General features: G+C 43.7%; 4 protein-coding genes and 1 non-coding gene across 10 annotated transcripts; all 5 read right to left on the reverse strand.

The window, feature by feature from the left end:
• Window positions 1-6,241: 6,241 nt before the first annotated feature.
• Window positions 6,242-42,870, reverse strand: Chuk (component of inhibitor of nuclear factor kappa B kinase complex). 3 transcript variants are annotated; one of them, XM_036170061.1, is made up of 21 exons: window positions 42,683-42,870; window positions 39,222-39,316; window positions 37,284-37,398; window positions 35,713-35,782; window positions 33,950-34,038; window positions 32,763-32,852; window positions 32,505-32,629; window positions 32,218-32,325; window positions 31,453-31,588; window positions 25,963-26,157; window positions 24,231-24,333; window positions 23,431-23,554; window positions 22,622-22,773; window positions 20,078-20,139; window positions 17,708-17,817; window positions 16,030-16,079; window positions 11,893-11,989; window positions 11,284-11,431; window positions 9,760-9,893; window positions 7,775-7,874; window positions 6,242-6,636 (listed from the first exon to the last, which is right to left on the reverse strand). In XM_036170061.1, exons 1-21 carry the CDS (start codon window positions 42,785-42,787, stop codon window positions 6,607-6,609), a joined length of 2,238 nt encoding a protein of 745 aa, XP_036025954.1. In that variant the 5' UTR covers window positions 42,788-42,870; the 3' UTR covers window positions 6,242-6,606. The 3 variants fall into 3 exon arrangements, 2 of the variants coding, with proteins under 2 accessions (XP_036025954.1, XP_036025965.1); XR_004943295.1 differs by lacking the exon at window positions 6,242-6,636 and adding an exon at window positions 8,954-9,184 and having other exon boundaries at window positions 7,816-7,874; XM_036170072.1 differs by lacking the exon at window positions 6,242-6,636 and having other exon boundaries at window positions 7,806-7,874; window positions 9,777-9,893.
• Window positions 42,871-45,992: 3,122 nt separating this feature from the next.
• Cwf19l1 (CWF19 like cell cycle control factor 1) lies at window positions 45,993-69,166 on the reverse strand. Of its 3 annotated transcripts, XM_036170121.1 has the most exons (14): window positions 69,074-69,166; window positions 66,278-66,362; window positions 65,367-65,445; window positions 64,266-64,367; window positions 61,918-62,132; window positions 59,521-59,639; window positions 58,180-58,264; window positions 56,367-56,507; window positions 55,235-55,346; window positions 54,026-54,105; window positions 50,455-50,664; window positions 49,447-49,566; window positions 48,640-48,737; window positions 45,993-46,439 (listed from the first exon to the last, which is right to left on the reverse strand). In XM_036170121.1, the coding sequence occupies exons 1-14, from the start codon at window positions 69,094-69,096 to the stop codon at window positions 46,295-46,297; spliced, it is 1,614 nt and encodes a 537-aa protein (XP_036026014.1). In that variant the 5' UTR covers window positions 69,097-69,166; the 3' UTR covers window positions 45,993-46,294. The 3 variants fall into 3 exon arrangements, with proteins under 3 accessions (XP_036026014.1, XP_036026022.1, XP_036026031.1); XM_036170129.1 differs by lacking the exons at window positions 64,266-64,367; window positions 65,367-65,445; window positions 66,278-66,362; window positions 69,074-69,166 and adding an exon at window positions 63,498-64,233; XM_036170138.1 differs by lacking the exons at window positions 64,266-64,367; window positions 65,367-65,445; window positions 66,278-66,362; window positions 69,074-69,166 and having other exon boundaries at window positions 61,946-62,007.
• Window positions 49,893-50,037, reverse strand: LOC118576940. The gene has a single exon (XR_004944130.1). It is a non-coding gene; the product is annotated as a small nucleolar RNA SNORA12 (small nucleolar RNA).
• Window positions 69,167-71,505: 2,339 nt separating the features above from the next.
• On the reverse strand, window positions 71,506-79,522 carry Bloc1s2 (biogenesis of lysosomal organelles complex 1 subunit 2). Of its 2 annotated transcripts, none has more exons than XM_036191779.1 (5): window positions 79,306-79,439; window positions 79,021-79,137; window positions 75,880-75,999; window positions 74,818-74,922; window positions 71,506-72,350 (listed from the first exon to the last, which is right to left on the reverse strand). In XM_036191779.1, the coding sequence occupies exons 2-5, from the start codon at window positions 79,061-79,063 to the stop codon at window positions 72,319-72,321; spliced, it is 300 nt and encodes a 99-aa protein (XP_036047672.1). In that variant the 5' UTR covers window positions 79,064-79,137; window positions 79,306-79,439; the 3' UTR covers window positions 71,506-72,318. The 2 variants fall into 2 exon arrangements, with proteins under 2 accessions (XP_036047672.1, XP_036047662.1); XM_036191769.1 differs by lacking the exon at window positions 79,306-79,439 and adding an exon at window positions 79,446-79,522 and having other exon boundaries at window positions 71,887-72,350.
• Window positions 79,523-81,530: 2,008 nt separating this feature from the next.
• On the reverse strand, window positions 81,531-110,197 carry Pkd2l1 (polycystin 2 like 1, transient receptor potential cation channel). The gene is made up of 15 exons (XM_036201153.1): window positions 109,939-110,197; window positions 109,348-109,461; window positions 91,916-92,043; window positions 91,292-91,545; window positions 89,590-89,814; window positions 89,195-89,423; window positions 87,384-87,554; window positions 87,050-87,231; window positions 86,640-86,760; window positions 85,331-85,429; window positions 84,994-85,115; window positions 83,542-83,668; window positions 82,581-82,699; window positions 82,211-82,334; window positions 81,531-81,614 (listed from the first exon to the last, which is right to left on the reverse strand). Exons 1-15 carry the CDS (start codon window positions 110,159-110,161, stop codon window positions 81,585-81,587), a joined length of 2,268 nt encoding a protein of 755 aa, XP_036057046.1. The 5' UTR covers window positions 110,162-110,197; the 3' UTR covers window positions 81,531-81,584.
• Between the last annotated feature and the right edge of the window lie 33,175 nt (window positions 110,198-143,372).

A 143,372-nucleotide genomic window follows, 5' to 3' on the forward strand; every position in this document is an offset into this window, starting at 1 on the left:
ATCGAGGAACGGCAAGGGAGGAAGCTATTCGAGCTGTGTTAATCATTCAAGCTTGGGTTGAATGTTTGGTGCCGGAACGCTACACCAGAGTGCTTTCTGAAGGCCACCCAGAAACAGGACAGCGTGATCTTTGTTGAGTGTCGGGGGTCGGGATTGTCTTGTCGGGAGGCCAAAATGAACACTTGAAGCGCTTGATTTTCCAGGAGGCCAGCATGGTGGAAAGGAGTTCTATGGTAGGCTAGGCTAGAACCAGATTTAGGAAGTCTGGGATGCGTTCTTCTGCTGATCGAAGAACAGGATGGCAAGGAGACTATTTTTGTTTGTATGTATTTTATTTTTATTTTTACTTTATTTAGCCTGCAAGCATGTCACCACGTGTGTGCCTGGTGCCCTCAGCAGTCAGAAGAGGGCATCAGATCCCCAAGAACTGCAGTTACAGACTGCTGTGAACTGCCACATGGGTGCTGGGAATCAAATCAGTGCCCTCTGGAAGAGCAACCCGTGCTCTTAACCTGAGCCATCTCTCCAGCTCCCTGAGACTTTTTTCTCACTGCAAATTTTAAAATTCCATACCACATGGACCTGGTGAGATGGCTCAGTGGGTAAAGGAGTTTGTGGACATGCCTGATGACTTCATTTCATCCTTAGATCCTACATAGAAGTGAAAAGTGGAACCGGCTCCATGAAGTTGGCCTCTGCTCTCCACACATAAAGCCCTATGCTCCACATCACACAAACAGACACAATAATAACAATCACATATAGTTTAGGGGAAAACCCACACCATGTGCATGTTCTACAAAACAACAAAAAAGAAAAAGGAAATGGTAGTTTAGAGCTGTATAAACACGTGAGAAATAAAGACATCCCGTTTCACTAAAGGCAGAAATGAGACAACTGAAAAAAAAGTTGACAAGGTTGAAAGGAATTCTGAACTCTGGCACAGGAAAATACCAGAAAGCAGTCTGGCTGATAGTGAAGACAGACAGGAAGCTGGGAAACAATGGCTAAAGAGCAGCAGGTCCAAGGCACTCCAGTCAAGCCCATCAGAGTGGACCTATGGCAAATGCTTGTACCAATGATCTCCTTTTGTTTATTTATCTAGGTTTTTCCAGACAGGGTTTCTCTGTGTAGCTCTGGCTGTACTGGGACTTGCTCTGTAGACCAGGCTGACCTTGAAATCACAAAGATCCGCCTACCTCAGCCTCCCTAGTGCTAGGATAAAAGGCATGTGCCATCACTGCCTGGCCAACCAATGATTTTGATACTTAAAAAATGCATTATTTCTGAGAAAAAAAAATGAATAATTACATGTTTAGAGCCCTAGGTAAATACCTTTATTGAATTGCCTGAATGAACTTTCAAGTTAGCTAGGTGAGGTGACACTCCTATAATCCTAGCTCTTGGGAGACAGAGGAAGGAATATTACTAAAGTTTGAAGCTAGCCTGGTCTGCACTGGGGAGTTCCAGGCCCACCAGGTCTGTGCAGTGAGATCCTGTTTTAAAACAACAGAAATAAAACCAAAACACGTTCTGACCTTTCCATGTAGGTTAATATCTTCTGAGCAAGAAGTACCCAATACATGTTTATTATCAAGAGCAGACTCTAGAGCTACTGAATCCAGAGTTTGCCCGACATTCAGTGGACAGGGTTAGAGTTACCATCTTGTAGGAAACATTGATACCTGATAGTTTAAAAGACAGAAGATAGCCATGTACATACACATACCTGTAACAGAGACTGTGGAAACTGGGGCAAGAACAAGTTTGGACTAGGCTAATAGTGAGACCTTGTCTAAACACAAAAACTGCAAGATAAAAGTCAGCTCCAAGCTTTCAGACTTGGATGACTAGGGAAATGACAGACAGCATTAATAAAACGGGGATGGAAGGACTATGTCTTCTGTTTAAATGATGACATCTTAATGTTTTGAGACACAGAGTAATACCAGCACCTCTTAGGGAAAACACTGCAGTAAGGAAGTTACTCAATACTTTCCAGTAAGTCTATTTAATCCCAGGAGAAAGTACAAGGAAGGCTGGGGAAATAGCTCAATTGGCAGGAGTTTGATTCCTCAGAACCATGTACAGTGACAGGCATGATGGTTAGCTGGCTTTCTTGGACCACAAGCCCCCAAATCATGACACAGACTTATTATTAATCATGAAAGCTCAACCTTAGCTTAGGTTTGTTTCTAACTAGCTCTTTTTAACTTCAACTTTTTTCATTCATTTTACATACCAACCACAGATCCCTCTCTCATTCCTTCTCCCATCCCCCACCTCGATCCACCCTTCATCTCCTCTTCCAACAGGGTAAGTTCTCCCACGGGTTGAGGCAGGACCAAGTCCCTCCCCACTTCATCAGGGTGAGCAAGGTGTCCGACCACAGGTAATGGGATCCAGAAATCTGGCTCATGCACCAGGATAGATCCTGATTACAGTGCCAGGGGCCCCTCAAACAGACCCAGCTACACAACTGTCTCCTGTACGCAGGGGGTCTAGTCTGGTCCCATGAAGGTTCCACAGCTGTCTGTCTAAAGTTCCTAGTTCCTCTGAGCTTGGTTCGGTTGTCTTTGTGATTTCCCATCATGATTTTGACCACCCACCCACCCACACACACACACACAGTTTCTTGCCCAGGGACTAACTTTGCCACAAGAAAAGTAAACTCCATGTGGAGGTTCTTCAATGCCCATCATCCTTTTAAGTAGATTGGTGCTGCCAGGAGTAGATGTGTCTGTCATGAAAAGCCTTAGGTTATTAAAACTTCTTAAATGCTATGTTCTGTGGGTCTCTGAAGTGTTTGAAGACCATCTGTCTATCTAAAATATATCCATTTGACCTTGAAAACATGGCAACAAATCTGATTGTTAGATGACTAACTAGTAACCTGTACTTCTTAATTATCCTAGTTTGTAATAACTTTCAAGGACTAGAAACTTACATTAGTTATTAAATGGGCGGCATAGGTACAATACCTTAAAAGTAGAAACATACATGAAGCAAAAATAATCTTAAATTTGTATCAGTATACAAAAATCCATACCAATGTATTTAATAGTTGCTTTTTAGTTTAGATTCAATAATCTACCCTTTTATCCTATCATTCTCATCTCTTTCTTTTCAGAAAGAGGTCCTTGATTCTAATCTCCCTTACTTAGTTTCCTCCCTTACTATGATCAATAACAATTTGAAGCCAACCCCCCTAAATGATGACAAACATCCATAACAACTAAAAGCTACCCACCTCACCTCTTGGGAATGTGGGTGTCATATTCTTAAAATTATTCCTGCTGTCTGGGGGCCATGGCATCTCTTGGGGATCCTGAGTTAATGGTCAAGTCCTGGGTGGGCTAGCTGTATTTTATTATTATTATGATGATGATGATGATGATTAGCTGAGGATCGAACCCAGGGCTTTGCGCTTGCTAGGCAAGCACTCTACCACTGAGCTAAATCCCCAACCCTGGTATTATTTTTTTGTTTAGTCTTTGTGTGATGAAAAAGTATAGAGCTTATCTGAAGTCTTGACTGGACAGTCTGTGTGGCTGTACCAATATCAGCTAGCAGCTTCAAACTTGTTCTAGATGCAGAATTTTGAGGAAATTGCAAGAGGCATTCTGAGAGGCTAGATCATCTAGGCTAATTGTCTTTATTGGTGTCTGGTCCTTTTTCTGAAAACACACAAACTTGTAAAGGTAATATGTGGTGGTATTGTGTTCCCCAAAATATTATGCACCCTAATAAATTTATCTGGGGTCAGAGAACAGACAGCCACTAGATACAGAGCCAAAAATGGTGGCTAGAAAATGGGTCAGAGCAAGCCATAGCAGATAGGCAGTGGTAGCACACGCCTTTAATCCTATCCAGAGACAGAAATATCTCTAGATCTCTGAGTTCAAGGCCACATTAGAAACAGCCAGGCATGGTGACACATGCCTTTAATCCCAGGGAGTGATGGCAGAAAGTTTCTTACACATCTTTCTAAGATATATAAGGCGTGAAGACCAAAAACTAGCAGCATTTTGGCTGGTTAAGCTTTTAGGCTTTGGAGCAACAGTTCAGCTGAGATTCATTCTGGATGAGGACTCAGAAGCTTGCAGTCTGAAGAAACAAGACCAGCTGAGGAACTGGTGAGGTGAGGAAACTGTGGCTTGTTCTGCTTCTCTGATCTTCCAGCATTCACCTCAATAACTGGCCTCGGGTTTGATTTTATTAATAAGAACCTTTAAGATTCCTACTACAGTAATATATATATATATATATATATATATATATATATATATATATATATATATATATTTGCATTAACACAAGTATGGAATTTGTTTTGAGCAGGTAAAGGCATCTGTCAACTTTATGTTTTGACTGCATAAGCCAGTAAACTGTCATGAAGACTCTGTGGCCAACAAGATTTATTATGTCTCATCCAGTCTCAGAGCTGTTCTCATGTTGAGGGATCAGCATATGTCTCACTTGTCCTGTAGTCTTTCTTGTTTTTTTTCCTGTATGTCTGTAGCCAAGATTTTCAGGAGGTCTCTCCCAGTTAATCTGATCTTTATTATTTTAAATTTTATTTATTTATTTATTTAATGTGTATGAGTGCTCTATCTGCATGTACATCTTTATTTCAGAAGAGGGCATCAGATCCCACTATTAATGGTTGTGCGCCTCCATGTTCCATGTGGTTACTGGGAATTGAACTCAGGACCTCTGGAAGAGCAGTCAGTGCTCTTAACCACTGAACCATCTCATCAGCCCTGATCTTTATTAATTTTGAAGAGAACTATAACTTTTTGTTTCTTCTGGAAATAAAGGCATAACCTCATCCCCAATGCAACATATTTTTTGACTTCCATTTTGAAGTTAAGACATTTTAAAAACACATAGGTTTAATTTAAGAGTTTCCATAATCCAATGTCTCTCAGCAGCTATTGTTTTTTTGTACATTATCATTTTCAAAGTCAACAAAACACCATACAGAATCCAGACAGCCTGTATATTTTTTCATCCTTACATGTTTTTTTTTATATTACTTTACGCTTTCTTGAAAGATTTCACTTTATTGTTTTTAAATTATTTTTTTCTATGACTATCTATACCCCCCCCCCTTTTTTTTTTTTTTTTTTTAACTGAACCTGTTTAGAGGTTTTACCAGTCTGGACTGCTTTACTGAAGGCCTGTAGCCTTCTCTAATCACGTGAGCCAAGCCTATCTTATTACATACCCCTTTACATTTTCTCAATATGTATTAGTCTGTGGTACTACAATCTGCTTTTTAGTAATGAGTAGCGATTCAAAAAACAATTTAAAAATCATTTAATATGCAAAGTGAAAAACTAGGGATATAAAAGCATTTCACATTTTTTAAAAACAAAATAACACCTTCTAAATTATTTAACATAAGGCAAAAATCCACAATCTTTTATCTGAAATTCCTAAATCCAGATGTTTCAGAATTATGAAATTTTCAGATTTTAGAAAGATAATTCAGTGCATATACCAGACTACATTAACCCTCAAAAGAGTTTGTGGCAGCACCCCCCAATAATCAAACACATTAATATTTATGCAGCAAAATAAATGAATATTCACACTAAATGGGATAAACAGATTCAGTGTCAAGTCAGCATAGATCCAGAAACAAATGAATTTTGTTAGCAAGCTTAGGAAAACCTTGTTTTCAAAACTTCTTGGATTTTGAGACTATAATTACAGATAAAGGAATGCAGACCTTTTGAAACTTGTATGACAAGACACAAAAGATTGTTTAAACAAGCGACCCATTTTTACAAATGCAAAAACATACAATGTTCAAATACAGTATAAATTAACAGGCATCTCCTCTTTGATATTATTAAATGTACACCTTAAATACATATACATATAGCACACAACACGAATCACTATGGTCAGTTGATATCCAAGGCACACACGCACAATCCCTCATGTAAGAAAAGGACACTATTCCATGTGTGGTTAAAGAGAGGATTCATCTAACTCCTATGACGTCAGGTAGAGCACTTGCTGAGAGCAACACAAGGAGGCAGGTTAGTCTTGAGGAAGCACGGTTTTACTTGTGAGCAGTCTCTTCCACAGAAGAGTGAGAAGACAAGCTTTACTTAAAATGAACACTGGATTTGGCAGATGTGGTGGCACACGCCTTTAATCTCAGCACTCAGGAGGCAGAGGCAGGCAGCTCTCTGAGTTCAAGGACAGCCTGGTCTACAAAGCAAGTTCCAGAACAGCCAAGAGCTGTTACACAGAGACACCCTGTCTCAGAAAAAGGGTATTTTTCATCAGTTAAACAAATAGTATTTTGTCAATTTTAAAGGTAAGTGAGTTACTAATGATCTCCTTAGATAGCTGCAGTGTTAAAAATAATTAGCTACACTAAATTGTAATAAAATTCTATCTGTTCAGAGGTCACAATCATTATAAAAAAATTAAGATTCTGTGCTTGTAAAGTCATTCGTAGTTTCTGAACACAGCCATTTCTTCCACTGACTGGTATGTGAAGAATGGTTTCAGGGAACAAAGATGAATTTCGAATATTTGCAGGAACAACTTTCACCGGCTTGAGGACAGTGGACAAATGGCAAGTCATTCTGTTAACCAACTCCAATCAAGACTCTAAGAGCAGGCAGGAAGAGACAATTAGAAGCTGTTTGAATGTAAAGTTCACTTTTTAAAGTTGTTTTAATATTTGGACATTTTAGAATAAAAATTTGAAAAGTTAAAAACTACAGAAGTTACAGTTTGATTAGCTCACCTTATTTTCTGGTAATATCAAAAACATTTCAAAGTTCTCATAAAAATTTGAGTAAAATATTTAATCATAAGTGGAAAGAGGTGGCATCAAGTCCAAATGCAGCAGTGAATTTACTAAGATTTTAGAGTAGTTTCTCCCAGTTTTAACAAAGCAACAATTCATAGCAACTACATCTTGATACAACCACTTTTATTAAGTATTAGCATAACTGATCTTTTTTTTTGAGCTGAGGATCGAACCCAGGGCCTCAAGCGCTCTACCACTGAGCTAAATCCCCAACCCCCATAACTGATCTTATATGCATCAAACACAATAATTATAGAGTAAAAAGGTACATTCATTCCATTTCACTAGTCACATTGTGAAGAAAACTTAATCTGACCAAACTGCTACTGTGGATGTTCACTGATGATTCAATGCTACTACGTATCAGATGGTTAGTTTTGTGGATTTGGCACAACTAGAATTACCTGGGAAGAGACTCCCAATGACAGTCAGGATCAGGGTGGCATGTGGGCATGTATATGGGTGATTATCTTGATTCCATTAACTGATGTGCAAACACCTAGCCTAAAAGTGGGTAGCACCATGTCAAGGGCTGGGCCCTGTACTGTATAAAAATGAAAAATGTGAGCTGACTACTCTCAGGAATGTAGACGTTCTCTCTGCTCTTGACTGTAGACAGTATATCTAGCTATTTCTAGTTCCTGCCTTGACTTCTCTACAGTAGTGGTATGTAACCTGAATTTTAAGTTGAATAAACCCCTTTCCTCTAAGTGGCTTTTTGTAAGGCTAATTTATCACAGCAACAGGGATGAAACCAGGATAAACGTCCCTGAATAACAAAAGATGGAAATCTGAGGTCCAAAATATTTCTCAAATGTTCTTTCCTCTGAGTTCTATTCCCTATATATATCCCAAATGCCAGACACAGCCAACATGGAAAATTAAACCTTTTGTATCCAACATAGCTAAGACACATATTCATACAAAACTTACCATCATACTCCTGCTCTGTTCTTCATTTGCTTCACGAATAATAGTACTTAAATGGCCAAGACAGTTCAGATTTTCTTCTATCATTTGTGCTAAGGTCTCTCTGATGGACGAAAGAACAAAACCATTCAGCAAAAAAGCAGCTGAGTGTTACTTCCGTGTGGTCCTCTAGGTCAGGATGACCACTTTCTGCACCTCAGCACCCCAACAAAGCTGACTGTGGCAATCTTCAGTTTCTTCACCCCTCCCCCAAGAGACAACACCCTGCTTCATCCAACGGCTTCTGCCTACTCTAGGAAGTCCCCTGTAACTAATCGGATTTCCTTTTGAAACGGGGCACTGGTAACTCCTCACCTCTCCCCGAAGGAATGACAGGTTAAGGGGAAAGATCCCCTTGGTCTAGACAAACGACATAGCATTTTGTTGTTTTGTTTTATTTCTGGATTGTTTCCTTTTCCTTTTACGGACAGTAAAACACCAGCATACTCACTTCACACACAGACAAGGGGAGAGATTCCTGAGATCCAGGAAAGAGAAAACTGATTGGAAACCACAGACAGTAGCAATGAAAAAAAGCCAGCTGACTGCTGAGAAGGACAGAGGGAACCTGTGAACCACAAAATCTTCTGGATGCTTGGAATTGAAGGAGGCCCTGATTCCAGCTTCTCCCCTCATGCTTTCCTCTCTCAGGTCCTGTCATCATCCTTCACCAGCCCACAGCCCCTCTCCTACCACACCACAGGTCATGGTTAACAGCCACGGTTAGCTTAGAACTACATATTCATTCAGTTATTACCCAACAGATAGAAAATGCCATGGTAACTATTTCCTAGTCCTTGGTAATTAAGTACCACAGGCACATTATAATTAAGATCAGCTTTCCTTTATCAGAAAATATATTTGTAAAACACATCACACTGCTGCAAACAGCTACATGCTCATATTGGAAGTTACCAACAGAGCTGAAATTTTGAATTAGCATCCCTGCCCAGCCTAAATGCCTTTAATGAAAACAAAGGGTTAGGATGTACTAAATTTTACTTCCTTCAGTTCTAATAGAGTATTTCCTGAAGTCTACAAGTCACAACCTCTGCTATACTTGTATATGTACTCATATTGGGCCACATGTATAGTGACCCCAAGACATACACTGCAACTTGCTTTCTTTAAACAATAAAATACCTGATATCAGCTTGCCTTCCTGCCATGTGCTTTTTCTTTCATAAAAGCAGAGTACAGAATGTGCAACTGCATGAGCTCCTGAGCAGTGATGTAACATGGGTGCACTTCTGCAAAACTAATTATGGGCAGACTTCCGGGAAATGCTTGGTGCTGTGGAGGTCTCCGTGAGTTGTGAGAAAAGCGACAATACACAAGCTAGCAAAGAGCCACTTGAACACGGCACACCTTATGCTGAGAAAATAACAGAGATGGACAGTCATTCAGCTTTTAGCAAAAGAGTAAGAACTAAAGACAAAATGCAGGGCTGCAAATCTGAGTTCTTACTTGCAAAATGATTTAAAGCACTAAAAATATCAGATTTAAGAAATACTAAGTTAAAAAATAACCTCACTACTTTATTAAAAGAACTCAAGAAACAAAAAAATAAAAATGGCAAAAAGTGTAATTTCTCAGAGATAAATGGTTAAGGAAGGGGTATGGGTTAGGTAAAGGAAATTGATAAGCCAGGAACAGAAATGGCTCAGAACTTGAATTGAACTAACAGTTATTAGCAACACTTACTGAAATTTATTTCCCAAGCATTTTACATACACTGTCCAAATGAATTTTCACATCAGTCCTATAAGACATCCTTATTTTAAAGTGAAAATACATGAACATTAAGAAAATAATAAATTACTCAGCATTATTAAATAAAACTGAGCCCTGGTCTGAAGGCACTAATAACCACCAAGCTCCCATGCTCTACTGTCTCTTTCCTACCCCACTCTGAAATACAACTATCTGTTGTTACAAAGTGAACCCACCCATCTTGAGGAGTTACCACACGTGTCAGAGGATGTTCACGGTCTGCTAACACAGGGGGCATCCATGCTGATGCTGGAGGGGTTACTGTGCCTTCTAGACTGGATCCCACAAGAGAGCGGGCGGAACTCTGTGTCTGAAGGGAAAGAAAACAGCACACACATACAATAAATTGCAAATAAGCAACCTTGATTCATACCATTTTTCAAAAAGCACACTGTTAAGATGCATAATTCAACTGTTATTTATATGCACAACTGACTACTTGTGAATAAAACTATTCTCTCCACTACTAACTATACCATCACTGGCCCTTTTCTTCACTGACTAAAACTGAGTGTATCTACCACTGCATGAATGAATCTAATTCCTCTAATCCAGCTTGGGTTTGGAACAGCTGAACAAGGGTCAACTTATCAAGTCAGATGCATTTACTCCAAGTGGGGTTGGGCAACCACAGCAATCCAGCGCAGGGAGAACTATAAAACAGAGGGACTGAGCTGGATATGGTGGCTCTCACTTATAATCCCAGCACCTGAGAGGCAGGAAAATTACAGTAAGCTTCCAGCCTACACTAGAGTGAGCTCTTGTCTCAAAAGAAATAAAACCACACACATACCACCAGCACCACCAGGATTGGAAAAGCCCATGAAAATACAAAAGTCCTTGTTGAGGATCAATCTTTGTACACTATAAATATGTATTTCTCTCACTGGTTAATAAGAGATGACTAGCCAGCAGCTGGACAGGTAGAGGTCAGGTGGGACTTGCAGACAAAAAGAGAGCACAAAGAAGACAGGAGCAGTCTCAGCAGTCTCAGAGAGAAGAAAGAGGAACATGCTGTGTTGAAAATGGTAGTGCTGCCGGGCAGTGGTGGTGCACGCCTGTAATCCCAGCACTCGGGAGGCAGAGGAAGTGGATCTCTGTGAGTTCGAGGCCAGCCTGGTCTACAGAGCTAGTCCAGGACAGGCTCCAAAGCTACAGAGAAACCCTGTCTTGAAAAAAAGGTAGTGCCACATGGCAGAGTGTAGATAAGAAATATGGGTTAATTTAGGGTCTGGAGAGATGGCTCAGAGGTTAAGAGCATGGGCTGTTCTTCCAGAGGTCCTGAGTTCAGATCCCATCAACCACATGGTGGCTCACAACCATCTATAGTGAGATCTGATGCCTTCTTCTGGTATGCAGGCATACATGCAGACAGAGCACTGTATACCTAATAAATAAATCTTAAAAAAAAAAAAAAGAAAGAAATATGGGTTAATTTAAAATGTAAGAGTTAGTTAGTAACAAGCCTGAGCTATTAGCTGGTCAATTATAATTAACAGTAAGTCTCTGTATGGTTATTTGAGAACTGGCCAGTGGGACAGAAAAGTCCACCTTCAAGTACTACCTCTATAATCACTCAAGACACCAAACAAGGAATATGTGCACTCAATGTAAAATATAAATATTCAAAGGACACCGCTCAAAGTAATAAAAACCCCTTTGGCGAAAGTGCTGAATATTATTCACTAATAATTACTTACACAGGCAATTTTAAGAAGATGCCATATTTCTTTCTGCCTCTTTCCCTGCATAAACATGACAGTATTGTCAGCTTCTTTGATGTTACTGAGGGCCACTTCCACCTCGGGGAGTAGATCAATAATCTTCTGTTTACAGCCCAGCAACTTGCTGAAGAGAGTAAGTCAGTGTCAAATAATTGTCATGTCCCTCAACACTGTATAACATACCCCGCAAACCCAGAGGAAAAGAACCACAACCAGCATCATGTTATGACTGATCTCGAAAGCAATGAATATAGGGCTGGAGAGACAGCTCAATGGTTAAGGGTACTGGCTGCTCTTCTAGGGGACCTGGGTTCAATTCCCAGCACTCAATGGCAGTTCACAACCATCTCTAACTCCAGTTCCAGAAGATCTGATGCCCTCTTCTGGCCTCACACACATAAGGCAAACATGCAAGCAAAACACCCATGCATATGAATAAAGTAAAAAGTAATGCATATACTCAGGGCTTATAAATGGCTGTTTTCCAAGATACTGACAGATCTATTATTTACCAAAGAAGAATATTATACTTTAAAAGGAACACAAATACATCGGCATTTAGGAGGAAATAAAGCAATTTTCTACCTCAGGTGACCAAACAGTTCCTTGAGAACACGGTCCTGACTCTGCACAGTGTGCACAATGACCCTCACCATCTCTGTGCTGTCACTGTAGGTGTGATCTAGAAAAGACTTTAGTTAGTACAGTTATAACCTCTCTTTGGCAGAACACATCCACTTCCAAACAAAAAATTCCTTAAAAACTCTTAAAAAGCTGCAAGTAGTCTAAAAAGTCTCCATTTCTTATGGAATGCTGTCCTTGAGGTGTGTGACTGCTGTTGTCTTGAGATCTCAGAAGCTGTGAGATCTACATAAGATGAATGGTTCCGTCATGGTGCAGGAAGGGGCTCCTGAGACCTTTCCATGATTTATCCTTCAATTCCCCCAAAGATTTATAAGCAGCTAATAGCTGTTGGGGTGCGGGGGGGGGGCAGTTAGGAGGCCTTATCCCCCCGGAAGGATCTTAAAAGGTTATCAGTTGCAGAAAGATAGAGAAAAGATGGGAGAGAGATTTTTCTTGAGAAGTGTATCCACTGAAGCTCCTGTAAGTAATCCTAATGAAACTCAGATTCACCAAACGAGACTATGGTCGAATTATTACTTTGTCTGTCACTGGTGTCTTATCTAGTGTGATTAGACTGTTCACATCTCCCCATAAAAATCTTATACAGCTCCATTTAAATTAAAACTTAGATTTAAAATTTTAAGGTTATCTATAAAGAAAGTCTAAGAGGTTGGAGGTATAGTTCAATGATAACTATACACAAAAAGCAAAGTTATGGGGCTGAACATAGTTGTCAAGAGCCCTTGTTGTTTTCTAGAGGACCAGATTCACATCCATGTTAGGTGGCTCACAAATGTCTGTAACTCCATTTCCAGGAGAATGTGATACCCTCTTCTGGCCTCTGTGGGTACCCCCACACATGTAGCATACACCCACAGATATAAATATTTTCTTTTTTCTTTTTTTAAGATTTATTTATTATGTATACAGTGTTCTGTCTGCACAGATCTCTGCAGGCCAGAAGGGGTCACCAGATCTCATTACAGATGTTTGTGAGCCACCTAACATGGTTGTTGGTAATTGAACTCAGGACCTTTGGAAGAGCAAACAGTGCTCTTAACCTCTGAGCCATCTCTCCAGCCCTCCATAAATATTTTCTAAAAGGTAAATTTATGCATGGTTGTGCATGGTTAATCTTTAGAGACTTATGTTGCCTGTGTTTGAGATGAATAGCCTGGTTGATCTTTAACCTGTACTAACCCCAATTAAGACACAGATGCAACCTTTGGTCAAGAGACTAGCTTTCTTACATGATTAGCACTGCTTTTAGAACAGTGGGACAATCAGGCTTTCACTGCCTGTTTACAGCTCACAAAAACTTCATCTGAGAAAAAGTTGACTTAAACCAAACCTGATGTACTAATAAAAGGGATCAGTGGACACCCAGAAATTCACCCTAAAGCCAACTATCACCTGGTAGATGTCCTCAAATGGGACGGTTGTTGGTTACACTGAGTTCTATACTTTATAAATGACACATCTCAGTTTTTAAAACTGCTATCATTAGCTGTTGTATTTCAAAATGCGACAACTTAAGTTTAAAAGAGCAAAAAACTGATGGTGTATCACCCTGGTATTTTCTTCGGCAATAACCTTGAAATCAAAAATACCACTATTGCTAATACTTGCTATTAACTGCACAAACTTTCTCATTTAGTGTTTTTTTGTGTTACACACAAAAAGAAAACTACAGGAGTTGCAAAAGAGATTTGAGAGGCTGTGGGATTGGAGCTTAGAGGTAGAGCTAGTGCCTGACAAGCATATACAAGGTATATATATTGGATCCCCAGTACTGCAAGAGAAAAAAAAAAAATCGGTACTTCTAAAAATCATTCCAGAAGCCATTTCCACAGCTCAGCTTCATTTCCAGAGTCTCTCTCTCTGTCTCTATCTCTCTCTCTTCCCCCACACCTTTACCCAAGCAGATACAGGGCTCCAAAAACTACTTTTCTCCAAACAGTGGTCCTTCATAAATTCTACCAACCAAACCCAAGAGGTTTTCCATAGAACTAACTCTTTTACTAATAAAGACCTCAGAACTTCAGCCTTTGCCAGAAAAGGACAAAGAAAATCAGTTTCCAGCTGGGTGGTGGTGGTGCATGCCTTTAATCCCAGCATTTGGGAGGGAGAGGCAGGTGGATCTCTGTGAGTTCGAGGCCAGCTTTGGTTTTGTAGACCAAAGGAAAGGCACAAAGCTACACAGAGAAACCCTGTCTCGAAAAACCAAAAAGAAAGAAAACCAGTTTCCACTGTCTTCAGATTCTACCTCCTGCAGGAAAACACTTCTAAACAACCTGACCACCGATAAAGTGAAGTGTCTATCTGACATGTATTTCGTGAGTATTTGTACCAATAAAACAAGCAAATTCTACTGTAATAAAAACTGGAGAGATGGCTCAGCAGTTAAGAAGAGCTCATGGACACCTATAACCCCAGGTCCAGTTTTCCAATGCCCTCTTCTGGCCTCTGTGGGAACTGCACACACATGGTGTACTGACAAACAGGTACAACATTCACACATAAATTAAAAATAAACTCTCAAAAAAAATAAATAAAAACAGTGCTTGAGAGCATGCTGTTTTTTAAAGACTGTAAATATTATATAAAGTGTCATATGTTGTTATATGTTTATAAATCTTCAACTATAAAACTTGAATACTATGTAAGTTATATAAAACTTTTAAAAATACAATACATACATTTGGGAGCATAGATATCCCTTTTTATTACTTATGTAATCCTTCAAAATAAATGTTTTTAAGTAAAATGAAAGTGTTTTGCATGTATATACTACCTCATTGTTTTCAAAGCATTTCATAAACACTCTCTCAAACATACTGCCAAAGCTTACTGAGTTAGAAGGCTAGGTTTTGACTCATTTTGTACAAAAGGGAAATAGAAACAGAGAGAAGTGTTGGAGATTATTTGGTCAGTAAAATACCCAATTTAGAATTCAAAGTTTTCAACCAACACTCCTTCCAGCAGACAATGCTCTGTATTTGGCAGATGTTCAGTACAAATTGTTGCCCCAAGGACCCAGGAGTGACCTGCGCTGGTGAAGGCATGGTTTTTCCAAGACAAACTGCTTCTGAAGAGACTATGGACTTCTCTTATTCCACCCCGAACCCATTGTGTTGAATTCTTTCCAACCTCCCTAACTTAAGCAGTATTTCCCCCATCCTTTTTACACTTTTGGCTGTTTCTTCCTTTTGTTAGGGAGGGTATGTCTGTATGGAGGCCCAAGGTCACCTTCAAGTATCTTCCCCATGGCTTCTCCACCTTTCTTGCTGAGCTAGGGTAGCTCACTGAACCTGAAGCTTGCCGTTTCAGCTAGACTGGCCACTGAGGCCCAGGAGGACGCCATCTGTCTCTACTTGCCCAGTACTGCTGGGATTGCAGGGGTGTGCTGCTATTTGTGGCTTTTATGTGAGTGCTGGGAATCTAAACTCAGCTTCTCATGGTGGTGTAGCAAGCACGTTACCACTGAGCCATCGCCCCAGTTCCTTCCTTTTCTTTTTTATTTGAGTTTCTTTTTTCTCCTCTACTTTCTTTTTTGTTTTTTAAAGATTTATTTATTTATTATGTATACAGTGTTCTGCCTGCATGTGTACCTTCACACCAGATCTCATTATAGATTAGTGTGAGCCACCATGTGGTTGCTGGGAATTGAACTCAAGACCACTGAGCCATCTCTCCAGCCCCTCCTCTACTTTCTTTTCACTTCACTTTAAAAACTTTTCTACTTCAATATTCTTATTACATTCCCTTTCTATTCTCTTAAGTTCTTATAAATTTAAAACTATTATGACATAAATGTTGCAATGACAATACCAAAACAAGATCTTACTCTGAAGTTTAAAAAAATAAAATAAAATAAAGCTGCACAGCACGCTTTTAATTCCAGCACCCAAGAGGTAGGGCCAGGGGAATCTCTGTGAGTTCAAGGCCAACCTGATCTACAGAGTGAGTTCCAGGACAGGCTCCACAGCTACATAGAGAAACCCTGTCTTGAAACACCAATAAATAAATAAATAAATAAATAAGTAAAATGATGTATATATAAAACCACCTTTAAATACTGTGAGCAAAGTGTCTTACCTGTAGGTCTATGCTTTAACTGCTTATAGAGATCAATGGCACGCTGTTCCCTACAAAAGAGAAATAGAAAAACTTCTCTGTATGTGGAAGTAACTAATAATATACAACTTAAGTAATATTGGTTATTGAGACAAGATCCAATTTTTAAGCAAGTACGGATCATCAATAAGTATTGTACAGAACATTTCATTGTATAATAAGAATACAAGTCCTTAAGTCAGGCCTGGTGGTGGCACAAGCCTTTAATCCTAGCAGTTGGGAGGCAGAGGCAGGAGGATCTCTTGTGAGTTCGAGGCCAGTCTGGTCTACTGAGCAGAGTTCCAGGACAGCTAAGGCTACACAAAGAAACCCTGTCTTGAAAAACAAAGACTACAAATCCTTAAAACATGGAGCTTAAGAAAAAAGGATTCAATACAGGCAGGTCCAGTCCCCTCCTTCCAGGCTGAGCAAAGTGTCCCTGTGTAAGCCCAAGGTTCCAAACAGCCAGCTCATGCACTAAGGACAGGTCCAATCCACCAGGTTGAATTGAATCCCCAGGGGTGTCTTGGCCTTGGAGGAGATGGAAATGGAGGGGAGGGGCTGGGGGGAAGGTGGGGGCAGGGGCGGGAGTGGAGAGGACAGGGGAACCCATGGCTGATGTGTAAAATTAAAACAAACATAATAAATAAAAAAAGGAGAAAAAAGAAAAAAGAAATGTGCTTTAGAAGACTTTAAAAAAAAAAAAAGAAAAGAAAAAAAAAAGAAAAAAAAGGAAAAGAAAAGAACTGTGCCTGTGTGTGTGTCTCTGTATGTGGGTATGCTTGCCTATTCCATGGGAGGTGGTCAGAAGACAGCCCGGATCGTAAGGCCTTGCTGTCTACCTGAGACAGGTCTCTGTGTGTGGCGCTGCCTGTGCTAAGCCAGCCGGCCTGCAAGCTTCCGCCTCTGTCTCCCTCTTGCTGTGGAAGTACTGGGATAGCAGACATGCTCCTGCACCTGCCTTACAACCAGGTCCTGGGGATTCAAACCTCAGGGCCTCAAGCTTGAGCAGCAAGTGCTTTGCCATCACCTTAGTTTCCAAGACATACAGTTTATGTACTGTGTACTGCTCTGTCCTCCCACCACAAATGGAACATCCAGACCAGAAACATTAAAATGGGAAAAAAAATTATGGCTTGGGAATAGAGAAAAAAACCTGAAGTTTCTAATCTAGACACTTAGAAAATTAACCTCAATAGGAGTTAAGAGATTATATCTTGGACCAAAAAGGTAGTGAATGGAAAATCATTTGTAATTTAAATATACTTTTTAAAAATACATGACTTTGTTTTTTAATAGTAAAGAACAATTCAGACAGTTATTTCCCAAACTCACTATTACTAAGAAATAGTTTCCTTTTAAAATATTGTAAGGGCTGGAGAGATGGCTCAGTGTGGGTGAAGGCACTTGCTGCCAAGCCTGACAATCTGAGTTCAATTCCTGGGCTCACCATGATGGAAGAACCATCTCACAATTTTGTCCTTTCGATGTGTGCATCTCCCCATGAAATAATGTTATTAAAAAAATCATAGGAATATTTTAGGAGTAAGAAAAACCATGAGCCAGACCATGAGCAGAGGCTTAATCCTGCCAGATATAAGTAGAAAGAACAACACAAAAAATTATAAAATCAAGACCAACAGCACAGATACATTCTTACAAAGATTCCATCAAGTCTCCCTGGCGTCTTCCATAGGGGCTCTTCTGAAGCTCCATGATTTCAGTGTGCAAAGACATAATTTGATCCTCAAGGTAGCCAATGACACCAACCTAAAAATAGGATACAAACAAAGAAAATGCAGTCTTATCACCATATAAAACAAGGTTCAGTGATGTCACCCCTCACCGCAGGCCCGAAAGAGCTGGCCATGATGGCATGAGCCTAGAACTGGCTTTGCCCCTTGTCTGAGGGGGTGGTCACAATGGCCTGGACTGACCAGCTCAGCTACCACCCAGACCCACATCCTGGGCCTTGGGTTGGCCCACCTTAACAGCTGCCCCATCTATGACCTTCTGGAGTGTGCAAAGGGACTGGTCCTATGCACCATGACTCGGGGCAACAACAGGATATCCAAGAGGAGTTTCATGAGGGTCCAGTGATGATGGTGTGCCAGAGGCCTTGAACCAGACCAATGACTCACTGTAATGAACATTTTGCTGGTGGGTCTGTTTGGACAAAAGGCGTATACTGCATGACACATTGCAGCTCCCAATGTCACTAGGATGAATGAAGAGGTGTTGGAAAGATGGAGGAGCAAGGTGGGATTTTGTTTATTTTGTTTTTAATTAATTTGAGGGGCCTACTGCAGGGATGAGGGGCAGATATGGAGGGACTGGGAAGTGAGCAGGATTAGGGTACATGATGTGAAATTTCCAAAGAATCAATAAAGAATTATGTTTAAAATTTAAAAAAAAAAGGCTTAGTTCTTAAAGGTAGACAATGATCTGTTATGCCAGTAGAACTGAATATTTTACTACGACAAAGTAATTTTGTTAAAGCCAATCGTTTATTTAATGAGACAGTGGTATTATGTAGCCTAGGCTATTCTTGAACCTGTAAATTCTCCTGTCTTACTTTCCTGAGTGCTGGGATTATAGTGTAAAGCACCACATTAGGCAAGACAATATTTAGTAATTCTTTGAGAATTTCATAGGTGCATACAATGTATTTTGATCATATTTATTCTCCATTCTCCTCCTAATTCCTCCCAGATCTAGCCCTCCCAACTTCATGTCCTTTTTCTTTTTTTAAATAACCCACAGGGTCCAATCTGGGGTGCTCATATACTAATGAATATGAGGCCATACACTAGGGCATGGTCAAATTACTAAAGGCCACCTCTTTAAAGAAGACTGACTCCCCCTCTCCTAGCAACCATAACTGTTAATAGCTTCTCAACTATGGTGAGGGCTTTTCTATGCTTCTGAGAGTCTTTCATATAAAAACACCTTATGCCAGGTACAATGGTGCATACCTTTAATCCAAGCACTCAGGATGCAAAGGCCAAGTAAGTGCATCTCTGTGAGTCAAGCCAGCTTGGTCTACATAGTGAATTTCAGACCAGCTGGGGCTACACAGTGAGACCCTATCTCAAATAATAATGATAATAATAATGATCATAATAATAGTAATAATAAATAAAAACATAGTTATTCCTGTGTTTCCCTTCTGACCACAGTCCACTAGTACTAGTATTTGCTTTGGCCTCTGGAGAAGCAAAATAGTCTAAGTGCCATTCACATGACAAACGGCCACTAAACCACTGCCACTTCTTACATATCAGCCCCACGATACCAACTGCCCTACCCACATACTCAGTGTAAGTATGAACTGGCACCAAGGAAAGCAACAGTCCAGGATCATGGACTGTTGGGTAAGCAAAGAATCTGCTACCTAGGGAACAATCTATAATTATGGAACAACATCAGGTATAAATAGAACTGACCCATTTAAACTAGATGTGAAGCCATCTTATCTAAATGAGTCAGAAAAATAATAGTAATACATTCCATTTATTATTGATTTCCATTTAACATTCATAAGCCTATTAGAAAAGACCACTGCCTTGCTGTGGGAGGACTTTTTGTATGCTGTGAATATGTGTTGCTCTCATTGACTGATAAACAAAGCTGTTTGGCCAATGGCAAGGCAGAATAAGGTTAGGTGGTACATTCAAACTGAAGATGGAGATGAAGAAGGTGGAGCCATGGGCAGACACTGTGAGCAGCCGCCAGGAGAAGCAAGATGTGAGAGAACGGGTAATGCCACGAAGCCATGTGGCAAAACATAGAGTAATAGGAATGGGTTGCCCCTACACGGCCCCTAATATATATAATATGGAAACTGGAGTTCAGTGAAGCTAAAAAGTTTGCTGAAAGCCTTTGGTTTTAAACTCCTACCTTCCTCTATATAAAGCACATACTAAATATTTGTCTAAATTTCAGGAATGATAAATATTCTTTCTATGCCAAACCAAAAATAATTTCTAATGGAGACATTAAGTACACACAGTGAGATCAATGACTTTACCTCAGCATAGTGAATGGCCTTTTCTTCCATTTCTTTCCATGCTTTCAGCATTTTTTCTGATGCTAAAAAAAAGAAAAAAGAAAAAGAAAAATCAAGTCTAAGTCGGTTTCCTCTGAAACAGCTGTGTCTTATAAACATTAGCCTGGCTATTTCCTTGCTGTATCAGTATCAAAGGTACAATGGGTTGAAGTGTCTCTCTCAAATGGATATGTATACTCCTAAGCCCCAACGCCTTAGAAGGTGAGCTTACTGGAAACAGGGTCATTTGTAGAGCTAATCACCTGTGTACACACTCACACTGATCTAAGCTAGGCCCTTACCACAGTGTGACTCTTCCCAGCGTCCTTAGAGAGGACAGACTTGGGAAGAGGGGTACACAGAAACACAAAAGGAGAATGCATGGCAACTAAAGCTATAAAGCAAAAAGAACACCATGCATGGCTGCCAATCCCAGAAAGCTAGGGAGGAATTTTTGCAGGTCTCAGAGGAATCATGGCTTTGCCAGCACCTTGATTTTGGATTTTAGCCTTGAAAAATCTGAGTTTTTACATTTATGCTGTTTTAAGCCACAGAGTTCTAGGAGAGTAGTATATAGTTTTTTCATCTAAAAAAAAAAAATTATCTTTAAGTAATACATAAACATGTTTGAGAAAAGTTAAATGTGGAATATAGCTCAGTGGCAGACTTGCCTAGCATACATCAAGGCTCCAAGTTTGGCTGCATGTGATTGTGCACACATTTAATTCCAGCACTTCAGAGGCATAAGCAGACAGATCTCTGAAAGTCTGAGGCCAGCCTGGTCTACATAGGGATTATGTTCCAGGCCAGCTAGGGCTACAAAATGAGACCTTGTATCAAAAACAAAAAACAAACCAACAATATTAAGGTCAAGGTTCAGTCCTCAGTACAGTAAAAATAAACAAATAAAAACTATAAAAGCATATAAAAAGAAAAGACTCTTCCCTCTACTCCAAGTGTTCTCATTAATGTAACTGTTAGAAGAAATATTCTCTGTTCTCTCATAAGACAGTCTATATATGCTTTTCCCCACAATTTAGCATCTCTATGGGATTTAAATGAGAATGGCCCCCAAAGGCTCATATATCTGAATGTTTGGTTCCCAGGTGGGACTGTTTAGGAAGGATTAGCAGGTGTGGGTGTGGCCTTTTGGGAAGAATTGTCAGTGGGAGTGGCCTTTGAGGTTTCAAAAGTCCATGTCAGGTCCAGTCTTGTCTTCTCTCAGCCTCCTGCCTATGGAGCTACTGCTCTGGGGCCATGTCTGCCTGCCAACCTGCCAGTCACCATGCTTCCCACCATGATGGTCATGGATTCACCCTATGAAACTGTAAACAAGCCCCCAATTAAATATTTTTTATAAGTTGCCTTGCTCATGGTGTCTCTTTACAGCAACAGAACAGTGGCAGTCACTGTCCAACATCCCACTGACATTGTATTATCAGCACATCTAGATCTATTTCATCGTGTTAACAACTGGATAGCATGCCTCTGACAAGTCAAAGATGCGTCAATGAAATAATTAGGGTTTGTCAGTCATCAGAATGCCTATAGTATGCCAACACAGAAACAGCACTAGAGAGCAAACATATTCACTAGCTGGATACTCTGATCACTTATTCTGAGATATCCATACCTTTTTCAAGTACATATATAAACAGTATCTACTTCCTTAAAAAGATACATTTCATGGAGTAAATAATTCAGTTTATTTGAATTAATCCTGAGCACATCTAACGGCAGATAAGGTTGGAGTCAGGAGACTGTACAGTAAGAAAACAATAGCTAGAACTCCACAGCAGATGGATTAGGAAAAAACCATAATCTTGGAATTATCTGAGGTTTTTTTTTTACAAAAAGACAAATAGTTTAAGCCTCCCCTGGCTATTATTTTATTTGAGCTGCTATGCTGCAAGAACAAAATCAGAACACAAAAACCATTACACTCTAGGTGCAAATAAACAATAGAAATTCATCTCACAGCTTTGAGATCTGAGAAATCCAAGATAAAGCTGGTTCCTAGACGGCTGCCTTCTGTGTCCCCGTATGGCAGAAAGGGTGGGAGACTCTCACTCAGGCTCTAGGTTCCACCATGACATAATCATTTCCCAAGTCTCCCCATTATCTTAAGGATCAGGAATTCAACATACAAGCGGGGATGGGGGGGGGGGGGGGGGGGGTGGGGGGAAGCACACACTTCAGTACACAGTATTGGCTAAGACGTCATCTCAGTACAGACTCTGTATGCATTTTTAAAATAAGGCTTGAAATTCAGAGTCTTAAGTCCCTTCTGTAATATTTAGCTTTTCTAGGGTTAAGTAATTTTGTTATAATTTTGAAATAAGCTGCTCAACTAAGGGATTAAAAGAGCTAACCAACCCTCACTACAAAAATGGTTGACAACTTAAGTGATCTTGTGTGTTGTTCTGGTGTGAATTTTAATTACTGGCTATGTGTCAACAAGATAAAGAGCAGATGGTTTCGAGAGACTAGACATTTCTTACAAATACATTATAGCCAGACACTTACATATCCCATAAGTCATCTGCTCACTATATCTCTCCAAGTCAAGCTGAATGCTTTTGTGAAAAAACTCCAATTTAGCTTTGAGTTGCTGTGAGGCTGAGATCAAAGTATTCTTCATTTTTGTCAAGTTAGCATTGTATCTAAGAAGACTTAACCTAAGCCATAGCAAAACAAAACAAAATCATCAACATTCAGAAACATTGAATAACAATTTGCAAACATACAGTATCCAAACTCCAAAACCTAAGTTTCTATTATCAAGTTATAAAAACCAGCTGACCTACTTCCTGCCTGTGATGTCTTTGATAAACAATCTTCTACTAAGGCACTGAGGAACCACTATTTTCAAGTCATTACTAAATGACTTTAGATCATTAGTAAGAAATCTGTAAGTCTGGTCAGAACACTGCATTTCAATGGAATCAGGGTGATGGCCCAGTGGGCAAAGTGCTTCCTTGCATGCTGAGGACCTCAGTTTAGTACATGGCAGTGTATGCTTGTCACATCACAGTGGCGTGAGGACAGGCAGATCCTAGGAGCTCATGGGCCATTCAGTCTAGCTGAAACAGTAAGCTCCAGGTTTAGTAAGAGATCTTGCCTCAAAAATTAGGTGGGAAAACAATAAGGGAAAGATAGCCAACATCAACCTCTGGTTTCCACATGTGCATCCATTCACATGCACATCAACACATTTTTAAAAAATGCTCAATATTTTAGCCTTGTACCCAATCCTGCTCAATGAAAACTGGCAAGAATACTTCTTGAGTACATGATGCACATAGCACTATGCTTAAACACACAGAGCCACTCACATCGCTGCTCTTTGCCCCTGAAAGAGCCTGCTGTAGTCTTCCTTTAGCCCAGACACATAGTGCACTGCTTCAGCCCACACTTTACGCAGCTGTACGATTGGAAGCTGTATCTTGCTGTCTTGAACTATAAGCAAAATGGTAATAAGGGAGGTAAGCTACTTTCAAAGATATTATGGCTCATTCTTTGTTACTTCCTTTCCAAACACTATTCCCATAGATGCTAAAAAGACTTTATTGCCTGGCTCTAGATATAAGGGTTGTGTGTATGAATGATATAACCACTTCTCTCAAAGAGCTCGAGATTATTCCTGTATGTTTTTCTTTTAAATTTGCTTCTCTCCAGCCAAGAAGCCTTCTTTCCTCTTTGCTAACCCAAATTCTTTTTTTCTTTCAAGCTTTGGATCAAATTCCATCTCCTCCATAGTCCACCAGTCTTTTCCATTCCTAAAAAGTATCATCTCCTGAACATCAGCTCAGCTTCATCAAATTTACAGGATAAGCTGTGCGTAAATATCTGAACACATATAATGAAGGACCACTAAAAAGTAGGTTTGACCCATAGTGGACTTTCATTTTCCTATCTGTAGAGCCCTGTCCTCAGGAAGAGAAGCCTTGTGCCAAGTGAAGGGTCTAGTGGCAATTTAAAATCTACCTTTATACCTTTCATACTACACTAAATCCATCACCACCACATATAGAAACCTCAACTAGGAGATACTGAACCAAACACTAAAAGATCATATTTACTAATCATGTAATTTCAAGATTAAAGTTCAGCCAACTAGCTGGACTTTACTTACCAATATAATTTACACAATCAGATAAACTTCTGGATGCAAATGGTCCTTCATATACAGTTTTACTTTTATCAAACAAATAAACCATGTAACTATCACAGCCTCTCTGAAAAAAAATAAAAAAAAAAAACAATTAAAATGAAAAGATTCTTGAAAACTCTAGATTTTACAAATCCTAACATGCCAGATTTCCTTCTTTAAAATGCAATGAACAAAGTCAATGTGCATTCACATATAATTTATAGACATAAGGCCTAAGGGTTAGTAAAAAGCTATATGGGGCCAAAGTGAAAAGTGACCACCAGACCCAAAAGGACAATATAGCAGGTGTGGAAAGAGGGTAATGGGGTTTGTGTGACAGGAAGCAGGAGGACTGTTTGGGGATAGGAAGACCAAGAAAAGAAGGGCAAGATGGATGAGAGAGGAATAAGAAATACTATGGTGAATACATATGCATAAAAATGCCATAACGGGCTGGAGAGATGGCTCAGAGGTTAAGAGCACTGGCTGTTCTTCCAGAGGTCCTGAGCTCAATTCCCAGCAACCACATGGTAGCTCACAACCATCTATAATGAGATCTGGTGCCCTCTTCTGATGTGTGTATACATAATAGATAATTTTTTTAAAAATGCCATAACAAAACCCATCATTTTGTCTGCTAACTTAAAAAGTTAGGAAAAACAGAAGACAATAAAATTTTTCTAGTTTTAGCAACTAAAAGCCCAAAGAACAAATACAAAAGGAAAAGATTAGGTACCAGAGTAATCAAAACACAGGGTAGGGTGAGGGGCCAGACATAGGAAGACTCTTTCTCAAAAAAACAGTTGGGTCTCATGATTCCACCAGCTTAGCCTAACCAATAAGTTCTAGGTCAATGAGAGAACCTTTCTCAAACCAAGGAAGATGATTATTAATAAGAAATGGTGACTGAGGTTGACCTTTGGTCTCCATAGACACACATATGTACATGTACACCCTCATAAACACATGCACCTACACAAACACATAGCTATACACATACATGCATGCAAATCTACAGAGATCAAAAGTAGATTAATGGGATGGGTAGAATGGAAATGTAAGAGTTAACAGACATGAGGAATAGAAATATTTTATACTGATTAAAATTTATTTTTGTAAAGTCTATGAATTAATTTGAATGAGTAAATTATATGGCACACAATATATACATCTATAAGAAGAAAGAAAATGAAAGGTTATAAGAATTTTTTTTTTTTTTTGAGACAGCGTCTCTCTGCATAGCCCTGGCTGGCCTTGAACTCACTATGTAGACCAGGCTAGTCTTGGAACTCACAAATGCTGGGAATCAAAGGTATGTACCATTATACCCAACTGTGTATGTATGCATCTAAATTTTTAGCCACAGTTTCTACAGCTTAGCAGAGTTAACTCCAGTCTACATAATAGTTATATATTTTAATATAAGTAAAGGAAAAGAGTTTGCAAGTTCTAACACAGAAATGGTAATAGTCAAGGGGATGAAATGCTTATCTTAGTTTAATCATTGCATGGTGTATTGATTTAGTATACAGTGCTCCATAAATAAGTACAAATATTAGTCAACTGAAAACAAGACAAAAACCTGTGCAGGAAGCTCAGGCCTGTGGTACCAGTTCCCTTAGGCAAGACAACTGTGAATTAGAGGCCATTATGGGCTATACAGCAAGACCCCGATCCACAGCCCTCCCTTATCCCTACAAAAAAAATCTCTTACAACTCCATCTAGAACACACTGAGAGGCTGGTTTCCGAGGATCCAGAGAAATTCCTGTCTCTGACAGAAGTTCTTGAGAACCAGTACTTATTCCTGTTTCACGCTCAATACGAGACTGTAGTGAATGAAAACTTTCATCACATGGTAACAGAAAAGAAATGATTTTTGCAGAAGTCATATTTAGGATGTGCACTATCTGTATAAATAAGAAAAAAAAATGTGTTTATTTACCATTTATTACATAAACAATTCTGTGAAAGATACTAAAGGGAGAATCTAAGCAACAGGCATTACTTCTGTACTAAATAAAGCTCACTCCTCCAAAGTAATAAAATCTTCTTTAATTACAAAAATGACATTTTACAAGACAAAGACTTAAATTTGTTTTTCTTAAATACATAAGGTTTGATTTCTGGGTTTTCTGTTTGTTTTTTGAGAAAGGGTCTCTCCACTGTCCTGGAACCCACTATGTAGAGCATGCACCTGCCTCTGCCTTCCAGTGCTGGGATTAAAGGTGTGCGCCACCATGCCCAGCCAGATATTAGTTTTATCTAATAAAATTCCAAAGTTCTAAGGATGCACAAAATCAAGAAATAGAAATGTTAGTTTAAAAAAGTTACTTAATATTATTATAGATTTTATGAAGTTTCTCATAAATGCCAACCACAGAGTAAAGAGCTTTCACACAGCACCACAATACTTCAATCTTCTAATCCCCCTTTTAACCGAAGAAGAAATGAGGCTCCTAAGAAGGTGAAAAATTTGTTATGGATCCACAGCTGATAAATGGTAGAGTGTGGATCTGAACTCTTAACTATCATGTGTTGCCTCAAAACAATCATCTGACAGAAATTATGGGCTTCTCTTTCAACAGGAAAAAGCATTATTATTCTCCCAAAGCAACCAAACCCTAAAACTGTAGTCTGCCTAGGGGTCCAAAGACAGAAAGAACAGTCTCATACTCACTTACAGATTCAGTCAAAGAAATGGATGAGAAATTTTGGCATAATTAATGGTAACAGAAAAAAAAAAAAAAAGCCCCCCCCCTCTCTCTCTCTGTGTGTGTGTGTGTGTGTGTGTGTGTGTGTGTGTGTGTGTGTGTGTGTGTGTACAAGGCTGAAGAGAGTGCCTAAGAATGTGAGCATGGGCGAGTGCACTCAGGGGCTAGAAGAGAGCTTCAGATCCCATGCATCTGGAGTTATGGGTAGTTTGTGAGCTGTCCAATGTGGATGCTGGGAACTGAACTTGGGTCCTCTATAACAGCAACACATACTCTCAACAGCTGAGCTAGTTCTTCAGAACTGAAGAATAATGAAATACTTCTGTTTTGTCATTATTTTTATGTTTAAGCTTTTCATAATAGTTGGGAAAATACTTATCTACTTAGACTCTCTGAAGTGTTTTCTTAAAGAAGAATATTTTAACAACTACTTTGTTGCTATGACATAAGACAGCATGCCTTCCTGGAATATTGTATCTCAAGATACCTTAGGAAAATGTCCATTAACACCCAAGTGTTTTATAGTTCATGCTTCTGTGTTTTGTTCATTGTATCCCCTGCCTAGAAATCTCTCCTACTCTTCTCTTTCCCCTATTAACTCCAATTCTACAAAATCCAGTCCTAATTCTAGCCGAGGAAATTAAACTTAAACCCTCCCAAATACTACAAACAGGACTCCAGTTTCCTTATTCTGCACAACCTACTAAGATCGATGCTTTGAGAAATATCAATTTACTCAAAATAAAGAGAAGGTAAATATTTGCTCAAATTCACTGATAGGTAAACAGTGTTGTTGCAAACTGGAAGTTTATGAATCACCAATAACATGAGACGGACTCAGAGCCTTCAGACTAGAGAAGAAGATGAGTACTAAGCACCATGCAGATGCTGCACAGACATCTGAGCAAAGCACTCATACACATAAAATAAGTCTAAAAACAATTATTGTAAAAAGTAGGGGTAATGTTACAATTACTTTAACTTGAGTAGACCAGTTATGTAGAACCAAATATTTTTAGAGACAACACAGAACTAAGAGGCTCACCAAGCCCTGCAATGTGTACACACCAAGGAATGATTTTTCTTTGGCACAATACAAGAAAACCAAATCAAGAAGCCAGTATCAGGCCAGGTGCGGTGATGCATGCCTGTAAATCCTAGCACTCGGGAGGCAAAGCAGGCAGATCTCTGAGTTCAGGTTAGCTGGTCTATAGTTCCAGGACAGCTGGGCTACACAGAGAAATTATTTGGAAAAATAAAAATAAAAAAGAAGCCAGATCTTTTCAGAGTCAGTTAAGAATAGTATCAATATGCCCTCAAAATCTTACTGAATAGGGCATGTCATTAGTCTCTACACATTTATAAGTTCTCAATCTGATTTTAAAGCCTATAACTGAATGTCCAGGTCATGAAGAATTTGGCACCATAAAAGGTTTCTGAACGCACAACTGTTAATTCAAAATCAAATGCATAATCACTCCGAAGCATTCTTGGCAGTAGCCGTCAGTGCGTGACTTCACTGTAGCCTTGCTTCTGAACAGAACGGCATGCAGTTTGCACTGCGCCTGCCCTTCCCGAACATGAAGTCAATGAATGCTTCTTGAAACATCTCAGCTGAGATCTTAGGTAGCTGCATGCAATGGACTGCAGCATCTTCTACTGTACATATAATCTTCTTACACAAAAGCATAATGGTTTAATCACAGAAAACAAAAATTTTTAACATTTTCAACCATTAGCCCCCCAGCAAGTATGTCTCAAATTAATGTGTCTTTAGATTGTATTTACTACAGACTGTTTGATTTTTTAAACTGCTGTTTTAATTTCATTTAAAAAACTATTCCATGGATTTTGATTTGGGATTAGAACAGAATTCTCAATTTCTGCAATGTTCATCAATTACTTCTGAATATTTATGTGAAGAAGCATTCTCAGCAATGACTATGATAAAACCAAAGCATCAATCAACTCTGAAATCATTGATGAAGTTCTCTGCCTAGCCTATCAAGATTCAATTTTTTATGTAAAATAAATAAGTAAATCCATCTCATTAATATGCAAATTTTCTTTAATCTTTACTAAATGATAAAATTATATATATTTATCAAAGAATTATTTTAACATAAAATTCTTTATGAGTACATGTCTGAGTTCACATGTATTGTGTATACCTGTACTCTCTAGCCAGGCAAACATCTCTCAGACAAAGAGTGTTCCAAGTTTAAGAAGCTCTGCTGCACTGTCAATAGGAAAGCATGCTCACGAAGCCGTTTCCAGGCACATGGAAATAACAGAACGATCTATACCTCCCATTCACATCAATAAATATGTACCGAGAACTGACACATGCCCTCTCAGTCCTGAATGCCAGCATATACAACCAATAATAATACAAACACAGCACTGAGGAAGAGAATCTAAGAAGAGAGTTGTAAACAAGAGGTGAGAATCTTAGAGAACAGAAAATACTTCGTGACTACTTGTACGGCCCTGACTGAAGGAGGGGAGGATAAGAGAACAGGTATGAGGCACATCGTGCTGGTTACAAGCCGATCAGTTTAAATGTACCTTGGCAAGGAAAAGGAAATGGGTTAGTTTCTTGGACATACAACTAAAAACACCTTCTCAGAAGACAAGAAGTTCATGTTGCATCGACTGCAGGACGACGAGAAAGCATTGCCAGCGGCCATGGCAGGGGCTCAAGCTGCAGGCAGCAATGGTACTTATGGGTATAACCCAGAGGATAACCAAGTCATGATGGCTGCACGGGAGAGGCAAAGCCCCGGGAGGACTGTCTCCAGAATGCCCCTGCTTCTGCTGTGCTTCCTCCTGCCTGCTGCCGCCATGTGCCTGCTGTAGTTGGCATGGTGCGATTACTACAGGAAAGGATCCCACTGTATCTAGTATAGTGTGACTGTTTCTTGGGAAAACCCCACTCCTCAGTGGGGAATTTGTTTGTTTGTTTGGTTGGTTGGTTTTTGAGACAGGGTTTTTCTGTGTAGCTTTGCACTTTTCCTGGAACTCGCTCTGTAGCCCAGGCTGGCCTCGAACTCACAGAGATCCACCTGCTCTGCCTCCCAAGTGCTGGGATTAAAGGTGTGTGCCACCACCTCCCAGCCCTCACTGGGGAATTTACTTGCAGATCATAATGAAGATGATTTTTACACAAGCAATGATGACTAGTTAGATCTATGATTTAATTGGACTTTCTGAGTTTGCCTAAAAGATACAGGTGGTTAGGACAGTTAGTGAAGATGATTAGGGAAATGGTTTAAGTTATTCTGCCAATTACTCCAATAAGAATACAAAACAGGCAAAAATAGGCTAAAAGTCAACTTCCCCTTTGTTAGATGTGAGATTTGCAGAAGATGGGAAATAAGAACAAAGAAGTTTCATACATTATAGACCCTTGAATTCTGCCTGTGGAAAAACAGGCTGATGACTAAAAAGAACAATTATGTCCCTATACCCAAGGTTAGGCCTGAGTTCCTTGGTCATGTAGCTTACAGAACTAATCACAGGCCCCAGCATGCATCTTGAAAAAACAAAGTTGTAAAAGGAAATTAAATGATCCTACTGTGTGTAAAGAAAGCAGATGGGTACCTAGAAGACCACTTGGTTAAGGTTCTGTAGAGCAGAAACAGGACAGGAATCTGCTACACGGAAACAGCAGACAGCTGCCTGCCAGTACAAAGGAGCCGGCTGAAATAGACTCAGCTACCTTAGAACCCTGTTAATCAGTTATAAAAGAATCATTGCTTTCGTGTGAAGATGGTATGGTAGGAAATTAATACAAATAAAAATGTTTTTAACTACTTGTGGGCTCCTAAGAAAAACATGTAACTTGTGATCATAATTTGATTTCTTCCTGTGTAAAGGTTTTATTTTGTTTTTGGATAATATGTAACTTGTGGTTATCAGGTAATCTTTTCTTAGGGGTAAGAGCAAAATTAGAATAGAAGAAGAAAACACCAGGGAAGATGTGGAAGGAAGACAACACGATAAAAGGACAGAAGAGAAAAAGAACAGAGTGAGAACAGCCAGCAGAGAGAAAAATAAGATGAAGAATTAATCTTTGGCCCTCAGAAAAGAGTCTCCTGTGTGCGTATGCAGTTTTGCTGATACCACACCTCCTTTGCAGTTCCTCTGACCTGCCGAAGGCTGGCCTTTCAGCAGCAAAGAGAGTATGGACATGAGCCACGTGGGAGCCTTCCTCACCAAGCCAAAGCCAGACAATTCAATCTAAATGAGGGAAGTGGTAATGGCACCAATCGATATAGCACGGGGAAATCCCAAAGACACTTGAGAAGGCTACTCAGACCATCCGAAGACACCCGAAAAACCTAGCTAAAGAAATAAAGCATCCACTCTTAGGATATACTGTTCATTTTTAATGGATACCAGGAAAAGATCGCTAAAGTAAATTTACACTCATTTTCAACCTGTTAAGGCCAATGCAGGTATTCTAAAGTGCAACCCATTAAAACTGACCTTTAAGTTGAGAATGTGATCCATTAATACAAAACATCTTGGCTGCTTCAAAGTAAGATCAATAGGTCCGCCTCTCTGCTGTGGGTCCCAGTTCAGCATCAACTGCAGCCAGCTTTCCATGGGCTCTACAATTAAACTGAAAAATGAACAAAAACTGTGTGAAAATACCATTATGTTCCAATTAAACAGGGAACTTCACAGTTTGTCCATTTCCTTGCCCATGACTTATCAGTACCATTTATATCTTACTTTCAATTAATTCATGTAATGACAAGGAACAAGATTTCTTCCATAAAAACGGTCCCAAATCCCCACGTCACTTTGTGACTGGCAAATCCAAAAGATGAGTCCAACTCCAATCTTCAGGAAAGCCATTTACTTCTTCATTCTTTGGGTTTTCTTAGCATCTAAGGCAATCCATTGATTGGCAGTGGTTCTCAGTTCCACAACGTCTGTGTTGCCCAATAGGATAATCACTAATCACGGTGTTATTTGTATTTATGACTCATTTAAAATTGAGTTCCTCAGTAACACTAACCACTCTCCTCTCCAGCCCAGGCAGTGTTGGGAAGCAAAGCCAATAAGCATGCTAAGCAAGCACTGTACCACTGAGCCACATCTCCACCCCTAACTACCTTTCACATGCTCAATAAGTCTCATGTAACAGACAGACAATGCTTTCATCCTCATGCAAAGGTCTACTAAATAATGCTACTTGAAACAGGTAACCACCATTCTCAAAACTGCCTGATCTTCAACACTTACCCACAAAGATTATTTGGTTGAGGTAAATGGCTACTAAACCTAACTTCTCCAGTCATCTCTTCACATGCAAATATACACTTTGGGTCTTTCTTCTTAATCTTCTCATGCCTAGAAACACAAGACACTTAGTTGATAACTTGATATCACAAATACTCTCAAAGTCTCTTGCCATTTAATGTTATTCAATTCTGTGTTAAAAGACAGTTTCACCACTATAGAAAGAGAAAAGGAAACAACTAAATTTTTCTATTACCACTAATTATGCCAAAGTTCTCATCATTTCTTACCAGGTAAACGGCTGCAGATGATGCAAAAAAGGCCTATATCCAGCAATACATTCAAACACCATGGTCCCAAAGCTCCAATAATCCACAGTGGCTGTGTACGGCTTATTTTCAAAGAGCTCTGGGGCCTTAAAATAGAAAGTACTTTAAGTGCCAACACTGAAAGAAAAGAGCTACTATTGTTTTGAACTACTATATTCATTGCCTTAAGAAATAAAAATGAGAATTTAAAATAACCAAATCAAAGAAATTTTGTCTCACCAAATACTGTAACGTTCCCACAAAGGATGTACAGAGACTTCCTTGATCAACATCTTTGGCATAACCCAAATCAATTATTTTATGCATTATCTGTGAATATTAAGACATAATATATATATATTAAATTGTTGAAAAATTTGCAAAAGAGAGGAAGGTTGGGAGTGTAGCTTAGTGACAGATTGTTCCCATTGCATGTATAGGGTCAGGGTTCAATCCTAAACATAGCAAACAGTAAAAAGGTGAGCCATTGAAATGGCTCAGCTGATAAAGGTACCTGTCACCAAGCCGGATGACCTGAATTTGATCCCCAGGACCACACAGAAGAACAAACCATGCCAAGTTGTCCCATGACCTGCACACAGGTCACAGCACAGGCATGCACTCATGCACACAAAATAAAAAAATAAATGTAATTGAAAAAAGAAAGGCAATAATGTTTTTATAAAACTGGAGAGGAGATGGTAAAGAACCTGGGCTCTGGAACAACATAAAAGCGTGAAATTTGATGGTCTGATCACTATTTCACTAATTGTGTTAATCTTTTTGTTGCTGTTACATCTTTGAGGCAGGGTTTCCACTGTAACCCAAGCTGGCATCAAACTTACAGCAACCCTCCTACCACAACCTCCCAAAAGCTGGGATTACAGATGTCAGGTAATATGCCTGGCTAACCATATCATCTTAAGTTAATTCACCTCTGGCACTTTCCTACACAATTAGATCAACATTCCTAGTCCAGCGATGAGCAAGACAGAAGCTTCTAAGGAGCCACTGTTCTGTAGAGAAGACAAAAATTCAACCCTGAAACTAGTTGAGGGGCTGCAGATGAGTTGGTTAAGCAGTCAGGAGCACCACTGGTTCTTGCAGAGGACCCAAATTCAATCCCAAGCACCCACACAGCGTCTGTAACCCTGGTCCCAGAGAGTCTGATGCCTCTTCTTGTACCTCCCCAGCACATGAGGTACACATATACATAACATACAACAACAACAACAACAACAACAACAATAATAATAATAAATAATAAACTTAAAAAGTCCCTACAGTTCAATACAGTGAGGACTGCAATAGAAAACTTATACAGTACTGTGTATATAGAACTAATAAGGACACTAAAATCTCTAAAAACTTAATATATCAGGAAGACTGTAACAACAGGCATGAAACAGTCTTCAGGTTTCACTTACCTTCCCACCAACATCTTGAAGAACTATATTTTCAGGTTTAAGATCTCGATGTATAATTTTGTTTTCATGCAAATATCGGATCCCAGATCCTAAATAAAATTTCAAGTGTATTATGAAGTAACAGAAAATCATCTTGCATTTTGTTTGTTTTACTGTTAGTGTCTGTGAGACAGGGTCTGGTGTAGCCTGTCTGGCATGAATCCCCTATGCAGCTGACGATGACCTCCAATTCCTAACCTCCTGTTCTACCTCCCAAGTGCTGGAATTGCAGATACGCACCAGCACACTCAGCTTTCTTTTAGACAGGGTCTCACTAGTAGGTGTGCTGGTCTTGAACTCACAGAGATCCATCGGCCTCTCTTCCCGAGTGTCAGAATTAAAGGTGAGTGCCACCATGTCCAGCTACATTCAGTTTTTACCTCACATTTTGCACAGCTCTACACTGATGCATAAATTTATATGTCCAGAGGCTTGGAGATGGCTCAGTGGGTAAAAGTGAGTGCTCTGGGAAGTATGAGGCTCTGAGTCCAAATCCCCAACCCCCACATAAAAGGCAAGGAATGCTGTGTGTAACAATAACCCTAGCAGAGTTGAGAGAGGGAGAGGCTATCTCAAGAGCTGGCTGGCCAGCCAGCCTAGTCAAAATGTTAAGCTTTGAGTTGAGTCAGAGACCCTGTCTTAAAACAATCAAGTGCAGAAAAACAGAACATCTGACATGCTGCTCTGGCCTCCACATGCATGTTCCTGTGAGTGTGCACCAACAATCACATCCACGTACTGCACATACAACAACACACCCCCCACACACACATTAATATGATCCATCAAAAGTGCATCACCAACATTAGAGTAGTTCAGGTTTTCTTCACCAAATGTTCAGTAACATCAAATAAACACTGAAAAATTACAACATAGACCCATTTAATTTATTGAAATCAACATTAAAAGCAAATGAAATAATTAATTCGTGAGAAACTACCTGTAAGCCCTATAACCTTTTCCTCCAACCTAAATCCCATTCCTAGACTCTGCTGCCCGTGACCTAGGAAGAGCAGCAACACCAGACACACACACGAACTCATGTCTGGCTGTTGAGGTTTCTCTGAGGTCTAAATCATAGTTACTTTAGGGATTTTTCAGTAGTAATTCTGATTAAAAAGAGAATTTCATCCCAAGATAACCTGAGGCCCTATCCTTCAAAAGATGTAACTCCACTATAAACAAAACTACTATGAGAGTGTTATGGGGAGGTGTGAGAGGGGATAAAATGACTGCTATTCACACCATTTTTGTTGTTGTTGTTCTCATTGGAACATCTATTAGACAAAGATACATAGCTAAAAAAAACAATCAAAAAACAAAACAAAACAAAACCCAAATAGAAACAAATGCCAAAAAATGTATTAGTTTTAACTAACATCATTACAAATGGATTTCTCTCTCTCTCTCTTTTTTTTTTTTTTGGTTTTTCGAAACAGTGTCTCTCTGTGTAGCCCTGGCTGTCCTGGAACTCACTCTGTAGACCAGGCTGGCCTCAAACTCATAGAGATCCACCTGCCTCTGCCTCTTGAGTTACTGGGAGTAAAAATGTGCACCACTACTGCCCAGCTTTTTGTTTTGTAATTTTTTATAAATGTTAAAAATCTACATGCTTTATAGAGTATACAAACAGTTCTCCTTAACTTCTAAGCAGTACACAGAAGTTTTTGTGGACCAAAGGGACATTACTAAATCACAATGACATTTTAATATTAGTTACATACCTATGTCACTCAGTAAAGAAAGTATCTGGCTTTCTTTAAGTCCACAACAATTTTCTGGTTTGTTGAGTAGCTAAAGAAAAACAAAAATAAACAAACAAGTAAGTCTACAATTTTATACTATTGCTGAGTAGCAGCAGCAACACATATTAATCACTTACTCTCAAAGAATATTCAAATGAAAAAGTCACAATAAAGGAATTATAAGGGTTGGGGCATGTGGTACATGTCTATAAGGCCAGCACATGGGAAGATGGGGCAGGAAGACTATGAGTTCAAGGTCAACATGAGCTACACTGAAAGTCTGTTTCAAAAATAGTAACAATGACAAGAGATGTAAGAGGAAAAAAAAGTCTCCAAATCCATACTGAGGATGAGTGATTTCATGAGAGGCTCATAAAATGTAAATACAAGGGCAATTGCACTTGAAATTAAAAAATACTGACAAAGACAGATACATTTAAAATTAAATAGAAAAAAAAAATTTTAAAACAACTCTTTTGTTGTTGTTTTCTTTCTTTCCTTTTCCTCTTTCTTTCTTTCTTTTTTTTTTTGAGACAATGTCTCTCTGTGTAGCCCTGGCTGTCCTGGATCTCACTCTGCAGACCAGGCTGGCCTTGAACTCACAGAGATCCGCCTGCCTCTGCCTCCCAAGTGCTGGATTAAAGGCATAAGCCACCACCGCCCGGCAAAAGACAACTTTTTAATAAACCTCATAAATGTTGTATTTTTATTTAAAAAGGCTAACATAGTCCCACTTTGGAAATGGCAATAAAAAAGCATGTTCCAAGCCAGGCACAGTGGCACATGCCTTTAATCCCAGCAGTCACAGGCAGAGGCAGGCAGATCTCATGGCTAGACTAGTCTACAAAGCAAGTATCAGGCCAGCCAGGGGTACACAGTGAGACCTTGTCTTGAGAACAAACAGTAAACCTAGGGTGTATGTAATGATTAGTTTATTTGCTTTTGTCAATTGGCACAAGTGAGGTCATTTGGAAAGAGGAAACCTCAAAAGAGACAACGCCTCCTTCAGACTGTCCAGTAAGCAAGTCTATTGGACATCTCCTTGATTAACGATTGATGTGACAGGGCCCAGGCCACTGGGCAGATGTCGATCCTGGGTGTATAAGAAAGCAGAATGAACAGGCCATGGAGAGTAAGCCCATAAGCACTGTTCCTTCATGGTTTCCACTTTAGTCCCTGGCTTGGTGTCCCTCAATGATGGACTGTGATCAGGACATGTATAAGCTTTTATTTTCCCAGGGTGCTTTTGGTCATGTCTTTACCACAACAACAGAAAGCACTAAGGCCGGTTAGCAAGTATTTTCTGGAAAGAGCCAAACATTAAGTACTTCAAGCTATGGAAGCCATATACCTCTGTCACACTACTCAATTCTAGAGCTGTACACAAGCAGCCATAAACGTACACAGTGCTATGCTCCAACTAAAGTGTATTTACAGAACAGGTGGCGGGATAGAGTTGTCTATCCTTAGTCTCGATGATCGGGCCCCAGGATCAGACACTGCTAATGCTTGTGATTTACTACTTCGGTATCTCCAAACATCCACACTACCTTCCGGAGATCTCCTCCAGAACAGTACTCCATTGCCAGAAGAGGCACGTCATTAATTAAAAAATTCAATTCCTCTGGAACATCGCAGGCCTTTACGACATTTGCATGGTTCAACCTAACAAGGAGAAAACATTACAATAAGAAAAGCTTTCCTATGAAGAGGGACTGGATTTGAATGATAACTGGGGACTAACTAGTGAGATAAGACTGGTTTTATTCACAAATTTCTAAATTCTGATTTACTGCATTTAATAAGGCTAAGACGCTATTAATTTCTGAATTGTCTAATTAAAATAAGTAAGTTTTACAAGGAAAATATACCTAAAAGTACCATCACTATTACTGTATTTCTGTGTACCAAGCAATATGTTCTTCACATGTATCAACTGTTTTACTCATCACAATAATCTTAATACAAGATTATTTGTTAACAGTGTCACCCAGGAGATAAAAGAAGCACACATTGGCTAGTTAACGTAGGACCATGTGGCAAGTCTGTTCTCAAGGGTGATTTAAACCTGACAGTCTGGCACCAAAGCCCACACTGCCTCTCCCACAACCACAATCTGGACATTTCCTTCCCGTTTTAAATATAAATACAAATACAGTTTTTTTTTCAATAAATATGACTCACATTATTTACTGACTTCAACCCTTCTTAAATTTTTTTTAAAGGTCAGAAGAGGGCACTGGACCCGCTGGAAATAGAGTTACAGATGGTTATAAGCCACTGTGTGGGGACTGGAAACTGAGCATGGATCTTCTACAAGAGCAGTAAGTGCTCTTAACTGCTCATCCCTTTCTCCAGTCCCATAGTTCTTTTTGTTTAATGTAACAATCTAGTATCATCTTTGTGATCATCCTCACAATGTAATAGAGCCCGAAACAGTAGCGTCTCATGTCCCAGGAACTAAGCAGACAAGTGCATGAGGGGGTTTGAGAATTTATCGTACGTCTGCCTGGTAATCCTGCCACATAGCCAAGTGTGAAAGCCAGAATAAAATGAGACTAAATCAGACTAAAGTCAGGAAATGCTTGTTTCAAATGCAGCACCAGCTGTAGGACTGTGTTTCATCTTTCTCGTCTACAAACCAGGGTGACACTCGAATACCCAGCTGTGAGGACCACCACAGGATGGTCTGTAAAGCACACTACTTATGGAAGCACACCGTTAGAGTTCAAACAGACCCACTGTCCCCTCAAAAGTTCTGTTCTGTTCTCCCTAAGCATACACACTACTCTTAGTGACGCACTGCTAACAGAATGCAGTGGGAAAATGAATATGACTTCTAAGGCAACTTCCTAAGTGACATATCAGGTTTTTTCCTTATTCTCCCCGTTCAACCATCGTTCTGGGGAAGCTGGTGGTCATGCCATTAAAGCACGGGCACTTCACTGTGGAGACTCCTTTACTGAGGAACTACTGCCTCTGGCCAATAGCCACGTGAGTGAGTCTGGAAGTTAATACTCAAGCCTTTGCCAAGCCTTCAGATAACTGCAGCCCTAAAGTCAACATTTTGAGCTGTCTCAGGAGAGGCCTTGAACTCAAAGCACAGGTAACTCAGCCATAAACTAGATACTAAATAGTCACAGTTTGAGCTATGAAATTTTGGAGTAACTGTCTATAAAACAATAGACTCACTATTTAATAAAAGTTAAGTAGAAAAAGAAATAAACATGCATATACTAATCATAAAGTTGCTCAATATACAGAAGAAAAACTTAAAGAGCCAGGTTGAGAACGTTATTTAGCTGATTTAAATTATAACTTTCTTAGCCATAATGTGATAAAACTACCTACAGTAGAACACATGCATTCAATAACAAAATCACATTACCAGAAAGATCTTGAGAAGAGTTGACCCCTGGTCTCTTTCCCTACTATTGAAACTTGAGTGGGCTGTAGAACTGAAGAAATAAGTCACAACACCCACTTACTTTTTCATGATCTGGATTTCATGGCACCATCGTTCTCTGTTTTTGGTACTTAACTCTAGGCGACAAGACTTAATTGCTATTTTGATATCAAGTTCCTGTCAAAATAGAAAAACCAATAAAAATATAAATAAATTAGATTCTTGTACAGATTTACTTACAATCAAAGAAATATCAACCCTGGAAAATAACACTCCTTTTAACTTTACTAATTAAACATATGATCCACAGCTCTCTTTAGCCACCATTAGTTACATGAACCATAACATTATTAAATCAATGATTTGAAGCTGTCAAATACACCATAATAAATAAGCAAAAACTGACCGAGGCAGACCCTACAACAGGTCTCTTCAGATTGTATACTTTTAATAATTCAGAACTACCGCTAGACCAAACGTACTGCTAGAAATGTACAACGATTCCATTTCTCCAAGGTCTCCTTCTCCAAGCTTAGTCAAGACAAGAAATAAGGACCCCAAACTCTAGCATAACCAGAAGGAAGAAAGCAATCAGGGCTCCCTAACCTTAAAAAGCAAGAAATAGTTTTCATCTCAAGTCTAATGCAAAACCTCCAAAACTAGGTCCTAACCTCTGCATTTCAAATGACATGGAATACCTATAAACAAACCTAAGACCTCTTGCCTGTGACTAGTCATTTCACCAATTCTGCCCGAAAATAAAACTATCCTATGCACATTTCAGGAAACAGCCAGCCTTTATCATATTCTAATGCAGTTAGAACCAAACAGGCTATACTGCGTTAGAGCTCAAAAGAGCTTCACAGATGTGACATTTCTGATACCAGCCAGAGGTGTGGTAAAAGCTGTATTAGTGGTAAGAGCAGTTTCCAGGGGCTGAAAGGGGAAGTGGGGAGCAAGGCTTAGCTTAGCTAGGAGAGTCTGAATTAGGAACCAGGAGAAAGAAGGCTGAAGGCAAGGCAGTTTCCAGTGCAAGGACTGGGGGCTGATGGAGACAAAGAGCTAGCTTTACCACAGTGCTCACTCCCTTCAACTTTCGTTAAAGATAGGTATCTGAGAGTAGTTACAACCTATATAAATGTTTGCCACCACGGAGACTCCAGCACAGCTAAGACAATCAGCCCCAATTTCTAATAGGAATAAGACAGGAAGTCATCTACTCTAGATAGGTCCCAACCACAAGAGATCCTTCAATGCCTTGGTTTATATTCCACCTACTCTGTGAAACTCAATCTTCTCACAGAGACTATTCTCTGGGGAAGTTTACAGTTGCCTAACAATAACAAAAAGATCTGTTTTTTAAAAATGAAACTAAGTTGGGTGTGGTAATATGAATCTATAGTCCCTGCTATTTGGAACATTGAGGCAGGAAGAAAGTTCGAAAACACTAAGTTAATTTCTTTACTTTTTGGAGCTTTTAAATTGGATTCCTAATTTGAATTATGATTCTCCAAGCAAAGGACTGGTATATGCAGTATTTACCCAATGTATTTGAACATTGTGAAGTTGCTCCTCGGGATGCAGGACTTCCAGAGGATGCTGAAACCTGGAGATGCCCAAGTCCATTACATCAAAATGCACAGTATTTACATATAACTTACATACATCATCTCTGTCTGCATATGTTTGGAGATGCATTCCCTTCGATCCCAAATCCTACCTAATGTGATTATGTTCAGTGTGTGGCAGGCTGAATATACAGTACTGAGAGGGTAGAACCCAGGGCCTTGGGCATGTACTTTACCACTGCGTTACATCTCCATCCCATATACACTTCTTTAAGAAAGGGTCTCTCTGTGGCTCATGATGGCTTTAAACTGCAGGCAATCCTCCTACCTCCGTCTCCCAAGTGTTCCCACCATGCCTGGCTTCTACATTCTTTCTTTAATGTGTTTCATGCAACTAAGTTCTCAAACACCCTTTAAGAAGTTCTATCCTATCCCCTAGGGCAAGTTCTCCCGCTAATCACACTGCCAGTACTTTCGGTGTCTAGGGTCTTACACTGAACTTATGTTTATTTCTGAGACAGTCTTTTCCTACGTAACTCAGGCTGGCCTTGACCACAACATGAAACCCACACAGGCTGGCCTCAAGTTCAAAACCCTCTTGCCCCAGACCCTAGGTGCTGGGATTACATGTGTGAGCCACCATGCCCATCTGTGTTTTGTTTATGTCCATCCCTCCCTGAAATGGGCATTTCCTTCAGGGTGGAAAATATTGTTCTTGTTGCTTTGGACACCATCAGCGCCCAATACAGAAACCAGCTAAACAATTTCACAGCTTTTCTCCTGTCCTGAGAGGATGCATAAAATACTGGAGCATTACTTCTACGAGTGAGTTTACTGGAAGTAGTAAATGCACCCATAAGATGTTACTAAAATGCCTGCACTCGGCTTACTGTCTTTCTAATTATACTGATTCCTCACATACGGTTTTCCAGAACACCATTTTCTCTTACAGTTCCTTTTTATAAGCCCAATTAGTGAGTGATAACTAAAACAAAGCAACCACAGAACAGTGGGAAGCTATTCCAGGATAATTACAGTACTTACTAAAAATCTCTATTACTATCTCACTTAACTCTCAAACAGACGCGGGACCTATATACATTCTTCCACATATTTTACAGACAACAAATCCTATACTTCAATGATTAGCGTTCAAAAATCTGTATGTTACAACATTTTTCAGGAAAGCAAAACCCTCAGTGGTAATGCACTGCTTTGTATGGGTATTAATTTTCTGGAGAAAAGATCCATAGCTTTTATTGTATTATCAAAAGAGCCATGATGAAACATGATTACGTAGGGCTGAGGATGTAACCCAGGGGCAGACCATTTGCCTAGCATGTGCAAGGCCCTGTGTTCCACTCCCACCACCACCAACATTAAAACAAACAAGGTGACTGTTAGTTTTAAAAAGCTTGTAAAAGTACGAGTAACTGCTGTCGCAACGGTTAAATGTTTTTAATTAAATCAAAGCAAACTTCCCGAGCCTGATGTTAGCTGTCTTTTACAGAACAAACCCCATAGTCTATTTCCTTCCCTTTGAAGCACGGACCGTTTTCACCACCTCACTCACCCTCCACACTGTTCCTTGCCAGGAACGCTCCAACTCCAAAGTCGGTCAGTGTTTCCAAAGGTTCAACTCTGGACACCAGGAAGGACCTTCCTTGTTTATTCTAGCGTGCGCGCACACGGAGAGACACTGGGCACTCATATATACATCTCGCCACCGCCACCACACACACACACACACACACACACACACACACACACAACTGCAACAGCTTCATCTCACTCACTGTCCAGGGACCCCGACACACCTGGCACTCGGCCACCAGGCTCACCACCCGCACCGGATCTCACCGGCCCCTGGCACTGCCCAAGGTCTCACCGACCACCTCTCCCACCTTGACTGACAGCCGGGGTTCCAGGGACGCCCAGACCGATCCAGCGCCACTGCTCCCGCCCCCCGCCTCACCCGGTGCTGGTACAGACAGACGTTCCCGAAGCCGCCGGTGCCAAGCCGCTCCCGCATCTCCCAGGGGCCGCCCGCGCCCGGCCGCAGCCCCGGGGGCCGCTCCATGGGGCGGGAGGGCCAGGCGCCTCAGGTTTCGCCGCCGGTCCAAGGCCGGTTCCGGGCCGCCGAGGCTCGCGCGTCCTTCTCCTCGCGAGACCTTCGCGTCACTTCCCGTAGCTTCCACAGGCAAAGTCCCGCCCCGGCCTTCTTCTGATTCAGGCTCTTGGCGCTACACCAGGCTGGAGCTAGCGATGCCAATAACCCAGAAGTGTAAGACTCAGCATAGAATCAAATGGGTCACTGGTAATGAGTGGTATTCGATTCGTTGGTTCTATTTTCATGTATTTCATGGAACTGGAATGTCAGACTTGATGGTAATAGCAAATGAAACTCTGAGAACACATCCCTTCTCCAGGGATTGGTGCTGGAGAATGGGCTGGGCACCAGCGGGTTGCACTGTGCTCTTTTAAGTGCCCTGGGCATCATCCAGGCTCAGAGGACCTTCGTGTGTGGGGTTTTTATTTTATGTTTTGTGTATGTATTTAAATGAGCTCTTTGAGGGTTTCATACGTGTTTTAATTTTAAAATAGATCTCCCCGCAAACCCTAAACTTCCTATTTGTCCCTACTCCGTCCACATTTCATCATCCCTGCCCTCTGCTCCTTCAACCCTACCACCTTCTGGTAAAGGCCACTGTAAACATGAAAGAAAACTGCACTAACCGGCCGGTTGATTCATTGGCCTTCAAAGTGCACTATGGTCTCCTGCACATCTGTTCAGAATCTCTCCTATAATCCCAACCACCCAAGGATGTGATGTTACTCCAGAGTGTAAAACTCTTCTTCCGGACTTGTGAGTTTCCCTTTGGAGTTTGTGGGTCTTCATGCTTCTCAGCCTTGCTGTTTCAGATTTGCTGACGCAGTGGTTCTGGGTTGGAATTGTTTCTGAGATGTGCTACAGGGCTGCAAAGACAAGCTTGGGGGTGGTCTTGGTCCACTAAGGTATACTTCTGAGTGGTACATTACTTATATTTGAGTGGATTGTCTGCTTCATGGAACCTAGGTGTTTTAAGACAGGGTCTTATATAGTCCAGGCTGGTCTAGAACTTGCTATGTTCCTCCATCTGATTCAGGCTTATAGCCCTTCACCAGGCTGAAGCTAGGGATGCTAATAACTCGGAAGTGTAAGCCTCTGCATAGAATCAAATTCTCAGTGTCTATGCAAGTCGATGTTGTGGGTCACTGATAATGGGTGGTATTATTTGATTAGCTGGTTCTATTATTTTCATGGAATCCATGGAATTGGAATAGCAGATTTGATGGTAATAGCAAATGAGCCCTTGAGAACACATCCCTTAGAGCAGAGAAGACTGTCGTGTGTCAGTATGAAACTTCACTTGCTGTGTATGACAGCTACAAGTACTTAAGAGTGTCCAGTTTCCACAGGTGGGGTGTAATTTCATAATTTGCACTCAGAAGTGTGAGAGATACTAAAAACTACAGCCAGGATAACGTTGACTGGGCAATCCAAGTTGGTTCCTACAGTCAGCTCACTTTTTAAATATTCTATTCTTGAAATACAACTCAAGGTTTGTTATTTCATTTTTGTTTTTTTGAGACAGGGTCTATATTGGCCTGTTTGACTTGGAACTCACTATGTAGACCAGACCTCAAACTCACAGAGATCTGCCTGTCAAATGCTAAGATTAAAGGTTTGGCCTTTTATTATTTATAACTGTAGAATAGTTTATCCCAGGCTCCATAATCATCAGGTTTCCAAGACTGTTTTTTGCTTTTATATGCAAACTGGAGGTCAAGAGATTTTTGTGTGAACTAAGTGAAAATGTATCTGGGCCTTAAGTGGCCAATAAATAAGAACAACTATTCTCTTCTGGCTTCTGATAGGCAGCATTCTCCTGTGGTCACACTGCACCTGCTCCATGGACTTACTGGTCACTGGATCACTGTTTCCTTACATCTTATCTTTATCGGGACTAACTGCACTTGCCCTATTTAATTTTGTAATTTCACTATAGTCTATACCCTGATGATCCCTAGAGCCCCATCACCAACCTAGATCTGCATGAGTTTGAGAAGTATCTAAGAGCACTTTGGACAATACATCTGTTAGATAGCTGTCTTAAACATCTGAAATGCATTCAAAGCTCCATCACCAATCCTGATCTGCATGAGTTTTAGAAGTACCTAATGACAATCTGAACATATCCTTGGATAACTCAGGTATCTTAAACATCAAAAACAAGACATTCAAAGAAAAACTCATTTTCTTAAATCTGCCACTTCCTTCCCCAATTAGACCATAAACTCTGTACAATAGGCGCCATGTTGGCACACTCACTGGCTATACTCTTAGAACTTAGAAAAGTTCCTAGCATATCAGTTAAATATCTGAAAGATGGAATGGACTTTTATGTGAACAAGGTGATGGATGCTGTGAGAAAACAATAGCCAAGGCCATGCATTTCCCTTCCCCAGACCCAGCTGCCTGTGTTATTCTGGGATAACTGCTAGGCATAAACTCTGGTCTCTTTTACACACACACACACACACACACACACACACACACACACACACATATACACATACACACATCATTTCAGTGGTGATAAACAACAGAAAGACATTTGTCAACCTTAGAAAAGCATTCCTTTTTATCATTTACACGATTTGGGGAAGGTTATTTTTGCTTTTTATTTTTGATGGGTCTGTGGTAATATTTTATTTGTGCAACCCAATAAAGTTTATCGGAGGATCAGAGGAAAAAGCCAGCCACTATATTAAACATGGAAGTCAGGCAATGGTAGCACACGCCTTTAATCCTATCGCCTGGGGATGTCTGGATCTCTGTGAGTTCAAGGCCACACTGGGAACAGAGCCAGGCAATGGTGGCACATGACTTAAATTCCAACACTAGTTAACCTTGGAGGTCTGTACAGACAGACAGGAAGTGACAGCTGAGCAGGAAGAGGAAGTGATGTAGTAGGACAGAGAGCAAATGAGAGAGCAGAACAGAAAGGCATATAGGCGTTGGGTATACAGGAAGTAGGTCTCTTTTGGAGACTGAGGTGTTGGTGAGGTGAGGTTAGTGTGTGGCTTTTCCTAGTCCTCTGATCTCTCAGATTTTCACCCCTATATCTGGCTCCAGGTTTTTATTTAATAAGACCGTTTAGCAAATTCGTCTGCATGGGTCTCACACCATAGCCCAGACTGGCCTGGAACTCACTATGTAGACCAGAGTGGCCCTGAATTCACAGCAATCTTCCTGCCACAACTCCTCAATTTCTGAGATTACAGGCATGAGCAACTACACCCAAGCTCAAAGGTTTAAAGATTTGTGAAGATATGAACAAACACAGCTGTTCTTAGAAATATGTAGCAGACATTCTTTTAACATAGAGTTGCATCTCAGAATGACTTTTCTGAGGCCTCTTGCTGCAAGCAGGTTCCATGGGAGTATCTGGAAAAGAGGCAGCCCCCATGGGAGACTGCAGTTTCATTTTAACAACAGGCTGTAACAATTTCCTGTGACGTCCATACAGTGCCTTCCCTTTGCCTAGTCGTCCAGGGTGAAGTCAAAAGGTTCAAAGTCTTTCCGGAAGCGGCGAGCCAGGGTCTCCTCCTCTTCCTTACTGACTTGGCACTGCCTCCAGTCAGCCTTGTCAGGAATATTGAGGATGGCTTCACTGGCCAGCACCTCCCTGAAAAGAGCACAAAGAAGAGAATTCGAGGAGCAGCTGAAACACACCCATTCCTTTGTTCCTCTCCAGCCAGGCAGCCCTCCTCCGTCTCATCTAGAGTATGCAGACTTCTTACTACTCATACTGGTCCCTGGCCCTGACTGGCATCTCCGCTGTCCTATTGAAATCATTGCCATATTAAGTGACGTCTCCCACCCCATTTATTTCTCCTTCCCAGGAACAACTCGGAACCATGATATATAAGTACCTAGGGAAAGAATACCACATGCAAGCTAGACGACGGGCCCTGGTGTCAGAAAATCAGAAACGGAATTTCATTCCAAGCTCTGTGACTTGATGTCTGTGACTTGAATACTACTTCATCTCTTATCCTTGATTTAAGGCTCACTTACAAGAGCACCTTCCTTATAGAATTTGGTACAGTACAGAAGCCATACAACCAAAGCTCATTCCCAGCAGCTATTTTATCTTTTCTTACACTATAGTTTCGACATTCTGACTAGACAGTGAGTTTGCTGAGGGCATGGTTCAGTCACATCATACCCATTCTGACTTAAAGTTCCTCTACCTGTCCCTCTGGGCGACTTTCATTTGTATGAGTGCACCAAGAGAAGTTTAATGTGAAGAAACAATTTATACAGATACATATACAGGCAGCTTCTAATCTCTAATGGTTTATATTAATACTTTTGATTTATTAGAAACAATTCTATTTGGCTCATCTCAACCTTGAAGGTACAATAAATAAAAAGGTGAAAATGAATCACAGTGGTCCTCTGAAAGTCAAAGGATCTAAGCTCAAATTTTGATTTGCCTGGAAACCTTGAACATGTTTCTTCATATGTAAAATGAAGATATAACCATTTTCCCTATGAAGTATAAAATGTATCAATTGTATATTACAGTGTTGAAAACATAAACAACTACCATGATCACAAACCATTTTGTGTATTATACATGGCTGTGTGTATTGGCATCATATGCTTATGTCCCAACTGTGCCTATCTACATCTGTTGCTAAGGCAACAAGATATTTGGAGCATTTAACATACTTGTTCTCATTTATCCATTATCTATTGGGAAATAAAAAAGACTCTTATTTGCTGCACCTATCCAATGGGATGAGGCTTTCCAAATCAGTCTAGGAATGGCTAATGGTTCACTTAAAGCCCAGGTCAAAGCAAAGGGAGTGGCTGGAGAACAGCTGCAAATCAGAGATCAGCATTAGATCACCCACTGTGTGCATTTTCGACTTCCCTCCACACAGACTTTCAGAACAATGCAGAATAACAAGGGTGTTCTCATCCTGGTGTTCACCAGACTAAGGTTTGAACCTTCAACTGTGTGACTGTGGCATGCTACATAACTCATCTTAAGGTGCAATATCCAAGAGTAGCCACCAGCCAGATGTGGCTATTTAAATTTAAGCTCTAATTAATTAAATAAAATTAAAAATTCAGTTCTTCAGTTCCACTGTCAATTTTTTTTACTATGTGTATTTATGTGTATGGGTTCATGCATGCTGTAGCACCCGTGTGGTCAGGGAACACATAGTAGGAGTCAGTTACCTCCTACCATGGAGGTCCCAAAGATCAAACTAAGTCACCAGGCTTGGCAGCAAGCCATCTCATCTCACTGGCTACCCAGACCCATTTTCAAGTATCCAACAGCTACATGTAACTTGTGATTATTATATTAGTGCAGCTTTATGGAGCATTTTCATGTTTGTATGAAGTACTGCTGGGCACTGCTCCAGAGCATCATTCTTCACGCTGGCAACTGGGATAACAGGAGATAAACAACAGAACTGGAAGGTTAAGGGAGATAATGCATATGAAGTTCTTGCCAGTGTCTGCCCCAGCACATGCTCAATGGTAGCACTTCATTCCAACAGGAGTGCTCTTATCCTGTCTTTTCCCTCTTGGGTCTATCTCTTAAGTTCAACCTCAGGCCTTTCATGGAGCCTTACATTCAGTAGAAATAAGCCCTTCCTTCTCTGAGTTTCTAAAGTACAATGTTCCTCAGGATTCAATCATGGTACTGTTCAAATTCCACACCACAAACTGTTAACACTGATCTAGTCTAAAACCGTAAGCTTCTTGGGATGGACCATTGGTTTTTCAACGACTGTCCATGCAGCCCATCACTGTGTTCATTATAGGTCTAATGAAATACACTAATAGAGTGAAAACACACAAACCTGCCAAACTGCAAAGGAAAATTCTTTTTAATTCTGTGGAAAAGCTTTTCTCCTGTGTCGAGTTCAACATAAAAATACGCTGCTCCTGGCTGTGCAATCTGAAGTAAACAGAGTTGTATGAGGACAAATAAGATCAAATTTTAAAAGCTCACTCATCTCCTGCAAACTCTTAATTTAGCAAAGAATTTGATCTAGAAAATAAAAAAATAAAAAAATAATAATAAATAAGTGAGGCAGTATAGGAGCCAGAGTTTAAAAGGCCAATATTTTCTCAGTGGTACCCATCCTTCTAAATTCCCATTTTAGGAGGTGTCTAATTTGTGTGTTCAATTCATGTGTGTTTATATATGTGTGTACCTATTCCCATGTGTGCGATGACACATGTGGGTGTATCCATGTGCCTGTGGAGGCCAGATGACACTGGGTGACTTTCCACCTTATATTTTGAAGTGGATCCTTCACTGAGCCTACAGCCTTTCAATTTGGCCAGAGATCATCTTATCTGTACCTCCTCAGCACTTGGATCACAGGCACCTGTTCCAGCACTTGGCCTTTACAAGGCTGCTGGAGATAAACTCAAGTCCTCACCGAGCCACCTTCCCAGCCCCATGAAATGTCTAACCCCTTATTCCTAGGAAAGCACTAAGACTCTGTTATTATAATGATGTCTTCACCTCTAGTCTTATCAACATCCTGCATTGTAGTACCAAACAGCCCACCACTATTTAGTATTTTTGGAATAGCTCGGCAGCACCTCTGATTCTACCTGTCAAAACCCAGATCTTAACTGCTCCCTCCCTGCTTCACCTGCTTGATGTCTGAGTGCTCTGGAATTTCCAACAGCTCTATCTGCTGCTCCTGGGCTTGGGTAATGAAGGCATCTTTAATGTCATCTGTAACACAGCAGCTGAGGGGCACAGGAATGACCTGGGTTGGCGTTGGAGGAATAGAAGAAACTCTTTGAACTGATTCCAAAGAAGTTGCACATGCCTTTAATCCCAGCACTTGGGAGGCAGAGGCAGGCAGATCTCTGTGAGTTCCAGGCCAGCCTGGGCTACCGAATGAGTTCCAGGAAAGGCACAAAGCTACACAGAGGAACCCTGTCTCAAAAAACAAACAAACAAATAAATAAAGTCTCAGAGGAGTAAGAAATCCATCACTGGGGTAGAGAAATACCCCTCAGCATAGACTCTCCTCAGGCCAAACAGCCTCCATTGGCCTGGCTGTAGGTCTTAAACTTATGAGAACTAGTCACTTATGGGAGCCAATCTGTCATCAGGAAACTCTCAAGAGAGACTCTTTGTCTCTAAGACTTTGCTGGCTCCTGCATAATGTATGTGGCAGAATCAGGCCCATTTGAACACTTAACAAATGTGCCAAAAAGATGCTACCACCAGAGAAACAAATCACTCAGCTCCCAATACACCAGCCCCATGCTAGCTGGAAACTCATTTCCTTCCGCTAAGCCTTCATTCATGCTGGACTTCCACACAAAATATCCATGTCTTATCCAGCATGGCCCATGTCTTTATCTGCCTTGGATCCTTTCTTAACTAGCCTCTTTTTCTAAACAGGGCATACACCATCCTGCTAGACACTTACCCCCCAGCATGAACTCCCTGATGATATCTCTGGGATTATCAGCAGACACTCCTAGCCCTCTAAATGACCACTATTTGAATATTATCATGAAAATAAGATTACATGCTCTAAGTACTAAATTAAAATTCAATACTGAGATCATAATTATTTAAATATTTATCACTCTCAAGGTCCCTGTAGTGATTTCCAAGTTCCTGGACAGAAAACACCTACCTGAAGCTGGAGGTGATGGCTCCTATAATTTCTTTCAAATAGAACACAGCGCTTCCCTCGACTCTTAAAGAAGCGTTTCAGAGTAGCCTTGTACTTCTCCACTTCTTCCACCACCTCTGCCGAGAGCTCCACAACTGACTGGTAGTGTCCAATGGGCAGGATGAGGACATGGTCATCAGACAAGCCACCTTTAGCCAGGGCGAGGTAGCACTAAAGAAGAACCAGAGGCAAGACAGCAAGGCTACATAAACGTATGTTCTTCCAGAGAGAAACACCTGTACATACACAGTGAGCCTGATGTACAGGAGAAAACGCTCAAGATGTGCCCCCCACCCACCCACCAGACAGGATGACGGGATCTTCTGACTCAGCATCCCAAGTACTGAGACTATAGCCCTGTACCTCTACACCCAATCCAAGATGTTCTTAACAAAAATTATATTTTAAAAGATTGATTTTAAAGGTTAAACAGGAGCTAAAGAGATGGCTCCGTGGCACTGGCTGCTCTTCCAGATGACCCAGGTTCGACTCCTACTGTCCCACTGTAGCCCACAACCGTCTGTAACGCCAGTTTCAGGGAATCCAGTGTGCTATTTGGCCTCTGCAGGCAACAGACATACACATGATGCAGCAACATATCCACATCCATACACACATTATTTTTAAGGGTTAGAACAACATTCTTAAATATCTTCTAAAGGATGGGACCAATTCCAGCAAATTTCCGTGAAAATGTCAAATGAACTGAAAGAAAAAGGGTTTTAGCTTTAAACCCTAGAGTTCAGAGAGCAGAGCCAGGTCTACACTTTACAACAGTTTCAGTTACTTCCACCTTTCAGTTGCCATCTCTCCAACCTCAGAAAGATGCTACTTCTTATTGGAAAACGACTACTTCCTCCCTCCCTCCCCAGGAACATGCAACCCCATATCTCTATCCCCAATACTCTCTCAGGCTCACAGTGTTGCGCGTGTGTTCCTGCAGCTGCTAAATTACACAAGGTGAAAGGAGGAACGCATACAACCCAACGGTGTGGGAGGAAAAACCTCAAGTCAGACATTCGCAAAGAGGCAGAGCACTCTTATTTTCCAAGGATTGTCAGTTTTTAATAGCAACACACACACATACATTTCAGCACACAAAATAAATCTTTAAAAAAATAAAACTCTCCCTGCCCATCAATGCCTGAGGCCATAAGGAGAGAGCTGCCCCTGTCCACCACCAGCCGCAACACCCAGCAGAGCAGGCCCTGCACCTCCTCTGGGCAGCACAAGAGCCAACCCTGTCGGTAGAAGTATGGGTGAGCCAGCCCTGAGTTCTGAGCGTGGGACAGCTGTCCCCATTATTCATTTGTCATGTGGCCACATGGGAAGGGGAGAGATGCCCTCCCCTAGCCCTACTTCTTCACCCCTACCCATCAATGACTGAAACAAGTGGGACAGCTGTGCCTGCCCCTCATCAGCTGTAGCACTCTGGAATTATTTAAAACCCAAAAATGAAGGACACACCAGTGAGGGATTTCTGCTTAATTTGAAGTGGGAAAGATCTATTTCTAATTGGGATCTTTGAGCCGGGAAGACACAACTTTAATCTAGACCTTTTTTTAAAAAAAAATCTATTTATTATGTATAAGTGCTCTGCCTACATGCCAGAAAAGGGCACCAGATCTCATTATGCCAGTTGTGAGTCACCATGTGGTTGCTGGGAATTGAACTCAGGACCTCTGGAAGAGCAGCCAAAGCTCTTAACCTCTGAGCCATTTCTCCAGCCCCTAATCTAGATCTTTAATCCAGATATTTGGACCTGGGAAAACCCACCTCTAAGCTGGCCACACCTTCTGCTGGAAGTCCACATAAGGACATGGAAGCAGGAAGTTTTTGTTCTCTGCCTGCTTGCTCAACTCAATACTCTAAGAAACATAGATTAATCTGAGAAATATACAGAAGATTCATCCTCTAGAGGGAGACAGGAATGAATGAGTGCTTGTGAAACTGATTCCATAATACTGTAACATCTACAATTACAAAGGCAGGCATGGGCTAACGAGGTATCTCAATAGCAGAGCTCTTGCCCAACACGCACAAGACCGTCTCAATCTCTGACACTATCAAGAAAGGAGAGGAGAGACTTTAGGCAATACCAAATGAGGATGTGGAAAAACCAGAACTCTCATAACGTTGCTGGTGGGAGCATAAAATAATGTCATTTTGGAAATTAGTCTGACAATTTCTTAAAAAGTTAAAACAGAGCTGGAGAGAGCTTAGCAGTTCAGAGCACATACTGCTCTTGCAGACTCATACCAGGTGGCTCACAATTTCCTGTAGTTCCAGCTCCAAGGGATCCAAAGCCTGAATCCTCAGGCACCTGCACTTACATGTACATATACCAACAAACACACACGTACATATACTTAAAAACAAAATATAGGACGGGCAATGGCTCATACCTTTAATCCCAGTACTTGGGAGACAGAGGCAGGTGAATCTCTGAGTTTGAGGCCAGCCTAATCTACAGAGTAAGTTTTCTAGGACAGCCAGGGCTACATAGAGAAACCTTGTCTGGGGGAATGGGGGGTGGGAACAACTAACAACTTTTAAGTTTAAACACAGATTTGCCAAATTAAAACATATGATTTCATGTTTTCCATTCACAAACGTGCAAAAATTACATTATTCCTGAGAATAATAAAATGGTAACAAACTAAACGTCTATCAAGTGATAAATGAACAGACAAAAAAAACAGTATATCTGTATAATTAATACTAATTGGCAATAAAAAGGAATAAAACATTTATATATCAAACACAATATGAATGAACCTTAAGAATATGCTAGTCAAAGAAGCCATACACAAAAAACACGTATTATATGATTTAGGACAGCCTAAATTTAAATGTAGTATCTAAACCCCACAAACCTTAAAAAGACACAAAATATGCAAGCGGTAGCCAAGGCTGAGGATGGAAACTGAGATTACTGTAAATGTGTCTAAGAAATTTTATTGTACTAATGGGAATGTTATAAACCTCTATTTTATTTTTTATTTTCTTTCTTTGAGACAAGAGTCTCTCTGTGTGGCCCTGGCTGTACTGGAACTTGCTATGAACCAGAGCAGACTGGCCTTGAACTTGAGATCTACTTACCTCTGCCTCCTGAGTGCTGGAATTAAAGGTATGCACCATCATACCTGGCATCTAAACCTCTATTATGTGATGGTTGCATAATTTAATAAGCTTACTAAAATATCAATGAATTATACACTTAAAATGGGTAAATTTGCTGGGCAATGTCGGGAGACAGAGGCAGAAGGAACTCTGAGTTTGAGGCCAGTCTACTCTACCCAGTGAGTTCCAGAACAGCCAGGGCTATGTAGAGACCATGGGGAAAAGAAGGTGGGGAGGGGAGGGGGGGGAGGGAGAGGGGAAAGGTGGAGGATGGAGGGAGGGAGGGAGAGAGGGGGAGGGAAAAGAAAAGAGAGTAAATTTGATAAGTAGAGCATATACCATGTGCAATTAGTAAAAACCAAGTAACAGACATGTTCTTCTCTGCTACCTATCTGTGGAAGTAACTCACATGTGTGCCAATGTTGACCACCAAATGCTTTTCCACTTCAGGGCTGGCAAGGCAAAACCAACAAGGTCCTGGAGGCTGAGCTTCATATGAAAGAAAGCCAAGTGTTATTATGCTCCAATCACAACAGGCATAATCACCCTACAGAATTTATCCTGGTGGCTAGTGAGATGGCTTAGCAGGTAAAAGTGCTCCCCACACGAGCCTGACAACTTGAGGTCCATACCAACACCCACAGTGGAGGGAAAGAACTCACTCCAGAGCTGTCCTCTCACTTCCACATGCACATCACAGAAGCCGTGCATGCACACTCACACACGCCAACAATAACACTAACTTTAAATAGAGAACTCATTGTTATTCGTCATTGTCCGGTCTATACATACCGCAAAGACTGCAAAGCACTGCCCCAGTGGGCTGGACTTGTGTTTCTCCCTACGTCTGCCCAGTGCCTGGCACCATTTTCAATGAAACTAACCCACTATTTGAAGCCTTCTGAATTGATAATCAATCCACAAATAGATCATCACACATTGGGAAAACAAAAAAAAGCAATAGGCAACTGGCAATAGGCTACAGTAAGAGAACAATGACCTGGGTGGGGGTTTGTCAGGTACCCCAATTCTAGTCCCAGCCATGACATCAGCTAGTCACATAACCACAGGTTTACCTTCCTAAGGTCAGAGTCACCTCTTTAAAATAACAGAGGGAAGAAAGAGGACCTCATGAAAGCTAGCCTGAAAGTCCTTCCTCTCTGTTTATGGACAGTTCTATTATTTCACAAACTCACCTCAGTTTTAGACACTCTTACCATGATTTATAGAGACAAAAGGAGTTTCTTCTATATTCTTTTTTTAAAATAATTTATTTAACTTTATTTTATGTGCACTGGTGTGAGGGTGTCAGATCCCCTGGAACTGGAATTACAGACAGTTGTGAGCCACTATGTGGGTGCTGGGAATTGGACCTGGGTCCTCTGGAAGCACAGTCGGTGCTCTTAACCACTGAATCATCTCTCCAGCCCTCTATATTCTTATAGGAAGAGTCTCAAACAGCCTCAAAGTCAGGCCATTTTTATACTATTCTATTTTCACTTTGCTTCTAGTAGCCCCATAGACTTTTCTTTGCCAGAAGACGCTTTTAGCAACGCCACATTCCAAAAGCACCACCACCCCAAAAGTTCCTGCTCCCAAAGGAAACCAAGGTACTTACGAGGTCTTCGAGGCTGCTTGGCCTGAGGAGGCTTGTTATCTCTGCCTGTGGATGACCGCTTCCTTCCCTGCTTTTCATTCAAATCAAAGAAGAACTGACAGGCAGGTTCTTCCTGGAATGGCCAGTGGGGAGGAGTATGCTGTTCAGCTAGCCTTTACACAGTAACCAACCACCAAACAAAAGGGAACTTTGCCACTCACGTCTGTTTCCTCTCAGCCCTTCCCTGCCTATTCTAGGGAAGAGAAGTATCTTCCCAACTCTGAGGCCTGGACTCCCACCCAGTCCATATCTCAGCACACCTATCCAACCACTACCACATTTATCTCTTCTAAAAAAAAAAAAAAAAAACGTATAGAGCAATTCTTCCCCAAAGCAGAGCAGTATGAACCCAATTCCATTTTCTCCTTTCTCTCCCAATAATGACACGAAGTAGCCCTAAAATTTCAGAGATGAAACAAGTCTGAGCCAACTTCAACTCATGAGACGAGAGGGTCAAAGAGCCATTAGGAGCAAAGGTAGAATGAGGAGGCAGACCGTGGTTCTGAGCGGACAGAAGTCCAAGAAAGCAGACCTTGTGCCCTACCATGAAAACGTGACTGCCCTTGCTTTAGTCAGTGAAAAGCTAATTTCTAAAGGTCTGCTACTAAGAAACTTCTTCAAAGTAAATTTCTCTATTAGAAATCATAAATCTCCGGTTGGGGATTTAACTCAGTGGTAGAGCGCTTGCCTAGCAAGCGCAAGGCCCTGGGTTTGTTTGATCCTCAGCTCCACATACAAAAAAAAAAAAAAAAGAAAAAAGAAAGAAAAAGAAAAAGAAAAAAGAAATCATAAATCTCTGCTACCAATGCACCCTTGCCTGAAAAAAACTGAGCATAATCAACTTCAGACAAGGAAAAAAATAAGAATCAACTTAGGCAAAAACTCAACATTGAACTGCTAACCTCAAAATACAATTAAAAACTTGAGCTTAATTACAAATATTAGGATCTTCTAAATATTATCATGATTTGCCAAGAGGAAAAACATTCTGAGTCTAAAACTGAACTTGTTTGATGTATGAAACTATAGCCAGGAAAAGCAGACCTACAGAGGACAACCTGGCCCTGAATCCTGGGCCACAATCAGAATTCACCTGAGGAGCAGGTATTTGTTTTCCTGAGGCTCCTTCCTTTCCAGATTCTCGGTAAGGATTCTCAGTGACATCTGGAGGCTGTTTCACCAGGTCTGCTGCAGCCATCAGCTTCATGGGAACAATACTGAATGCATAAAGATACTCCAGGAAAAAAAACAAAACAAAAACACACAGCATAACGTTAGAGAAAATGCTGTTACTGCCACTGTGATCAACCCAGGTTAGGACACAACAATTTCACAGAAAGTCTCCGACATAAGTGAAATCCCAAGCCTGCTTGTGGCTCTGAGAAGACAGTAGTGGAGCAAATGCCAATCTAGTGGCTTCTGCAATGGCTAGCGGGGGCTCCCACAGTAGTGAGCAACCAATCAGAGGCCCAGACCTTAGACAGACAAGGTCCTTCACTTGGACAACCCTCACCACAAGGCTCAGGGGGACTTGTTTTGTAAGCTTTGAAGACACTCTGTTCCTGTCACTGCATCTTTTGTTTATGTGAACTTTGTCAACAGAATCATCTTTTAAAGAACACTCCAACTGGACAAGGTAAGCTTTCTCTCTGACACTACACAATTCTCACATATGCTGATTCATTGCCTTGGGGATGAATAGCACACAAGAAAATAATTCATATATATTTTATAACTCTTGGGCTAATAGCATAAGACAGGAAACTTTAGGCATAAATATATGCTTTACCTCAACACAATATGGAAATGAGACTTGAAGTTATGGAGATACACTACCTTCCGTTTAAGTCTTTTGGGGGAAACTGGTACATCCAATCAGAGCACAAGAAAAGGGTGAGGACTCGCTGGACAAACGCTGGGATGACTGGTGCTTGTCAAGTTAAACTTCTGACTACGACATGAGCTGCATCGTGCAGCTTTCAAACTAAGAACCCGAATCCCAGAGCACTGCTCAGCCTGGTCAGCTTAAAACATCATAGTCTAGACCTGCCCAGAACGAACTTCAAAGCTTAAAACAGAGAATGAGCACGAGGTTCCTTATGTCTCAACACTGTCGATAACATGCTATAGAAAGCAATTGCTTAGAGAGGAAGGTTATTCTGCCTCTTTTCTCATTAAATGCTTATTTTGATATTAGCTGTCTCAGTCAATAGTCTTCATTTTTAGCACTAGTAAAACATTGCCAGAGAAGTGAAACATACTACCTACTTTGCTGATTTGTTTTCACCATCTGCACTATTTTCTAGATTCCAGGTATAAGTAATAATTCAAAAAGCCAAGGAAGGCTTAATACACACACACACACACACACACACACACACACACACACACACACACACGTTTTATTTTGTTTGATGCTGCTGCTGCTGCTGTTGTTTTTGAGACAGGGTCTTGTAACCTTGGCTGGCCTAGAACTCACTATGTAGACCAGGCTGGCCTCAAACTCAGTGATCTGTCTGTCACTGTCTCCCAAGTGCTGGGATTAAAGGCATGTGCCACTGCACCAAGCTTTAAGAATATTCCTGAGAGGATGTTATTATTTCAGCTAAATGAAGCTGCTAGAAGCAAGTAAGCATCTCATCTGAGGGCAAACACACGTAACAACAGAGGCAAGCACATGGATGTGGATGGGAAAGAACACCATTTCTAACTCTGCCATATCCCACTGAGCCACGCCTTTCTCTAAGACCTCCAACAAAGCCACTCAGGAACCCTGGCTTTACAAAGGAGTCACTGATGCTGCTGGGGCTTCCGGTTGGAGGCCAGAAGGTCTGAATGCCAAACTAGATGAAAAACATTTCCCATGCAGACAGTGAAGAGTAACCCACAAACACTCAAATCTTTACCTTTTTCTTTTCAGGATTCCCAACATTCGCCAGCGCTATGAAGCGGGTGGCATGCTGTGCGCTTTCTTGTAGAACAACATGGTTTCTAGAACGTGTTGAAAGACAACAGATCTCGGTCACTTCATTTTATTTTACAGAGCAGTGGGTTTCACGCTGGCATTTTCATATAGGAATCTTTACACTTTGTTTAATTCATGCCCCTCCCCCTTGCCAACCACCCTGGTTCTCTTCCTTCCCTCAAATAGTTCCTCCTCCTTCTTTCAAGTCATTCTAATCACAACTATAGAGGGGTGAGGGTCAGGGAGAGGGGAACCCTTAAATGCTGCTGGTGGGAATGTGAAATCATGCAGTGTTAGGGGGCCTTTCACATACTAAGTCAGAGCCACCATATGACCCTGATGTACCACTCGGCTTCTAATCAAAGAACATGTACATCCATGGTTACTGCGACACTCTTCACTTGGAATAGTGGAACTACTTAACTGTGCAACAGATTAATGGATAAAATAGTGAACACACACAATAGAATTTCCAACCATTTAAAAAAAAAGGGTTGAGCCAGGCAGTGGTGACCCACACCTGTAATCCCAGCACTCCGGAGGCAGAGGCAGATGGATCTCTGAGTTCAGGGACAGCCTGGTCTACATAGTAAGTTCTAGGATAGCCAGGGGTACATAGAGAGACTCTGTCTCAAAAATAAAAACAAACAAAAAAAAACCCCAACAACAAACAAATAAACAAAAAAACATCAAAACGAACAACAAAACAGGACCTAATGATCTACAATGCTCACCCAGCACTGTAAAGATAGACCCTAAACTTTTAAGGAGTCCTATAGTCTAACCTCTTTTATTTCAAGTTAGGAAACAAACCCAGAAAATGAATGACTTCTGAGTATGGTGTCTCAATGGGAAATGTCCTCCAGAGGCTCATGGGGTTTTTTGAACACTTGGTGGTGCTATGTGGGGAACCGTTGGGAGGTGGAGCCTTGTTGAAGGAAGTATGTCATGAGCTTTGAAGGTTTATACCTTGGCCCACTTCCTGCTCTTTCTTTCTCTGCTTCCTATGTACAGATAAAATGTGATCAGCCAGCTTTCTGCTCCTGCTACCACACTATGCCTTCCCCTCCATGGTGGATTCTCCTAGAATTATAAGCTAAAAGAAACCCTTTCTTCTTCAAGTTGCTTCTGGCCATGACATTTTACCACAGCAACAAAAGTGGAGCTAATACAGTCAATCACTTGTTCTGGTACCTTAGTACTGGAAGGAACCAAGACATATGACTAAAAGTGAACAAGAAGATGGGAAGTTTGTAGAAAAGCCCCCTGAGGTGTTACTCACCGGTACGGAAGTCTCTCGTAATATGACTTTTCCAAAGCAGCAAAATGATACCTTGGTTTCAAGCTTGCAGCAAGACTGGAGACCAAAGCTGAGCCACATTTTTTGGTATCCACTTCTCCCTAGTAAATGGGAACTTGGTTATCCACACAAGCTCAGGAATTATGAACAAATGCAAAGAAACAAGAAAGCATTTTGAAATATCTTTCTAATTCATACACAGATACAAGTGTGGACTGCAGGATTTGCAGTGAATTACATGCCTAGGGCAATAAAACACATAAAAGTATTGGACTATTATAATTTCCGAAACAGCACAACTGTTGGAAACCAGTGGGTACAAGGTAAGGAAACCCTTCCATAATCACCTCTAAAACACACATTAAGAGCTCTTTTTGAAGACAGGTCTCTCCCTACAGCCTATAAATTATGTCTCCATAAATAAGCTTTAAAGTACACCTATGTATCTGATAGAGTAGTAAGTCATGGTCAACTGCTACATTCAGAGCTCCCAGGGCCCAGTAAACATTCAGGGACCTCATAAGCATATAAGCTTTCCTTTTGTTTCAGTCAAGGAAGTGGCACAACCACACCTTTGTTAAAAAAGCTTATAAACACATTTAATCCCAGCACTCGGGAGGCAGAGGCAGACAGATCTCTGAGTCTGAGGCCAGCCTGGTCTACATGGCAAGTTCCAGGACAGCGAGGGCTACATAGAGACTCTGTCTCAAACAAATCAAAACAAAATAAAACAAACACAAGCTTGCAAATAAAATATTTTGTCAGGGTAGACTTGCTCACAGAACATTCCCAGCTTTTGTCTTATGCTTTCCTGCTTCAAGGTTTTCCTAAAAGGCAGGTGACTGACCTTAACTTAGCTGTAACATTACCAAGATCACCTAACTATATTGTTTTCTTTCCCATAAAAGTCTTATATGAGCCAGGCAGGTGGCGCACACCTTTAATTCCAGCACTCAGGAGACGGAGGCAGGTAGATCTCTGTGAGTTTGAGGCCAGCCTGGTCTATAGAGTGAGTTCCAGGACAGCCAGAGCTGTTACACAGAGAAACCCTGTCTCAAAAAATCAACCAAACAAACAAACAAACCAAAAAACCACCACAACAAAAATCTTATATGGTTATTTATAAACTTTGACTAAAGTTTTCACCCCTAATGCCTGCTGACCTTTAGCTCTTCCTAGAATAAGGAACTTCCTTCCAGAAGTGGAATAACCATGTGTTGGCAGGAGACATTCTTCTCCCTTCCTTTCCACATCCATCCTGACTGCGCCCGGCATCCTGCTGACTTTTATGAGCACAGATACTCAGTGCTGGGTCAGCAAGGACTGATATACACAGGACACTCTGGACCATCACTCATAGTTCTGAATCTATTAGGAGGGTTTGTTCTCAAACTCAGTCTTAGCTTTCCCTCCACTGAGGCTTGGCTGATGCTTCCGACCTTATACAACCTTTCCAGGATCTCTCTTAGGCCATGTCTATCTGTCATCACTTTTTGGTAGCAGCCCCTTCTCAAGACTATTTATAAATACTTAGGTGGGTTCAGGGCATCCCATGTTAGTGGCACTTCTTAAAATATATTTTGATAGCCAAAAAACTTAGCACCTTGTTCTTCCCATCTATACATATTTATATTACTAGACTCAATCTTACAGTGCCCCAATTTAAAAATATATTTTGATAGCCAAAAAACAATATTCTGGAATGGAAAGGGGAAAATAAATGCAACTGGAGAGATGCCAATAACTGTAAATCTTTCCACTGAGAATTAATAAACTTGCAAAATATATAAAGAAAAACGTGGGGCTGGGGATTTAGCTCAGTGGTAGAGTGCTTGCCTAGCAAGCACAAGGCCCTGGGTTCAGTCCTCAGCTCTGGAAAAAAAAAAAAAAAAAAAGAAAAGAAAAGAAAAACGTAAATGGAGGATACTTATAGAGAACATAATTTCAGGAATCATTCACTTATAATTAAGATTCAGCAATCTCATCTATAAATTATACTTTTATGAGATCAACTTCTGTTTTTGTCAGCAGATGTAGCTTTTAGAATCTTGAAAGTTTTCATAAAACATTTCTTTTTTTAAATTTTTATTATGTATACAGTGTTCTGCCTGCATGCCAAAAGAGGCACCAGATCTCATTACAGATGGTTGTGAGCCACCATGTGGGTGCTGGGAACTGAACTCAGGACCTCTGGAAGAGCAGCCAGTGCTCTTAACCACTGAGCCATCTCTCCAGGCCCAATAAAACATTTCTAATAAAAGGTACTAAGAGTTAAAATAGTCAAAATAAAATAAAAAATAAAAAATAAAAACACGTTAAAAGCCCAACTTAAACCAATGCAATTTGCTTTAAAATTTCAGCTGAACAAACACTACTCACAGAAGAATTCCCAAAGCTCCCCACATACTTGGGCCATGGGGACGTGAGTAATATATCAACACCCTTAAACTGGGATGCCGAACACAGCATTGTTCTCAGAGAAGACACATCCTTGGGACTAAAACTGTAACTTGGGACTGGTTCATCTAAGGACTCTGTCCCACTGAGATATGCAATCTGCAGCCCCGAGCTTCCAGTGAAGACACCTTTTCGACCTGGGTTCAAAGAAAAACGAATGAGTTTTAGTCAAAACTGCAGAAGGAAATGTAGCACGTACTCTCTTCCCCCATGCTTCCATCTCCTGGCTCTCTGTCTTCCTACACACCTGAAGGAGTGTAACTCCCACAGCCCCATCTGGCTGCCAGGGACCCAGACTGCCTGGCTCTGACAACATTCCTGTTCCATAGGTTGGAACAGCTCTAGTGTGGTGGCTGCTGGTCACTGACGGAAACTGCCAGTGGCCTCTTACCTTCTCTCAGATTCTGTAAAGCTGGTGTCTGCCCACTGACCTGTCCTCGGGCACCTGTCCCCACCCTGATGACAGCCTCTCACCAAGGTACTATCATCTCCTTGCTTCCCCTCACTCTATTTCCTTAACAGCTTGACCATTTTCTTAGCTTGATTTTTCATCTTTATAGTACCAACTCCCCAAATTTTATACTAACGGATCTACTCTAGAAAGAACTATCAAATTATATACAACTGCAGTGTGTCAGGCTATCACAGGTCCACCAACAAGATCACTGTGGAAAAGACATGGCTCAGTGGAATTCACCTGACAAAATGCTTGACAAATACAGTAGTGTTCTTAACACAAATGGAAAAACACATAGATTGTGACAAGTCAGACCCATGTTCAGATCTATAACAAATGCATTTCAAAATGTCTGTCTCACAGCTATAGCTAAAAATCAGTAAGCAGAGGGGCCAGAGAAATGGCTCAGCCATTATTCGGAGGATTTGGGTGTGGTTCCTAACACCCAGATGGTGGCTCACAAAAGTCTATAACTCTAGTTCCAGATCTCCAAGAGCACTAGGTACACATGTGGTACACACACATACATATATGTAGGCAATACACCCACACACAGAAAATAATAATAATAACTCCTGTTTAAAAAGCGGGCCTGGTGGATCTCTGTGAGTTCAAGGCCAGCCTGGGCTACCAAGTGAGTTTCAGGAAAGGCGCAAAGCTACACAGAGAAACCCTGCTTCGGAAAAAAACCCAAACAAACAAAAAGCAGGCCTGATGGGATGGCTCAAGGAACTGGCGCCTACTTCGCACATCTAAAATCCTGAGTTCAATCCTTAGAGCCTTAGGTGAGAAAAGAACCAACTCCATGAAGGTGTCCTCTGAGCTCCACATGTGCACTGTGGCAAATGGATGTATGTACACACACACACACACACACACACACACACACACACAGATGAAAATATGTAAAAATAATAAGCATGGAGACTAGTTCAGTGGCCGAGCACACATTTAGCAAATGTGCGAGACCCTGGGTTTAATCTCAAGTAACACAAATAATAACATAATAATAAATTTTAAATCACAGAAAAACCGTTTCCCTCACTTTGCCTGAAGGAGTTCATGTGACTGGAGAAAGCAGAAATTGCTTCTACAAGGACCACAGTGGCGTGGAGGACTAAAGGCGGTGGCAGAGCACTGTGGGAAGGGCAAAGGAGGCATTTCTAACCGCGGAAATGCAGAGGCTCTCTAGAGACACAAGGACAAAGAAACGTGAAGAGGCGTTTAGAAAACGATGACCGGATGGCCCGAGCGGAAGCTCACAGCGGAGGTGGAGGAGCGACAGGAGAGCGTGACCACTGTTTTTATTCTGACACTGGAGAGACGAGGCCGTGAACAGCTTTAACTGGAGCGAGGACAAAGGGAAGCAGCAGCTCAGGGATGGACACTGCAAATCTGAGCTGCCACAGCCTGAGCCCGAAGCCTAGACTGAAGCTAGTCAGCCAAGCTAGCAAGTAAGGTGTATGCACGCAGCAAGACCTCCAATAAGGACGGGCTTTCTTTTATTTGAACGTAACGTACACCTTCAGGTCTCCGCGTACTGTGGGCAAGGTCACTCTAGTTGGCTGAAGAACTGTGTACAGGAACACAGGACACCAAGGGCAACAGAGAAACAACAAAGAAGACACATCACTGTCCAGAGAGGTACAGACGCAGACTTCGAGGAAAAAAATCTTCGCCAGAGGGAAAAACAACACCAACTCCTATTTTCCCAAGCTTTAATGGCAGAAGGATCCAGTCAAAACTCCTCCTGAGAGAACAATCCCTGGAAATCTTTTACTAAATTCATTACAAACAACAAATATTAACTCACCCAGGTAAGTGATGTTTTCAGCTAATTCACACCCATCAGCATCCTGGAAATACTGTACTGTATCCTGGTTGTTGGCACCAAGTACATATGTCTGAATAGGGGCTAATGAGGGAAACAGATGTGGCACCATATGGTTACTGGATCTGCTCTGAAATGTCTCCTCAGGGGTCAAATAGTCACAGTGAGAGTAAAGAGCCTGAGTTCCTTCCTAAATGTAGAACCCCACCACTAAGGAGTCCTAATCCAACCCTGTGGCTTAACTACTAAATGATAGCACCAGGCCAATGAATTACCGCCGTAAAGTAGATGGTCATTGTACATACAATGAAGAAAACAGCCTAAAATAAAAGCACTTGACAGGGATGGAGAGATGGCTCAGCAGTTAAGAGTATTATCTGCTCTTCCAGAGGACCCCGGTTCCATTCCCAGCACCCACATGGCAGCTCACAACTGTCTGTAACTCCAGTTCCAGGGATCTGACATCCTCACACAGACATACATGCAGACCAAACATCAATGCACATAAAAATAAATAAATCTTTTTTTTAAAAAGTGAGCTAGGAAATCAGCTCTCTGGAAATAAAGAAAATAAAGTATTTTTTTAAAAGCACTTGCTAAGAAATAAAAGAAAGAAAGGGAAAAAAAAGCACTAAAACTGAAAATAAATGAGAAGACATGCTCAGTTGCACTTATTCAATTCTTGCCAGTCTAAATGAGTATTCTTTTGGTAGAATGAAACTGGAAATTCAAAATGTGAAAAAAAAAATGGATTATACATATGCACTCTTTTCAGCTCAATGCAGAGCTCTAGAGGGTCACACCACTCTTCATTATTTTGTTCTGTCTCAGACCATCTAGCCATGTAGCCCAAGCTTGCTAGTCATGGGTTTATGAGACTTCTACCTTAGCCTTTCAAGTGTGCGCCATAGGCATGTGCTGCCAGGAGCAAGAGAGAAATTCTCTGAAAGCAGCTCTGCTCACCAATGCATGAGAGAAATCCTCAGCAACTAATATGTGAAACGCAACCCAACAACTACAGCCCCTGACATTTTGTTAGAAATCACACATTAAATAAAAATGAAATAAAAATAGTCTCTGTACCTTTCTTGTTGCCAGTCTTATATTCCTCCCACTCAGCACCTTGGGGAGAGCCAAAGAAATTTCCTACACACAACAGCAGCTAAAATGAGTTTTTCAAAAATATATGAGATTAAAACAAAACAATTAAACAGTGCATTATTGACTGTAATATTCAGTTAATTACTCTATTTACTAGTCTCAAACCAAGCATTTATTCTTCATTTAATTTGTAGAATTTTAAAACATCTTTAAGAACAGTTAATTAACTGATAATGCTATGAGTTACTAAACTCTGGTGCACTGACAATCAAATCTAAGTTGGGGAGGGTAGAGAGAGAGTGGGGGAGATGAACTTTGAGAGGCAGAATTTAAGTGCCTTCTCTCTATCCTCTCCTTCCTGGGAATACACAGCGGTGTTGAAACAGACATTTAAAGAATCCCTCTGTGAAATACAAAACTTAAATATTAGACTTCAGAAATACAGAGCATAAGAACACATTCACTCCCCACTGTATTTACTAACCTTTAACACAATGAACAAATTCTCCCACACCTACAATACTCTTCTGTATTCTATGCACTCATAATCTACTTGGCAACCATATACAACATTCATTTCCAGTTCTTTCTTTTGTGAAGCATTTGCACGTGTTACCTGATTTAATCACAGCACACACTCAGGAAGTAGATCTGTGTTTACCAAACCCAGGTATTTGGTTTGGTTTGGTTTTTGGTACAGTAAGAAAGTAACAAAACTGCAATTCAAACAGTGTAAAGTGGACAGTAAATAGCTCTCCTTTCTGCTGTCAAGTTCATATTCAAAAGATAATTCAACCTAACAACAAAATGGAGGGTCAATCATAAAATAACAAAGGATCCCACACTTTAAGGTTTGACTCAGTAGTAAACATGAGTAAAAATGGTCATCTTACATCAAAGTTCCCACTTTTCTTCTGAATTGTTCGAACTCTATTGAATAAAACATCAAACTTTCCTTCAACATCTCCACAAGCCAAGCTGCAAACAAGAGAGAAGTATTATAGCACTTCAGGAGACACAGATGATGGATCTGCTAGGTTTGTCCTCTGGATTAGTGATAGGACACAGGCTCTGCAGGTATCTTCTCTTTTGGGTGCTTTTCAAATATTACTAGCCACCAGGTAGATTTTCCTAGAGATCTCACCTACACCTCCAACTCACCATATCTAAAATTTAGCTCTTCCTGTCTTCAAAATTGAGCCAGCTCTTCATTCCCAAGATTTATGGCGAGGTTTGTCACCAACATGGTCACTAAGTCAACAAGTCCCTTATTTAATCTTTTCTCCATTTTTCATAAGCATCCTGTTCTCCTTACTTCCATGGCCTATGCCTACTGCACAGATCCAGGCATGCATTGGTAAACATCAACCCAACAACTACACTATGCAAGTTCAATGTGCCAAATACTACCCCAAGGACATGTTAGAATTATGAGAGGAGGAAGGCTCATTTAAAGCCTCAGAGAGTTTGCAATAAGGGGAGCTCCAATCCTAATTTACATGGAAGAAGCTATGAGGGAGATGAGCATCGTGTTACGGAGCTGGAAGGAGAGAATGGTAAGAGCTGAGGTTGAAAAGGTGGACCATGCCAGCCTGTGAAGTAACTTGTCCTGACCTCTGATTTATTACCTTTAGAATTCCGACTTGCATACTCATTTGTTTGTTTGTTTGTATTTGGGGGACGGTATTATACTGGGGGGGGGGCATATGTAAGCCACAGTGCTCACGTGGAGGTCAGGGGACAACCAGAGTTAGTTCTCTCCTTCCACCATATGTATCACCAGAGTTGGCAGGAAGGGTCTCTACCCACTGGGCCATCTCACCAGCCCTTACTTACTTTCTTAATATAGTTCAACTCAAAATACTATAGTTTCTACTGTTCTGTCAGAATGTCTCTCTGGTGCTCTTTCATTGGCCCTACCACTGAACATTTTCAGCATAATGAAATGATAATGATATGATTATACATACTTCATCAGTACTTTTAATAACAGTGAATGATGGTCTGGAGGAACAGTTAACTACAACCAAAAGTGTGAACAAGGAAAATGGCCAATGGAAGCAGGATGAACAAATCAGGTGAGAAACCTAAAGAGTCTGAACACAAACTAGCGAAAGAAGTAGAATGAGCAAGGAGAGGTAGGAACGGGGGACAAGGCTGAGCAACTGAGCTCTGCTGGAGGACAAGGCTGAGCAACTGAGCTCTGCTGGGGGACAAGGCTGAGCAACTGAGCTCTGCTGAGGCAGACTCGGACAAACCCAGTTATCTGGTCTGGAATACAAGGCAGACTTTACAGATCCTCCTGTGCCTTCTCTTCTTTCAATTCATTCAACATACAGCCATCAGTTTAATGTTCCTTCCTCAAAATCATCACAAGGCACTCATTTCCTGTAGAAACTGTTCTCCTCACATCCTGGCCTGTCTTTCTAGCACTTTCTATTAGTCTTCCTAACTGAACTCTTCCCAAACTGCCCAGAGGTCACTGTCTTTTGTCTCTGCTATTCTCCAGGAAAGTTTTCTCTCCTAACAGTCCCACTGTACTCAGCCTCAAAGCTTTTCCCACCCATCAAGGCCTAGTCAATCTCTGGAGCTTTCCCAGTGAGCTGAGAAAGCCACTCTTGCTCAAGATCTCAGAAACCCATGTACCATTTCAGAACAAACTCTGTCATAACTACTAAGCAATCTGACTTATTCTTTTCAGCCCCTCCCCCACCCCATTGATTATATTAAAGGAGACACATTCAATATTCATTATCTGGTGTGAGTCCTTTTACCATGTTTCCTGATCCCAATGACTTAAGACAGAAATCTGTGACCTTACAGTGGGAGTTCCTCGTTGCCAAAACATCACCAAGTCCTACCAATTACACCTGCTTAGTATACCATCAATGCTGAACTTTCCCTCTGTCCTCACGCTAACTAATCCTAGCTTCCTTCTACTTTGGCTCTGATTTGTTTCCCACCTTTCAAGCAGATTCACTTTCCACAACGAGAATTGGATCACGCTAATGAGCTTTTAAACATGTCAATGACTTCTCTGGGTTAACGACAATATTTACCGGAGTCAAATCTTCGCTTTCTCAGGAAAACCTTAATTCCTTCCATTAAGCCAAATACCATCACATATCCTCCAGAACCGTCAACCTTTTCTCTACGTTTTCCCGCATTCATTGACACTTGTTCTGGTTGAGACAATCAGCTATCAAGGCGGGAACTGGTTTGCGCAACGCTTGGCATCAAACATGACACACTGCCGCTACTCAGTAATCTTTCTAAATGAAGTCTTGTCTTCGCTAACCGATCATGCCACAAAAGCACGCCGGGACCGGGGCAATTATTATCCTGTCTGCCAATACTCATCAATGCACCCGATGTCTGCAAGTATTTGGCTAATCAATAAAAGCCACGAGGGGAGAAATGAAGGGGAGATGATGTGTCGCAGGTAGGGTAGGCCTTAAAAAAAAAAAAAGGAAGCCTGGCTCTGCAAGTTTTTATCTCTCCCGGAGAAACTCTGAAGACACTAGGGTGGAAAAAAACGACAGGACAGCGGGAAGCCTCGACTCCAGCTCCCAGCAGCCCCGCGACCTTCCCCTTCCGGTCTGGAGAACGACCCCCGCATCGCCGCCCGCGTCTCTGCCCTTTTCCTTTCCCCACTAGGTTCCTGAGTCTTCCGATGCAAGGTAACTCACAGACGCAGCGGCTGCTGAGCCATCCGCGATGACAGCCGGCGCTGGGACAGCCACTCAAAGCTGGCAATACGAACACGCGCTCAAGGTTAGAACGCCAGAGCGCGGAAATATGGCGTCACTCAGAACAGCCAATGAGAAATCAGCTATCTACAGGGAGTGCAGAGGGACAAAAACTTTACAAGGCTTTGCTTTAAAAGGGAAACCAACTCTGGAAAAAATGAAAGGAGTGGAGAAAATAAAAATTAAGTTTTTGCTTTGTTTGTTTTTATTTTGTTTGTTTTAGAAACATTTGGAGTTAGTGAACTGATGATGTGTTGCAACTTTTCTGTAGATTCAAACCTATCGAAAAATTAAAACTCTGCCTGGCGTGGTGGCGCTCACCGTTAATCCCAGCACTAGGGAGGCAGAGGCAGAGGCAGGGGGATCTCTGTGAGTTCGAGGCCAGCCTGGTCTACAGGGCGAGATCCAGGAAAGGCGCAAAGCTACACAGAGAAACCCTGTCTTGGGGAAAAAGAAAAAGTAGACTCATCCTGGATTGGGGATTTAGCTCAGTGGTAGAGTGCTTGCCTAGCAACGTCAAGGTCCTTGGTTTGATCCTCAGCTAAAAAAATAAATAAAAATAAACCCACCTCATCCATAGGAATAAAAAGTAGCTGAAGATGGCTTAACTCGTTCTAAGTGTAGGAATAATAAGAGATTATATACATGAATTCTAGTTTGGGGGGTTGGAGAGATAGCTCCATGGTTAAGAGCACCTTTGCTTTTGCAGAGGACCTGGGTTCCATTCCTAACACTCACATGGTGGTTCATAACCATTGGTAACTCCAGTTCCAGGGGATTCAATACCCTCCTCTGATCTCCATAGGTATCAGGTACACATGTGACACACATAAATACATGCAAACAAAACATGGACACACATCTTTTCTTAAAGAAAAGGGCCCATTATAGAATTAAGGATAAACAATGATGGTCTACAGCAGTCAGGAGAGGTGGAGAGAGAAATAATCTCTCTTAGTGTCTTAGTCAGTGTTCTATTACTGTGAAGAGACACCATGACCAAGGCAACTCTTATAAAAGAAAAGTATTTAGTTGGGGCTTGCTTAAGGTTTAGTCCCTTATCATCATAATGGAAAGGATGGCAGCAGGCATGCTAGGCATGGTGCTGGAGAAGTAATTGAGAGCTACATCCTGATGCACAGGCAGAGCTATGGGCTTTTGAGACCTCAAAGCCCACCTCCAGTGACACACTTCCTCTAAGGCCACACCTTATAGCCCTTCTAATCCTTTCAAACAGTGCCACTGCCTAGTGACTAAACATTCAAATATGTGAGCCTATAGGGGCCATTCTTATTCAAACTACCACATTTGGGAATGACATTGAGAACATCAGGCACCTTGCTAGCTAGTAGCATGCTATCATAGATAAGGTTACATTTCTTCCCAATCAGACTGGTTTTTGTTTGTTTGTTTGTTTTGTTTTGTTTTGAGCTGAGGATTGAACCCAAGGCTTTGTGCTTGCTAGGCAAACGCTCCACCACTGAGCTAAATCCCCAACCCCCAGACTGGTTTTTTATTAACCCATATCATCTGATATCTTTAGGCAACTGATTTCCCCAAAATTCCCCTCCCCCTCCACAGATACTAATAGGATACATGTCACAAAACACTTTATTATATAAATGCTATTCCCTCCCCTCCCCATCTAACATACAGGCACTGCCTTAGTTAAGGTTTATATTGCTGTGAAGAGACACCATGAACATGGCAGCACTTATAAAGAAAAACATTTAATTGGGGCTGGTGTACAGTTCTGAGGTTTCATCCATTATCATCCTGGCAAGAAACATGGTGGCACACAGGCAGACATGGGGCTAGAGAAGAAGCTGAGAGCTCTATATTTTGATACACAGGCAGTAGAAGGAGACTGCATCCCATACTGAGTGTAGCTTGAACATATAAGACCTCAAAGCCCACCGCCACAGTGACACACTTCCTCCAACAAGGCCACACCCACTCTGACAAGGCCACACCACCTCCTAATAGTGCCACTCCCTATGGGCCAAGCATTCAAGCACATAAGTCTGTGGGGCCCATACCTATTTCAACCACCACAGACACACATACACATCTTGTCTATCACATTTCCAAAATGGAACAGATGTCAGGGTGTCATCTCACCCCTATACATCCCCCATACATCTGACTCAAGTAAAAAGAGATAAGAAACTGAGCCTTGTGGCACCGGCCAATGAGCTCGGCTTCTGAGGAGGCTGAAGCAGAAGGGGCCAAAATATAAAGTCTATTGAATACCTCAAAGTAGGACTCTCAACCTTCCTAATGCTGAGACCCTTTCCTACAGCTCCTCATGTTGTGATGATCCCCCACAACTGTAAAGTTATTTCATTGCTACTTCATAACTGTAATTTTGACACTCTTATGAATTATAATGTAAATATCTGATATGCAGGTTGTCTGACACATGACCCCAGAGGGGGCCAATGAACCACTGGTTGAGAACCATTGCCTTAGAAGAGATCCAGCCTTAAAATAAAAAGTAAAGGGGCTGGGGAAATAGTTCCCTGGCTGAGCACTTGGGTAGGCATATTCAAGGTCTAGGTTCGATCCCTAATTGGGGTGGGAGTGGTGTGGAGGCAACCTCTCATACACTAAGTTATAAAAACACTCCTTCACTCCTTCTGGTCCACCTTTAAGACCAGGCTTGGAATTAGTGTAGAAGTTTCTGTTACTTGCAGTGTTATAGGAAAAGCAAATTACTGACACACAGATAGTAATAAGTTACAATAAACACATTTGTTTTGTTTTCCTTTTTAATTTAGAATCTTATTAACAATACATTAGCATCATCAATAAAAAACAAAACACCCAGCCATTCAGAAAATAATGTACTAACTGGCCACTACCAGGGAAAGCGCTCTCACTTGACTGCTGGCAAGCCCAGTACACCCTGAACTCTAGAGTCTCCCTCTCGAACAGATGATGAAGCATTCAAGTCAAAGCTGAGCAGGAGGAGTTCCAGGTCTGAGTTTGTGAGGTGCCACCTTGGAGGAGACCCGGGAGCGGCCACAGCCCTCCAGTTCATCCAGCATCGCATGGCTTTGGGATTAACCAGCACAGATTTCTTTTGAGGAGCTGTGATGATTCATCAGCCTCAGGATTTAGTGGTTATAAGACATTCTTCCATATTTAAAAAACAAACCACTTGATCCTCATGAACACATTTTTCATCGCTTCTCCAACTTCTTGTACTTGGCTTCTGTTTGGGGAAGAAGAGGAGTTATATCTTTCAATACTAGCTCTCACAAAGACATTTATTAGGTTTTCAAGCAAGTTCAGATACACCTACTATATTCTTAAGAAGACAGCGGCTTCAATCTCATCATCTACCCAAAAAAAGAGATCACAGACCTGCCCAACTTGGAAGAGTCAAATGTATACACCCTGACTGAGACTCCAAACCATTGACACTAGGTCCTAACTGTGCCAATAGCACATGCTTCTAAAGCTCAGACAGAATGAAGCAAGATCTATTGGCACTTGTCCTATTGGGAGCCTTACTAAATCTTGAAACTGCCCTTCCAGGGACAATCCCAAGTGCCCTCTAGAACCAGACTGGAACACTTAGGAAGTACAAATACACGCTTTTGCTTTTATGTCCATTTCTCCACTCTTCTCCCTAGCCCTAACCCCGCATCTACCTAGCCTAGACAGGTCACACAAATCCCAAACTGAGCCAGGTGGTGAAGGCACACCCTTTTAATCCCAGCAATTTGGAGGCAGAGGCAGGTGGATCTCCAGACTCGAGGCCAGCCTGATCTACAGCATGAGTCCTGGAGGACAACCAGGGCTACACAGAGAAACCCTGTCTCAAAAAACTAAAAGCAAACAAAAAAAAAAAAAAAAAAAAAGGGACAAGAATAAATCTCAAGCTGGCCTCAGACTCACTCTGCAGCCAAGGCTGACCTTGGACGTCTGATTTCCCTGCCTCCACATTCTGAGTTTGGAGCTACAGGCCCACACCAATGTGCCATTTGTCTAGTGCATCTATCCCTAGTGTTCTAGTGGTCAGGATGTGGTGCTCTTAAACCCAGGACTTCATGCATGGCAGGCAAGCACTGTACCAACTGAGCTGTATCCCCAGTCCTTTCATATTTTCCTCTTCTTATATCTCACTTTAGGAAAGCAGTTTGCAAAAATACAAAAGCCTAAAGATAGAGAGATTTAAAATGTCATCAAATAAGCTTTTCACTGTGAAAAAAAATTTTTTTTATTTTACAAATTTTCAGACAGCCTGAAGTGGCGCATCTTGAATTCCTGATCTTCCTGCCTTCACCTCACAAGGGATTAAGGCATATGCCACCACACCCAACTCTTTTCTTGGCTTTTAAAGTCCCAGTAGCTCTTGGGGTGATGCCTTCTACATGGTGAAACTGTTGATAACTACTGCTATTAAACAGCCACTGACAAACCACTGTCTTGAAGCAGCCAACAAGTGCAATGACAAACTAAAAGAACCCACAAAAGCTATCTTGGATAAAAACACCCTCATTCCTTTCTACCAAGTAGATAACAGCCAGAGCCGGCAATCGACACTGAAAGTACTAGCCTTCTCCTCAGAGAGAAGGCGACTCTTCAGGAAAACACCAGTAATTCCACTTGTAAAAGGCATATGTGTCTACATTACTAAGGATATTCAGTGTGGTGAAGCACAGTGAAGAGCCTGGCACGAGGGGCTGGAGAGATGGCTCAGAGGACTGACTGCTCTTCCAAAGGACCCGGGCTCAATTCCCAGCAACCACATGGCAGCTAACACTGTCTGTAACTCCAGTTCAAGGGGATCTGGCATTCTAACACAGACATACATGCAGGCCAAACACCACAGGTATATAAAATAAAATTAAAAACAAAACAAAACAGAGCTTGGCACTATAATCAGACACCTGATTGATGGCTCTTCCATGTATTTTATCATCTTTGTATCCTTAAGTTACTTTTGTCTCTTAAATCACGTCTTTCTTCCCTAGAGGATGGGAATTTTTTTTTTTTTTAAATCCAAAAAATTATGGGCCTGGTGACAAATGTCTTTAATCCTAGTGCTCACAAGGCAGAGGCAGGTGAGTCTCTGTGAGTTTGAGGCCAGCCTGGTCTACAGAGTGACTTCCAGGACGATTAGGGTTATATAAGGAGACTCTGTCCCAAAACAACAACAACAAAAAAAACAAACCAAAAATCACCTCACAGATTAATGGGAGAATAAAGAATATAATAAATATGAATCATTCAGAACAGTGCTTGATAAATCAGTAACTGCAGAAAATGCTACTTAGTAAATAATTAATTCTTCAAGGTTTGTTTGTTTGGCTGTTTTTGAGACATGCTTACTATACGACCTGACCTGAATTTACAGTCTTCCTGCCTCAGCTTCCTGAGTGCTGGGCTTATAGATGTGCATTACCATGCCTAGCTAAGTACTCTTGATCAAATTAAAACAAAGTGGCTAGAGGGATGGCCAGTAGTTAAAAGCCTTATTGTTGCTGCAGAGGACACAGGTTCAGTTCCGTGCATCCACGCAGCAGCTCCAAACCATTTGTAACTCCAAATCCAGGGGATCAGATGCCCTCTTCTGGCTTCCACGGGTACTGCATGCACGTGGTGCACATACATACATGTAGGCCAAACATTGATAAACCTTAAGTGACCAAAATACAAGTGAAAATAATTACCCAGTTTTTTTGAATAAGCATCCAATTTGTAGGCTGCCTGCTCAAGAGCTGCTACCTGCTCCTCAATCACATTGATCTGATCCAGATACGGCTGTAGTCCAGCATCTTGGGAAACAAACCAAATGTCCGTGTACAGCGTCAGCAAGCATAGAGAAAAGAGTAGAAAGTAAGAAAGCTAGAGTTTCCCCTGCTACGCCCAACAAAGACCAGGGTGGGTGACATGAGTGTCATTAGCAGAGCAGATGCTCTGGAAAGACACAGCTGATTAAGCAGGTACATCATCAGTGACCCAGCCAAAGTAAGTCATTCTCCTTTTCAGATTCTCCTTCTCTGTAAAGTTCTTATTCCTTAAGTAATCGTTCTGCTACGGAGTCAGCATCTTGAATATGCCTACACTAAAGATGCCCTAGTGACAAAGGGCATTTTTCAGTGGAAAAATGTCAGACCACTCTAAATTAACATTTTGAATTTAGAGACTTTCTGCTTTTAAAGTAGTCATTTGGGGCTTTGTTTTGTTTTGTTTTGTTTTTTGAGACAGGGTTTCTCTGTAGCTTTGGAGGCTGTCCTGGAACTCACTTTGTAGACCAGGCTGGCCTCGAACTCACAGAGATCCACCTGCCTCTGTCATCTTTTTTTTTTAAGATTTATTTATTTGTTTTATATATATAGTGTTCTGCCTGCACATATCCCTGCACACCAGATGGTGTGTGAGCCACCATGTGGTTGCTGGGAATTGAACTCAGGACCTCTGGAAGAACAGCCTGTGCTCTTAACCTCTGAGCCATTTCTCCAGCCTGGGCTTTCATTGTTAAATCAATTCTCTAGACTTTCATCTCCCACTTTCATTCTAGGAATATACTGACTATATTTAAAGCAAGGTTTAGAAGCAGAAGTAACCACCCCACTGAAGCACACTCATCTTCAGAATGGAAAAAATACTCCTTGGTTGGTAATGCTTTCTGGAACAGGAGCTCCCAGGAGGCAGGAAAACCCTGTTCTCCAAGCACTGGAAAACATTAAGTACAAGCAGTACTTATTCACGCGATGAAAATTAGTACTCACATTTCTGGTTTAAGTCCTTTAGATTTCTGCTGATGTTTATTGCAATATCTTTCATTTCAAGGTACTTCAAGCTTGTTAGCTTATTCATATTTTCCAGGAGTTTATAGTCTTCACTGGTGGCTTTAAAATAAACAGAGAATGGGATGCCTTTAGGGTTTGTCTGAAATTATTGGAATACAGAATTTTAGGTCAAGAGTTCAGGGAGGGAATACAGAAGTTCAAGGGAGGACCCCCAGGTTACTTTCAATCTGTGACATTTATACTTAGCCATACCCTGAACATCTAAGTAGAAACTGAGGCAGCAATCAACAAATAAACTAAGCAATGTCTACAAGACTTTGTGTCGTAGTTAGAAAATGATAAACTCATGTCAAAGAAAAGAGTGGCGAAATAGTCTTGGTACTTCTATAGAATACAAAAATATACTGTGGTGGCACACACCCTTAACTCCAGCATTTGGGAGGCAGAGGCAGACAGATCTCTGAGTGAGTTCCAGGACAGCCAGGGCTACACAGGGAAACATATATGTGTGTGCATGTGTGTGTGTGTGTGTGTGTGTGTGTGTGTGTGTATGTGTGTGTGTGTATAAAATTGAGAGGATTTCATCATATTATATACAGCAGATATAAACCTTCTATGTACATATGTGTATGTGTATATGGCATCAACTAGTGTGTGTATGTGTATGTGCACATACATAGGTATGTGCAGGCTAGAGGTCAATGGGTCTTTCTGAATTGCTATCCACCTTATTTCTTTCATACAAGATTTCTCACTGAAATGGGAGCTCATCAATATTGCTAGACTGGCCGGCGAGTTCTAGGAATCCTCTTACTTCTGCCTCCCTGAAATTCAGGTCTTCATGCTTTCAAAACAATCAGTCCCTGGAACCCAGATGGTGAAAAGAGAGAACTGACTCCCCAAAGCTGTCCTTCGACCTCTACCCATGAACTATGGCATGTAACTACATACATATGCATGTGTGTGGGCGTGTGACGTGTGTGTGTGTATGTGCGCGCACACGCGCGCGCGCGCGCGCGCACACACACACACACACATTAGTAAATTAAAATCTTTCTTCTCAAAAAGCACTTGTGTAAGTACAAATGACCACGGTGGAGAAATAACACTGGCTTAACTTAGTGTTATAATCACTTAGAAACTTTGGAACTTTAAGTATTTATCTACAAAAATTATTTGGGGCTGCAAATGTAGCTCACGAGACAGAGCAATAGCTTTGTATATGCGAAGCCCTGGGTTCAATCCCTAACAACTCACAATGGCTCCATCTCCTGAAGTCAGTCTAGGCCCATAGGAGGTCCACCAGTAAGCTCTTCCTTGGCAATCCTGGTCCGCATAGCCTCTACCTCACAATGCCTTTACCTCCACATGATGCCCCCCTGTAAAGATCAGTCTCTGAGCTCTGGACTCACATGCATGAGGCACCTGAGTGTCTTCAGATAAACCACCCAAGCGTTTCAGTAGCAGCTACAAACAGCCAAGCCCAAACTGAAACAGTTTCCCACATAAACATGGTTCCTCTTTTCAGCTTCCCTATTTTGGTTGACTGTCCCATCCACACTGAAAACCTCCCAAGTGTCTTGGGCTGCTCAATACCCACCTCAACAGATCCTGTGAAGTCTACTTCTGTCATGTGCTCACACCCACACTCTCCATTTCTTCCTTGCTACCTCTTCACTTTGCCTCAGACTCCACTGCTTTCTGAACAACAGCTCCTCTGTTCCTGTTCTCCTCCACATTTGCCCTCTTGCTGCTATCAAATAATAATCTCTCTACAACAAGGGCCACACACTTGGAAGCCAGCAAAAGAATGTGAGTGAAGTGATGCAAGAGTTCATATAATAAACACAAGGAAATCTGTTCCTCTCAGCCCAGCACCCTGTTTACTAATTTTAAGGCACTGGTACAGAAAACCATTTCTAAACTGCAACAAATGAAAAACAACGGTAAAAGAACACGGCAAAGGACACTCAGTGATACTAAAGGAGAGGAACCAGCGAGTAGTGAAAGCAAACCAAATCATATGGCCTTTTTTAAAGGCTGCAAAAATAGGCTGGGATTACTGGTGGGCCCTTCCATGTGGGCTCCTCAGAGTGGACCCAAGCCAAAATAAACTAGTCTTAAACCATTGCCACAGGTAGGTACCTGTGGGCTGTGAGCTCTGAAGAAGGTTGTACAGTTTATAACAATAAAAGGCTTTAGTGGCTGGTTAGACAGATTTTTTTTTAAAAGTCTACAAGAAATGGTTAAGTTACTATTGCCAAATCTTTAGAATTTGCAGAGATAACCCACAAATCTGAATTTTGTTACTCAGTTTCTCTTGTTCAAAAATAAATGAATAATCAGGCTGATAAATTAGTGACTTACAACCCCTCAACATCTCTATTAAGCCTTTCCTTATAGACTCTGGCTCACAAATTAAAATCCCAGATAATTTTTGGGGTTGGGGCCTGTGAGAAGGCTCGGATGGTTAATGCACTCGCTATGAAGCCTGCAGTTCTGAGTGTGGCACTAATGACCTGCCTGGTAGGAGATAACCAGCCCTCACAAGTAGTCATGTGACCTTTGAGTGTGTATATACACACAAATACATCCAAACACAAAGCAAGTGTGATTTTAAAAAAATTCTGGAGAAGCAAAACCGTGTAAGTTCTTACAACAGTGTACATGGCCCAGACTCCATTTTCTGACTCTACCGCATACACAGACACAGAGTGCAGGCACATTGAACTAAATCTGTGTCCCAAGAGCTGATCACCAAATCTTCACACTAACCTACTGGCCTAATCAAATTGCTTGCTGATCCCAACTCTTTTACTAATTGTACCGTTTCCCCCTTTTCCATTTCCTTCACAATCATGCTTAAAACACACCTCCCCTAGGGAGGCACTTCTTGACTAATAGTGCAGAATTTCTGTCGTTAGCTGTCGTTACTACATTAGAAGAGGCCTGCGATTTGTGTTTCTAAAGTGGGTCCTGAGCTTCTCTAGGGAAAGAAGGGGTGGGGCTCTTTTCCTCCCAGTCAACCACTGACAGGCTAAAGCCGCTAAAAAGCACCTGTCAGGTTTCTGCAGAGAAAACGCAACTGCACGACCGGGATCAGCCAGGATGGCGTCTCACCTGTCAGCTCCCCAGTCAAGTATGTGGCCATTTTGGAGAACATGTCTCGGCAGAGCTCATTGATGTCAGCTTCGGCGGGCTCCTTGGCTTCCTCGGCTGTCTCCACCGCAGCGTCATCTGGCCGCGGGAGTGAAGGAGGGCGGGGTGGGAGTGAGTGTGAGTAAATGTTCTATACCCAGCTCTAACCCAGCCAACGCCCCTCTTCCGACGTCCCTCCCGATGCAGTCAAGCCGCCTTCGCGCTGCACCTGCCACGATCTCCAGCCCCCCACTCGCACTCGCCCACCTGAATCGCCAACTCCATTCCCTTGCTCAGGGGCCAGACCGTCATCTCAGTGCCCCGACGAGGCCGACAGGTGCACCCGCTCCTGCATCCGGACCCAGCCCCCCACTAGCCGCTTCATCTCCATCCACGCCGGGTAGTACCTCTAGCCGGCTCCTCGCGTCGCGTCGCAGGGACGCCCTCCGCAGCCGCCGCCATGCCCGGCCCAACTCGGCTTCCGGTTCTGAAGCGTCTGCGCGTGCGCGCCGCGAGCGCCCCGCCCCGCCCCGCCCCGCCCCGCCGCGTGCTCGCAAACTCCCGGCTTTGCTCATCTTGACTGAGTCACGCCTTTTATCAAAGGGCCACGCATGAAGGCGAAACGCAAGCTAAGCCAGGCTATTGTGAGTCAACCCGCTGATGAGAATCACAGTACCTGGTGTTGAAGGTGCGTTCATTTCTGTGGCCATCCCCTAGAACTGTCTGTCACCTGGCTTGTCCCAGTCGCAGCCTGTCTTGGCATAATTCGTCAGCTGGAGTTACTGAAGATAGGTGCCTCCTCCCAAGACTCTAGCACCCTGACGTGTTTCACTCACCAAAGAACGGCTCAGGGAATATCCATGCTTTTGCAAGTTGTCTCCCACAAGCTTTCAGCCTTGATTCTTGATCCTAAATGTTCTCTCCTTTCCCCTTCCCACAAGCCTTGGGTTACTATCAACTCCCTGACTCCTGTTTCTTAAACTGCAAGCTAGCTCCTAGCTGTTTAGTTGAAAGCGCCTTTCTTGAAGGAAGTGTTCATCATAGTTGACACAGTGGTTATCTTGATTGTATTTACTTGTTGTACAAGTCTCTTAGGTTTATGGAATCCTTAACAGGGTGTGAGAACAAGTATGAGTGAAGGGTTTGAACGAGAAGATGTACTGAGGAGCAATGGGAGAACGGGCGCACTGGAGAGGGAGAAGTGGTATGTAACAATTTTCAGGATGCAGGCTCCTAAGCATCCAAAATCTTGGTGTAAGAGTTTCTTGTCTTTTTCTTGGTTATCTTCCACCCACTTGTACTCCCACGCGCACACACACACACACACACACACACACACACACACACACCACACCACACCACACCGATACCCCCTACCCCCAACCTTCCTAACTTGACTATCTCCTCTGCAGGACTCATTCTCCCTAGGTGCTTCATCTCCACTCTTCTCTACAGTAATCATAGTATCTTCCATTTCAAGTATTCCTATGAGCCAGGGCTTCTTACTTCAAGACGCCTGGGACAGCCAAACTCCCTGACATCGACTGGCTCCCACTCTTGTACCTTCCAGAGAGTGCACTCGAGTAGCTTACGTTTTTATCCTGTCTTCTCTCTATAACTCCAGAAGCAAATGCAAGACCTGTTCTCTAAAGAGTTTTATTGAAAGTCACATTGGAACCCCACATTATCCAATGATGAACAGAGTCAGAGACCACCATATAATATTAGTCCAAAGATTAATGAACCCTGACGTCACTTCCATCCTTGAACCTTGATGTCACTTCCTTCCCTGATTCCCTTTGGGTTCTGTTTCCAGGTTTGAAGTCGTCTTGGCTGGTTCTATGTATTCAGTGGAACATCAGAATCAGAGGGTGGGCTCCTCCAGCAGAGCCTGCATTGACTTCACCTTTGAGGGTGTCCCTCTTAACTCCTCTGTTGGAATCTCACCATACAAGAGTCTACTTTCCCCCAGGGCTTCCTTTCCTCTCTTACAAGGAAACTCCATGGGGGAAAAGAAAACCCACACATACACCCATGTGTGCCAATGGCAGATCTCTATACACACATAGGAGAAGAGTCTGATTTACTGCAAAGTAGGGAGACATATCCATCGTCTACTCTTTGGGCTTCTACCTTTTGACCAATCATGGTTGTCCCAGTTCTTTTAGGAGAGTCATTGCCATCTCTTCCTTTTTCTTGTTTGTACTGATGCTAATAACTACAGCAGAAGTAAATGCACAGCACGTGAGAAGCCTGGTAGGATATGCTACTTTTCAGAGCTGTGTGACTACATATAGAAACACCAGGGGCCAAGCCTATACATGCTGCCCAGTTACACACAAAAACATTGGCTCAAAAGGGCAGATACAGGGTAGGACTCCACAGCTGCTGTCATGAGACATGATGCCCTAGAAGTGAGGGGCACATGGAGAAGAGGCTTCTGGGAAGGCATAGAGAGAGAACTTGTTGCCTGATTTTTTGGGGACCTCTTCCATTCTCCTGCCCACCCTGGACTCCCAAGGGGGTTGGCATGACAACTAGGACTGTTATAGGTTCTTCCAAACAGCTAGCTCCTCCTGTTGGAAGAAGAAGGAATAGCTCATTTGAAGGAGTAATTTGTTTTTCTCTAAATCTAATTACAGAGAACCTAGATTCCATAAACTAATGTCTGTGTCTCCCCAAAGTCTTATCCTGACATGATCAATCCCCAAGGTGGCAGTACTAGGAAATGAGGGCTTTGCTGGGTGATGAGGTCATGAGTGTGGAGCCCTTATACAGGGGACTAGTGCCCTTTTTTCCTGCCACTGTATGAGAGAACACATCAAGAACTGAGCAGTCCGTGAAGCATGAAAGAGACTTTCACAGGGTTCTGAACCAGCTGGTACCTTGTCTTAGACTCCTCCCACCCTCCCAAACTGTTGTTTATAAGCAATCTAATTGTTGATAGTTTATTGCAAAAACTCAAAGAAATTAAAACAAAGGCCCTCCTAAAAGGTCAAGGAAATCTATGACTGACTTAAGCAACTTCTGGGCCTGCCCTCCACCTCCGCTGATCTATGGCCATTGTGAGCATTGCTTCCAGGTCTTTCTAGAATGTCCTCCCTAACTGAGTGGGAAATAAGATGGATTCAAGCTGTAAAGAGCTCAGAGGATGCAGCGGAAGGGTACTCACCATTCCTGGGGAGGGAGCCAGGTCCCCTTTCCCCTCCAGCATCTTCAGCTTTGAACCCACAGCATCAACCTGAGACACAATTCCTTCCAGAACATTCTCCACCTGCAGAACTCTCCTTGTGAGCCTGTGTAGGATTTGAGAGAGGCAAGGAAGCAGAAATCTGTGTCTGGATATGTGCAGGGGTATGTCTAGTAGATAATCCAATAGTGCTTGTCTGGATGGGAATGAGGAAGATGAGGCCCAACCTTGAAGGGAGAATCACAGGGGAACAGAAATCCCCCTGGACTAGGAAAGGGAATTGGGAAGGTGTGGAAAGATTCTCAAGAGGAGACGTCATAGCCAGCTATCCCTGGACCCTGCCTCCACATACTTGTAAAATTCTTCTCCAGAAACCCAGCATCCTCCTCTTGTAACTTCTGTGCCCAATTCACCTGCTGGGCTATATCCAATGGACTGGCCTAGGTTCTCAATCTCAGCACTGAGGGCCACCTGATTGGGAAGATGTATGTTAGAGGGGATAAGATGAGTCTGGGAAGCTTTTTAAAAATAATTTAAATTTATTTTATGTACATTGGTATGAAGGTGTCAAATCCCCTGGAACTGGAGTTCCAGGTAGTTGTGAGCTGTCATGTGAGTGCTGGGAATTGAACTGAGGGCCTCTGGAAGAACAGCCAGAGCTCTTAAGTGCTGAGCCATGTCTCCAGCCCCGAGTCTGGGAGGCTTTAATCCATCCTCTGCTGTGAACAGGCTCACAGTCTCTTTGGGCTCCCTTTCTTGCTGTTGTCTCTCCCTGTCTCTGATTGCACTGCCCTTGAACTTTGTGACCTACACTGAATAGGGATGGAGCAGGTATAGTAGGATCAGTTTCAAAACTCCAAGAGAACTGTGTCCTCTGAGTTCTTTACAGCTGGAATCCAACTTATTTCCCACTCAGTTAGGGAGGACATTCTAGAAAGACCTGGGAAGCAATGCTCACAAGGATCCTCCTAGAGGATCATCAGGGACGATCTTGGGGACTGGCCCCTTTTGCAAAGCAATGGTTCTGACCCTTGGCTACATGCTGGAATCACCCGGGAAATTTTAGAAAGTTCTAATGTTTCAGCCCTACCACCCAGAGCTTCTGATCTAAGTGGTCTAGGATGTGTGGCCTGAGAGTGTGGCTGCTTAAAGGTTCAGTGGAATATTTAATATGCAGCAGCTTCAGAACCGCTGTTCTAGAGAGTTCTTTCCTGCTCATTTTTAGGAGGGTTTATTTTGGGTATGCTGGAGAGGGAGGACAAGTGAGCAATGTGTTCATCCTTCCTCCCTATCACCCAATCCTGCTTACTTACCTTCTCCTCTTCCAGATCTTGTTGCATCTGTGCCTGCTCCTTCTCATCCAGAACCCGATTCCCATCCTGATCAAACTTGGTGAAGGCAGCCGTGAGCTCAGATATCTCATGCTCTGCACGCCCCAGTCTAAGGAGAACAAGGCGATGAAGTAACCATAATCACTCAAATATGGCCTCCCCACCAGTGATCACTCAAATACAGTCTCCCCGCCCTTTTACTAGACTCTTGTAAGAGTCTTGATCTCTGGGTCTTGCTTTCTGGGGAAGAAGAGGATCACACAGGAAGCCAGTATCTTTAGAGTCTAGTGATTCTACCCCCAAGAAGTTCTTTCACATCTTCTTCATGTTCTGACTCTTGCTGACTGGGTCAGGCCCTCAGGAGCTCACACAGAGATGACCACATTTCTTTGCTTCTAGATAGCCTGCTGCCACCCCCACTAGCTTCCCTTACACTCCCTACTCCTGAAATCCATCCTCCATAAAGACAATAATTGACATTTTAAAATGCAGGTTTAATACCTGAGCATGGTGGAAGATGTCTATAAGTCTTAGGTACTTGGGAGGCTGAGGCTAAATGAAAAATCAAATCAAGTTCAAGGTGAACTTGGATACTAAAGTGAGACCAAACTTCAAAGTAATAAAATGTAGTAGAAAACACACATCTAAGAGCACCAATTCCTTGCTTTAAAGTCCCTCCTGAGAACCCTATTCCTTGGATACAGTGGTGATGTTGAAGGTTTTACCCAACATGGCCAAAGGCCATGGCCTCAATTCCTCCTATAACTCACCATTCATTTGGTATCTTAGTGGTGCTCAGCTACCACACTGGCTTTCCTCTGCACGTCCATGTGTAAGCTGGGCATTCTTTAAAACTCTTTTCAGCCATCACCTCTTCCTAGAAGTCCTCCTTTAATCTCAAAGGGGATTGATAGCTCTTTTTACTCCATGCCTCCCTATCTTTAAGTCACTGCTGTTCTTGAACTTAGTCTATCTTGGCTTATTTGCTTACATGCCTTTGAGCTCCTAAGAGACAAAGATTTTTGTCTCATTTAATTGTGTCACCCCTACTCAAGCCTGATCCACAGATGGTCCTCACAATATATTTGCCCAATAATTTGGGTGGGGTTTATATAATAATAGGATAATTATACTGTTACATTAGGTGTAGGAATTGTTCAATAAGGTCCAGAATACACACATGCATGCGCGCGCGCGCGCGCACACACACACACACACACACACACACACACACACACACACACACGATTGTCAGAAATCTGGAAAGCAAGGTCATAATTCTGAAAGTCAGGATTAGAAAGACCCATGAGTCAAGGTCAGGAGCCTTAAATGAAGACTACAGGCCCAGAGATTAAGGCTTATCAGCAAAAGATGTGTAGTTGAGGGTTACAAACTAGACTAATTTCAAATAAGGTTGGATCTCTAGTTGCTCACTCCCTTAAAGTGTTGGTGAAATCTTCAAACTGGATCTCTGGTTCCCCACCCTTCAGGACCTTCTGCACATCTGAAACCTGTTCCTTCCTCAGGCGCAGCCTTAGTAGGGTCTTCTTGTAGCTCTGAAAGGAAAGGGAGCAAGCAGGAGTCCCCACAGGGTCCTCACAGCCATCAGCCTCCCACCTTCACCTAAAAATCTCAAGCCCCCAGGAGCAAGTCAAAGGCACTCAAGAGCACAGACGCCTGCGGCACCAGGCAAGAACAGACTACCCATGGTGTATCACCTTGGAGCCAAACCCAGAGGGAGACATGCTCCTCAAAGACACTGAGGAGTTACCTGTTTCAGGAGGTCAGAAAGCTGTAACTCATCCTTCTGGCCAGCCAGCTCCTCTTTGACCTCTGAGTATGTGTCATTGATGATGGCCAGGAACATGTTCTAAAGGAAAAAGTATGGACATGGGTTTTTTGAAACAAGATCTTTCTGTATAGCCCTGGCTATCCTAGAACTTGCTCTGTAGACCAGTGTGGCCTCGAACCCACAGAGATCTGCCTGCCTCTGCCTCCCCTGCTTGGATTAAAGGTGTGCACCACCATGCCTGGCTTGTGAGCCAGGTTTTCACTTTCAACCCCACTAAAAGCACTGAGCCTTCTTACTCTATGTCCCACACACATGTTAAAAAAAAAAAAAGCCAATGCTTTCAATATCAGCACAGCAGTCCACCCATACCTGCCTCTCAAGAGCCTTTTGGCACATTTCTGTTAAGGACAGATCATGTTCCTTCATCTGCCTGAGGTTCATTCTCAGATGCTGCAGAGACCTTGCTAAACACCAAGATATCCCAACATATGCCATGGACCCACTCTCCTCAAGGGCCCACCAATCACTGAAGGCGTCATTTTTTCAATGTGAAAGTACAAATGTGCTCTCTTTACCATCGACCCCAGTCTCATGCCTGTGTCTCCATCAGTTAATCAAATAAGGATAGTTTCCTTTTATATTAATAAAAACCACACTCAGGGACTTGGAGAGATAGCTTGGCACTTAAGAGCACTTGTTGCTTTTACAGACGACCATAGTTCAGTTCCCAGCACCCATGCCATAGCTCAAGCCATTTTTAACTCCAAATCTAGGGAGTTCAACTCTTTTTTAAACCTCTGCAAGCACCCGGTACACACATGCTGCATATGCATATATCATACATATAAGCAAAACACATACACATAAAATAAATAAACCTAAAAAATAAATCTTAGATATTTCCCAGTTGACAAGAGAGAACTACCAGCAAACACTGGCAATAGAGACCATGCCATAGAGGAAAGGGCCTCTTGGAGAACAGGCAGAGAGGCTTCTAGAGGTCTCTGCTGCTCCTCACGAGGCATTTCCCCGCTCCCTTTCTATCCTTGGAAGATGAGAAGTCGGTTTTCCTGGGGAAAGGTGCGGTTTCCTTTCTGTCCCTCACGCCACCTGGCCATCTGGTATCCTTGTCACCTTAACCAGCTCTCAGAAATCCCAAAAGAACTCCACCTCCACACACGTGCCCCCACGCTGTGAGAAACCTGTCATAATCCTAAGTGGGGGGCGCGTGGGGTCAAAGCCCCACTTGGAGGCCCTCTAGGTCCCCAGCCCTCAGAAGGACCCTCACCAGGAGCACGAAGAAGACGAAGAAGACAAAGGTAACGAAGTACACAGGACCCAGGATTCGGTTGGCATTGTTGATGGCATTGTAGTCAAAATCCCCAAGGATTATCCGGAACTGAGTGAAACTGAGAGATCAGAGCAGGGCTTCACTCAGAGCCTAGACAAACATTTGCCCCAATTCATACCCCACCCCACTTTCCTAACCACAAACAGACCCCTCACTGCACCTAATGCAATAAATGCACTATCATAGACACAGATGGCCTGTAAATTACGAGCACAAACTTTAGGGCACTCTCAGGAACTTTAAGCATTGACACGCCCATTCACATGCCCCTCTTCCCTGAGTTGCACACACCCTGGGAGCTGGAGAGAGAGGGGCCCAGGGGTGGGGGGTGGGGGCAGAACACACACATGCAGTTGACGAAAGTGCTAAAGTTCTCCACTTGGGTCCCAAAAATCAGGTAGCCAAGCTGGGCATAGGCGAAGAACACGATGAAGAACATGACAGCGAAGCCCAGGATGTCCTTGGCACAGCGAGCCAGTGTGGAGGAGAGCTGGGTCATGGTTTTGTTGAAGCTGATGTACTTGAAGATCTGCAAGGGTCATGGTGAAACAAGAGAAAAGGCAGAAAGCATGGAACACTCCAGGGACCGACGGAGGCACCAAATCAGACCAAAAAATGAGACCCACGTGGAGGAAGGTAAGTTAGAGCCTTGGGCAGAGGTGGGAGGCAAGTCCCGGGTACCTTGATCCAGGCAAAGAAAACGTTGACAGCATTCATATTGTTGTACTGTGTCTGCCAGAAGGCCAGGAACTCAAAGTCTGCATAAGTGTCTGGCTGCTGCAGAAGCTTTCCCATCAGTCGGTTTACTTCCAAGGTTCGGAATATGTGGAAACCCACAGCCACAATGGAGAGCTGTCACACAGGAGTCATGGGGGCAGGGTGTCAGAGAAGTCAAAGGAACCTTAAGGGGAGTTCAAAGATGAGCTCCCAGAGGAGAGCCAGGGCAAGAAACATTCTCTGCTGAGATGTTCACTAACTGAGGTTCAGATGGGACAGAGTCGGTGACCAGGGAGCAACTTAAATTCCCTACAGCCCAAGAGAAGGCTTTGGGGCCATAGGAAATAGGAAGGTTGTAAAGAACTACAGGGAAGTGGTACTGAGGAATATGATGTCTCCCCATCCTCATCACTCCCAAGCCTTGGTCAAAAGAAATAAATGTGTGGGCCAGTGTGGTGATATTTTAATTGTGCTGAAATGTGATTTTATTTGTATGTTAATAAAGTTTGCCTGGAGACTAGAGGTCACATAGCCATAAACAGGAGCTAGGCTGTGGTAGCACATGCCCTTGGTCCAATTGCATGGCAGGCAGAGTCTCTGTGTCGTCAAGGACACAGCCAAGCAGGGTGACATGAGCATTTAAACCTAGTGCCAACCATAGAGACCTGGAGGTCTGTACAGACAGGCAGTGACAAGGAAGTCATGTGGCTAATAAAAAGACAGAAGAGAAAGGCAATAAAAACACAGGTTAGATGAGAAGAAACTCTGGGGAAGCAATGGCAGCAAGGTGGGAAGATAAGGTGGTCATGGCTCTTCTTTAGTTCTCTGATCTCTTTGGCTATTGCCTCTGTGTTTGGCTCTGTGTTTCTTATTTGATGGGACTGTTTAGAAATTCATTTACTGGTGGGGAGGTGGGCTTTAATCCCAGCACTCAGGAGGCAGAGGCAGGCGGGTCTCTGTGAGTTCGAGGCCAGCCTGGGCTACAGAGTGAGTTTCAGGAAAGGCACAAAGCTACACAGAGAAACCCTGTCTTAAGAAAGAAAGAAAGAAAGAAAGAAAGAGAGAGAGAGAGAGAGAGAGAGAGAGAGAGAGAGAGAGAGAGAGAGAGAAAGAAAGAAAGAAAGAAAGAAAGAAAGAAAGAAAGAAAGAAAGAAAGAAAGAAAGAAGAAAAAAGAAATTCGTCATCAGGCCAGTGAGACGGCTCAACAGGTAAAGATACTTCCTGCCAAGCCTGGCCACCTGAGTTTGTTTGATCTAGGGGACCCACATGGTGGAAGGAGAGAGCCAACTCTTATAAGGTGTCCTCTAACTTCTGCAAACACACTGTTGCATGTGTACATGCATACGCAGGCACACTTGCACACACAGGCACACATGCACACACATCCACACAAATAAATGTAAAAATGAAACAACATAACAAATGTGTCTTGTTAGTGGGAAGGAGATGACAAAGAAGGGCCAGAGTATCCAAATATAAAAGAGAAACAGTAGGATTCTCAAGAGGTCAGGTCATGAACAAAAGGCAGAAGAGATTCTGAAAAGATTTGCATAAAGGAAAGAGAAGGACCCACTCATGGGTGAGGAGGAAGGGAGATGTGCAGGGCAAGTTTCCCCAAAGTCTGAGCCAGGGAGCATCAACCTTTCTATCAGGGAGACTTGGCACAGTGCTACTACTAAGTCCAAAGGAGTGCTTGAGTCTCCAAAAGGAAGAACTTGGAACCCCTATCAAAGCAGAGGTCTCTCCACCCTCCAGTATGTCTCAAGTCCCTCACCAAGATGATCAGCAGGTCCAGAATGTTCCAGATGCTGCTGAAGTAGTGAAGCCGATGCAGGTGGATTTCCAGGATTTCCTCCACCACATAGTAGAAGATGAAGACACAGAAGATGACTTCACAGCCCACGATGAAGAAGTCCCAGGTACTCACGTAGCGGATCAGCTTAACTGTGCGGATTTGCCAGGACGGGATGGCCCCTCCTGTGGCTGGGAACTCTACCACCAGTCTGTGAGGAAGGGTGAGATGACTAGTGGGGACTGGGCTGGGACAGTTCCTCCTGTTTCCCTGGCTCGTCTCGTACACCACAGGGTACCGGGTCGGGAAAGGTCTCAAGCACATCAGATGGACCAGGAACCATGGACAGAGAGATACAGTGGGCAAAGGGTGCTTACCTCAGAATACAGAAAAGGTTGATGTTGGCATTGTAGATGGAGACGTCGATGAAGACCACCCGAGTGCCCCTGTCTAGCCATAGCCCCTCCTGGAGGCCTTGGAGGGCCTCTGCACTGGCTTGTCGGGATCCCGGAAGGTCCAAGTAGTAGCCACCTCCACTGTAGCTTGTAAGCCTGCCCCAGTGGGAGGAGCCCTCCAGTTCATCCTGTGAATGGTATGTCCACCTACAGAAGAACAAATGCCATCTGTGCAAGGAGGTCAGAACCAGGCCAAACACTCGGCCCCGGAGGCAATTATGAATGCCTGGCTTTACAGTTCCACATGCATTGTGTATCTATATATGCTTACTACACTGTACATGTATATTATACATTGTACATTATATGTGATACATACATAATTTTGTGAGAAACTTATCTTATACTCCTTGTATGTAATGTCACATATAGTGCACCTAATATCACATACAATAAATAGATGCTTCACATAGATCATTTTGTTTGCTACTAACAGTTGTTTGTAGAGAGGGGGAAAAACACTGCCCATATTTTGCAGTAGAGGAAATGGAGACTCAGGGAATCCCAAGATAGCTAGCTATCCAGTGATATCCCTGAAGCTCAATTGTAAGCGTCTCCCTTTTTTCACTAGGTAAAATGCACTATTGGGCCCAGGCTGTGTAGTGTACATGAAGGAAACTCTTGGGCCATAAATCTGGAAATGATTTTCTAGTTCCTGTGGTTCTATAGCTGGCTGATCAACCCCAGGATTCCTTCTTCTAGCCTCCCCCATCCCCATTTCTCTCGTGCTTACTCCTTTCCCATCCTCCCTACCCTCCTCCTCCCCCGTCCTCCCTACCCTCCTCCTCCCCCGTCCTCCCTACCCTCCTCCTTCTCCGTCCTCCCTACCCTCCTCCTTCTCCGTCCTCCCTACCCTCCTCCTTCTCCGTCCTCCCTACCCTCCTCCTTCTCCATCCTCCCTACCCTCCTCCTTATCCATCCTCCCTACCCTCCTCCTTCTCCATCCTCCCTACCCTCCTCCTTCTCCGTCCTCCCTACCCTCCTCCTCCTCCATCCTCCCTACCCTCCTTATCCATCCTCCCTCCTCCTTATCCATCCTCCCTACCCTCCTCCTTTCCCATCCTCCCTACCCTCCTCCTCCCCCGTCCTCCCTACCCTCCTCCTTCTCCGTCCTCCCTACCCTCCTCCTCCCCCGTCCTCCCTACCCTCCTCCTTCTCCGTCCTCCCTACCCTCCTCCTCCCCCGTCCTCCCTACCCTCCTCCTCCCCCGTCCTCCCTACCCTCCTCCTTTCCTCTTTCACCGTCATCCATCTTCCATCCCTTTCTGCTTCCTGCATCAGGTCCCAGGAGTCAAACTTTCTGACCATGACTTGGGGGGCAGCATGAACTTCATTCATGGACCACACACCCTAAGGGACTCTGCCTTCCAGGAAGGGTGGAACTGGCGCCCATGTGTGGGAACAAGGCTGTGTCTTTTCTGCTAATCTGCCTCCTCCACACCTGAACAACACACACCAAAATGCGTGTCCTCAAAGAGTCATTGTTGGGACTTAAGGAGCAGTCTCCAAGTCTCCTAAGATGCCCACCCTTAAGGTTTTTAAGTTCCATAGAAGTTTTTCCCACACCCTGGGCTGATGGCAAGCTCAAAGGGGTGGCCCTGGGCCTTTGGCGGGGTCTCACTCACGCTGTGCCATTGAGAGGCCCAAAAGGGAGCTGATCTTCCTTGTCTGGAGAGTAGACATCGTAGCAGTTCAAAATGTCCTCACGGAAGTCCTCATGAACCACACAGGAGTCGTTGCGCACCCGCAGCTGCCGCAACCTCGGGGCTCCCAGCAGCAGGTTCTCATAGTAGATGAAGGAGTGGGAGGCATGACCCAGGCTCTGATTGTTGTACCACTTTGTCCAGTACAAACTGTCCAGGAGTGGGCCCTGAGCAAACTGGACCAGAACCTGGGTTGGGCCTGGTCCAGCCTCCTCCTAACCCAGTGCATGACATTTGCCCTCAGTCCCTGGCCCTCGACTTGCCTGTTTTTGGACCCTCACAGCTAACCATCTGAACTTGAGTAAAATACAGTTTAAAATATTGAAGTTCAGCTTCCCTTCTGACCCAAACGCTAGTGTTACTCTTGCAAGTCAACTTCCAGTCAACACCCCATCTCTCTCCAACCTCCAGCTGCACTCTGCTCCAAGCTGTTAATTCAGCTTTATTCTTTAATTTTCCCTGGTTTCAGACTGATCTCCCTGGACTCTGGCCTGTGTCTCAGACCATTAAGAAGGAGAGGGAGGGGGAAGGCAGTGTCATACTTACATCCCAGAAGTCTGCCATGCTGCTGATGGTCCGGAAGGAGACCCCAGAGTCTGATGGGGTCTGTAGGAACAGCCCAGACATCACTTTGGTGTAGTAATAGGCACTAGAGCTTGTCATTCCGTAGGTCACTAGAATATAACCCAAGAGACATGTCCTCAAGGTCCATCTCCCCAGAGGAGTCAAACAATCTCACTGCCTTGGGCTCAGATACACACTTCGGTTGGGATCCCACCAGACCTTCCCCCTGGAATTGTCTGGGGAGGGTGATGGTGCCACTAGGGAAGCCAGGGGATGCTTTAGGGAAGAATGTGACTGCAAGGTCACCTGGAAGAGCTGCACTCCACTTGGCAATTCTGTTGACATTGCCATTCTGGAATCACACTTTTCTCCCTACACTCAGATTAACTGCTTAGTTCTTATTTGCCAGAGCCAAAAGATGTCTGTGCTGGAACATATTTCCTGTTATTTGTTCTTGATCTTTGACTCTAGATGCCAGAGTAGGACTCAGGCTAAATATCTTGCAATGGAAAGGAAACCTTCTAAAGTCATTGATTCTACAGCCATAGAACGGGCACCAGCATCTCCTGGAAACAGGGCGCATTGCATTGCAGATCAGAAAAGAGCTGGCCTCTGCTCTGAATAATAGAGCCTCACTCAACGACCCTCATGCCCACAGACCAGCCCTGTGTGCCAAAAATAGAGAACCTTTGCATTTTCTTCTTAAAGGCAGGGTTTAAAATGTATATACCACTAATTTCAGAGGTGTATATAAATATACACCATTAAAAATAATAACTTTATTTTTCAGATCTTGGATCATACTTTTCCTTTACACCCTATTTAGGAAGAGAAGGATTTGGGTGAAATAGAGCTTGTCTAGAGTGATCCCTGGTTACAGGTACACAACAGACATCATAGTTCACTGCGGAAGAAAGAAAAAGAAAGAAGAAAGCATTGGCCCTCTGCATTATCCCATTCCAATCCGTTAATAATGACCAAGCCATGGCTTTCCTCCTAACTTGTCTCTGTGATTACCTTTCCTCAGTACATGGAGGAAGACAGGCAATGTTCTGAGATGGGCTGCTGAGAGCCTTCTCACAGAACTAACAGCCCAGTGGACTCTCCCTGTTGACCTTGCACTAAACTGTTACACCAGTGAGTAGCCAATAGATGATCTCTTTGCTGGACAAACCGTGGAAGAGGGGCTAGTCTATTTTATTATTTTTAATTAGGTGTATCTGTGTGTGCCTGTTGTGGGGGTATATGCAGGTGCCCATGGAACCAAAGAGTTGGATCCCCTGGCATTGGAGCTATAGCTTTTTGTAAGCCACTTGATGTAGATGCTGGGGATCAAACTCTGGTCCTTTGGAAGAGCAATCTCCCTAGACTCCCATGCAAGACTTTTAAAAAAAAAAAAACACCAAAATACAGAGTAAAAATGAAGTGAATCATTCAAACTGTATTTGACCCATGAGCAATATAACACAATAGTTAAAGATAACTTTTATTTAATAGGCTGGAAAAGAATCTGGGGCATTCCTTGGTTTAAAAGAGAACAGTAATTCACTCAAGACTTGGGTGAGATCAGTGAAGATCACTCAGGATCAGACCTTGGCTCACCTAACAGGAATTTCAGTTGGCCAGCAACTTCACACTGTGAGGTCAGTCTCCCTCATGGCCATTCATTCAGAAAACTTAATGGGGAGACTCAGGCTATCTCTGAGTGGTAGAGCACCTGTCTACGACGAACCAGGCCTGGGTTCAATGCCCGACTTCTGCAATACCTTGGAAGGATGCACAGTTTAAAAAATAAACATCAAATCTGGAGGCTGCTGGGATCTGAATCCAAGTGAAGACCAGAAAAGCCCAGAGCTGCTCCAAGGGACAGTGATTTTAGTGGTTGTCCCATTTGCTCCTTCTGTATCTTACCCACAAGCAGCCTGTGATATGTGACGTATAAAAGCTTGCTCAAGAGCTTCGCCGCAGCACTGTGCGGGGCTCGACACGTGTGTTTCTAATAAGTCCCCCTGTGCCGTGGATGCTGTAGGTTCAGGGGCCGCATGTGGAGAGCCGTTGCTGGGACCTGTGGCAGTCAGGTGGCCAGTCACACCTGTCCTTCATGGAGACATTGAGAGGCTAAGATTAGGGATGGAAAGGAATTATACCTCTTTCAGGCAGGCGCTCTTAAAATCACCCTGGAATTTGAAGTTTCCCAGAGGAAAACCACAGAGTTCACTGCCCGCCTGAACCACTAGATGTCACAGCAGGGACACTGGGGCAGAAGAATATTGCAAACAATGTGTTGGCTTTTCTTAGTGTCTGCTTTGCTTCCTATCAGTTTCTACTCGGGTAATGCGGATCCCAAGTTGACTTTCCTGTGAAGAAGCAACTTGTCTACCTGGAACACCGGGCTCAGAGATCTCCGATAAGGACTCCTCATTGTCATCCTTTTCTATCCAAGAAAAGAAATGGCCAGGGTGCTCACTCCTGCCTGTGCACACCAATTCTGGGTGCATCCTGGGTTGTGCACTTGGCATGCTTTTTCATTTCCTGTGACAATGAACTATACGGTGAGTGCTGTGATTTTCCAGCCTTGAGAGAGGTTGCCACTTGCCCCAGGTAAAAAAATTAATAAAGTCAAAATTCAGATGCAAATCTGCCCACCTCCATAGGAAGCTGATTATGAACTGCTCTGAGAGCTGAACTATATTTAAGAGTGAACTCATGAGGCAAAAACCCAGGCTCCGGAAAAGACAGCCCTTCTGAGAGACACTACTCTCTTCTGCTATGAAATGGTCGCTGTCCCTAATACTCCTTCACTCCTGGGAGTGTCAATAAAGGGCTACCTGCTGCTCCACCTGCTCTGGGTAGAGCTGGCTTTCCTTCCTGTTCCTTTGGGATCTGATGAAGGAGTGCATTGTTCTACGTATCTCAAATGGTGACCCTAGACCAGGGAATGGACACACTCAGAATTGGACTTAGACAGCTGAACGCCAGCATGTCGGTTTATGTTACATAGCATCGTTCCAGGCAGGTTTTAGGGACTAGAGAATGATTTCATGCGATGCTGTGGAAAGATCAGAGACCAGGAAAAGGAGTTTTGGTCGAACACCAAGAGTAGATGACATCTTCCTCCTCTCCCTCCTTCCCCTCCTCTTCTTGGCTGTGATGCGTGCTAAATCATATTGCACATTCATGGCCTCAGGCCAAATTCACAGGTGCCCAAGCATAGTTATAAAATGATCACCTTGATTGATGCTTGGTATCCCCACAGGCTTAGTATACATAGTCTAACACGAGGCTTACAAAAACCTGGGAAAGTAGGAATTACCATCTCCATTTCATGCAGATAAACTAAGGTCAAGAATGCTGTTAATAGTGAGTTCCAGGATAGCCAGAGCTACATATAGAGACCCTGTCTCAAGAAACAAAACAAATAACAAAACAAAACAAAATGTAGTTAAATCACTTCTTCAAAGATCACAAAACAAACAAGCAGAACAGACATTCAAACTCATGTCTCCATTACTGCCAAGACCCGGGATTTTATCGCCATTCTTCACTACATAACTGGAGCGCTCTACTGTTCTGACTCTGACTGGGTACTCTGAGTCCTAAAACTCAGGGAGGGGAGATGGATCCAGGAGGAGTTGGAGGAGGCAACAAATGTGGTCAAAACGCATCGCATGAAATTCTCACAAACCTCCTTGAAAGAATCAACCCAAACACCCAGGACAGTGCAAGTTTATAAGGGTCCTCATGAGCAAGCTCCAGCAGCTGAGTCAGAAAGTGAGCTGCAAACTCACAGGTTCATCACCTGAATAGGAGCTTTAGATCAATCAAGACTCAACTTTACTAGTGGGCCCCTGCTGACCAAACTAACTGTGGGTGAACTTCTAGGACAGGCCTACTACTCATCCTGAACATTCCCAGGCTTTTTTAAAAAATGGGTAAATCTAGATCTTTAGAATACAAAAAATTATATATATATATATATACATATATGTACCTATTTACTTTATGAGTATTAAACATGGATTAAGGGAAGCAATTCTAAAAAAAAAGTACCTCTAATTTTTAACATTTTAAGATCAATTTTACAGTCCATATGCTGCATATCAAAATGGCCAACACCAACTCTTCTGAGGTTAACATCTTGTTATTAATTGGAGTACTTTTCTTTTTTATTTCTTTACTCAGCAATGAAAACTATGTAAATTGTGTTTTCTTCCTTCCTTTGACTGCCCAGGAGCCTCAGGCTTTGTTCTCAGCAACAATCTTTATTTATTATACGTTTCCGAGTGCAATTTCTTTCCTCTCTTGTCTTTTCCTAGTTCTTATGTTATGTCCTTTATTATAGTTCTAGTGAGTTATGTTTTATTATGGCTGTGCTTTTTAATGTGCATACACTACCCACCTATGTCCCCTTTAGACATGGGCGGGGCATTAAATGCATTGTTGCTAAAGAAGCCTGAGTGTTGAAATCATTATTAATCACCATCATCGGGAGCTTGGCTAAGAACCTGATTTTATCTGCTCCTGAGCTTGGAGATGTGACAGTCTAGTCCTGTCTTTTGAACTGCTGGGAGACAAGCCCAGCTCAGAGCAACAAGCACAGTGATTTGTGCTTCTTTCCCAGGAACTGCCGCACAGGCCACCAAGTGCTGCAGGATGCCTTTCCTGCCCCTAATTACGACTGAACAGAACACAGGTGTGCCCTTCTAGCCAGCCTCTCCTTGGGCAGGATCAGGATCCATTCCCTGCACTAGCTGATAGTGGCCTTTGGAGAGCTGGGTCACCTCCTGCAGCAAGCTCTTTTATGAACCTATTCTACTCCTGTGTCAGAAATTGGGTGTTTCAGGCTAGTAAGGTGGTTTAGCAGGTTAAAGTGCTTGCTGCAAAAGCCTGATGGTACTGGCCATCTCCTGTGACCAGGCAAGCAGAAGGAGTGGGAAACCAACCCAGCCACATATCCTTTGACCTACAGTCTGTCCTGCCGATGGGATGTGCTGGGGTAAGGGTGGCCTAGAGATTGAGGGAGTGGCCAACCAATGACCAGTCTAGCCTAAAACCCATGCCAGGAGAGTAAGCCCACCCCTGACATTGCCTGGAGCACCAGGACCCAGAGGCTGGATGGCCCAGAGACCTAGGATAGAACCAGACACAACTGGAGAAAAAAAGTCCATGTAATGATTCCTAATGATATTCTGCTATACTCATAGACTGGTGCCTAGCCATCAGAGAGGCTTCACCCAGTAACTGATGGAAACAGATGCAGACCCACAGCCAAACATCAGGCAGAACTTGGGGAATCCTGCAGAAGAGAGGGGAAAGGATTGTAGGAGTCAGAGGGGTCAAGGACACCACAAGAAAACCCACAGAATCAACTAACCTGGGTTCACTGGAGGTCATGGAAACTGAACTGACAACCAGGGAGCTTGCAAGGCCCTCTGCACATATGTTACAGTTGTGTGGTTTGGTCCTCTTGTGGAACTCCTAACAGTGGGAGCAGGGGCCATCTCTGACTCTTTTGCTGGCTTTTAGGATCCTATTCATCATACTGGGTCCCCTTGTCCAGCCTTAATACATGGGGAGGTGCTTAGTCTTATGGCAACTTGATATGCCATGTTTTGTTGATGTCCATGGAAGGCCTGCCCTTTCCTGAACAAAGGTGGATTGGGAAGTGGGGACAGGGGGTGGGGTCGGGGGAGGGATTGTGAGGAAAGGAGGGAGGGGAAACTTTGGATGTAAAATAAATTGAAGGAAGAGGAGGAAAGGGAAGGGAAGGGAAGGGAGGAAGGAAGGGAGGAAGGGAGGGATGGAGGGAGGAAGGGAGGGAGGGAGGGAGGGAGGGAGGGAGGAAGGGAGGGAGGGAGGGAGGGGGAAGGAAGGAAGGAAGAAAGCACTTTTCCACATTACCCCCCCCCACACACACACACAAGTCCAATGGTGAGAGCTCAACCCCCTGAAGTCAGGCAGAAGGAGAGAACTCAACCCCTGAAGGTTGTCTTCTGATCCTCACATGTACACTTGGCACATGTGCACCCACAAAACACACACACACACACACACACACACACACACACACACACACACACTAATAGTAATAATGTTTAAGAATAAAAAGAAAATGTTTAAAATAAAAAGAAAATGGATAGTTTGTTTTTTCTAACTTTATCATTTAAAAAAAAATTCAAATAAATAAAAAATGACACACCAAAATTGACCAGACCCGGAGTTGATACAACCCAAGCAATGTCTATACAGTTAGAGTAGGCATTAGGAATGGAAGCTGTGAAACTTCACAATGCATTTTACACTTTCAATATCAAATGCGCTTTATGCACTATCCACCACCAAAACGAAACAAAACAAAAATCAGTGACAGGATTGGAATGTCCTCCTCTCTTTCACAGTGCATGGCAATTTATCCCGAAATAAAAGGCAAAGCTATGGGCACTTCATTTTTGACAAAGGGGGCAAAGACACACCTTGGAAAAAATTATGCAACAAATGGGGGGGGGGCAAACTTGATTCCTACCTACAGAGGAATGAAATTAGATTTATACTTTTCACCTTGTACAAAAAAATCAATCCATGGGGTTAGGGATTTAGCTCAGTGGTAGAGCGCTCGCCTAGCAAGTGCAAGACCCTGGATTCGATCCTCAGCTCCAAAAAAAAAAAAAAAGAAAGAAAGAAAAGAAAAAAATCAATCCAAAGACATCAAAGACTTTAATTTAAAACCAGAAACACTGAAACTTTCATAGAAAACACAGTGGTATCCTTCAAGACATTGGGTTGGCAAAACTATTTTCTGAACAAATGACCCCATATGACTCTGTGTGGTTATGAAGCTTGCTTTTTTAAAACATTCTTTAAAATCATTTTTAGCTATGTGTATGTATGTGTTGCAGGGGGAGGGGACAGGTATGTGCATGTGTGTGCATTCTGCCTGTGGAGGTCGGAGGTGTGGGACCCCCACACACCCAGAGCTGGAGTTAAAAGTGGCTGTAAGTCACTTCAGGTGAATATTAAGAATCGAAATCAGATCTGATAGGAGAGGAACACACGTTCTGCCATCTCTCCAGATCCCTGCAAACGTCTAAACTAGAACACCAACAGCCCAGAAAGTAATCACAAATCTCAACAGATGGGATTACATGAAAAGAAAAGGATTCTGTACAACCAAGGGAACAATCAGTGGAGCTAACAGACAGCCCCCAGAGTCGGGGACATCTTTCCCAGCCCCACTTCAGACAAGGGACTAATTCCAGCATTTACAAAGAATTGCAGAAATTAAATAGCAAGGAAATAAAACATTTTCAGACCCAAAAGCCCATTGTTCTTTGCTAATAAGCTGAGAAGAACGGTGGGTTTCAGAGCTTCTCCTGCCGCCTGGGGGTCTCTTCCATCCCCATCCTCACAGCCATCCCGTGTAGACAGCCTCCACTGCACCACCATTCTCTGGTGGCTGGTTGACAGGCCTATACATCTCTCAGCACCTCTGAAGGCTTCTTCGTGAGTCCCTCTGGGTACTTGGCTTGCTGAGAAGTTTTCTGGAAAGTCTGGCTATTTCTTGGCAAATTGGACTCATTGTGGCCTTTATCAAATTCGTAATTAGGGTTGGGGAGAGACAAGGGCAACCAGTTTTGAGTTTCTGCTTTCTTGGAGGACTAGCATCCAATGTCAAGAGTTTACCTTTTCTTATGCCTTCCCTACAGCCTCCGATAATACTTTCACAATTCCTTCGCTAATCAGCGTGACATCATGTCACAGTGGGGAAAAAAAAAAAAAACTTTCACCAGTTTTTCCAGTGACTTTGATCTTGGGAGGTTTATTTTGGGCAGTACCCTGATTTCTCCATTTACATTTACCATTGTTGCCCCTGGTGCCAAGCTACAAGGTTTCTTCTCATGTTAATCTAGTACAGACTGGCAGTTACTTCTAAATGCCTTTCCCACTGCTCTTCATAATATAATGTTATGTGGGTTTCATTTCTGTCCAACCAAATGCTACATTACAAAGCTTTCATTGTATCTAAGTATGATAAACATTAATTAAGTTCTAGGCAGCAGGATGGGAGTGGAGGCACAGACTTCCACTTACAACTTCTGTTTCATGTCACAGAAGTGAAGGACATGCCTTGCTCTCTAGTTTCCTACTTCCTGTAAGCTGGTGTATATGGCAAAGGTCTAGCATATTCCTAGCCTGCAGCTTTGGGGGTTAATACTTCATCCTCCAATAAATAATATAGCCAGGGAGAGAGCCCACTGTCAGAATAAAGAAGCAAGCAGATGGTAGTGACTTTGAGACTACCTGACAACTGTTCCTCAGACTTCAATGGAGTCTCTGAGACCTGCAAGATTCCCAGGTCTCCCCCAGCTACTTTGTCCCCATCTTGTCATGGTTCAGGATCAGTCTTCCACCATAGCACCCATCACAATGGATGTCACTGTTGATTACCCGTCAGAGTCCCTTGTTCCTCAAAGGCAAATGTGTCCGGTATATTTCAAGCCCTTAACAGCCATCCCAGGGTCTCGTACATAATAAAACTTCATAAATGTTTGAATGAATGAGTGTGTGAATGGCCAGGATCTCATTCTTGACTCATCCATTTTCCCCTCCAGACTACAAAGTAATCACATTTGAGAGGCTGGGGATGTAGCTTGGTGGCAGAGCATATGCTAAGCAAGCATAAGGCCCTGGGTTTAATCCCTAGCATTAAAAAAAGGTGAGCCAGGCAGTGATGGCTCACACCTTTAATCCCAGCACTCGAGAGGCAGAGCCAGGTGGATCTCTGTGAGTTCGAGGCCAGCCTGGTCTACAGAGGGAGATCCAGGACAGGCACCAAAACTACACAGAGAAACTCTGTCTCGAAAACAAATAAACAAACAAACAAAAAACAAACAAAGATGATAAACACAATGCATGTAAACATAAATAACATTTGTACTTATAACTACTATATTTTCTAAAAAGAAAAACCAATTGTTTTTTACTGAAAAATACAACATTGCATTAGAATTTACATGTCCCTGAGTGCTCAGCTTAGTAGATTACTCAATTATCATATCAGCATTAGTAGTCAATGTGTCACAATCTGTTGCTTTGGCTGAGGAGGAAGAAAATATGACCTTACACAATTATGTCATTGGGTAAGAGAAGCCCTTACACTCTCCCTGCAAGGGTCACAGGAAGCCCCAGGATCCTCTAAGCACACCTTCAAGAACCGTTGCTCTATCCCTTATTTCTGGGGCCAGAACCTCCACCCAGGCCTGAGATGTCACCCAAGCCTGACAGCTACCACCACCACCCAGAACACAGTTTGCTATTAGAACTCCTCACCTGTGTACGTTGTTTCATAGTCTCAAAGATCTTTCTGCAGACTGCCTCCCAAGAGCCTGCCATTCACACTGATGACTCATCTTACCAATTGCTAGAATTCAGCCAAGACTGTGGCTAAGGCCAAGATACCTTTCTCCCCCTGGCTTTCCAGCTGCCAGCAAGCTCCAGACCAAGACCATGCTGCCATGACTCCCTAGATGCCCAGATTTCTCTTTTTCTGGAGTTGGGTTGCCAGACACTCAATACCAAAGGATGCCTGTCTTCATTAGGGTTTCTGTTGCTGTGATGAAATGCAGTGACCAAAGCACCTTTGGGAGGAAAGGGTTTGTTTCCTTCTACAGGAAGAAGTCCATCCTCCAGGGAAGTCAGAGCAGGAAGTGAAGGCAGAAATGGAAGGAGGAGCTTATGTAAAGGCCATGGAGGGATGCTGCTTACTGGCTTGCTTCTCATGGCTTGCTTAGCCTGCTTTCTTATAGCACCCAGGACCACCACCCAGAGACGGCGCACCCTACAGTGAGTTGGGTATTTCTATATTCATCATCAACTCAAAAAGCGAACCACGGTTTTTCTCACAGGCCAGTCTAATTGGGGCATTTTCTCAGTTGAGGTTCCTGCTTCCCAAACAACTCTGGATTGTGTCAGGCTGACAGAAAATTGTCAGCAGACCACCTAGCACCCTGCCGATGCTGACATGCTCCCCTTTTATCCCTTTCTCTGCTGCCTGCTGCAGAATCAGAGACAGCCTGGCTGCAAACTTCTCCGAGATCTATAAAAGGCTATCCATACTCTGTCTCATCGGCCTGAAATCATCAGTCCCTGCCGTGACGTCCATTTATGGCACTGAGGCCTGAACTCTCCTCAGAGCCTCCACCATGCAGCAGTCTGTCTGTCTGTTCATAGTGTTAATAACTCTTCTAATAAACCTCTTTGGTTTTTTTCTATTTTTTGAGAATTTATTTATTTTTATTTTATGTGTACGAATGTTTTGTCTACACGTATGCCTAAGCACCACATGCATTCAGCGTGCTCGGAGGCCAGAAGAGAGCATCAGATACCCTGGAACTAGAGTTACAGGCAGGTGTGAGCTGCATAATGGGGGAGCTGGGCATTGAACCTGGGTCCTCTGGAAGAGCAGCCAGTGCCCTTAACCACTGATCCATCTCTTCAGACCTAATAAACCTTTTTCTTTTTACTCCAAAAGATAGCCTGCCTCAGTGTCCCTCTTGAACGAGCGAAGTTCTCTGTGAGTTGTGTTGTTTCCATGCTTTGCTTAGCAGAGCAAGCCCTCAGATTAGTGCCAGCTGATACCAGCAACCTCTTTTCTTTCTGGCCTCTTCTACCAGCGGGGCCAGAGCCGGATCTCACCTACAGCAAGCCAGACTGGAGATTTCAGTACCTGCCTGACTTGCACCTTAATGTGGAATGGCAGCTGATATTCCTCGAGAGCCTGAGACAGACACTAAGCATCTTCTTTGTTTTCTACCAACTTCAGATAAGCAGATATCAGCCTCTCTTGAGCAGGAGATCAAGGCTCAAAGAGATTTAAGCATCCTAAGCTTAAACCTAAGCTTAAATCCTAAGCCTGGCTAATAACTGTTGGCACCGTTACTTAACTCAGGTGGCCTTATCAGGCTGTCATAGCAGCCACACAGGGGCTCACCCTCAGACTCTGGTTGGGTCTCCCCCATATATTCTACTTCTTTCATCATCAATTCTAGAAAGGTACAGTTAAGAAAGACAGTTTTTCCTAATGTCCTGATGATGCAAGATTCTGCCTGAAACTTGATTTCCACTGAAAGATAGCAGAGTGGTGGATTGGTGAGATGGCTCAGCAGATAAAGGTGATTGCTGCTAAGCCGGACAACCTGAGTTTGGTCCCTAGAACCCATGTGGTGGAAGGAGAGAACTGACTCTGGCAGGTTGTCCTCTTATCCCCACAGGTGCCCCCAAATAAGTAGATGGATGGATGGATGGATGGATGGATAGATAGATAGATGGATAGATAGAGATGGATGGATGGATGGATGGATGGATGGATGGATAGGTAGGTAGGTAGATAGATAGATAGATAGATAGATAGATAGATAGATATGGATGGATAGATAGATAGATGATAGACAGACAGACAGACAGACAGACAGATAGATAGATAGATAGATTTTTTTAAAGGTGGAATGAGGCGAAGCAGGCACACTTCTCTACAGCCAACAGTGACAAGGGGCAATCAATCCACATTTATTGAAGAGTAGACAGGAGTCATGAAAGGCTGAGGTCTCTATACAACTCCCCTACTCCATGGTGACCAGATCCAGCCTAGGTCATGGCTCAGAGACTTTCCTATATAAGGACAGTCCCAGGTGCACCTTTGAGATAACAAAAATGTTTCCTAAAACAAACAGCTATTGTTTCTAACAAAGACCTTCAGTGTTTCCTCCATCAACAAAAGGCCACAGCCACCCTTCCAAGAAGACAAAGGGCTGGAAGAGCTTTCATAAATATCATGATGGGAGGCAGGGAGTCTGAGGAGGGGCAGGACCATCATTCACTGCCCTGCACGTCTCTGCTGGACAATACTTATGACAGGATGGACTCTACTAATATGAGCCTTTCTGAACAGCAGGTCATTCCTGCACTATTCATAATGACAAGAATGACATTTTCCTCATCTTCTGGCATGGAAATAATGATATCTATCCCTTACAGAATCGCTGCCATGGTCAAGTGAGGTCATAGTGTGAATGCTCTTTGTGGGGTTTCAGGGCCACATGATGACAGTTGAGGAGACTGATGGCTCCCCGATGCTGCCTGATTAAAGAAGATAGCTCTGTGTTAGCCCAATGAGTCACCAGACAGTCAAGCTGCTAGAACAAAATGTAAGGGAGAGAACACTGGGTCAGCATGGCTGTCTGCAACCGTTAGATCCCGGGGCTCATCCCAGGCCAATTGCTGTGCAGGTAATGTCCAACTTCAGTGCATTCTAAAATGAAGGCCCTAGTAGGTGATTCCTACCACGGGTCTAACAATTCTTCCTTCCTAAAATCCCCCTCTCCTCCCAGCAAAGTCTGTCCTAGGCAATTTATACAAAATGGGTATGAATCACAAAGTAGACATAAGAAAACTATCTCCACTATGAATCAAAGACAAGAAAATTAAGGCAGATGGTTGTATCATTTTATACCTACTTAATACTAAAAATTGTGAATGAGAACATCCAGTTTTGATGAAGTCTTACACTGGTATGATCTTATAGCCAGAGTGCTGTAATAAATACATGCAATGCTTAACAGAGGCCAACAGCAGCACATAACGCCAAGAAGATATTCCCATCTTTGGGCTTAATCTCCTCAGAAATGCCCAAGGAACAAATTTAACAAAAGCAAGAGAAGGCAACAGGTATGGACATACTTACCCACAATAAATACTCAAGTAATAAGAGAAAATTTAAATTAACTGTGATGCAACTGTGATCATAAAATTAAACTATATCAACTACTCAGAAATTCAGAAAGAGAGTATTGCTGATGTAATTATATATGAACTTGTATAATGTGTGTGTCTACAAATAAATGTTGGTAGTACAAAAAAAATTAATGCCTTTGGACTGGGCAGAAGTGAATTATAAATAAAAATGTTCTTTGGAGACTTTACCTCATGTCTAAGTGTAGCTATAGAAGAAAGAAATGTAGATAGCAACATCCTCTTAAGATTTTACTTCTGCTTGGGTAGGGAAGGGAGTGGATGGACTGGATGACCATGGGAAATTGCTTCGTCATGAGAAATGACACTTCTAATCACTGAGCTAGGATATGGACTGGTGTCAATAAAGTAACATTTACATGACATTGTATTCATTGTACTCGTTCAAAATCTCATGCTAGGAGAAGGCCCAATGGCTGCTGAACTGGCTTCCTGCTTCCTCCTCTTACTTCCTGTCCCCAGGGAAGCTCTTCAACACATTGAAACTTTTCCTTGTTTGTGAAATGGAAGTAAAAATTGATCTAGTTTTGCAGAAACCTTGGGAGCAGTTGGTGACAGTGTATGTAGCTCCAGAGACTGATCAGTAAAGCCCTGCTATTTCTGATCTCACCAGTGGTAGTGGTAAACTGAGACCTTCTGGAGAAATTGCTAACTTAAAGGTCTGGAGTCTCTAGAAGGATCCTCAAATGGTGGAACTGAATACAATATTTAAGGCATTTCCATATGTATTATTTCTTCATTTTTATTTTATGTGAAGTATTTTGCCGACAAGTATATAAATGCAGCATGTGCATGATGGTCTGTGGAGGCCTGAAAAGGAAATCAGATCCCCTGGACTGGAGTTACAGACATGGAACAGACACGGTACCATGTGGGTACCGGGAAACAAACCTGGTCCTCTTCAATGGCTGCCAGGTTCTTAATGCTGGATCATCTCTCCAGTTCCCTTCTTTATTTTTAAAATAATAGATAGTACTTGCATGAGAATATGCGGCAAGGTAATGTTTCATTACGTATCTATGCTGTGTATGCTGACCAATGAAGACAAATCAGAACAGCCATTAACTCTAATACTCATCATTTTTTGTTGTTAAAAATGTTTAAACCTCTTCTTTTTTAGTTATTTAGAAGTTTATAGTGCTTTCCAATTAAGTGTAAAGGTTATTTTTGTTGGACTACTCACTATGTAGTCCAGGCTAGCCTCAAACTCAAGTGATCTGCCTTCCTCTGCCTCTCAAATGCTGGAATTAAAGGCGTGTACCAATCAATATTCCTGTCCTAATGAAGTTACCTTCTAAATTGTTTTTAAAAGTAAGGACCAGGTGTATCGATCATCAATGGTGAATTTGTCTGGCATGGATGAGGTCCTGGGCTCAGTACTCAGTAATGTAAAACAGCAACACAAAAATCTGAGCAGAGTTCCCAGGCTTATCTTCCCAGTACTCAGGAGAGAAAGGAAGGATGGAGTGTTCTGGGCTAACCTGGGCTGCCTGTCTTCACAAACAAACATCAGCAAATGGTAGGTTTTCATTTTGTCTTGTGTTTTTGTTTGTTTTGAGACAGGGTCTCCCTGTGTAGTTCCAGCTTTCCCAGAACTCCATATATAGAATAGGCTGACCTCAAATTCACAGATATCCTCCCGAGTACTGGGGTTAAACGTGTATGCCACCACGCCCAGCCTGATTTTATTTTTGTTTTCAAAAACAGTTTTAAGTTCACTGTGAAACTGAATAAAAGGCATAGTTCCCCATACTCCTCCGGCTCCATGTAAACACAGCCATTCCTGTATGAAAATCCTAACCAGAGAAAGATACCCTGGTTAGACAATGGTCCGGACACTGTAACTGAGCATGGAGACTACCTTTAAAACCCTTTCTTTATCTCTCTCTGCCTTCAATCTCGGGCAACCATTGCCAGCTCTTCATCTCTTCCAGAATACTATGCAGCTGGAATCATGCATCACATAACGTTTCCACACTTACTCCTTTCTTTAAGGATTTTTGTTTTTATTTATTTTTAAAACCAGGCAGCGGGGGAGGGGGGGAGGGGGGCATGTAAAAGTGTTGTAATTCCACTAGAGAATACAAAGATAAATTACTTTCAGAGACTAAGTGATATTCCCCATGCCTGATCTCCCCAGAAGTAATCTTGTTATAATGTATGGAAAGGCAGGCACGTGAAAAGGAAGCTGAGATGAATTTCGTGAGAAGACTCAGAACATCAGGGTCTGAAGTGGGAGAGCAAGGCTGAAGGTCTAAAGAAGCAGAAGAAATGTATCATAGCCCCAGGCAGCCGTGAGGGTAAGGGTAGGCCAAGGGAGAGGCAAGAGAAGCAGTCCCTTCAGTTTAGAAAAAACGAATATGTTTTCAGGGGGCTGTTTGTGGGAGCTCCATATCAGGCGGACCCTGTGAGGATAAGAGTCATAATTCAAGTCTGTCTTGTGTTTGGGTAGGAGGGGGTAGGGCACACTGGAAGCTGCATGCAGGAGGGAGAGAACTCAGCTCTGTGAGAGCTGCCACGTTGTAACATGCCTGCTTACCACAGAAGTAATGATGCCACAGGGCACTGTGCACATCAGATGCCCCTTGGTACATTTCTTCAGGTAAGGGCATCAGACTGATCAGGGCTGAGATTAGGTAACACATGGTGAACACTCTGAAACTGTTGTCACAGCATGGTGGCCACATAATCCTGTTGGATCAGGTAGATAGAGGTAAGGATACTGAGGCTCAGAGAAGTTGAGCAACTAGTTCAAGGTCTCCCAGATGAGCCTAAATCTGCAAATTCAGAGCCAAGACTTCAGTCTCTACATAAGCCCCCCCTGGTCACTATGTGGCAATGAATCCATCCTTTCAGGAGAAAAAGGAAATTCCTAAGCTTGAAGAACAGGCTGCCTAAGAACAAATATGACACTACACATTCATTCCCACACTTAGAGGCTGCCACTTTGGAAAGGACAAAGAGGTATATAGTGCAAAAGAAGAAAGATCTAGAAATGAGGTTAACTTCTGGAGCAGAAAGTCACATATATGCCAATATCTGGCACAGAGAAGGGGGTTCCAGAAATAGAAGAAAGCAGAGCTGTCCACGGTAGAATTAGCTTCCTGTGAGACAAAGAAAGCCTTGCAGGTATCCCCAGGGTGGGACTGGTGGGGTGCCAGACAGAACCCTATGGAAGGGGTCATGATGAAGTGATACTGAATCATCTGTGTCTTTGGCCTGCACACCGTCTGAATCATCCTGTAGGATTCTCCAATAGACAGTGATCTCTAGTCTCTAAGATTCTCCAATAGGAAATGAGCTTGGTTCAGGATACCCAGACCATTGGCCCACATCAGAACAGTGAGCTCATAACAGACAGATGGGTGGGGCTCAAGCTTCCACCCTTTCCAGCCCCATACCCAGGAATCAGGATGGTTCACTGTGATTCTGGAGAGCTGGAAAACTGCTAACCCTATTCAAAGCTTGTGTGGCTTGATGACAGTTATTTGCAGAGAAAGGCTTTCTTTGTGAGCTTTGGCAGCTGTCACAAGGAGGGAGGAACCTCCTGCCCTGACAGATGGTGACTGCAGAAAACACATCAACAGATCAGTCTCTGGTAGTCATGTGCTCAAAGGGCTTGAGTGGAGCCCACAGCCCTTGTCCCATCTCCTCTGCCTCACATCACACTGCTTGCTGTAGGAGGGAAATGTTCCGAGCATCACAAGGTAGGCCCAAGCAAGTGAACCTACTTAACCACTGAAGGAATGCACAACTATTGGTAGCTGGCACAGATGACAGTTCCCATCAACACCCGCATTATCAGACCTTCAGTCTCTTGCCTGTGATTTGTACATCCTGGAAAGCAGAGAGCCAGCGAGAGGGCAGATGCCAACTGGTTAAGGAGGTGCTGCTGTTGGGGGAGTGCACGCTGCAGCGTTGGTCAGCATGCAGAACACTGCTGCACCAGGCAGACAACACCCGCTGTGCAACTCCTGAATGAACGCAGAAGCGATTTCCTCACCCATAGGCCTGTGCACTCCAGCATTTTCGTCTTGCATATTCCTTGATGCCATCTTTCCACAGTCTACATTTATGGTCTTTTTGCTCCCTTCTCTAAACCTGGACACCAAGGTTCCCAGCTAGTGTCCCACAGACACTGTCCCAGCTGCTGTGTGGAGCAGGCTTTCCCACAGGGCACTGCCACACCACTGAACCCCGTCTCACTTCTCAGGAACCCTCTACGACCTAAATCATTTTTTCCTGCCCATAGAGAAACATGGATCAGATGTTATACAATAACCAATCACACAAAACCCACGAAACCCACTAAACATTTCCACTTGCCAACACACCGTGGCTGTTGTTGGCTGTTGGCTCAGTATTAGGTACTTGAACTTGACAATTGGATTACCCAGTAATTTGGGGAGAAATGTCCTTCCATTAACAACCTGTCCACCATCTAGGTTTCCTCCACTGAACTCAGTGTGAGAAGCCATAGGAGTTGTATATTGGTGTGTACACAAAATTCCCAAGATCTACACACCTCACACAGATGTTCAAGCATTACCTGCATACTTGTGTACAGACATGCCACACATGTGTGTGTCTCACAGGCAGTGGCTACTCACACAGACAGACATCCACGAGGAACACGATGTACACCACAAGCTCCCTCAGTGTGGTCTTGACATAGAGTTCTCTGTTCTCGGCTGTATTCTCAGTCAGGGTTGTTCCCCAGAGTCCTAAGGGCATGGAAAGATGCTCAGAGTCCCCGACAGCACCTCTTTCCAGTTATCCATCCCTACCTGTCCCTAGACCTCACCCCATCTCCACTCATCCCTTCCCTGCCCATCCTATGACCCCTGGGACCTGGTTACTCCACCCACACCCCTGCTTACCCTCCTTCAAAGTCCCTCTGGGAGCCAGGGTGAGGATGCTGGATCAGAGTGAAGGCGTGAAATTGGTGGGCCTCCTCACCTCAGTCCTCCATGTACCACACCACCCACAGCCTCTGGGTCCCCAAGTGATGACTGTGCCGAGTGACGTTTCTGGTAGACCAGGAGCCTGGTCTCTGTGTCCTGGGGCAAGCAACTCTGACACCAGCAATTTGCAGACACCAAGAATTCTTCTTTGGGTCATTTTTGTTCCCCCATCAAACCTTGAGGTGGTCCCTCTTCTGACTCTAACACCCCAGGAGAACCTCTCCTCATGCCCAGTACCTCTAATGCTGTGACAGATGTGGGAGCAGCAGCTGGACATCAGGGCTCTCTGGGGTCTGTCTTCAGGCTTCTTGGGTTGAGGCTGGGGGAGTGCCCCACTGGAGACAGTGCAGATCCTCGGGGTCCCATTCGGGGAAGGGGGGCTGCTGTAGGCAGGATTGTCCCAGGCTCTGCTCCCCTGTGTTTGCAGCTCCTGATCCTTGAGACATTGCATAATATTCATGGAAGGAGGCGGGGACCTAGTACACAGGTGCCCGCTCTCACAGGAAACACAGGGACAAAGGCCCAGCCTGACTCTGGCAGCAGAGGGCCCAGGGGATGGTGTCTAGGAGCAGCTGTTCTGTTCAGCCTCTCCTCTGCCTCCTGTCTGGGTGAGGGAGCTGAGCTCACCTAGGGGAGGGAGTAGGGATAGACGTGGGGCGGGATGGCAATCAATCCTGCTGTCTCTCTCTCTCTCTCTCTATCTCTCTCTCTCTCTCTCCAGGGCACAAAACAAGGAGCTGTTAGGGAGCTGGAATTGAGATTTAAAGAGAAAGGGGAGTGTGGAAGGAGGGAGGGAGAGAGACAGAGGGAGTGCTGGGGTCAGATGGAACCCCAAATGGGATGTCCAGACTTCCCGCTGTAACTCCAAGAGCTGACACCCTCACACAGATATACATGGAGATAAAAACACCAATGCACCAAAAGAAGAAGAAGAAGAAGAAGAAGAAGAAGAAGAAGAAGAAGAAGAAGAAGAAGAAGAAGAATAATGTGGGGTTCAGTTTAGGTAAACAGGCTATGGTCTGGAGGGAGGACATTTCACAGAGCCTAGGGCAAGGGTGAGGTGACTTGGAGCCTTTAGAAGATCTCTGTACCAGATGATCTGGTGACCTTTTCCTGGGACATGACATACATAGCATTAGGTTTAGAACTGTAACTTGAGCATGAAATGAGTCTGAGGGATGTTGAGCTTGGTCTGCACTACCTCTTCCTTGACTTTCGAAATAGAGACTTGGCATAGACCTCTGATCACATGCTTATGCCCAGCTCCAGACTTTGCTCACTTGCCCAGGTTTACCTATAAGCAAGAGCTTTGGCCCAGAACAGTGCTGGTACCATAGTATTGATGGTTACTCTACAAACGCTTGTCAGAGATGCCTGCAGGAGACTCATAACCATGAATATTTGTTAGGGCTACTTCAGCACACTGGCTTTTGAAGCCCACCTTCATGTTTAGAAAGCACAGCAACCTGGAGATCTCCAGTTCTAAGTATTCCCAGGGAGAGGTCTTGACCTGGTGTAGGTTCCACCCCCCTAATTAAACTGTGTCTCCTAAGTTCTAAGACAGGGTAGAAAAGGTAGCTCTCATATCCCTGAATTGCTTTTCTGTCCAAGGCCCAGACAGAAAGGGGTGACTCCCTCTATTGTCTGCATCTGGGGACCGTCTGACCCTCCCTAGAAGGACAAGTGTTCATCTCTCCACTCTACCAGCCAGTGAGATACCTGAGGCGCCCACTTTCCTTGGAGAAAGGGGCGAGGAGTTGGGCCAGGGAGGAACATCTTGCATTGGATCAGCTGAGCAAGGAGGGAGCAAGCTGCTGGCTCTCAGCCAAGAGCCTTTTGAGCAATTGCACAAGGACTCCAGACTTATAAAACTGTACCCTGAGACAGGGGGTCAGGAACAGGATGACAACAGTGTGGTCCCTGAGAGGCAGAGAGGGGAGCATGAGATGGTTTCCCATTCCCTTGGGCAATTCTGAAATCTGGAGGAGGCCTATGATCAGCAGAGGTCTGAATGGACTTGAGGACGTTCCTCATGTGACAAGTCTCCCCATTCTGGGAGCTCCCGGCCATGATTGATGCTTTATTCATAATCATCTACCTGACACCTATCTGATTGTTTTCCCTGCTCAGTGCTGAGTCCTGGTGTGTGTGAATCAGACCACACTGCCCTATGGGGCAGGCTGTTCAGTACAGGTTGAGAAATCTCAGAAGGCATCCTCATTCCTCTGCTGTTCAAACTTACTCAAGAAGTCAGAAACCAAACAGAAATTTCATGATGTTTTTGTTTGATACTTCTGCAACTTCTTAAGCCTCATGAGCTCTTAACTCGTCCTGTTAAGAAGGGCAAACAGTGTGGCTTGGGGAAGCTTCAGGCTCAGGCTCCCTCTTGACCTCAGACTCTTGAATGTGAACCAAACTCCTGGATCTAATGCTAGCTCTCTAACTCACCAGTGGTGTCTCTGAACAAGAAGCTATTGAGGCTAGATTATTGTCTGCAGAGTGTTGAGGACAATAGCATCCCTTGACCTGAAGGGCTGTTTCAGGCCTAAAACACCAAATAGAGACTTTAGAACCTGTGTTCTTAAAGCACAGGCCAGGTATCATGTCTTCTCATACCATCCATTCCTGTGCAGTCCACTCATGCAGTTTATGGTGAAGTGGGCACTTTTGGCCAGGACTGGGTTGACATTGTCTCTGAGTGATGTGGAGAACTGGCTGTGTCCACACAGTTTCATCCTAGCAGTTAGCACCAGAAGCCTGGGGTGAGGCCCGTGGGCTGGAGGGATTTGAAAGTTGTTGAATGAGAGAACTCCGGAGTGAACTAATGACTGGCCACGTGGATCATCAGAACCCAAAGCACACTGGTCAGGAAGCCCATTAATCTGCTTGATGAGTTGGTCCCACTTCTCCATAGGCATGAGACTTTGGTTTGGTGCTATCTTAGTGGGGAGTGGAAAGATGGCTACCCTTGTTTGTCACCATCACGGTCCCGTTTCTCACCATGGCCACCCTGAAATGTTCTTCAGATTGCAGGGTCACCAGACTCTGACACCCTGCAGAGGGATATGGTGTGCTGAGTGTGAGGAGAGCCACATTGGGAGGGACTGCAGCTCACAGTGCTTCAGAGGAAGCAGGGTGAGTGGGCCAGGAGGTGGGAAAGTCTTAAGGGGAAGCTGGAGGGAGATGGCATTGCAATCAGCTGTCGAGATGGGTGACATTAGCAGAGACAGAAAGCATGGCTACCATGTATCTACCACTCAGAGACAGAAAGCATGGCTACCATGTATCTACCACTCAGAGAAAGAAAGCATGGCTACCATGTATCTGTAGATGTATCTGGCTTGTTAAATAAGAAACACAGAACCGATTGCAGAGTTAAAAACCACGAGGTCAGAGCAAGAGCGGAAAACCTTACCCTTCACTGCTTCTGCAGTTCTTCCTCTCCTACTCTTCCAGAGGTCCTGAGTTCAATTCCCAGCAACCACATGGTGGCTCACAACCATCTGTAATGAGATCTGGTGCCCTCTTCTGCCTGCATGTATCTACCACTCAGAGACAGAAAGCATGGCTACCATGTATCTACCACTCAGAGACAGAAAGCATGGCTACCATGTATCTACCACTCAGAGAAAGAAGGCATGGCTACCATGTATCTACCACTCAGAAGCCAAGCACATTACAGCACATTATCTTAGTTAACTCTCACGTAGGGTAAGTTTTTGTTATCAGATAAAGATACCTGAGAATCACAATGAGAACCTCTTCTGGAATAGGGGTTCAGGGAAGAGACAAAATAAATTCTGTCCTTGCTCTGAAAGGAGCTACAAAAGTGCTTTTTCTGCTGTGGCCACCAGGTGGCAGCAGGAGGGGGTGTTCTGCCTCAGCACAAATGGAGGTTCTCCTGAAAGATGCAGCCAGGCCAGTGTGGAAGGCTTAGGGAATTTCCTGTTATGCCCAAATCACCCTCAGAGAGACCACCAAAGACCAAGGATGTCCAAAATGCAACAGCAAGGTTTATTGTAAGCGCAGTGCAATACAAGCCGGTTGGGAACTCATCCCAAGCACTCACTCATTGTAGCACAGTGAGGCAGGGACGAATTCTCTTTCTTTGTGAGGCTTGCTTTTTAAAGGCAAAAGAGTCCCTCCAGGTTGTTGGGGAGTTAGGATGGGTACAATTCTAATTGGCTAAATCTTCCCGGGGCCTCCATGTTATCATATTTTAGTTTGTCCGTTTGCTCTGTTAGAACTTTTTCAGCCCATCTCCAGAGCTGAGATGTGCCATCTCCGGCATTGGGACATCCATGGTTAATCAGTCACCAGCAAATGGCCTGGCTTTTGTCCGGCATTTGGGACACTCTGTTTTTTTTTTTTTATTATTAATTAGTTGCTACCAGATGGCTCTTCCGACTTTGTGCTTTTAAGTTCCTGGGGCTGGCACCATCATTTCTGGGAGCTTGAAACTGGCCTGGGTCTATCTATATTAAGATATCTTTGTGGTGTGTGGGTGGGGAGCAGGAGAAGGGAGGACAGGGGCTGATATGTAAAATTAAGTTATAAAATAAAATTTTAAAAAAGATATCTTTGTCTAAGCCTCCTTCTTCATCTTAGAGAATAGAGTGAGGGTCTCACATTCCCCCCTTCTTTTGGCCCTAGCGGGGCTCAATCATGGACCCCTGGCCATTTCTAACTCATGGGGTCTCCAAGTACCTTCCTTGGGATTGGCATTTAACTCGAACTCAGTGGTATTGACTGGTGTACACCCTCTTTGTACCATCAGCTGAATTGCACCAAGCTTCTGTTTCATAAATTGTACTAGTCTGTTAAGGATACAGGGCCTGAAGATGAGTAAGAGAATGTGAATCACAGTGGGCCCTATTAGACTGGAAATTAAGGTAGTTAACCAGGGGCACCAATTGAATAACCCCTGATAGCAGGAACTCTGCTGATCTTTTTGTCTATCTTTTGTCCCTTTACGGATCTCATCTAGATTTTTAGTAACCACTCCTGAGTGATCTACATAGAAACAGCATTATTTTCCTAAGGCCTTGCACAATCCCCCCTTTTGTAAAACTAACAATTCCAGTCCCCTTCGATTCTGCAGGGTAAGTTGTGCTAATGAATCAAGAAACTTTTGAAAAAACCTAATAGAAGTTTCTGGCCTATCAAGGCTCACGTCTACTAGATGTCTTAATTCTTGGAACTTATTTTGCTGTAAAACCATAGAGGCAACTCCTAATCTGGCTCTGGTGGCTCCTAAGCCGAGGAGTACATTCACCTCTAGGGCTGTCATGGGTTCTCTCTTTGATAGCGGGGCTAGTCAGGCCTCTACCTCTTCATTGCTATGATACAGCACATGAGGAAGTATCAACACCAGGGCACAAGAATCATTCCATAAAAACAAAAGCTCAGTAGCCACACAAAGAGATAGTCCAGTCTTACGACAGAGCCAGTACACACCTGCATCTGTAGGTCGGAACCATAAAGGAGTGGTGGAATTAACCTTTTGGCACCCGGACCAATATTCATCCTGATAATTTTTAGAGGTGACACAGGTCATATTAGTGGCAACCAATGGGAAGGAGAGCCCAGTGGGGTCCTCCACAGTTGGGTCTCCCCACTTGCACCTTGAGAGGCTGTCTTTTCATGTTGAAATGCCCTTTTACTCCTACAGCTTCGAAGAAGGGGGGCATCTGTGCAAGCACATCCAACAGGAGGTGATTAGATCTGGTCAGGAGTAATTTAGGGCTAGAAACGCCATATGTACTGCTGACAGGGCGCGCCCTTCGTCCTCAGGCAATTTGTAGAACTGGGGGGCGGGGAGGGTACACTATCCTTGTGAGTAATGAAATAAATGGCCCACTATAGCAGGAATCTTAAAGGTCTTACAATAAAATCAAACCTGAGGCCAGTTATTGGGGCAAATGCTGGAAGATCAGATAAGCAGAACAAGTCACAGCTACCTCACCTCGCCAGTTCCTCAGCTGATCCTGTTTCCTCAGACTGGAAGCCTCTGAGTCCTCATTCAAATGAATCTCAGCTGAACTGTGCTGCTCAAAGCCTAAAAGCTTAACCAGCCAAATGCTTCTAGTTTCTGGTCATCACGCCTTATATACCTTTCTGCTTTCTGCCGTCACTCCCTGGGATTAAAGGTTTACTTCCTGGGATTAAAGGCATGAGTCACCATGCCTGGCTATTTCCAGTGTGGCCTTAAACTCACGGAGATCCATGCCTCCAGAAGCCTAGGATTAAAGGTGTGAGTGTCACCATTTTCTGGCCTGTATATCTAGTGGCTGTTCTGTTCTTTGACCCCAGATAAGTTTACTAGGGTGCACAATATTTTGGAGAACAAAATACCACCACAGCCCGCTCCTCTGGGATCAGTTGCTTTGGGGGGTACTGTGATTCTAGTTTGGGGAACAGGTTGCATAGGCCCAACAACTTGGGGCTCCTGAGAGGGCTGCACACTCCTTCTTATTGAGAAAAGCAGCCCCTGGTCTCGTCCCTGCTGGTATAGCCAAAGGCCCCACATACCTGCCATATCCCAATTGAAGGCCTATTTCCTGCCTCTGTAATGGTCACTGGATTGGGTTGCATCTGTATTTGGAACACTGGCCATACAGGGGGTTGGAGATGAGTCTGAGTGACCTGCTGAACTCTGAGGTTACCCTTTTGTATTATCCGGTGCCCCGTCCCCGTTTGCCCACATCCCCAACTGGCACAGTAATAATCATCTGCCCCCACACTGAGTTACCTCATTTGCAGTTCTGTTGTTTCCAGGGCATACATAAAAAGGGGTTTGTCTCATATCACAGTTCTCTTCAGTACATGAGAACACCCTGGGCTTTTTGGGTCGCCAGTCAAAGGGAGAGTACATCCCTTGGTTCCACTGCATTCTGGTCGTCCTTCATGGGCTGGTGTCCAATCTCCTACATCCCAAGAGCCTCGGGCCAAGTCACAGAGGTTGAAGTAAAGCTCAGGCCACCATACTCCAGGAACTGTGTTGCAGGTGATGCTGTTAAGGACTTCCCTATTACCAGCATTGACCTCTGCCCATGTCACCTTCTGGGGTTGTTGAGGATTGAGCATGGTCCTGCTTACTGTTTGAAGGGTCCCCACCAGACATAGAAACAGGATTGGGATCATGGCATTGGAGCTTGAATTTCGAGGGGTTGTCTGGATCAGGCCTTGTTGTCCAATTCAATCCTTCTGATGCATGGTCGGAGATTGGGCACCCTTGAGAGTGATGAATCCATGGAGTGATCCCATCTACCTTGAGTGTGAAGCGGGTAGTTAGGATGACTAGGAATGGTCCTTTCCACCTAGGCTCAAGTGTTCGGGCATTGGTGTCTGTGAACTAGGACCCAGTCCCCGGGCTGGAAGCCGTGAGGCTTGAGGGAAGAAAAGGATGAATATATAGCCTACAACTGGGACCATATATCTGCTTGTACTTGGGACAAGAGCTTTAGACTGTTAATAAGATCTGCATTACCAAATCTGTTTGCAAGCTAGGTATGAGGGGAGGGGGTTAGTCCCAGCTGATATGGGGAGTTCCTTACTTGGAACAATGCATAGGGGAAAAGAGCCACCCAGTCACCGCCAGTCTCCAAGGCTAATTTGGTAAGGGTCTCTTTTAGGGTCCAATTCATTCTCTTAATCTGTCCGGAGCTCTGGAGCCTATGTGCACAATGTAGTTTCCATTTGGCTCCCAATGCAGCACAGCTATTTCCTGGCTTACCTATGAGATGAAAGCAGGGCGGTTATCAGACCCAATCATGTGTGGGAAACCTAGGGAGGATATCCTCAAGTATCTTCTTAGCCACCACATAGGCTGTTTCAAGCTTGGTGTGGTAGGCTTCAGTCCATCCTAAGAAGGTGTCTATAAAAAACAACAGGTATCTATGTCTATATTTACTTAGTTTGATTTCTGTAAAGACCCCCTTTTCTCCTTTTGCTTTGTAGGTGTTTACTAGCTGGCAAGCTTTACATTCAGCTACAATCTTATCAGTTAGATGATTGGCTTGTCGAATCTTAGTGGGGACTTAGAGATTAACTTCTTAAATTTTCGGGTCCCAGGGGTTAGGGATTTAGCTCAGTGGTAGAGCGCTAAGGCCCTGGGTTCATCCTCAGCTCAAAAAAAAAAAAGTTTTCGGGTCCCTAAGTGGGAGGCCTGATGGATCCTCTGGAGCATGTGCTTCCCTAGTAGTCTTGGGAGAACTATTTTTTCCTGTAGGTAGCTGCCACCATCCATCTTTTTTATATGCTCCCTCCACTTGAGTGACCCAGGTTTCCTCATCTGAGTTGTAGCTTGGCAAAAGGGGCAGGCTGCAAGGGTCTGGATCAGCCAGGATGGTTAGGGCCACTGTGGCCTCTAGCAAGGCCACTTCCTTTGCCCCCTGATGTGCCAGGTTGTTTCCTTTAGTGACGGTATCTGTCCCCTTCTGGTGTCCTGGACAATGCATCACCACCAGTTTCTTTGGGAGCCAGAGTGCCTGTGGCAATTCTACTATTTCTTGTTTATTTTTAATAGTCTTTCCTTCTGTGGTGAGTAGCCCCCTTTTCCATATATATTGCCCCATGGATGTGTAGGGTGGCAAAAGCGTACCTGCTGTCTGTATAGATGTTGACTCATTTATCTCTGCCCAGATGTAAGGCTTTTGTTAAGGCTATCAGTTCAGGCCTCTGAGCTGCGGTCCCAGCAGATAGGGCTTCCACCCAGACCACCGTGGGCTGTAGTCACTGTAGCCACAGCATACCTGTGTCCATCACGTACAAAGCTGCCTCCATTTGTGAATCAAGTTTCTTCCACATTTGTCAGCAGTGTATCACAAAGACCAGGTCGGATGCAGTGCACCTGGGCTAGAATATCAGCACAATCATGGAGAGGGGCCTCAAATCGGGGTCAGGCAGCATGGTAGCCGGATTGAGGGCAGCAGGTGCCTGAAATGTTATTCTGCCTGGGTTTAAGAGCAGAGCTTGGTAATGAGTCACTCTGGCATTGCTCAGCCATCTATTGGGGGGGGGGAGCTGGGCTGTTTCAAAACTGATTCCAGGGCATGGGGGGGCACCACAAGGTTTAGTCCTAAGGTTAGCTTGTCAGTATCCTTAACCAATAAAGCCACAGCCGCAATTATGCGTAGGCATGGGAGCCACCCAGCTGCCACAGAGTCCAGCTTCTTCGACAAGTAGGCAACCGGCCTTTTCCATGGCCCAGTGTTTTGGGTTAGTACCCCTTTGGATACTCCTTTGTTTTAATCTACTTCAGGAGGAAGGGCTTATGGATATCAGGGAGGCCCAAGGCTGGGGCTTCTAGTAATTTCTGCTTAATGGTGTCAAAGGCAGTCTGCTTTCCCAGGTCCCAGGTCAAGGTCTGTTCCTTTGTAGCCTCAAAGAGGGGGCAAGCAATTTCAGTGTACCCTGGGATCCAGAGTCTGCAAAATCCTGCAGAGCCCAGGAATTCTCTGACTTGCCTCACTGTCTTAGGTACAGGTATTTTTAACACAGTTTCTTTTCTGACTTCAGAGAGCCATCTCTTTCCCCTTTTAGTACATATCCAAGGTAGGTTACCTTTTTCTTGCAGATCTGAGCTTTTTTTGCTGAGGCCCGATAGCCCAGTGTCCCCAGGGCCTTCAAAAGGTCCCTGGTTCCACTTAAGCATCCCTCTTCCGACCTGGTGCTATTAGTATATCATCTATGTATTGTAAAAGGGAGACGTGTGGGTGCTGAGAGCAATACTCACTCAGGGCCTCGTTGACTATAGTAGGAGAGTTCTTAAATCCTTGTGGCAGTCTCGTCCAGGTCAATTGTCCACCCATCCCAACGTCTGGATTATGCCATTTGAAAGTGAAATACCCCTGTCCACTTGGGGTGAGTGGGAAACTAAAGAAAGCATCTTTTAGGTCAATAACTGTGTACCACCTCTTTTCTGGTGGGAGCATACTCAGCAGGGTGTAAGGGTTAGGCACAGTAGGGTAGATGTCCATTACCCTTTTGATGACTGCTCTGAGGTCCTGGACAGGGCGATAATCATTCATCTGTGGTTTCTTAACCGGCAGGAGGAGTGTGTTCCATGTGGATTGAATAGGTCACAGGACTCCTTCTTGTAGGAACCACCTTATGTGGGGGGTAATTCCCCTCGTGGCCTCTAAAGTCATAGGATACTGACTTTGACTGGATCTGCATTAGTCTTAAGTTCTACATATACCAGAGGCTGGTGCTTAGCCAACCCCATTCCCCCACCCTCAACCCCCCATCTCAGCCCAAGCAGCTGGGAATTCTCATGTTTGGGCAAGGGGCCAATTTCTGCTTATGGAGGCGATATTCTTCCTCCAGAGGCATTGACAAGAACATCCCGATGGTCTCTCCATCTGGATGTCTGACTTGGTTGGGCTCCTGCATCTGTGAAATGGATCTGCACTTTCATTTTTGTGAGCAGATCACCCAAGCAAGGGATATGGGCATTCAGGGATGACTAGGAGTTGGTTTCCTGTCCCACTCCCAGGTCCACTGTTCTTCCAGTAGTCCATTGCTGTGGATATCACTCTTTATAAATAAAATTCTGATTGGCCAGTAGCCAGGCAGGAAATATAGGTGAGACAAGCAGAGAAGAGAATTGTGGGAGGTGGAAGGCTGGGGAGGACAGACACTGCCAGCCGCCGCTATGACAAGCAACATGTAAAGACACTGGTAAGCCACAAGCCACGTGGCAAAGTATAGACTAACAGAAATGGTTAATTTAAGATAGAAGAAGCAGATAACTTAAGCAGATAACTTAAGATAGAAGAAGCAGATAATTTAAGATAAGAAGCCTGCCACGGCCATACAGTTTCTAAACAATGTAAGTTTCTGTGTGCTTTCTTGGTTGGGTCTGAGTGACTGTGGGACTGGCGGGTAAGAGAGATTTGTCCTGATTGGGCCTCTATGATAATCATACTCATAGCCATGTTAGTTAAGTCTTCTAGGTATACACAGAGATATTTCAGATAGACAGGTAATCTTCAAACACTTCAAAGGTCTACAGAATATGGCATTTAAAATATTTTTAAAATTTAGACTTTCTGGACAGTGAGACAGTGGTCCGCTCCTGGCAGCACCAATTTACTTCAGAGAGGAGGATGGGCATTGAAGACACTTCATATGGAATTTATCTTCACCTTGGCAAAAATAGCCATTTGGGCAAGGAACTGTTCTGGCCTTGGACTGCTTGATCAACTGGGCATGCAGGACCCATAGAAAGGTGACCACTGAACTTTGCTTGACAAAATGGTCCTTCAGGTTCCTGCTTCACAGAGGAAACTGCCAGACATTCTACAGGACACTGAAAAAAGTGACCGAGAGACTCTAGCCCTGTGGGCTGAAAACAAATGCCCCAACTTTACAAAGGAACATTAGGTTGTCCCGGCCAGCGGGGTTTCAATGGGGGCGACCCACCTGTGGGAGCGAATGAAAGAAACAGGGGACACAAGAGACAGCAGCAAGACAGTATTCTGATCAAGCTGCCAAACTTTATTTTCCTCCACATGGCTTATATAGCATAAGAGGGGAAGGGGCAGGAAGGCGGGAAGGGGAAGGTGTGCAGAACGTGGGAGACGTGCAGGTCGTGCAACTGCAGGAAGTCTGCTAAGGTGACTGGTCAGGGGCCATTTGTTCTGTTGCTAGGCTACCTGACCATGGAATGCTCTTTACATTTTGTTGCCATGGCACCTGACTGTGGAATGTTCTTATCTTTGGGAGCCTCTGGTTAGCAAACAGGTGTTACTGCTCTAAGGGAGAGTGGTGGGCTTATGGCTTGTTCTCTGGCTTAGCTAGTACTTTCCATGGTTCATGTTTGGTTCCTGAAATCTTGGTCCCTAACATTAGGTGACTGTCCAGGCTGCCAGCTATCTCTGTCTACCCTACAAGACTCCCAAAAGTTGCTTGCGTCCTTCTCTTGGTTCTCAGGTAATATTATATCCTTCTGAGGTCTTTGTTGTAGTTGAAGACTAGATAGATATAATTTCCTCAGTTATGATAAAAGATAAGTTAGATATAAAACCTTAAACTCACAAATATAAGATAGTTAGGATATCTTCTTTAATATTATAACTGTAATTCTTGCTTGATAATTGTTTTGTTACCTGTAATTTCACTATGTGAAAGTTAAACTTCCTTTTTTAACGAAAAAGAAAAGGGGGAGTGCTGTGGATATCACTCTTTATAAATAAAATTCTGATTGGCCAGTAGCCAGGCAGGAAATATAGGTGAGACAAGCAGAGAAGAGAATTGTGGGAGGTAGAAGGCTGGGGAGGACAGACACTGCCAGCCGCCACCATGACAAGCAACATGTAAAGACACTGGTAAGCCACAAGCCATGTGGCAAAGTATAGACTAACAAATGGTTAATTTAAGATAGAAGAAGTAGATAACAAGAAGCCTGCCATGGCCATACAGTTTGTAAGCAATATAAGTTTCTGTGTGTTTACTTGGTTGGGTCTGAGCGACTGTGGGACTGGTGGGTAAGAGAGATTTGTCCTGACTGTGGGCCAGACAAGAAAACTCTAACTACAGTCCATTGATAAGGTTTGGTGCCTGTCGCACCTTGCACCCAGGTTTGCTTTCCTGACAAAGGACCTTCGGGTGTCAGGAGTACCGAGCTTTCTGCTCCTGTGTCCACCATGAATTGGATAGGTTTCCCCTTCACTGTTAGGGTTATCCTAGGCTCGGGGAGGAGAACTGAGCCCTGTCTTCCCTAATCACTATCTTCCTCTTCCAAGGCCACCATGAGGGTGGGAGTTGGCTTTCTCCCCAGTCCCGCTGACATCTCTCTCTTATTTCTGTTCTTGGGGCATACTGAGGCCCAATGTCCTTCTTCCTCACAGCATGCACACTGGTTCCTCCCTAGTTTAGGCCGAGGCCTCTTGCTCTTCTCAGAGTTTCCTGCCTCGGCAGCCAGGAGGACTCTTTCCATCTATGCCTGCTGTCGCTTCAGTATCTTAGTCAGGCTCCTTTCTTGTCCCCTGTCTCTCCCATCTTCCCTCTCTTGACGTTCTTTTTCCTTTCTTTCTTCTTTCTGATCCTTTCTCTCTTTTATTATAGATCTTTTCCACCACTGCCTCTAAGTCCCTCAAGCTCCTTTCCCCTAATCTTTCTAATGGCTGTAATTTCCTTTTAATATCTGGTGCTGCCTGATGAACATAAGCTAGGATTTCGGCCTGCTGTGCCTCCTCAGATTCTGGGTTGTAGGGGGAGTATTGTTTGAAAGCCCCTAGCAACCTTTCTAGGTATGCAGCCAGACTCTCCTCACGTCCCTGCTTTACATCATAGATTTTAGCCATATTAGTAGGTCTGCATGCAGCAGCCTTGAGACCTGCCAACAGAGCCTGGCTGTAGACACCGAGACTCTGCTTACCTTCTGCTGTATTATGGTCCCAGTTAGGGTGGGTGGATGGGAATGCAGCTGTGGCCAAGGCAGGATCGGTCAAAGGGGTACCCGTTGGTCCTGGCACCAGCTTCTGGGCATTCTCCAGTATCCTGTTTCTTCCATTGTGAAGAGGACCCCCAAAAGCTACCTACAGTCATCCCACATGGGGGCATGGGTGAAAAGAACAATCTCTAATAGGTTAGTTAAGCCTTGGGGGTCTTTGGAAAACAATGTATCTTGAGCCTTCCAGTTATATAGGTCACTAGTGGCAAAGGGCCAATAGTGGAAGGGTTGATTCCCTAAATCATCAGGTAGGCCGGCAGGCCTGAGGAGGAGGGCCCCTGTGGCATCTGGTTGTGGGGTTCCCCCTCTCTTGCTCTGAGTTGATTGAGCCAGCCCTCCTTCCCTGTCTGCCCCTGATGGTTTTGGTGCTTAGATCTGCTCTGCGGGTACCATGGGGCACACGCAGGATGGTTGAGGAGAGTAGGGGGTGGAAAAAGTTCTTATTTCAGTTTGTCTGTTTGCTCTGTTAGAACTTTTACAGCCCATCTCCAGAGCTGAGATGTGCCATCTCTGGCATTGGGACATCCCGTGGTTAATCAGCCAACCACCAAATGGCCTGGCTTTTGTCTGGCATTTGGGACACTCTTTTGTTAATTAGTTGCTACCAGATGGCTCTTCCTGGCTTTGTACTTTTAAGTTCCTGGGGCTGGTACCATCATTTCTGGGAGCTTGAAACTGGCCTGGGTCTATCTATATTAAGATATCTTTGTCTAAGCCTCCTTCTTCATCTTAGAGAATAGAGTGAGGGTCTCACATTCTCTCTCCTCTGCTCCTTGTTCTTCTCTCCTCTTTTCCTATGAGCGGATCTGAGGGCTCTTGTCTGGATCCAGTCTTAATCCCTGGGGACTGGTCATTCCAGAAGCTTCTTAGACATCTATGAGAGCTTGTTCCTCAGAGAAGCAGACTGGTGTGCAAAGCTTTTAGTCAGGATACCCCTGTGAGAAAGCAGGAGGTAGGGCTGAGTGCAGGGGGAGGTGGGGCTGAGTGCAGGGGGAGGGGGCGTGCAGCACGGGGGCTGGATGGGTGGAGAGTGGAGAGAGTGTGCTGTATCAGTCCTGGTGCTCATATCTGTTTCTAAGTGAGGAAAACAGAGGGAAGGAAAGTTAGTGAATGTCTGTGGTGTAACCTAAAAAGTGGTTGGTAGAAACTTCAAGGAATCAAAACAGATCATCAGGGGTCCTGGGTGTTAATATTCTGATCCACCCCTTGGAAACCAATGTTAGTATTCTGACCCACCCCTTGGTGCCACCCTGTGTGCTGACGTAAAAGCCTCATTTTGGGGAAAGGCACCTCCTCTTCCTTTCTCTCTTCTGCTTTTCCTCCCACAAGGTGTGCACCCCTTGACCACCCCCTCTCTCTTCTCTCTCTTTTCTGTCTTCTCTTTGTCTCTCTATTATAATAAACCATTTGCATGTAGATACAGGGATTGTGTCATGAATGACTGTCTACTGCTACCCCTCTACCATGCCCACATGGTGCGGGGCACCTGCCAGCCTGCTGCTGCATCTGCTCAGTATGTCAACATGTTTCCCTGCACACATAGGATACCCTCGGGGTCCCCTGTGCACGGTATATCATAACATTGGTGCTAGTGACTCAGCAGAGGTCCTCCTGGCACATTTCTCCTGCCCACTGGCAGTCTGAGACACCCTAGGAGCCCTGGAACCTTCAACACTCACTTCATCCAACACCAGCATAGTCTGTAAGCGCCCCCGCCCCTACACACTTTGATAAGCCTCCCTTTTGGCCATTTTCCCACAACTGAGGATTTGCTCATCTCTCAATCATGATGCTGGCACCACGTATCTTTCAGGCTTTGAGCCCTCTGGCCCTTGTATTGGTGATTTTATTAAGGCAACTCCACGTAGTTAAAAGGGAGGTTTATTTTGTGGGGTAACTTACAAGTGAAGGGATAGGTAACAGGGTCTGGGAAAGGTGTGGCACAGTCAGGCAGTGTTCTCTGGAGAACTCTGCTTGGTCTACCTGCAGCATCCAGGGTCCAGGAACCAAGAGAGCTCCCCCATCCAGATCTGGGGTCTTCAGGGTCCTCTCTAGGCCCCACCTTGTAGGCGTGGCAGTTACCAAAGCCTCAATGGGGGTTGGAACTTCGAGATCAAAGCTGCAATGGCTACCCACTACACCCCTGACCCATATGGAAACAGCCTTTGCCCACTCAATTCCACAGCCCATAGCCTTTGTTACAATGGTCCATTCGCTATCTTGAGCAGTCCATTGGGCCTTGCTGGCCCTCTGGGATGCTGGATCGATCTGCTGGGCTTTATACCTCATTGTGTGAAATGTGCCTATGGCCCCCGCCCCCACCACCACCACTGACCCATGGCTTGGGTTCATTCCTCTGCCGCTGCTGGCACCATGCCTCAGACAGAGGGGGTCCCTCCCTCCCAACCGCTGCACTGCTGCTCAGTTTCCTGATCTCCCCCCACCACCACACACACAGCATCTTCTCGGAGCTCCAATGCATTAACTGTAGAAGTTTCCCAGGAAACCTTCCCGCCATCTTTCTTTCACAAGTCTATTTCCCGTGTGCGAATGGAAATGTGTGATTGATATGGCCATCTATATTATTTCTGACTGACTTTCAAATGCTTCAGTTTACCTGTTTCTTATCTGCTCAGTTTATTTTGGAAAAACAAAAAACACATGGTCAGGAGCCATATTTCATAGAGGTGATCATGTGGTCAGGCAGCACCATCTTAAATAAGGGCAATCATGTGGTCAAGCCACCATCTTAAATAAGGTCAAAACAGACAGGTCATATTGCCTCACCACCATCTTTACTAAGGGCAACAAAAAATCACTCCCTGTCCATGGCTCCAGCATGGGCGGTGCACCTGGGTGGGGTGGAGGTCCAGTCAAAGCCTAGGGTCCATTCCTCTGCATCTGCTCATATGGCCAGGGCCTGGAGACATATGCACTCCCCTCTAGGGCATCGGCAGAACCACAAGTGGGCAGTATCATTACATTAAGACTTTAAAATTTCAAACTTAACATTAATACAGTTCTGATACAGTTTGGGTCACAGACTCAGGACTTAAAATTTTCCTTGGTTACTCATTACCTGCTTTTCTATAATTTTGTTTTCACTACTGATTGATAAAACTAATTTATCTAAAATTTTTGTTTTTTCCTCACCTGTCTATTCCTGAGGATGGCATTTCTTTCCTTCCTGGTCTTCCTTTTCCAATCACTAAGTCCATGGGCCAAGAGGTTCAAAATGAATTGATAAAATTTTAACTCTTGTGTAGTGATGTATTGTGTCCCCCAAACATTGTGCACCCTAATAAAATTTATCAGGATCAGAGGGAAAAGCCAGCCACTATACTAAACATAGAAGTCAGGCAATGGTAGCACACACCTTTAATTCTATCACTCAGAAGGCAGAAACCCATCTGGATCTCTGTGAACAGAGCTAGGGCTGGTGGTACATATGTTTAATCCCAGCACTAACTGTAAAGGTCTAGAGGTCTGTACAGACAGATAGGAAGTAACAGAACTGGGCAGGAAGAGGAAGTGATATAGCTGGGTGGAGAGAGGAAGTGAGGTATAGAAAAGAAAGGTGTATAGGTGTGGGGATACAGGAAATAGGTCTTTTTGGCGGAGGATCTCCAAGTGGTAAGAACATGGCTGGCTTCTACTTGTCTGATCTCTCAGCTAAAAAGCTGAGAGCTAAAAACCCCAATATCTGGCTCTGGTTTTTTTTGGGTTTTATTATTATTATTATTAATAAGACCATTTAGCACTTTGTCCTACACTCTTGTCTCTAGTCTGTGTCTGTTTCAGTGGGCTTCCATCTGGCTGATAGACATATTGGCTACTGACTTCAACCTGTAAGACGTGGGCCTGCTGAAGGCTGATGTAAGATAAGTCCAGCCAAATGTAATGATTTCCTTTCTCTATGACTAGGTCAGATGACCATATGCCTGGATTCCCTCCTTACTTTTAACTAGTCAGAGTCCTGACCACTTGCGCCCCATTTCAGCTTGAAGCAGCTATGGAGGAGGATGCATCATCTTGAGTTCCCTGTTCCCAGGACAGGCTGGAGGGTGCCCATCAATGTACCAAGAAACTGAACCCAATATTGCAATAAGACACTTGACCTCCTTTATGCAGAACCAGGGAGGTATTGTATGACCTTGGGAAATAATTATTTCTACATAAATCGTTCAGGATTGTGGTCTAGCTGTATGCAGGGATCAGAACTACAGGGCATTAAAATGGTGGTGGATTCAGATATGACTGCCAACAGCTTAAAAAATGTCTCTCCTTACTCAGGTCTATCAGGCTTAAGGATGTAAGTGTCCCTGTCCTTGCTAACCTCATTAAGCTGTAACTAACTGGGAAACCCTATATATTCAGATTTAATTTATATATGCTCTCAAAGTTAATTTAATTTATACATTTAACAGATTTTGTTCCTCTAGTCCTCAAACACCAATAGAGATGTTTGAGAATATGGCATTTAATTTAAAAGCTTTTGATGACAGAGAGACATGTCATCTCCTGGCAGAATCCTATATCTCTTCCAAGAAGACAGATGGCCACAGAAGAACTTGCACCCAGAAGCTCATGGCAAGGCTGGCCATGCAACAAAAAGGTGAGATCCTGTCCAGACTGTGAATAAGTGGAACAATGGAGAACTGATTGCCCCACATTGCAAAGTCAAGGTGGATCAGTCTCCTCAAATCTCTACTCCACTGAAAAAAATCTGTCAGATCTTCTGGGCTTATCAGCTGAACAAGTGCTGATTTTGGGGCTTCTGTCCCCCAACAACCACGGAGAGACTTGGGATTGCTGCCCACGTAGCTGAAAAGCTGTCTCATTTCTTCTTAAATTCATCCTTCTCAGATCTGATGATTTTTGATGACTAGGGTACCAATTTAACAGCCCCAACTCCAAGATTTTATATATATATATGATCTCAAATTACAGACAGGTATGCCTCATTCATGGACTTCATGGTATAGAATAGACTGGTTTTAGATATAACTCAGAGATTCAAAGTTTTAGTATTGATAAATACAGCTTTGATAAACTGATAAAACATTGACTACAAAGAGTTCTTAAGAGTCCTAAATGGATTTTAAACCCTCTTGCTATGATGTAAATCTATTCCAGCTGTCTTACAGATATTTATAGGCTCCTGGGAAAAGTTCTGCTACTTTATCAAGAAATCTGGTCTGATGAAAACTGACAATCTCCAGAGCCCATTTCTGACCCCACCTATTTTTTGAACATATTATGCAGATTCATTGTTCCCGCCTGACCTCCAGAGAAACAGCAGATGCCATGGCTTCTATACCCCTGATTTGGTGTGCCATTTCCCCCCAAGCTCCTGGAATACCAATGTTGCAACCTGCCTTCTCAGCTCCCTCAAGGAACATTCCTGAGATCTTTTCTGCATGGATACGGTGTCTGGGTTGTGAATGATTATCTATCGCCACCCTGCCACCATGCCTGCATGGTGTGGGTCACCCACCAGTATGCAAGCATATTTCCATGCACACATGTGATAACCTTGGAGTCTTCCACTCGAAATAACACTAGGTTCAGTGGTTAAGAGCACTGGCTGCTCTTCCAGAGGACCCAGGTTTGATTCACAATACCCACATGGTGGTCACAACCATCTATAACACCAGTTCCACTGTCCTCTTTTGGCTTCTGAGGCACCAGGCATGCACATGGTGTACAGATATACATGCAGGTGAAACACCGACACACATACAATAAAAATAAGTAAATAAATCTTTAAAAAGAAATAGACCATCAGCAGAGTCCTGCATCCCCCAGGATTGGGCTTGGGACTCTCTGCTTCTGGGCTAAGAGCTATCACGGTGGAGGTGGCCCCAGGTAAAGAATCTCAGTGGCTCTCCCTGTAGTCGGAGGTCTGTGACAGCTATCTTCCCCATGTGGCCTCTGTGCTTTAGAGAAGCGGCAGCCTCAGTTTTTGGAAATGTCTACCACGTGCCATGCCTGTCCACCTCTGAGAGGACAATTCATACCTCACTGCCTTCTGTCAGTTAGTCCCCAGTAACCATGGCAGAAGTCCCAGCCTCCCTGAATGAGACTCTTGCTGTTCTTCTGAACACGCAGACACATTCACCAAGTCAGCCCTAGCTCTTCCCATCTGTGTCTTTGACTCCTTGCTATAATCTTTAACTGTGAATGCCTGTTAGCTTCAGTCTCTCAACCCAGACCCACACACCAGTGCACCCTGGCAGGAGCCTGATTAGCCAACATCAGGTCCTGTATCCTTTCTGGTCACCCAGTTTCACAGGTCACTCTACCATGGTACCAGAGTTTGCCAGGTCACACACTACCCTGGTGTGCTGACTAGTTTTATGTCAACTTGACACCAGCTAGAGTCTTTTGAGAGAGAGTGTCCTCAATTGAGAAAATGCCTCCATAAGATCTGGCTGCAGAAACCTGTAGGGCATTTTTTTAAATTAATGATTGATGGGGGAGGGCCCAGTCTATTGTTGGTTGAGCCATCTCTGAACTGGTGGTACTAAGTTCTCTAAGAAAGCAGGCCAAGCAAGCCCAAAAGAGAAAAGCAGTAAGCAGCATCCTCTATGGCCTCTGCATCAGCTCCTGCCTCCAGGTTCCTGCCCTGCTTGAGTTCTTGGCTTGGCTTCCTTCAGTGATGGACTATGATGTGGAAGTGGATGTCAAATAAACCCTTTCCATTCAAGTTGCTTTGGTCACAGCATTTGGTCACTAAGCAAGGCCAAGTGGATGACAGGGCAGCCACAGCTTTCCAGGTGGCCCAGAGGATCTGGTAGCTGCTGATATCAGTAAGTGGATGCTGGCACTTGTCTGTAGGGGAAAAAATTGTGGACAGAGTAATGAGGGATGAGAATGCTGGGTGCCTGGCTTGTCCTAGGGTGACCACTACCAAGGTCACAAGCTCACTCGGAGCTTCTTTGAGTGCTCTTGAGGGTGGAAGTTCTGGGGTGGCCTTGAAGGTCCCGTGGAGTATGGCTCTGGGTTCAGCTCCTCTCCCACTGCTGGTCCTCAGCTACAGGGGGATAAGTGCAGCCGGCCCTCTGCTGTTTTAACAGAGCACATAGAGCACCAGGACCCCCAAGACCCCGTCTGGACCAGATGATATTGCAAGTCCAGAGTCAAACACTCCTGAACTTTGAAAGGGAACTTCCCAGCCCCAGGCAGCTAAGCCACAAAATGCATCAGGTGACGATCGCCTGTGTTCTGGATGCCAAAGGTAGAGTTGGTGGCCTGGGTGTTTCCCTTTCCTTCTCTCGAGCAGGAAGAGATAAGAAGGTGAACAGAGTCAGAGAGAGGAGCAGAAGACACCTGAAGTTAGCTAAGGGAGACTGTCTAACTGCCTCTTCCCTAGAGGTCAGGGCGACAGTCTCCAGGGTGTCTGCAGCCTGAGTGGGCCCATGGGACAGGAGCAGTGGTGGGGCAGTGGTGGAGTGGGGGTGGGGCAGTGGTGGGGCAGTGGTGGAGCAGTGGTGGGGCAGTGGTGGAGCAGTGGTGGGGCAGTGGTGGAGTGGGGGTGGGGCAGTGGTGGGGCAGCGGTGGGGCAGTGGTGGGGCAGTGGTGGGGCAGTGGTGGGGCAGCGGTGGGGCAGCGGTGGGGCAGTGGTGGGGCAGTGGTGGGGCAGTGGTGGGGCAGTGGTGGGGCAGTGGTGGGGCAGTGGTGGGGCACTGGTGGGGCAGTGGTGGGGCACTGGTGGGACAGTGGTGGAGCAGTGGTGGGACAGTGGTGGGGCACTGGTGGGGCAGTGGTGGGGCACTGGTGGGGCAGTTGTGGGGCAGTGGTGGGGCAATGCTGGGGCAGTGGGTCCAAGAGAAGCAAGACCTAATGAATAAACTTCAAAGTTTCCGGTTACCAATTCTGTTCTTTGCAAAATAGGCAAAGTCTGCATATATTTAGTAGATGTTAAGTTCTGATACCTTCTCACTGTGGTGGTAGTGTGTTCCCCTAGTAAATTTATCTGAGGTCAGAGAACAGAACAGCCACTAGATACAGAGGCTAGAAAATGGTGGCACTCACGCCTTTAATCCCAGCATTCCAGAGGCAGAGATCTACCTGGATCTCTGTGTGTTCAAGGATACAGCCAGGCATGGTGACTCACGCCTTTAATCCCAGGGAGTGAGCCTTCAATCCCAGGGAGTGATGGCAGAAAGCAGAAAGATATATAAGGCGTGAAGACCAGAAACTAGAAGTTTTAAGCTGGTTAAGCATTAAAAGGCTTTTGAGAAGCAGTTCAGCTGAGATCCATTCAGATATGAGGACTCAGAGGCAGGTGGTTGCCTTGGTGCAGATGTATGGGCATGGGGGTGGGGAGTAGAAAGCTCCAAGCTGGGAAATTCTCGGGAGAGCACACAAAATGAAGAGGAGCATTAGGCTAGGCTAGGTTGCTGAGTGGGTTCCTGCAGAGCTGCAGCTGGTTTGATTCTGGAGTCTTAGCACCTAGCTTTGAACTGCCTTTGGTGAATGTTACTTTTTTGTCTCTGGTACCTTCTGCTTGAAGTCTTATCTGAGAGTTTCCTAGGGACTCAAAAGCCTATGCAAAACTTGGTTAGGGAATAACCTAGAAAACTGTGGTACTCCTTAACAACAACAAAAACCCTTACTAAGCTACTGTGAGTCAATCCATCAGAGGCTGGTCCCTCTGCAACTGGAAAGCCTAAACATTTCATCCTTAGAGTGCCTCTGCTTTTCTTTCCATGGACCCGTGTGAACCTGCACCCAGTATATATTAGGTGAGGTCAGGTCAGAGACAGCTGTTCTCTGTAACCTTCTCAGTATTGAGTCAGTGCAAAGCAAGGGTTCCGTCAGAACAGTGAGTTACTGTAGGGTGAGGGAAGCGGGAGACAGTGGGCCAGCTGTCCATGTCCCTGTGACATCTGAGCACAGGGAGAGAAAGCATGGGGGGGTGGAGGTGCCTGTGGAGGGGCAAGATTGAGCCCCTTAAGGGACAGAAGTGGCTGGATTCTGTTTCTTGCACCTAAGAGAGAAAAGAGAATACTACTTCAGGATTCCAAGAACATCCAGTTCCTCTTTCAGGGTTGGAGAAGTCACTGGAAGCCCAGGGCCTGTGTCAGCCTGTTGTCTGTGTCCATCCATGTGGAAAGTTTGTACTCAGCACAGGTTCTGCAGGCTGGGGAAAGTCCCCTACAGGTTCACACAGGAGGGAGGAAGTAGCCTGGGGCCTGGAAAGAGAGAGGTCATTAGTCATTAGTCATCCCAGTCACGCTGACTCTGGTCTGCTGAGCTGGACCGGGGCTCAGGAACAGGTGGTTGAATCTTGGCAGAGACTACTCACTCCCCAGCTCCCACACCTACCCCTCCCCACACACCTACCAGTCTGTAGTGGACAGGGAAGAAGTGAGGAGAAAAGGATGGGAGAGAGAGGGGAGAGAGGCTGTGGACAACATTGCATTGTGTGGACAGACAAGTGCCTCATAACTCAGGGACAAGTTCACTGACTTCTTCACCATAGAGCTTTTAGCCTGAGCCTGAGAGGAGCCATGAGCCAAAGATATTAGTCAATGTGGTATCACTGATGTCTTTTCTTCTGCTGGGCTCTGAACCACATCATCTGTTCCTTTTCACACCTAACACCAAGGGCCGCTTGAGATTTCATACTACTCTATCATCCAGACTGCCATCTTGCTTCTCCCGTGATAGTCTGGCTTATGCCTTTCTCCTGCAGTTGATGACATCCTGGGCTAAACTCCATCAGCTGGAGACACGGAGGTTCCTGTCAGATATTCTAGGCCTGTAGCCAAAATGGATGCCCTGACTGTGCTGAGAAACTTCAGATGACTGTCCAAGCTGCCAGCTGTCTCTGTCTAGTCTCTCAGTTTTTCAGAAATTGCTTGCATCTTCTGTTTTCTCAGATATTATTAGGTTCCATCACAGGTCTTTGATGGGGTTGAAGACTAGATTGTTACAATTATAATCCTTTCATATCTTAGCTAGGAACACTTTAGATACTAAAGTTAGATTTTTTAGACTAGGACAGCTTATTGGAGTAATCTCTCTAACTTGCCATTTACCTATGTTCTGAACATCTCTGGATTTTAGTATGTGTCTCTTCCTTGATGTTGTTCTTGTTGGTTATATTTCTATTTTGTTTATGTTATTACTTTTCTCCTCTCCTGGACAATACTTGATAATCATTCCTATTGTATATAGTTCTATATTAAGTTAGAACTTTCTTATTTAGACAAAAGGGGGAGATGTAGTGGATATCTGCTCATGACCCTGAAACACAGCCCTAGAGACATAGCAGAGAACTGTTCTACCTGCCTATGACCTTGAAGTACATGCCCCTAGGGCGTGTCCTGGCTACCCTTCAGACCTGAGATGTACATAGACCACTCTTTTTGCTCCCTCATAGGACTTGGATGTGGGACTGACTGAGATGACTGGAACCATGTAAGACTGTGTCCAGAATTCCAGAACTTGTGACAGTTCTATGCAGTGAATTTTTCTCCCCGCATAAATTCCTTTGCCCTTCAAGTAGACTCTGTGAATGTCTGGCTTTAAGTTGCGACACCAACAACAGCTGGAAGAGCTTTTGTGTGTGTTTGTTTGTTTGAGATATAATCTCTATACCATAGAATTCACCTATTAAATGAAAGAATGTCATGACATTTAGCTTATTCATAGATTAATCCCCACACTCTCAAAGAAACGCTGCTCCCCTTTGTAAGGATTATGTACTTAATTACATCACCAGCCTGCAACGGCGTCCCTGCCTAAAGAGCAGGCGTGCCCTCTCTGTGCCCTCTCTTTCCACACTCTCTCCTTCCATATTCTCTTCCCTCTGCGCGGTCTCTCTGTCTCTCTCCCAGTAAAGCTCTAGAAAGGTAACCATGGCTCGTGATTCTTCCGCCACCACAACATCCAGTGCTCTCTGCCATCAGCATGTCCACTGAGGGCAGCAGCCAGCCATGAGCGCCCCGCCTAACCAACACCCTTAGCCATCATCCTACAACCAGCACCACCGCCAACCTACTTCTAAGTTCTAGCAACTTCTAATCTACTTTCTATCTCTATAAAGTTTCCTTTCTGAACATTTCCTACAAACACAAACATGCAATAAGTGGTTCTTTGAGCCTGGCTTCTCTCACTCATTTGGCTTTTGAGGCTACTTTATGTTTTAGCATATGTTCCATTTTTATAGCAAGTAATACTTTATTTTTGTGAACATGCCATTTATTACTACTCTTTACTTGGTGGATTAAGACTTGTGTCTCTATGAAATTCATTGACACAGTTGTGTGTGTGTGTGTGTGTGTGTGTGTGTGTGTATGTGTGTGTGCCTGCGTGCACACATGTATATTTGTTTTCATTTCTGTTGAGTATATATCTATGAGTAAAATTTGCAGGATCAAGAGCAGTATTTTTATGGAACGAGTAGAGTGGAAGATAGTTTGTGTGGTGGTTTGGAATGAAAATGCCCCCTGCAGGCTCATAGGGAGTGACACTATTTGAAAGGTTTAGGATCTGTGGCCTTCTTGGAGTAGGTATGGCCTTGTTGAAAGATATGTGTCACTGGGAGTGGGTTTGAGGGTCTCAAAAACCCAAGCCAGGCCCAGTGATTCTCTCTCTCTCTCTCTCTCTCTCTCTCTGCCTGTGGACTCAGATGTAAAACTCTCAGCTACTCTCCAGCACCATGTCTGCCTGCATGCTAGCATGCTTCCTGCCATGATGACAATGGAATGGACCTCTCTCTGAACTGTAAGCCAGCCCCAATTAGATGATCTTTTTTTTTTTTTTTGAGATCTTTTCCCAGAAACAAAATAAAGCACAGCAGTGACAGCAAGAGAGGAAGAGGAGAGGAAAAAGGAAGGAAAAAAGAGGCGAGGGGAGGAGAGGGAAGGGGAGGAGAGGGAAGCAGAGGAGAGGAGAGGACAGGAATTGGTAAGAGTAGGTCATGATGACTTAGATTATGCTAAGCAGAGAGGGAATTTCAGTCTGAAGGGGACATTCCAGGTCAAATCATGGAGTAGTTTGAAGACCTAAGTAAAGGAGTCTGCATATAAATGCAATGGTAACCATGGCTGAGCACCGTGAATCTAACTTTGTACCGATCTATTGAATAATCAGAGCAACCTTGCAAAACAAAGTATCATTCCCATCACACAGATGATGACATCGAAGCACACAGAGAAAATTGCCCAAGGTTAAGCTAGTGTCTCAGCAAGTTCTAGAACTAGGCGCTCAGCCTGGTCTGTCTTTTTCCTTCTATAGAACTGCTATTGAGATCCCATAAACACGTAAGACTGTGTCCTATTGAGCTAGAAAGACGGCTTGGCAGTTTAAAGCATTTTTTGCTCTTGCAAAGGACTAGAGTTTAGTTCCCAGTACCCACATAGTGGCTCACAACCATCTGTAACTCCAATTCCAGGGGATCTGATACCTGTTCCTGACCTCCTCAGGCACGAATATAGCTCGAATATAGTGTACATGCATAATGCAGGCAAAACACTCATACACATAAAATAAAATAAATAAATCTAAAATTTTTAAAAATTGTGTCCTGCTTGTGAATATCACTGTACCATGAACATGTCTTCTGGCACACGTGGCTGGTGCAACAACTATAGGCAAGTTTTTTTGTTTTTTGTTTTTTCAAGACAGGGTTTCTCTGTGTAGCTTTGCACCTTTCCTGGAACTCACTTGGTAGACCAGGCTAGCCTCTGCCTCCTGAGTGCTGGGATGAAAGGCGTGTGCCACCACCACCCAGCTGGCCAAGCTTTTTAATCTTTCCACATCTCACTCTCCTCCTCTTTACAATGGATCCAGGGAGTACCCATCTCCCAGAGCCCCAGGGAGGGTTCAACAAATTGACTCTCATGAATTGGTTTGCATGAACCATTCTATACTTGTTCTCTATTCTTATCCCACACACTGGTCCTTTGGGTTGTGTTGGGTTAAAACGCCTGTCTATGCTTCCTGTCCAAATTCCTGGGAATGGGACTCAGTGGTAGAGTTTCTGCTTTACATGTACAGCAACCAGTGTTCAATCTCTAACATCAAAAAAGCAAAACAAGCCGGGCAGTGGTGACGCACGCCTTTCATCCCAGCACTCGGGAGGCAGAGGCAGATGGATCTCTGTGAGTTTGAGGCTAGCCTGGTCTACAAAGTGAGTTCCAGGAAAAAGGTGCAAAGCTACACAGAGAATCTCGAAAAACCAAAAAAAAAAAAAAAAAAAAAAAAAAAGCAAAACAAACTTCCAACTCAACAGGCAAGAGAATTTCACTAGCACATTCTGCTTAGTGACCAAAATGTAGGGTTCATGTGCAGATACACAAATTTGTGTGTTTGTCTGAAGATGTTGCTAGAGCACCTCGCCCTGGAGTCTGTAGGCAGAGAAGAGCTGTTTGGGCCATTGGCATGCAACTTCTGGACAGCAGGAGCTAAAGGGAGAGGCAGGTTCTACCCACACCTTTGGCTCATGGCCTGGGCTTGGAGACTAGGTTCCCCTTCCCAAAGGCTGCGGGGAATGGGAAGGCAGGGTGGAATCACAGGTGAGGGGTATCACCTGGGTTTCCTGTTCTCTCTTTGTGCATCTGCTCCAGAATTTGTGGTGTGTGTGGAGTCTCCTTAGGCTTGGACCCAACCCTCTCTGTTGGACCATGAACTTTCCCTCTTCTAGAAAGGAATACCCCTGTGCTCCTGAAGTTACAGGGTGATGGGTGGTGGCCAAGAGGGAGGAAGAGCAAGGAGATGACACAAGAGAGACCAGCAGATGACATTCGACCAACAGTAGCAGTGGGTTGAGGTGGCACCAAATCCTCTTTGACCAATGAAAAACAAAGCCAGAGTTGACAAAGCACCATTAGCATTTTCTCAGGACAAAGGGCAAGGGTGGGGGCCATTGGGATGTTGATATCCAAGACATTCCATCATTCTGGCTTAGTCTCCATCTGACTGTATTCTGTCTCCTGGCCTCTCCTACCCTCACCTCAGCCCAGGGCTACCCTTAGGCCAGCCAGCTCTGCACACCTTACCTCTTATTGGCAGCAGATAAAAGGTACATGAGGAAACAGGGCCAGTCACTCAGTGCCAGCCAGAACTTTTAAATCTGCAGCTCTGGGAGAGGACACACACACCAAGGGTGAACCGGGACAACCATCCTGTGTAAAAGGCAAAGGGGAGGCTTTCGTGGCAATACCTAACTCGTTTTTTCTGTGTCGTTATTTGGGAGCTGGCAGTACAGAGAAAGGCTGACTACAGGCAGAAGGCCACTCTGTCCTACAGCCCCAGACGTCACAATTTTCATTCCTTGGAAGATTTTCTCAGCATCCAAGAGCCAGCATGCCAGGACACTTGCTGCAAGAAGAGGTAAGCGTCCGTGCAATGGGTCCCCACCTGTGTGTGCAGGCCCAGACTGAGATGCTAGTAAAGTATCTGCTATGAAAGAGTTGAAAATTCTTAGAGGGGCTTGTCCCTACAACTGTACCATCTTCCGCTGTCTGAGGATGTGGACTATAATCTGCACACTTGATCCACCAACATTTCTTTCTTGTTCCTTTTTCATGTGTGTTTGTCCTGTGCATGTATGTGGATGCATGTCTATATGTTCATAGGCACATATTGTGTGGGGGTGTAACTGCATGCATGTGTGTATGAGTGTAGAGACCCAAGGGTAATGTTGGGAGTCATTGTTGATCTTCTTAAGATTTATTTATTTTCATTTTTTATGTGTATCAGTGGTTTTTTTGTTTTGTTTTGTTTTGTTTTTTCCTGCACGTATGTATGAGCTCTGTGAGCACACCTGCTGCCCATAGGGTGCAGAGGACTTGAACCTGGGCACTCTGCAAAGCAGAAAAAGCTTTTAACTGTTCATCTCAATCATTCCTCATCTTATCTACTGAGGCACATCTTCTCAGGCAAACCAGAGCTCCCTGACACCGATGGTTGTCTTGCTGGCCAGCTTCGCCTCCACTGGAATTGCAGGCTGGCTGCCATGGCATTTGTTGAGGCACAGGTGTGTGGGTTCACACAGATCCATGGAAAGAAGAGTCAGAGGCATCTTAAGAACGAATCCAGCCTTTCATGGCTGCAGGCGGTCCAGCCTCAAAGGACTGAGCACTTTCCCTTCGCCCAGGGCGGTTTTATTTTCTCTCTATTACAGTTTAGCCAGTTGATTTCTGTACCTTCAAAGCAACCAGAAAGGAGCTCCCAGAGATGAAATGCCAAGTGCAAACTCCTCGATTTCTCAGGTACCACAGTTTTCTGGGTTTCCTGAACCAAGTCTTGCATAGGCCTTTGACCCTTGGGAGACTCTCAGACAAGATTCACTTAGGGCCATAAGAGAAACAAAAGGTGTGCTAACAGCACTTCTGGGAGATCTGGAGATCTGAGCTCTGGTCCCCATGCTTGTATGGTGAGCATTTGACTCACTGAATCATGTCTCCAGCCTCCAACTGTGTTTCTTAACCTTGCCCAAAATAAAAATTTTTGACAAATTTGTAGATCTAATTGGGGTGATTTCCATTCTTCAAAATATGGACAGAGAGAGAGACCAACCCTCAACCCACTGTTTCCAGTTTCTTGTCCTCACTTGAAAAAGAAAAGTCACCCAGAAGAGGGTTCCTGAGACTGCTTCAGTGGCCAAGTGGGAATGCATCCTCTAGGAAGGAGCGCTGGCTTTCTCAGGGGGAACTGCACCCACGAGATTTGGACAGTACATCTCAGTCAAGAGCAATGAGAGATAGAACTATGCTTGGAGAGGGTGAGGAGTCTTCAGATGGATTGCCATGGGGACTCCTGGATAAGATCCACTCCTCTTTTCTGTTCTCATGTGGGGTTTTTAGATGTACAGTGTGGTTGCGTGTTTGATGCAATGCTAATGTGGAAATGCCAGTCTAAGGAAACAATGTTTCGCTGGTCACCTGGGCCAACATGTTGGCCCCAGCCAATGTGATCAAAGTCTTGTTTCTCACTAAGTGACATCCTGCTGAGATGTCTCTGCTGTGGGAACAGCCTTTCAAAAAACTAAAGTGAAATCTCTCACTGTAATTGTCTCTTTCCACATGTGGTTGTTACTGTATGCTGTTGTCTCTCTGTCTGGACTCTCCTTGGCTCTCTGATCCTTGTGATCTGTCAAAAAAAAAAAAAAAAATTCAAATGGAGACCGGGAGAGCATAGAGTAGAAGACGGTAGAATTTACTAGTAAAATGGCTAACTCTCAAGGAACAAGAGTGGAGCGGCCAAGGGGACCTTTGTACCAAGCTACGTCTAGGTAGGCTTTATACTACTTCGAAGGTCTCTGAAGAGGCAGCTTGTCTACAGGGTTTTTCTCTGATACTGACTATTTGGATGGACTCTCAATGGCAAGGACTATGATCTCTTTTTGTTCTTTATCAGTAAGCCTCTGGATAGATAATTATATCATAAGGTTTATATTGCTGTCTATTACTGATCTTCTGAACAGTTCAGAATGTCATGTCTTTACCTGAGGTACTAGACTCCATTATCTGGCCATTAATGAGTCCTGCAAGTTCAGTCCATGGTTTTACTAGGTGCTGATTATGAGCTTGGGGTGGGGAGTGTTTATTTCCAATGACCTCCAACACACAAATAACTAGCTACCTAAGAATCTCCACTTAAGAGTTAAGGTTCTAAAATCCTTTGGGAGGGGCTGGAGAGAGGGCTCAGCAGTTAAGAGCACTGGCTGCTCTTCCAGAGGTCCTGAGTTCAATTTCCAGCAACCACATGGTGGCTCACAGCCATCTGTAATGAGATCTGGCGCCCTCTTCTGGCCTGCATGGATACATGCAGGTAGAACACTGTATAAGTAATAAATAAATATTAAAACAAAAAACAAAAAACAGGAGACTTTCAGGGTAATCTATTTTAAAAGATAAAAATAAAAATAAAGTCCTTTGGGAAATGGGAATTGAGTGGATCTGGCTACTGCTAGCTGAAATAGATTGTAGAGTATTTAGGGTCTCTACCCTGCCTTTCAGGCCTCAGAGGATGAGAAAAGGGACCCAGATACACGAGTTAGACTGCTACAGTATCATCTAAAGGTGTGCTGACTATAAGAAGAGGTGACAAGAGGCTGGAGAATGGCCCACAGCGCTATTGCAGAGGACCTGGGCTGGGCTCCCAGCACCCACATGGCGGCTCACAAGTGTCTGTGGCTCCAGTTCCAGAGGATCTGGAACTTTCAGGCCTCTGCAGGCATTGTAAGCATGTGGTGTGCTTACAGGCATGAAGGCACACACTCATACACATAAAGTAAAAGTAAATAAAATCCTTTTTAAAAAGAGAGATAAATCACTATTAGGATTATAAGCAGAGATGTAACCCTTTCCAGTGAGTAAACCCTGAGATCCAGCTCCAAAGTGGGTTTCTTCTACTAAAAAAGGAGAGTTAGCTGCTATCCAATGCATTTTCCTGGCCCTCAGCCACACACAGTGGCAAAGGATGTGATGAAGGCCTCCACTTGGCATTTAAAAAGAGTCATTGGTATATTACAGAGTAACTGGCCAGGGCTAAAAGCTAGGAACAAAGGACTTTACTGATTAGGGGTTAAAGTCTCCCTCAGGCTTCAGGCATGAGAAAATACTGTTAGGAAATCATGAGAGCCCTTCAGGTGCACATGGCTGGTGTGACTATGATGTCCTACCTAGCATGCTTTGGAGCTAATGGGGGAGCATGTAGAGAATGAACCAGTCCCTTGTCTCTACTTACGTATCTTAGCCCAGATGGCAGCATATGTCTTTAATCTCAGCACTCAGGAGGCAGAGGCTAGATCTGTGGGAGTTCAAGGTCAGCCTGGTCTACATAGTGAGTTCCAAGGACATCAGGGCAATGTAGAAAGAGACCTTGTCTCAGAAAACAAAAAGCAAAACAAATTCTTAGTTCTTTATGTTTGGTGTTATTTACCAATTGCTTTCTTCAGAGACAAACCCCAAGACCATGTAGGTGGCCAAAAATTAATCTTTATTCTTTCTTTCTCTTTTAATATCTTTTTTTGGTATGTTCTCTTTACTTATTTTTTATTACATTAATTGTGTGTGTGTGTATCTGAATGAGTGTCATGGCACATGTGAACAACCTGCAAGAATCTATTCTACCTTCCCACTATTTGGATCCGGAGGAAGGAAATCAGGCCCTCAGCCTTGGCAGCAAGTGTAATTCACCTGCTGAGCCATTTTGCTAGTCCTCTGTTTTCTTTTTTATTAGCATATTGTAAATGGAGGCTTTTCTCTGTCCCACCCCATCCTATAGCCATCCCCCAAGTAATCACTCAGAGGCTTACATTATTATAAATATTCGGCTGGTAGCTCAGGCTTATTACTAACTAGCTCTTACATTTAAGTTAACTCATTTCTATTAATTTATGTATCTCCATGTGGTCTCTGGCTTACCTGTGCTCTGGCATCTTGCTCCTTCAGCAGCTGCTGGAAGCTGCCCCAACTCCACCCTTCTTCTCTAGTTTGATTGTACCACCTAACCTCATTCTGCCCAGCTATTGGCCAAAACAGCTTTGTTTATCAACCAATGAGAGCAGCACATATTCACAGCATACAGAAAGACTATCCCACAGCAGCGTATATTAATTTATACATAATGTACTTCATTATGATTATGACCTTTTTTTTTTTTGAGACAGGGTTTCTCTGTAGCTTTGGATCCTGTCCTGGAACTCTGTAGACCAGGTTGGCCTTGAACTCACCAAGATCTGCCTGCCTCTGCCTCCCAAGTGCTGGGACTAAAGGAGTGTGCTACCACCGCCTGGCCATTATGACATGTGTATAATGTATTTTGATAACACTTACCCCATTACCCTCTCTTTTTACACCCCCCCCCACTCTATTACCTTATTCTTCCTAACCAGTCCCCCTTCTAATCCCATGTCTTTACGGGTATGTGTGTGTGTCTGTGTCCTGATAAGTTTAATCAGGGCTGCTTATATGAACATGAATGAGGGGTTATTTACAGGAACATGGGCAGTTACCACTGGCCTACACCTGCAAAGAAAATGCCACCCAATAACTATTAACTGCCAATAGCTCCTCTGGGAGGGACATGGCCTTAAAAGTGGTGGCATACATCTTTAATCCCAGCACTCAGGAGGCAGAGGCAGATGCAGATCTCTGTGAGTTTGAGGCCAGCCTGGGCTACAGTACAAGATCCAGGACAGCCAGGGCTACACAGAGAGACGCTGTCTCGAGAAAGGCCCTGCCCACAGCAACCACAGAAGGGGCACCCTATAAGCACCCCCATCACTTTCCTTTGCATTGTTGAGGCCAGTTGAGGGCCCCAGGGACTGAGCGGGAACCTCATGGCTCCTTTAGTTTTTCTTCTGTCACTTATGTCATCTGCCGGGTGGCATCAAGGTCTTGCTGTGCGTGTGGCTTGTCTTGGAAGTTCTGAGCACATCTCCCTCTGCAATGGCCCTCCTCTGCAGAATGTACCCTGACTAGACTTGAACCTCTGGGGTCTCTAGAGTGTCCCTGATCAAGAGGATGGGGGACTTACCTGAAATACAGGACCCTTTTCAGAGGTGTCTTATTACCCCCTGGGACCTGGATGACCTGGGGCAGGGGCCAAAACACTGGCCATCCTTTTACCTTCTTTATCCGCACTGGTTCAATGTCTAAGTAAGGTTGTTAACCACCCAATGGTTGGTTATAGCAGTCTTTAAAAAAATATTTAAGGAATTGTTTTAGTTAGGATTTCTATTGCTATAAAGAGACACCATGACCACACAACTCTTACAAAGGAAAACATTTAATTGGGGTGGCCCCCTTACAGTCTCAGAGGTTTAGTCCATTATCAGAGTGAGACATGGCGGTGTGCAGGCAGACATGGTTCTGGAGAAGGAGCTGAGAGTTCTACATCTTATTCCAAAGGCAACAGCAAGTGAACTGAGACGCTCGCTAGGTGTAGCTTGTGCATAGGGGGCCTCAAAGCCTACCATCATAGTGACACACTTCCTCCAACAAGGCCACACCTACTCCAAAAAGACCACACCTCCTAATAGTGCCACTCCTTTTAGGGGCCATTTTCTTTCAAACCACCAAAGAAAATTTTAAAGATTTATTTATTTGTTTATTTTTATCTATGAGAATACGTCTGTATGTGGGTTATGTGAATGTGTATTCCAAGTGCTGATGAAGGCCAGAAGAAGGCATCTGATTCCCTGGAGGTAGAAGAGCAGGCAGCTGTGAGCCACCAGATGTGAGTG

This window comes from Onychomys torridus, chromosome 1, assembly GCF_903995425.1.
Source record: "Onychomys torridus chromosome 1, mOncTor1.1, whole genome shotgun sequence".
In the NCBI taxonomy this organism is placed as follows: Eukaryota; Metazoa; Chordata; class Mammalia; order Rodentia; family Cricetidae; genus Onychomys; species Onychomys torridus.

Excerpts from the sequence above, each read along its gene's own strand:
- Chuk (XM_036170061.1), bottom strand. The coding sequence starts at position 42,787 with ATGGAGCGGCCCCCGGGGCTGCGGCCGGGCGCGGGCGGCCCCTGGGAG. Across the intron at positions 39,317-42,682 it reads TCTGTCTGTACCAGCACCGG|GAACTTGATATCAAAATAGC; the intron begins GTGAGGCGGGGG and ends CTATTTTGACAG. Across the intron at positions 11,432-11,892 it reads GAACTGTTTGGTCACCTGAG|CAAGTTGCTGGGCTGTAAAC; the intron begins GTAGAAAATTGC and ends TACTCTCTTCAG.
- Cwf19l1 (XM_036170121.1), bottom strand. The coding sequence starts at position 69,096 with ATGGCTCAGCAGCCGCTGCGTCT. Across the intron at positions 62,133-64,265 it reads TGAAAACATCACTTACCTGG|GTCGAAAAGGTGTCTTCACT; the intron begins GTGAGTTAATAT and ends CTTTGAACCCAG. Across the intron at positions 54,106-55,234 it reads CAAGCAGCCTCGAAGACCTC|CTCAGCCTCCAGGACCTTGT; the intron begins GTAAGTACCTTG and ends TTTCATATGAAG.
- Bloc1s2 (XM_036191769.1), bottom strand. The coding sequence starts at position 79,500 with ATGGCGGCGGCTGCGGAGGGCGTCCCTGCGACGCGACGCGAGGAGCCG. Across the intron at positions 74,923-75,879 it reads AAAGGACTTAAACCAGAAAT|ATGCTGGACTACAGCCGTAT; the intron begins GTGAGTACTAAT and ends TTGTTTCCCAAG. Across the intron at positions 72,351-74,817 it reads TGCTTATTCAAAAAAACTGG|AAGCCAAGTACAAGAAGTTG; the intron begins GTAATTATTTTC and ends TTCCCCAAACAG.
- Pkd2l1 (XM_036201153.1), bottom strand. The coding sequence starts at position 110,161 with ATGAATATTATGCAATGTCTCAAGGATCAGGAGCTGCAAACACAGGGG. Across the intron at positions 91,546-91,915 it reads GCATGGCAGACTTCTGGGAT|TTTGCTCAGGGCCCACTCCT; the intron begins GTAAGTATGACA and ends GTTCTGGTCCAG. Across the intron at positions 87,232-87,383 it reads TTTTCTTTGCCTGGATCAAG|ATCTTCAAGTACATCAGCTT; the intron begins GTACCCGGGACT and ends TGACCCTTGCAG.